Source organism: Channa argus, chromosome 17 (genome assembly GCF_033026475.1).
Source record: "Channa argus isolate prfri chromosome 17, Channa argus male v1.0, whole genome shotgun sequence".
Lineage (NCBI taxonomy): Eukaryota > Metazoa > Chordata > Actinopteri > Anabantiformes > Channidae > Channa > Channa argus.
Window position 1 is genome coordinate 21,796,068 of NC_090213.1, and position 144,179 is coordinate 21,940,246.

General features: G+C 39.2%; 3 protein-coding genes across 4 annotated transcripts; 2 read left to right on the top strand and 1 right to left on the bottom strand.

Annotated features, from left to right (window-relative positions):
* The first annotated feature begins 4,374 nt into the window (after positions 1 to 4,374).
* On the top strand, positions 4,375 to 92,307 carry LOC137103030 (heparan sulfate glucosamine 3-O-sulfotransferase 5). Of its 2 annotated transcripts, XM_067483025.1 has the most exons (4): positions 4,375 to 4,776; positions 57,018 to 57,093; positions 87,167 to 87,308; positions 90,499 to 92,307. In XM_067483025.1, the coding sequence occupies exons 3-4, from the start codon at positions 87,202 to 87,204 to the stop codon at positions 91,427 to 91,429; spliced, it is 1,038 nt and encodes a 345-aa protein (XP_067339126.1). In that variant the 5' UTR covers positions 4,375 to 4,776; positions 57,018 to 57,093; positions 87,167 to 87,201; the 3' UTR covers positions 91,430 to 92,307. The 2 variants fall into 2 exon arrangements, with proteins under 2 accessions (XP_067339126.1, XP_067339127.1); XM_067483026.1 differs by lacking the exon at positions 57,018 to 57,093.
* A 2,358-nt stretch (positions 92,308 to 94,665) lies between these two features.
* LOC137102755 (histone deacetylase 2) lies at positions 94,666 to 105,481 on the top strand. Its single transcript, XM_067482573.1, has 14 exons — positions 94,666 to 94,840; positions 95,891 to 96,003; positions 96,107 to 96,224; positions 97,500 to 97,574; positions 98,293 to 98,431; positions 99,897 to 100,038; positions 100,248 to 100,340; positions 101,252 to 101,360; positions 101,501 to 101,641; positions 102,294 to 102,402; positions 102,659 to 102,789; positions 104,525 to 104,680; positions 104,775 to 104,832; positions 105,167 to 105,481. Exons 1-14 carry the CDS (start codon positions 94,786 to 94,788, stop codon positions 105,195 to 105,197), a joined length of 1,470 nt encoding a protein of 489 aa, XP_067338674.1. The 5' UTR covers positions 94,666 to 94,785; the 3' UTR covers positions 105,198 to 105,481.
* A 2,385-nt stretch (positions 105,482 to 107,866) lies between these two features.
* Positions 107,867 to 111,275, bottom strand: marcksa (myristoylated alanine-rich protein kinase C substrate a). The gene is made up of 2 exons (XM_067482299.1): positions 110,846 to 111,275; positions 107,867 to 109,717 (listed from the first exon to the last, which is right to left on the bottom strand). Exons 1-2 carry the CDS (start codon positions 110,939 to 110,941, stop codon positions 109,022 to 109,024), a joined length of 792 nt encoding a protein of 263 aa, XP_067338400.1. The 5' UTR covers positions 110,942 to 111,275; the 3' UTR covers positions 107,867 to 109,021.
* Positions 111,276 to 144,179: the final 32,904 nt, after the last annotated feature.

Consider the following 144,179-nt stretch of genomic DNA (forward strand, 5'->3'; position numbering starts at 1 on the left):
CAGTGAAGGCGTCCTTTAAGCCTCTCATATGAGAATGTTTCAGAACCTGCCTTAGAATAATCTGGGTTTTAAGATTCCGCTGACTGAAAATCAGCGGAATGAATCCACAAACATGTCTCCTTTCACTACTCAGAAAAGGAATTACACAGGACTTGATATTAGGACTTAACTTTACCAATACCACTACCGCTACCTACCTTTTGTGCCTAAACCTGACCACAAGCATGTATTGGTATGTGGAGCAGGTAACATATCTACTGTATAGTCAAGATAACAACAGAATATGGCCATTCTATAGTGTGATGACATCCAAGGTGAGTGAGCACAGTGAGTTTGAGACTTACCATGAACACTGTATATGTACACAAATACATTAGTGAAATACAATTAGCAGGTGCTTGCAGTAAAAACTGTATATACTCACACTGTAAGTATCTTAGATTGGTTAAAGGTTCTTCTCACAGGGTATTTTGTGGAGTACATAACTATCCCCTCTTGCTAAGAGGCCCTCATTTGAATTTGGACAACTCATTTGGAAAGAGCCTCATGTCTGAGTGGCGTGTACGATTGAGACAGACCTCTTAACTAAAGCTGCACTATTAACCCATTTCTCAGAAGAAGCTTTTCTCCTTTCTAATTTGGAGTGATTCTTAGTGGATGAGGTGAGCTTGAGACCTTGGCTGTAGAGCCACTCAGCCCCCAAATGGATTAATGGGTCTCTCTCAGTGTGATTACACCAAACACACGAAGGTATACACACAGTGGCCTCCATTTGAAGTGGATTTCTTTATCTTGTTTGAAAGGATTAATCCCCCACTCCTCCCCCCGCCACACACACATATACAAGCTCACGCACTCCTGCACCTTGATGGCAAATATGGATGCAACCATATCCATGTCACTTAGTTCAGATCATTTCAACCTTGACAAAGTGCAGCAGGTTTAAGTTGAAAGCAAATGAGGGAGGTATGAGGAGGAAATGAAATATGGAACATTTTCTCTAATGTGGTGATATATTATACAGCAGTGTTTGGTAATGGCATATATTCATAGTGTCAATGTCTGTATTAAAGTGACAGGAGTTATCCTGCTAAATTATGGCTCCAATCATGATCCCTGCCATCAGTAAAGCTTCACTCTAATATCACTAATGGCCAGTATGGTAATTGTAGCACATTAAATGTTTAAGGACCCACATGATGTCTTTGCAAAAATTTATGACAGTGTTTTGGTTTATGGCTTTTCTCACATTCTTAACCAACTTTAGTCATTTCAATAATTGTGTTTGACACACTGACTTAATGTGATGCATTAGTGAATGGCACAAACAGACACAGTGTGTCTATTAAAAAGCTTAACTGCTTGTTTCTGGATGTGGCAGTGCCACTGTAAGCTCAGCATTCACACATAAAAGCTGGATCAGGTGAATAATTTATGACTCTCATCCCTCTCTGTGAAAGCATAACACACTCTGTCTGATCTGGAAGAAATCATTCCACCGCTGCAGTAAATTGTTAGCCAGGCCTAAATTGTGCATTAGTGAAATTTCAATGTGAAGTTGTGTAACCTCGTAGCATCTCTGCAGTAGCTGTACTCACTCATCCGCTGGTGGTCCCCGGCACAGGAAGAGGCCAGCCAAGTTGTCTTACACATGACAGCTTCAATCTGCAGTGGGATGGTTGAATAATTCAAAGTTCTTACGCAGGACCATCTGGCAGCCCGAAGCAGGCGCGGGAGACACCAACATTCCTCAAATAGCTTTTGTACAAAGCAAGTGTGGAAAGAAACAGTGGGACCTCTGCAACGACAGATTGATCTGCTTACCAGCAAACTGAAATATGCTGTGTCAGACTGATGGCTTATTTGGGAGGATATGGGCAATCAGAGAGAGCTCACATATTGTTGATATGATATAAAGTCCATTTCACTCCACACTCAGGTTGTATATCAGCTGAAATGCCACATACACACTGGCATTTCAGTTTGATCAGGTGTGTGTCGCCACAGAGGAAAACTTCAGAGAAGCTGTATAGAAAGGAGTGTGTGTCATTTCAGCTGTTTCCTTTTTAGTGGTGACCTCAAGGCAAACAGAAATACAGCGTTCATATTACAAGGAAGTCCACTTGCAATTTATCCATGTGTGTATGATTATTGCACACAATTGTACCAAACTGATAATGCGTTTTGTACTGTACAGTCCTGAGTTGTTTTGGTGGACCCCTCCATACCACAGTATGTGGCCTCTATGGCCCTAAATATGCCCCATGAGAGTACACTGATGCAAATGAGAATTTCTGGTCCATTCAACACAAACTTTTTAAACCCTTAGGGCTCGAACATGCTACATGCAAAGACCCACAAGCAAGCTCCTCTATAGATGTGTACACACTGTCCACAACAATCAGTTTACAGATACTCCTGTGCAGGGGTCACCAATGCTCACCAGCACTGTAGTGTGGAAACTGTGGAGCAGTCTTCAGCAGCACACAGGGAGGCTGCATTAGTTATGTTTGGTGAGTTGGTGAGAAAGGGGTGAAAAGAAATGGGTTGGATTAGGGTTGAGTCAGATCAACAAAGAAGTTATCGACAAGGGGCCATGTGAGGTTTTTATATCTGGATGCCCTGATATCACATGCTGAAACAAAGGATCAGCTCAACTTAAATGATCGATTGGTACATTGATTGAGTAAAAGCAACCCAAATGAAATGGATCAGCCTTACGCTATAGCCAAAGTTAGCTGCGATACTGACAAAAGACACATACATAAAACCTTCCTGCAATTTTACCATTTCCTAGTGCATCTACAACACAGGATAACTAAACTCAGTGCTATGCTTGAATAATTCCTCTGTGAACACAGATGGAGCACCGAGCTGCTTGACATGATCATCTGCACATCACAAAACTGTAAGTGAATATGACACACAAGGACTCACATTACAATATTATTTGACTGTCTGTTGATACTTTCTTTTTGTGTGTATTTAATACTAACCTATGTGTGGATGTATATTTCTTATACTAACCTGTTTCAGCTCTTCAAGCTAAATCTAACAGAAAACAAAGGTGACCAAACATAAAATACACATTTGAATTCATTGTGTTTGAAGCCGAAAGTTTATCCAGCACCTAAATCACCCTAATAGAAAAGTAATCACTCCTTCAACCACTCAGAAACTCTGATTCTCTCTGAGCAACTCAGGTCAAAGGTTTGTGCCTGCATGGACAGTCCACAGTGTGATTGGTTGTTTGTTTGTCTTTGTATGTCTGTCTGTATTGGCCCTGGGATAGACTGGAGACCTGTTCAGGGTGTACACTGACTCTTGCCCTCTGATGGCTGGGATAGGTTCCAGCCCCCCAGTGACCCTGAACAGGGTAAGTGGTTACAGATAATGAAAGCCCTAGTGGACATTTGCAAGAAACTAAACCAGTTGTTTGGTTCATATCTCAAAAATATGTCACATTTATTTAATCAAAGACTGATGAGCTTATGAGAAGTCTCCCTGCCTCTTAAGACAGCAAACCTCTCAACACCATTACACTACTACCACCATGGCTGACCATAGGTACAGTGTTCTTTGTGTTTAATTTATCCTAGATATTACAGGACATCTGTCTTCCAAACGGTTCATCCCCTAGAACATTCTCCTTAAAGCTCTTAGGGTCATCTCGGTGTGTTGTGGCAGATTTCAGACATGTTCTTCATGTTCTTTGGGATAAGCAGTGGTTTTCAACTCAACACTAACCACTGACAGAGGCAGCAGTAAATGTTTTCCTTGAATCTATTGTGACTTCCTGAATGAGACCTAGGCCATGTTCCTCAACTAATTTTAGAACGTGGACCACTTCTGTGAGTGATCAGTATTGTTCTACGTCATTCTTATTTGAACTTGTGTGTGTAGCTCTTCCCATTCTGGTGGATTTCAGTTGGTGATTGTTTTTGGATATAGTCGCTAAGAGGGTGAATACTTCCCCTGGAAGACTGATCAGTATCACTTTAATAAAAACAATTCTATTTTCAAACTTGTGTTTGTGTTTAATCAGGTTGTCTTAGTTTTGTGGTGGAGTTAGTTTTAAGATATGATTTTTAGTAATAGCTACACATTAAAAGAAAGTCAATTATTTGAGTTAATTAGACTACTGTACTTCTCTTTTTCATGTTTCCATGAGTAAAGACACTAGATGATATAAAAGACACTATGATATACATATGAAAGTACTATTTTCATAAAATAAGACGGAGAATTTCCCTGATCCACTCTTAAAAACTTTTTCGAACACCTTCACCAAGAGCTGAGCATCTTTGCGCATCCGCCCTCCCCCTCCCTTCCTCTTTACCTCCTCCTCCAGGAACACGCCCAGCTCCCCCCGTGCACCCTCCTTCAGTCAGCAGAACAGGGAGCTGCATGCGTCTCCACCGCCACACTGATCCAGGGACGTGCTGGAGGAGGGCGCTCCCAAACTAGTGGACTTGAGAAATCTCGCTGTGTTTGTCTTCACAGCCTCGCAGAGAAAGCAGAGTTAATCATATAGTCGCTACCGGACGATTTACTTTAAATGCTCCTGCGCAACTGGCGGCTGGAGTGCGCACTGAGCGGATCATCCGGTCCAGAGCCCGCTTGACGACCACCAATTGTCCCGTGCAACCTGACCCTACACACACGTCCGGGAGCAATAGGGAAAGGTGTTGTGGTGTCTCCTCTGCTCCTCAGCCGTTCCTCCCGCGCACCCCACTCGAAGGGTATCTGCCGTGTCCGGAGGAGGATGCCGAACAGGTAAACAGAAAGTCCCCTTTTTGAAGAGTTGTCTTCAGTTCAACCGTTTGCAAACCAGTGTTTGAATATGGAAAAACACAATTGAATTTATGTTGACCTTGTGGCAGTTTGTGGTGTGTTCATCAGTATTTCAGCCTCCCAGCTGACACAGTGGGAAAGTCTTCCTCTCATATTCCAGCTGAAGTACAACAAACTGGAGTTTCTCCTCCACATTTGATCTTTGCGCTCTGCTGCTGTTCAAAGAGAATCTTCCCGTGAGCATCCCTGGGCTGACCGCTTCCCAGGGTCTTGCCTCCACATCATGTGCTTAACATGGTCTCCAGCCCAGTCTCTGTGTTTTAACACTTTGACAAACATGTGACACATTTTCTCTTAGACTGCTTTTGTAAGGGATGACAAACAGAGATGTCCAGTTAACACATCCAGGTTCTCACCTGTCAACAATTTGAGGTTTTTCTTTGTGTTTCTGTTGGCACCATCGTTCTTGTCTTTGCTGATTTATTTGTCTCAGGCGACAGGTGCTATTTTCAGTGCTGCTGCTTGTCACCATTACTCTGCATTAACCCTCTAATAGGGCTTTTGTTATTAGTTAAGTGCCTACAGCTCTGTGGCAGCCTGTGAGAATGAAGATGAAAATGCAAAGTGCAGAGTAATGAGCAGTATTAGGCAGTTTGCATATTACACTACATGGGTTTAAGACTAACAGCATGACACTGCTGCTTATGTAAGCTCCTGGAGTTATGCTTCTTCCACCACTGTATCTTCCATGCATCAACTTCATCAGTGCTACTGTACCTATAACCTCAGATCATTTTCTTGCACCTATAGGTCTGACAGCTGTTTGATCTTAGATGGTTCCTATGGAAATAAAAGAAAAGGGATAGCAGTCAGTGTTTTACCAAACTCTTCAAATGACCTGTGCATGGGATTTCAGGATAACTGACCTCTTGTGGCTGCATTAATATTGACTGTTGTCTTTGAGAGATAAAGGTGAATGTAGCGTGGCATTGCCATAGCTGTGTTTCTTTTAACCAGGATTTTTTCCCTACTATTTTAGTGTAAGATCAGAAAACATAGGAAACATAGGAATAATTTTCACATAAGTTCATATGTGTATATGAAAGCACTAACTAAAAAAAAACAGAAGTCATGTTTTAAAATCTAAGGAAGTCAAAATATTTTGTAGTGTCTAGTATGATAAAGGGTGCAGAGCTTTCATCATATATTTTGTTGCTGCTTTAATAAATATTAGCCTGTCTCAACTCAGTTTTAGCTGCGGGAAGTAATCCACTATTACTGCTCTTTTTTGCTGCTGGGTTAAAGATAAACACAACAATGCAACAAACACAGACTTGGATTGCTCAGACATCTAAATCTGCCTTTAATTTCAAAACCTTTTCAGATATCCACTGTTGCTGACCTACATTCTATGAATAACAAGAATTTAAACACTTCAAAATATCCACTTTATTAAACCCTGTGGACTTTTGAGAAAAAAGGATCCAAGGTAGCTTGATCAAAACTGAAGGAAAGTTGTTTACCAGTCCGAACAATGGGGAACAGTGATTGGTCTACAAACACATTTATATTTGGCCAACGGGTTTATCCAAAGCAAGAAGTAGATGCGAGGTAGGGTTTTTCTGTATTCTGTATTGTTTTTCTGCATTTACAGTTATTCGCAATTGTTACATGCTGCTAAATGGTCAAATCTAGATGATATCACTTGGAGGAACCATTAGATTATGTTATCTTGATGCGCTTACTATAGAGTTTGTAATCATGGTCAACCTCCTTTTCCAGAGGTCCCCTAAATGACATTATCTGATCTCCTAATGATGAAATACTCCTCCGGGTGATGTCCTGAGGAGTTTTCCAGCTAGAAGCAGAGAAATATTTGAATAGAGGAAAGTTCAAAAGGATTATTGTAGATTTACACCCTAAACTAAAGCAATAGAGAGCAAATTGAAGTCACACTTTAAGTTTTAGTCTTGGTCTCAAGGCTGGTGGACACTGCTGCTCACAATACACAACACCCAGTTGGGAGAGTCTGATCCTGTTGGAATTCAATTCAATTCAATTCAACTTTATTTATGAAGCGCCAATTCACAACAAAGTCATCTCAGGGCACTTTACAGAATAAAGTCAAGATTATAAAGATGTATAGAGAGAACCCAACAATTCCCCCTGGAGCAAGCCATAGGCAACAGTGGAGAGGAAAAACTCCCTTTAACGGAAGAAACCTCCAGCAGAACCAGGCTCAGGGTGGACGGCCATCTGCCTCGACCGGTTGCGGTGAGTGGAAAGTGAAGAGAGAAAAGAACAGAGCAACAAAAAGCAACAACAAAAAATCAGGCAGATTGGTAGGACCAGTAGCTGCATGCTGGAAGACACACAGCTTCAAAGCCAGGGGACACCTGCAGAAAGGGACAGAGAGAGGGGGACAGAGAAGGACAAAGACAACTACGGGAGAGAACACACAGAGTTAATGACATACAGTGGTGACAATTGCAGATGAGAGGAGAGGAGAGATGGTCAAGAGGAGGAAAGGAGCTCAGTGAGGCATTTTGGATTAATTGCAGGCTCTTTAGGGAGTTAGTGGGGCATCATGAAAGTAGGGAATTACAGTAGTCCAACCTAGAGGTAACAAATGCATGGACCAGTTTTTCGGCATCACTTTGAGACAAGATGCTCCTAATTTTTGCAATGTTCCGTAGGTGGAAGAAGGCTGTTCTGGAGATGTGTTTTATATGTGAGGTAAAGGACAAATCCTGTTCAAAAATAACTCCAAGGTTCCTTGCAGTAGTACTGGAGGCCAGACTTATGCCATCTAGAGTAATAATATGGTTGGACATCATATTTCTGAGATTTTTTGGCCCAAATACTATGACCAGTTTTGTCTGAGTTTAGAAGTAAAAACATTGTGGGGCATCCAGGCCTTTATGTCTTGTAGGCTTGAAGCTTTATTAACTGATTATTTTCATCTGGTTCCATAGATAAATATAGCTGGGTATCATCAGCATAGCAGTGAAAATTTATGGAGTGTTTTCTAATAATGTTGCCTAAAGGAGACATATATAAAGTAAAAAGTATTGGTCCTAACACAGAGCCTTGTGAAACTCCATAGCTAACCTTTGTGTGCATGGAGGACTCATCATTAACATGAACAAATTGAAATCTGTAATATAGATAGGATTTAAACCAACCTAGTGCAGTTCCTTTAATCCCAATTTCATGTTCCAGTCTCTGTAATAAAATGTTATGATCGATGGTATCAAATGCAGCACTAAGATCTAACAGAACAAGTATAGAGATGAGTCCAGTATCTGAGGCCATGAGAAGATCGTTGGTGACTTTTACCAGTGCTGTTTCTGTACTATGATGAACTCTAAATCCTGACTGAAAGTCTTCATACAAATGATTCCTATGAAGGTGATCACATAATTGTTTTGCAACTACTTTTTCAATTATTTTAGAAATAAAGGGGAGATTAGATATTGGTCTGTAATTGGCTAAAACACCTGGGTCAAGACAGGGTTTTTTAAGTAGTGGTTTAATTACAGCTACCTTATAGGCCTGTGGTACATAGCCTGTTTCTAAAGATAGATACATTCATATTAGATATCATCAATCTATCAAGGGTAAAACTTCCTTGAGCAGCTTAGTTGGAATAGGGTCTAGCAGACAGGTTGTTGGTTTAGATGAGGTAATAATTGAAGTTAGCTCAGAGAGATAAACAGAGAGCTTTTACATTTTTAAACTATTTTTCCAGGATAAATGAGATTCTTCTAAATTTCTGGAGCGCCACTTCCTTTATAACTTTCATGTTGTCTGTTTTAAGTTGTGTGTTTGTGAACTATACCATGGAGATCGCCTCTTCTGGTTTACTGCCTTCTTTTTTAATATTTTATTTTTATATGGAAGTGTTAATATTGTGTCAGAAACGACTTCACACTACAGGATAAGTTTGATCAATAATAGTAAAATCGGGAATTCCCACTTGTTTTTTTAAACCAGACAAAGATGTTTGATCCTTTTAAGAGTAAAATGCTTCCACCTTTGCTTCCACCTGTTTGGCCAGCAACATAACATCGCTTTTAGCAGAGCTCTGTTTTTCCTGTACACACTACATCTCTGAGCTGTCATCACCGATTTACACACTCGTTTTGGCAAAGATCCACTTTAGTGAACGAAAGCCACCAATCTGGACAGAGAGCCGAAATGTGGATGGAAAGGTGCAGTTAAAGATTTACCTTACTTTATGTGGACGTGGCCTGTATCTATATCGCTGTCCCTAATGTGTGAGCGTGGTCAGAGTTGAGAGACAAGAACCAAAAATTTACATGCTTGTGTAAAAGTAGTGGCATCAGCTAAATATCTTCATCTGTCCTTGTTGCTAAAACCTCTAAGGTGCTGACCTCATTGTTCTCAATAGCATTTACACTGCTGGCACTGACAATCCGTTTTGTCCTTATGATCACATTTATTCCCTTAAGCCACCTTTCACTTCAACCTACAGTAAAGTGAACTTCTGCCTCACCTCCGAATGACATCTAGACATCAGTCTTTGAGTATGAATCTCATCAGATGAGAGCAATGATGTGTTCCTTCAAAGTCTTATTTGCGCCATCATAGGTCATCACACAGCTAGCAGCAGGCAGGACAGCATATAGGCCTATTCATCTTAATGACTTCTGTGGGCAGGACAGGAACGGACATGAAGGAAGGTGCATAAAAACACTCCCTGCTGACCTTCTGGGAGTAACAAATGAAGTGCCTTGTTCCTGGCACATGATGCAAACAAGCTCTGCCCAGGAGTCCGCCAACTCCAGTAGCACTGTGGCAAGAAAGGAGAGAAGTTAGTCCATCAGTGTGATTTTTAAGAGCAGCCTTTGCTGCCACTTAATACATTTCACTTACATTTGCCTTTGCAGAAGCACTAATTGAATTAATTCAATATTCAAGAAAAAGCCTAACATCTACTAACATGACCTTGGTTGCCACTTCCTGTTAACTGTAGTTAGTAACACACAGTGAAAGTGAGCCCTGCAGCTGGCTCTGTCATCACTTGAGATTAATGATAGTGATCCTGTTATTTACAGTTTACAGAGACATATTTGGGTGCCCACAACATGGATTAATTTATACCTTAGTAAGCAGTCATGAAAGCAGAGGAGGCAGATGCAAACAATAGTAGTGTGACTCTGTGGGATTTTAATCTGAGGGTGATACAGAAATTTGTCTTCCCTCTGCACACACCCGTACCCAAGTCATCATCTCGGAGATGGTGAAATATGACTAAGGTGACTGTAATCATCATTCACAGACTGCTCTTCTCTTCCCTGACACCCCCTTCCTTCCCTTTAGGGTCTGATCAAGTGTGTTCAGTTATCCCACAGTAATCACTTGTGAAGGTCTGTAGCATCTAAAGGACGGCTTTTTCCTGAGTCTTCCTGAACAATATCACAACCCACATCCATTAGCCATATGGGTTTCATTTTTAAGATTTGCTTTATGCAATTTGTCCTCCCAATGCATATTCAGAATTATCATTATTATTTTTTCCTGTGGTTTTACAGCATCTTAAAAAGCTTACTTCATTTTGACGTGTTCTGTGGTCAGCATGATACTTAAACAATATTGTTGCTCTGCATTTATTATTGTAACTAACGATCCAGCACATAATATGGCATGAAAATGACGGAGCCTAGTAACGTGTGGAGCCTGTACCTACTAGCCCGATTCTGTGATGCTGATAATGACAGATAATGGCCATTAAATGGCATGATAACATTAGAAGCATTTGCTTCCTTATAAAACATTTCCAGTGCAGATGTTCGAAACAACTTGAAGCTTTAATTGTTTATATCCATGTTGTACTGCAGTAGTCATCTTTCCTGCATTCACAAGTCAGTATAATGGCAAGTTTTTCTTTTGAGGTTAGGCCAGTGACTCACAAAGTCCATGTTCGGCTGTTGGTCAACGTTGGGGCATTGCCGAGTGTCTGTCCCTAAACAAATCAATGCATTAGAAGAGACCGTGGTATAAAAAATGCTAGTGCTTCGTAGAACTTATTATCAGGTATAATTTTGATTGGAAGTAGACATAAACCATCTGTGGTGAGCAAGGCTGGTGTGACAATAGAAAAGAAAAAACGCTTTGTTTATGGTTGGTATCTGCAGTCCTACTGTAGGTCTTCTGTGCTCACTTCCAAGATGATGATCATAACACAGCATGGTTGTAACACATGTTGTCTCTTAATATTACCCTGAAGTTGTTTTCCCTAACCCTAAGGTAGTTTTTTGTGTATATAAAGGTGTTGTGTCAAATGGTGATGCTTTAGGAGTGATACCGTGGGACTGATGCTGTGGGATGAGAACGTGTTAGTTACTTATTTTGGACTTGATGAACACAACGTGAGGTAATGCAGCAGTTTGCCACTGTTAGTCCTCTGATATGGCCTTGGTGTTTCTGTTCCCTTAGTTCAGCTGCCCCCATTTATCTAATACCCACCATTTATATTTTGTAGCGCTATAGTAAGCTACATGTGAAGGAAAGAGATTTGTATCATCAATGAAGAACGTCATTAGCACACATTTTTGTATGTTGGCAACATATAATCAGCATATAGAAACTGTTCTTTGTCAGCTAAGCAGCTAATGAAACATTTGAGAAGACTGCTTTGAACTTAGTAGCTGAAACCTGGAAATGAGGCAGAGGATAAAGGCATTCTGCCCATTTCACTCACTTTTTTTCCAAAGTCAGTACTGATGTTCAAACAGTAGGGTATTATGAGTTAAATACAGATAAGTTCTTAAACTAGTGTTTAAACCTTTAAAATCATAGGGTAAACCTGATAGCATTGGTAATGAATAATAAAAAGTGCTACCTCTCCTTCTGCAGTGCTTGCATATTAAAGACTTTGACTGAACTTGCACTGAAGTCTTGCATTGATCCATGGCTATTGCTGCTTCTGTGTTTGCTGTGTAATTAATTTCTGAACATATAAATAATGGCAGCAGTTATAACTTCTCTTCTCCTGCTGAACCTCTGTTTATTCTCTCCTCTGTCTCACCTCTAACACTTATCACAGCAGCCACAACCATAAATCAGCCAGAGCAATAAGTTTGAAACATTGAGCAAACAAAACCAAAATCCAGGTGGATGATACATCTGCAATTAAAACCAGATTTCCCATCTAGGTGTGAAGATTGTGTGTGGGTGTATGTAGCTCTGTGGGTTTAGAATGTGCAGTCATTTGCAAGGTGAGGTGTGTTATTCCCATGGGGCCAACTCACACTTCAAGCATTTGCAGAAGGTTACCACATTATGTGCTGCTTTAGGAATTACCCTAATTTGGACCTTTGGAAAGTCAACATCCACTTGCTAATTTGGTCTAAGCTTTTAAAAACGTGACTGACCTGTGGCGCAGGAAGGTGGAGCAGTTGTCCACTAATCTCACAGTTGTTGGTTCAATCCCGGCTCCTCCAGTCACATGTTGAAGTGTCCTTGAGCAAGACACTGAACCCCAACAGACCATTTACTATCTATCTAAGCAGATAGAGTTTCCTAATTTAAAATATTACATTCTGATTTTTAATTGGCTTTAAATAACATAAGAATTAAAGCTGTGTATGGCATAGACAAAGTTTCCGGCAGAATCTGCTGTTGTGTTTACATTTCTCAATGTTGTGTTTAAAAAAGTAAATATTTTATCAATAATAAAGCTCTTTTTAATTTGTTAACTAAAGTATAACAGGCTTTGTATATGTCTCCAATACTTAGTTTGGTCTAAGAATTTATACCTGTCACCTCAAGGTAGAAGGTCCATGGTTTTGAATCAGGTTTTTGTGTGGAGTTTGCTTCCCCCAGGTACTGCAGTTTCCTCCTATGTCCAAAGACATACATCTTAATTGGTGACACTAAATTGCCTGTATGTTAATAGTTGTCTGTCTGTGTATGTCTCTCTGTGTTAGCCCTGAGATAGAATAGAGATCCATCCAGGATGTACCCTGCCTCTCACCCAGTAGCATTGGGGATAGGCTTTGGGCCCCATGACACTGTGGCGCAGGAAGGTAGAGCGGTCAACCAATCTCACAGTTGTTGGTTCAATCCCCGGCTCCTCCAGTCACATGTCGAAGTGTCCTTGAGCAAGACACTGAACCCCAACTTGTTGGCCAGCTCCCCCATCAGTGTGTGTGTGAGTGTGAATGGGTAAATAAGAAGCAGTGTAAAGCGCTTTGAGTGCCAATAGGTAGTAAAGCGCTATATATATATATATATATATATACACACACACACACACACACACACACACATATATATATATGTACATTTACCCTTCAACACCTTGCTGCCCATCTCACGTTATCAAGTAAAACCCTGGTTGTTGACGCAGCAACACTAATAATAATGTAGACCTTGGCTGATATTCCAGCAACCTTAATTTTGCAAATTTAATTAATTATGCATCAGTTTTATCAAGGATTGTCTTACAGTTGCAGCAGGTCTAGTAAGGCTTTCTAGACATCCTTCTATCCAGCAATGAATTCCAGCTTCTCTGGCGGGATTCTAACACGTGTGTGTATATCTGTATATATCTCCTATGTGTTCTGGGTTTACCCTGTGGTCTCCTACCAGCTGGGCATGCGAGAAAGACCTCAAAATGTCGGCACCCGGAGGGGATTCTTATAAGATGGAAGAAGTAGCGACTCTTCTCCAAGCTTCCTTCGGATGTCTGAGCTCTGCACCCTATCTCTAAGACTGACCTACAGACAAAACTAATTTCAGGTGCTTGTATTTATTATCCTATTGTTTTGGTCATTACCCAGAGCTTATGACCATAGGTCAGGATTGGAACATGGATTTACTGGTAAGTTGAGAGCCTTGCCTTGTAGCTCAGCTCCCGTGTTACCACAGTTTAGTACAACTGCTAAAGCTGCAGTAATTCCCCTGTCAATCTCACAATCCACATCTAATTACCTACCTAATCCATTTCACAATCCACAAGCCAGAGATACTAAAACTCCCTCACTCGGGGTAGTAACTCATTCCCAACCTGAAGGGGACAATCCACCATTTTCCACCAGTGAACCATGGCCTTAGACTTGGAGGAGCTGACCTGCAGCTCAGCGTCTTAACTCTAGGTCTCCATCCCACTTCATGCTAAAGGTTATGGTCTAATAAAGCCGAAAGAAGCACAAAATCTGGAAAGGAGAGAAAACATTCTGAAGTCCATCATTAACCAACAGTTAATCAAACTGACCAACATTAAAACTAAACACAGTGAACTTTACCACTTCTGTAATACATGTGAAACATGAGACAGGTCCCCCAGGAATTTGCGATGTTGCGGTCACAGCGGTTAATTAAAGCAATCCCCTGTGAATTCAGCATGACCTTGCAACGTAAATCATAAAATATCACTACAAACATCATGATTTTAAAAAAAAGCTGTCTCAAAATCAGGCATTTTAGTCTGCGACAAGTTAAAAAAAAAAGGTCCTCAAACTCCTGGAGATACTGATAAGAAAATATACTGCAGTAATTAAAACATACTTTTGGTTGCATTCGGTGCGTATAGTGTATGTAAAGCATGAGCTGTTTTGTGGACTGTGCAGACAGCTGTCAGTTGCTATGAATAATTCAGATGGACACCTCCTGTGTTGACATGTTATTAGGGTTTTAATGCCCTAGAGCATCAGGACGTTTTAGCCACTTGGTAAACTAGCTTTGTAGACACAATATATACTCACCACATCCACCAATTATACAGAGCACTAATGACTACTGCATTCTGAGTTTCTGTTCGCTCTGTGCTAAATGTTACATCAAGTCCAGCACAGCGCGGCCAATCTGAAATGCCTGAACTTCATTATGTTCTGAACTATTTCATCACCACTATAGGGCTGACACATTATTTTAGTTTTTTTATGTCTGCCATTCTGTCATGTCAGTTATAAAACATGTCAACTTGAGAACAAGGAACCAGGGCAAAGAAACTGTACACACGACTTCCAACTTTTACAGTTGTTTTTTTGTTTGTTTGTTTTGTAGAAAAAAAGCTTTGAAAAAGAAGTCTGTCTGCTCCAGCTGTCTGCACACAAATACACAGTGAGGCAGAGGCATCATTTTTTCCTCCAACTTTGGCTTGTGTTGCATCATGGCTCAATACTTTCTCTCTCAGCATTGGCCCTGCTGCTGCTGCTGTGGCTGAAACTCGGCCATAAAGAAGACTTAGCACTCAAGCTTTATTGACATGCATGGACATAACGCTGCCAGACTAAATGCTAAAATCATTCATAATTATATTTCTAGCAGCAAGCTCATTCACTCGGAGTCATTTCACCAGAGTAATGGCATCTCTAAATGAGAGGCAGGTTTATCAAATTTGGAAGGAAGTACCTTCCCTCTGGGCATTTCAGAATTGGTTGGAAAAAAGAAGAATTAGATTTTTATTTATTTTTTTATTTTCCGACTGATTTTGCTTTTTCTGCTGAAAAATACAAGCCAAAAGATGAGATCATTAGAAAGCATGTTTTCGTTGAAGATGGACTATTTAGGTGTTCTCTCAGCATTCCAGGTGTTGTGTCCCAGCTGGGCACCCTTACATCTGAAGACTGGATTGACCACACATGGATTTTGCCTGGCTGTTAGTGCCTTTAGCTGCACGTAGCATCACTGATCAGGGTGGTTAATTCTCTGCAGCTATCTGCTTCTATCAATTAGAGCTTTTACGGGGAGGGGATGTCCATGTTACCATGGCAACCCATATCTTTGGCAGTGCATTGCATCCCCTGCAGTGCTGTGAATGTAGTGCTTGTAAGTATTATTGCAACAGTACATTTTTAAGATTCAAAATTTTCCAGCACCCAGGGATACAAACAGAAAGCATGAAATACTTACCAGTATTGGCAGACTTGTGCTGCTCCTGGAGCCACTTTTTTCTCAGCTTTTTGGTTTTGTGTGTGTTGCTTAGACTATTAAAAATGTTAACAGATAGCTTTGACAATCTGAGGAAGTTGCAAAAGTGTCTCGCAGGCAGAATTAGTAATTTACTGGAAGCAAGCCACAGTATTTACCTGCTCACACACTTTTAACAAGCTGCTTTAGGATTCTATGAAATGAAAATGTCAGAGTTTACAGCTTACTATTTTTCTATAACACACTTTATGAGTACTCATCATCTGATTCATCAAATATTTGGATTTAGTAGTGAGTTTTACATAAGTGCTAAACTCAAATATTAGGAGAAGTTGATTAGGAGTCAAAGCCAAGAAATAATTCAGAGGTCAAAATTCAGGGTTTTAATAGTTACTGGTAGCTCAGTTGATAAAGGCAGTCGTCCATGGACCACAGGTAGTGTAACAACTGACCACAGGGTCAGTGGTTCGATCCCCGGTCCTGGCTATAGGTCGAAGTGTCCCTGGGCAAGACACTGAATGCCCAACAGCCCATTCCCCTCCCCAGCAGTGCCGGTCCAAGCCCAGTAGAAATTGGGGAGGGTTGTGTCAGGAAGGCCATCCTGCATAAAAACTGTGCCAAATCAACATGTGGACAATGATCCGCTGTGGCGACGCTGAACTCACGGGATAAGCCGAAAGGACATAAAAAAATTAAAAATTCTAAAATTAATTAAGGTTATAAATCATAGGGGTGTGTATCTTTCCCTCTTAGTGTGTTTTAATGTAGTAGTAGTAGTAGTAGTAAAAAAAGGGCCATTTGTGTTTGTTTTTCTGCACTAGGCAGCTTTTACTTTAGAGCCTCCAACAAACCCAGACTTAAAACATTAACATTAACACTATTTTAACATTATAATGTTAATTACATGAAATATACTTTCAGTACTCAACATATTGTAGCAATGCTGAGTAACCGAGCTTATACTTCTCAATCCTCACAATCATAAAAGTAAACTTTTTTTAAGTTTATCATGAAATATCCTATAGCTACTATGAGCCTCCTTGGTTGATGCCAACCTCAATTCACGATTCTATAAAGTAAGAATGAAAAAATGGAGTGGAGCACATACATCTGCAGCACTGTCTTGTTTTCTTGAGAATGTAAAGACAGAAATGGCATGTAATACTAAAATATAATTTTGTGTATGGCGAGTGACCTCCCAGCTTATTAGTGCACGCTGCAATTCAAAGTTTATTCTATAGAATTAGATTCATCCTGATTAACTCAGGTATTTTATTTTTATTTGTTAAGTTACAACAGTTCCCAAGTGGGAATCACATTGTGGATGTGTCCCCTCACCATTTGGAGAGTAAAGCTGATGAGCAGTAATTTGAACTTCTTTTAGAGTGAAGAAAACAGCAGCAGCCTCCTCCTGCTAACAACTGGGAGTTATGACTCTTCTTTATCTGATGGAGCACTTAGTGTTTAGCCCAGCCTTGTTTGCGAGTATTCCTTTCACTTATGCCTGATCGATCCTTGTTCCCAAGTGTTAATGATGAGTCATACTATTAAATGTGATGACCTGCAGCTGTATTCTATTACCATGCTTTCTTACACAGGCAGACCCCTATAATTAAGGTTCAAGTAGATGCGGTTGGAGAATAAGTTGGAGCCAAAACTCAATTAAACATAGGCTTTGCATACATACTACTAAAGAAAAAATGTTAAACAAACTTTAATGCTTTATTGGTTTCTGTCGCCTGAGGAGATAAATGTTTTCTCTAAACTGATGCTGTTCAAGTGGCAGGATAATCATCTGCAGAAATTAACAGTGTGCACCAGCCTTTTTTACACTCTTTTCATTTTTCTGTAGAGTCTGTTGGGAATGTGTGGTGGAAGATGTAATGTGGATTAGGCCTATGATCGAAAAGAAGGTTTTTATTTCTCATTAATAAGAAGTGATGTGACAAACGAGGATGTGACAATGTTTCACATTAAAAAAGCTTCCTGTGCTAATAAGTCTTCCTATACTGTCGAAAGTGCAAACCTTCCTGCAACTGTGGTGCAGGTAGAGTGGTCGTCCATTAACACTGCAGTTATTGGTTTGATCCCCGGCTCCTCCGGTCACATGTCGAAGTGTCCTTGAGCAAGACACTGAACCCCAACTTAGCTGTTCCAAGTGAGCATTGGCCAGCTGCATAACAGCTCCCCATCAGTCTGTGAATGTGTGTGATCGTGAGTGCAAATGTGTGAATAAGAAGCAGAGTAAGATGGTAGATAAGCGCTATATAAGTGCAGACCATTTACCATTTAAACAAAAGTGTGACATAGCAGTTGAGGTATGTTATTTTTAGTTTTATCAATATAGGCCAAAGGTCAGTGAATTCTTTTTGACTATCTGCCTGATGGGGATGATTAAAGCCCAGCATGGAGAAACCACACATATGAGAAGATGAACATAGGAAAATAAACAAGTTTTAAATTGGCCCTGTAGCCAGCAGTCATAGTAGGTTATAACTATGACTATTAAAGTCTACGCTAGCGGGCAACCCATTACGTTTTGCATGTGTTTTGCATTTTACATTTTAATTATTTATAGATGGAATAAATGGCTTCTATTTCAAAGAAGTAGGTTTGGTGGCAGAACAAATCAAATTCAGAGTTCTTGGATCATACAAATAAATACTGTGAGTGCAGTATTTATGTTAGTCATCCTTACCAATAACATGATGATGAAGTAGCTCTTTGTAGAATAAATGCAACTAACAAAAGAATGAGACAAGTTATTATTATTGCACTAACCCTAAAATGTCTAGTTCTGTGGAGCACTGACACTATGACTAATGCTTAATTACGTTTAGGCCCATGTACAGCTAACGATAAATATGCACATTTTAATAACAAAAAATTATTTTACACAGTAAATTGTGTTTTTGTATTAGGAACACTTTCTTTTGCTCCCCTAATTCTGATTAACATTTGGATGTAGTCTAGTAGTAGAAAAATACAATTACACGTCTTTTTTTTAAGTCAAAATATATGTAAAGCTAATGGGTTTAATTAGGGAATTGCTGTGATAGAAACAAGCTTTGAGTTGGTTTAAGGTGATGGTGGGGCCTAAGTTCTTATATCCACTACTATTATGCTATTTACATTTTAGAATTTTTCATCCGAAGAACAAACAGTGTTGAAGCTGCTCACACCAGAATGTGACATTGGATACATGAGTATAAATCCAGCTGCTACACTGTGCTGTGCGTTATGGAGGATACATAACAGTGTTTGCATGGACATGAGCATCATCTCTTCCTGTCACTCAACTGAATAAATTCAGCAAGCCTGAGGACATGATGCCACTGTTCTAGAGCCTTTTGTTGAGTCTCAGTTGTGCAACAGCAGTTTCTCCCCTTCACATTCAGGATTAAAATCCACTCTAAAGATCACATTAACTGCTGTGTGACTCCTTCCATGTAGTGTAGCTATAGTGGAACAAAACATACATTACTGAGAAGGATGTGTTCCTATAGGCTGGGCTTATATTTGGGGGCCACACCCACAGCCAATTAGGGTCTCAAAAATAATAACACAATAATGACCTCCTGAAAAATCTGAATAAGTTTAGTTGTATAGTGTCAAAGATAAAGATGCCCAATACCAGTCTGCATACAAACCATACAGTACGTACCCTATTAATACGGCCGCTTCAACAGTTATTCTAGTAAAGGGATAGAATTTTTGACAATAGTCATTTCTCTTTGTGACGCTCAGAAATGTTATTCATTATTTTACAGCTGCTGCTTCTCTAATCTAAGTGTGTATGTAAAGCTAGTGTGAGTCAGTCTGCATAATGTGATCAACACAGAAGTTTCAACTAAGTGTAGCCACTATGGCAAAATAGTTTTATAGTCCAGGCCAGTTCCTAAGGACTTGGTACAGTGCCTAAATATTCGATTAAACAACAAATGTTAGGCAGCCTTTGGATTGACTTAGAGGCAAACCACAGGGCAAATTCATTAAGCACTTTCTGTTTTTTTTCTCCGTGTTTATGATTAATACAACTGTAAAAAATCCATTACAACTTATGAATTTCATATATCATGTACAATACAATGTACAGTATTTTTAATAGCACTTTCTTTTAAAAAGCTTTTGAGCCAGGCTCAACTTTATACCATATAAGAGGAAGTAAACAATGTCTGTCTGATTGGAACGTTTTTAAGCATTTGTAATTTCAAAATGACCACTACCTGAGTTGGTGTGCAGTGTATTAAAGCAGCGAGAGGAAGTGCTGCACAGAGCTGAATGGAGTTTCAGCCTAATGGTATCCATAGCTTAAGCTGCATATTGTACTGTAGCTTTAATACTGATAGTTATAAGCATACAGAAATGAAATGGTAAATAGTATTCACACAACACCTACCCACAGACCATCATATTGTACATTTGAAACACGCACATGCCTAACATGCCATAACATATGCCTGACAATAAAGCAGACTTGACTTGACTTGACTTAAATATTTCATCCTCAGTGTGACCGTACAGCATACAGTTCACTAAGTATGATCAAATAAATAATGTAAACTGGGACTAGATTATCTTCAACTGCTGAATATCTTTAGGCCTTGTTTGCAGTGTGATATTGTGATTTTTTTTTGTCCATAACTGTGCAATGTTAATCCTGCAGGTCTTTTGGACACACATTTTGGACAGTATTGCAGCACATGGAAATGATCTGCTTCTCTGGTCGTCTGCAAGGCTCTGACCAATTGGAGACTATCTTGCCCAATGACACTTTAACATATAGACAGGAGGAGTAAGAGATTCAACCCTCAACCCCTCAGTTGGTTGAACATCTGCTTTACCTCCTGAGTCACAGCTGCCCCATATGTATTGACTGCACTCTATATTGAACTTACTGTTGAAAAAATTTTCATTTTGCTTGTGGATTCATTTTCAAGCAGTCTTTCCAAAAGAAGGTAACAGCTCCAAGTTTATTGCAGTCTCAGGTCAGTCATTCAATTCTGCATTCAGGTCAGCTTTTAAATGCTCACAGGGATCGAATAAAGGACGTGCCAAAGGCCATAAAACCCGAAAAACTGGAAATATTCTGCAGTCACAAGAGGAAATCCTATTAATATTTAATGTGTTTTACTGTGAATGAGCGCTTTTTTTTTTCTTTCCTTTTTTGTCAATTATCTGTGTCATCTGTAATCATGAGAAGACCTACCTCTTCCAGCAGGCTAATAGCAAACTTTGGCAGCCACAGTACTTGATGATGGGTCTTTGTTTATTAGCTATTAACCAGATAAAGTGCATTATTATCATTTACCTTTGTCACTTCTTGTTAATTGTGTTTATTGTGCAATTAGGTCGTTGTTGGTGAATAGTCTCATTTAAAAGGATTGGAAGGACAAGGCCACTTCAATTGTTGTTGCTGTACATTGAAGACATGTGGGTTTAGGATCAAAAGATTCGTATGAGACACAAGTTATAGATTTGAGCATTTATTTCCATAGCACCTTTAGTATCAGATCGCCCGAATTTTGAATGAGCAGAGGTATTGAAAAAAAGCTAGTGTTAAAGTAAATAAAATGTAATCTCTAAATGCCTATTGTTTGTTTGAACATGCATTTCTGGTTGGGATAAGCAGTTTGGCTTTGGTGTGGCAAAGCCAATGCTCAACAACACATTTTTTTTCTTTCTCCATCACTTTGGTAGAGGTTCATCCCATCAGTCCACATGTCGTTGTTGTTGTGCTGTAACTGAATGCCATTAAACTCCACTTTGACTTCCCTATATAAAAATATCTCTCCAATTCTAGCTGAAAAACGCTTTCGATGACATCACTTGGAGGAACTTTCAGTTTAGATTATTCAATTCAATTCAACTTTATTTATATAGCGCCAATTCACAACAAAGTCATCTCAGGGCACTTTACAGAATAAAGTCAAGATTATAAAGATGTATAGAGAGAACCCAACAATTCCCCCTGGAGCAAGCCATAGGCAACAGTGGAGAGGAAAAACTCCCTTTAACGGAAGAAACCTCCAGCAGAACCAGGCTCAGGGTGGACGGCCATCTGCCTCGACCGGTTGGGGTGAGTGGAAAGGGGAGAGAGAAAAGAACAGAGCAACAAAAGCAACAACAAAACATCTGGCAGATTGGTAGGATCAGAACGCTGGAAGACACACAGCTTCAAAGCCGGGGGACACCTGCAGAAAGGGACAGAGAGAGGGGGACAGAGGAGGACAAAGACAACTACGGGAGAGAACACACAGAGTTAATGACATACAGTGGTGACAATTGCTGGATGAGAGGAGAGGAGAGATGGTCAAGAGGAGGAAAGGAGCTCAGTGCAATGGGGGGTGGGTCCCCCAGCAGTCTAAGCCTATGGCAGCATAACTATAACTAACTATATGCTTTATTAAAAAGGAAGGTTTTAAGCCTAGACTTAAAAGTAGAGAGGGTGTCTGCTTCCCGAATCTGAACTAGGAGCTGGTTCCACAGGAGAGGAGCTTGATAGCTAAAGGCTCTACCTCCCATTCTACTTTTGGAAATTCTGGGAACCACAAGTAGACCTGCATTCTGAGAGCGAAGTGGTCTACTGGGATGATATGGTGCTATGAGGTCTTCTAAATATGATGGAGCCTGACCATTCAGAGCTTTATATGTAAGAAGCAGGGTTTTAAATTCTATTCTACATTTAATGGGAAGCCAATGGAGAGAAGCTAGTGAAGGTGAAATATGATCTCTCTTGCTAGTTCCAGTCAGCACTCTTGCTGCAGCATTTTGGATTAATTGCAGGCTCTTTAGGGAGTTACTGGGGCATCCTGAAAGTAGGGAATTACAGTAGTCCAACCTAGAGTTAACAAATGCATGGACCAGTTTTTCGGCATCACTTTGAGACAGGATGCTCCTAATTTTGGCAATGTTCCGTAGGTGGAAGAAGGCTGTTCTAGAGATTTGTTTTATATGTGAGTTAAAGGATAGATCCTGATCAAAAATAACTCCAAGGTTCCTTGCAGTAGTACTGGAGGCCAGACTTATGCCATCTAGTATGACAATATGGTTGGACATCATATCTCTGAGATTTTTGGGCCCAAATACTATGACTTCGGTTTTGTCTGAGTTTAAAAGTAAAAAATTGTGGGACATCCAGGCCTTGATGTCTTGTAGGCATGCTTGAAGCTTTATTAACTGATTATTTTCATCTGGTTCCATAGATAAATATAGCTGGGTATCATCAGCATAACATTGGAAATTTATGGAGTGTTTTCTAATAATGTTGCCTAAAGGAGACATATATAAAGTAAAAAGTATTGGTCCTAACACAGAGCCTTGTGGAACTCCATAGCTAACCTTTGTGTGCATGGAGTATTCATCATTAACATGAACAAATTGAAATCTATCAGATAGATAAGATTTAAACCAACCTAGTGCAGTTCCTGTAATTCCATTTTCATGTTCCAGTCTCTGTAATAAAATGTTATGATCAATGGTATCAAATGCAGCACTAAGATCTAACAGAACAAGTATAGAGATGAGTCCAGTATCTGAGGCCATGAGAAGATCGTTGGTGACTTTTACCAGTGCTGTTTCTGTACTATGATGAACTCTAAATCCTGACTGAAAGTCTTCATACAAATTATTCCTATGAAGGTGGTCACATAATTGTTTTGCGACTACTTTTTCAATTATTTTAGAAATAAAGGGGAGATTAGATATTGGTCTGTAATTGGCTAAAACACCTGGGTCAAGACAGGGTTTTTTTAAGTAATGGTTTAATTACAGCTACCTTATAGGCCTGTGGTACATAGCCTGTTTCTAAAGATAGATTTATGATATCTAATATGAATGTATCTATTAAGGGTAAAGCTTCCTTGAGCAGCTTAGTTGGAATAGGGTCTAGCAGACAGGTTGTTGGTTTAGATGAGGTAATAATTGAAGTTAGCTCAGAGAGATCTATGGGTAAAAAGCAGTCTAACAGGGAGTGGGGCCTTATCGATGACTCTAGCACTGTTGAACATGAAGATCTATCTGTAATTTTTGGGGGGAGGATCTGGTGAATTCGTTCTCTAATAGCTACAATTTTATTCATAAAGAAGCTCATGAAGTCATTGCTGCTCAAAGTTAAGGGAATAGTAGGCTCAACAGAACTATGGCTCTTAGTCAGCCTGGCTACAGTGCTGAACAGAAACCGGGGGTTGTTCTTGTTTTCTTCTATTAATGATGAATAATATGCTGTTCTGGCATCACTGAGAGCTTTTTTGTACATTTTTAAACTATTTTTCCAGGCTAAATGAGATTCTTCTAACTTTCTGGAACGCCACTTCCTTTCTAACTTTCGTGTTTCCTGTTTTAAGTTGCGTGTTTGTGAACTATACCATGGAGATCGCCTCTGCTGGTTTACTGGCTTCTTTTTTAGAGGGGCAACACTATCGAGTATTGTACGTAGTGAGGCGGCAGATTATGTCATCTCATTGCTCATTCTAAGAAGTTTGTAATCATGATCAACCTGCTTTTCCAAAACTCCAACAGATGATATCATCTAAAGTCTTCTGGTTTATGTCTTCTGGTTTTTCAGCTAGAAGCAGAGAAATTTTAATATAGGGAAGTCAGAGGGAAGTTTAAAAGCATTAATATATATTTACACCATAAACTAAAGCCATAGAAAGCAGGTTGAATATTAGCGACACTGCTCTTTAAGCTGTTGTTTTCCTTTGCTGACCTGTTCTGTGCATGCCGCTCAGTTCACCAGTGGTTTCTTTCTTTTTAGGACAGACCTGATTGTTTGCTGACTTTGACGAGTGTTTGTGCAATGATTTTGTTTATTCCTTTTTTGACAAATTTAAAATGGCTGCTTTTCTCTCAACAGGTCTCTGCTTTTCATGTTGATTTAGCCCTTTACCAACAAATACAGTTCTCACTGACAAAAACCCTCCTTTAACCAGGTTTCCCTGCTATTTTTTTTTTTATTTAAAATACTAAATCAGCAGACTTTTCTCCCTGGTATAGTTTGGTTTTCTTTCAGTTTTATTTAGTTGGATAAAATTCTATAATGTAGTTGTTGTTTATTTAAATTTCATATAAATTAACCTATTTTAACACAGATATGAAACACCGAAAACTGCTCTTATATGCAAAAGTGAGTCACTTCATAAAGCTTCACATTTACCACAATTTTTTTCTCTAATAGTGTTTAGTCTTTACAGACATCATATGTGTTAGTCACAGACAATTGTCATATATGGGCCCTAAAAAGTTTCAAGACTGGACCTTTTCCAATTGCCCTTCAGTAATGCTTTTTTTCTGATTCCTATTTGGAAAAAACTCGAAAAGACTTTTGAAATAATCCTCTTTACAACAGTGAACTATAGCTTTCAGTTTTCTAAAATGTAAAAAATCCCAAGGCCAGAAAAACACAATAATGTCTTCAGCTGTCAGATTGCACCATAACAAGATGTCATTTATCACCATAAGTCCATGAAGCCTTTGACAGTAAAAACGATTTAACGTTATGCAACCTGTTACAATTCAGAATGAAGAAACAGGTGGGAAATGTTTCAGTGTCCCCCCAGGACAAGAGTACTTCTTGAGAATCGTCTCCAATACATCAAGAGTTTTTGTCACAAGTTAGAAAGAGGTGGAAATGTGTTTGAAGTCAGAGTACAGAACATCCTCTGGGACATAACCTAGATGTTTTTATCTACTGTACACAGATCTGCTCCCATGCCTGCCGTATCTCTGACTCAATACTGGTCTGTTGACCTTGGGGAGAACAGAGGAAGATTGGAGATATTTTGGACTGCAAAATGTAGTCCTGGGAACTGCTTTGTTTCAGCTGCTGTTCACACGTGGGGAGAACATTTTACCCAAACATCCAGAGACCGTCTGCCTAGATGATGCTCCTCTTGGGGAAGCTTTAGTTATATACTAGATGGTATAAAATCACTGAGGCTGCAATTATAAGTGCTGAAGGAAATATTGCCAGTCCAGGGTTCTCATTCTTCAGCATTGTTCTGCTGAATCTTCCCTTTTAGCTTCCTCTCACCTGCACAAAGCTCAGCAAAGAGCCTGCGCTTCAGTTCTGCTCCTTCAGCACACATATCACATTGTTTTGATGTGCATTTAAATATGTCAAAGGTGTATTTATACACATATTTTATATTAATGTCATTATTCATATAAGTCAACATTTCAGTCTCTCTCACAACCCCTTATCCGTGGGAGACAAGTTATAGAGTTTACAAACTATAATTCTAGTTCTCAAGTAGTCATCAGAGAAAAAAAGTCTGTAAATGAAGGAGGCCTGTTTATATTCAGAGAATTAAAGCTACAGTAACTTTGATAACATTTCTATACAAAACTCTTATTGTGGAGAGGTGCTGTCAAAGCCTCCTGTGAAGCCAAACTTGCAAAACAGGGCAGAGATATTTCCACTATATTTTTATTTATTTTAATTTGATGCTATAATCTGAGGGCAGAGCACAGGGGATGGTGGAAAAGCATATTTTGTTTCCCCTTTTTTAAAATCTTTAGTACTTTGTATGTCCTTCTTATTCATTTAAAACCTCCTCCAATCTCTTTGGGTATCCTATAAGCAGCCTTTGTATCCTTTCAGGTGTAATTAGAGCTCATTCTTTGTGAAAACATTCATTCTACCTTCCACTTCATGCTGAGCTCCAGTGCCTAATGCAGACCCTAACCCTAACCCCAAACCCTCAAAGCATCTGCAAGCACCTACCATGTTTACGTTGTGCTCTTCTCATAGGCAGAGTTTTACTTTTACATGCTATTTTGCACACTCCAAGACTGCGGCCTTACAATCCAGGTTTGTGCAGACTATGCTTGCTGTCTGTTTACGATTCCTCTGTAGTTCTAAGGCAAGTTCCAAGTTTTACCTCTTTCAGTTATTTGTCTTCGCTTGGTGTGTCCCCATTTCTGGATTATGGTTTTCACAGATACTGGTATTAGTACTTGTATCCCTAAAAGCTTCTGTTGTGTAAAGGTTTACTAGTTAATTTTGTGTTCTTCTGTACTGCTCCTTGAGATCCACCCAAATTTAAGTGCAAGCCCAGTTTAATACACTTGGTGCCACTCATTAATCATTATGTTTTGACAGTTTTTAGAAGATAAGACACCTGATTTGACATGTTAAAGTTAATTATCTAGATAGTTTATCAAGAGGGATACAAACTTTTGCACTGATAAAATTTTCATTATACACACCTTTAACGTCTTTGTTACCACTGATGATTAAGGAACGTTTAACTTTCAAATTTATGTTATATTATGTTGACAAAATTATTCGTTTACCTCTTTTTACCAGCGTAAGGGGATGCAGAGTATTTACTCAATTATATGAGTGTAGACATCTGTAAGTCAAAAAGAGCAGATAAAGGCAAAGTTTCACCCAAAACAGATGATTTGAAAAATGAAGAAGAATAAAAAAAATTAAAAAAGACTTAACAGGACTTAACAGGATGTAAGTTTCATGTGGTGGTAAATTGGTTGTAGTAGGGAGAGAAAAGAAGAGGCAGGAAAATTAACAAGCTCTGTAAAATAATAGTTTGTTGGAAACAGCTGAGCTCAAGTTTACCAAATGGATTCATATGTTCCCTGATACCTTGACACACAGACATTTTTCATGATTAGATGTTCCCTCTGCCTGACAAACACTATGGAGATCGGGAAGACAGTAGAAGAATGAAAGCGGAAGATGTAGGAAGAGAGTGTAGAGCAGGGATTGGGATGGAAATTAATGCCATCCATTTTGAAAAATCAGCAAATGCCCAGATCAGTCCATCTAATGCATGGAACTTCTGTTGTTGTCTTCAGCTGAGACCACTGACATCATTCTCTTTGCCCCGATTTAGTTAAAGCTGCACTGAGGAAGATTTTAAGTTTAAAAATACACCCATTATAAAAAGCTATATCACAGAGTAGGGCTGCAGCGGAGATGGATATCTGGTTTCCTTCAATAGAATTGCTCTGTATTTGCCCTAATTTCCCAAATTAAATTCTGGTTACAGGCTTTATCAGTCATGGGAAAACTTTTCCACCAACGGGAATTGATTATATTATATTCATAGGATGGGGGTGTTTCGAAAAGACTCTATAAAACAATCAGTCAGATTCAGTTAGATTTGTGGAACACATATGTCATTTTTCGAGCATTCTTGAAGGAGTTCTCGCACTGTTAGGTTTAGCTCATCTTCAACCATCTCAGTTACATTTTGGTTGGGTTAGTGGAGGCCAGTTCATCTGCTCCTTGGTAAAGTAGCCGTTACAGCCTGGAGATGGGTAGAACAAATGATGCTCAAAGAAACACTAACCAGATGAGGCATGTTACTGCAGAATGTTGGTTAAGTGAACCATGAAGTCTAAATAAACCACCACCACTTCCTCCCCCATGGTTTATATTAGCCACTACATATACAGATACCATTTATGTGCATTATGGTGGTTGGAACCACGATGTCAAATCTATCGACCAAAGTACAGGTTTCCACTTCTTCTTGTGATCCCTCAGTTCTGTTCTACTTACAGCGGTTCAACCACAAAGCCCTGATTTACACCAGCTCCTCCAAACAGCTGTTGTGTAGACATTAAACTCTGGAAGCATGATGTAGGCTCTAATCTGGGCCATTATTTGGTGATTTCTGAGGTTGTTGAAACTGAGGAACTTGTCGTCTGCAGCTGAGGAAACTGCTGGTGTACTTTTTTAGTGGCGGTCCTATTAAAGACAGTTTCTGCAGAGCATTTGATGGTATTTGCAACTGAACTTAAAGAAATGTGAAAAGTTCTGGAAATGGTTTTCAATTCATCGGCCTTCATATCTTAAACTATGTGGTATGTCTGGTTAGTTGTTGCTGTTTCTTTGTTACTAAACCCATGGTGGTACATATGGTACTCTAGTTTCCTTCCACATCAAAAAACATGCAGGTTAAGTTATTGGTGACTCTAAATTGCCCGTAGGTGGGAACGAGTGCAAATAGTTGTCTATGTAGGCATCTCTGTGTTGGCCCTGAGACAGACTGGAAACCTGTCAAGGGTGGACCCCATCTCTTGCCCTATAACAGATAGGATACCACGAAGCTCATTGTAACTCTGCTCAGGATAAGCAGATGCTGATGATGTATGGATGGATGCATGAGTGTAGAGGAGCTTTGTATTGGAGTTTTCACTAAAGCTGAGCAGCTTTGTTTTCAGCACCACGATGAATATGCTGTCTACCGCCCCAGTGGTATGACCATTTTCACTTGGCTGATTGGACTTCTGTTTAATGAGGCTGACACCTTCATGCGCCACATAATGAGCCCACCTGTGACCTCATTAACTTATGCATTTACAGTCCTAACATGTAGGTGGGTTGGGAATGTGTGCTGCTGTGTTGCATCATATTCAATGATTGTACCATGTTCTTGCTATACATATGAGGATTAAGGACTTCAAGGAGAACTTCAGCTCCAGATTGTCTTCCTGTGGCCCACAGTCAGCTACTGACAAGATTTACACCAAGGTTTATGCAGAGACCTGAGCTGTGTGTGTGTGTGTGTGTGTGTGTGTGTGTTAATCTGCAGTGCTTTCGTCTGGGCCATATTCCTACAGTATATATACTGTAGTTGTAACAATCTGTGACATTTCTACACCACAAATGTCTACTTTGCCTGTGCCCTGCAGCTGATAAAACACAGTGGTCGTTTCTAAAACTCATAAAAGCTCTACCTTCATGCCAGCATTTCCAGGATTTGACATTAAAGAGAAATAAAAAAACACCTTCAGACAGATTAGAGGTGCACTGTGTACAGTGTGTGTGTTTAACAGAATAAAAGTGCCCCTTACTCACCTTTTGCAATTTTACAGTTTGAGTGTGCCACCAAAATTCAAACAAAAAGAGCTCCTAATGCCTTGTTTTGAAATTTAAAACTAACTAACCTTACAAGTTCAAGTCATGTCCTTTCCAGTGTTCTTGCACCAAAACCTTTGTGTGTTGATCCAGGTAGTGGTTATGGTTTTGAGCCATTTATTTCAGATCCCTTTGTGTCTTTAGAAGAGAAGAATGTGTGCTGGTTAAGCTGCTGTGACACAACAGCTAAGCTCTTTTTATTGTGGAGCCAGTGTGGCCTTTTTCATCTGTAACAGAAACAGGGGAGTGGATTTGATGCGGGGAATGGAGATGGGGTTGACACCGGTATACTGCTGCCTAATGATGTACTTAATTGCAATCTTGTGCATGGTGTTGTACCTGTTGGTGTGTGTCCCATCTTGCCTGTTGAAGGTGTGATCATGATTTTGTGCTGTGTGGACTGATGTGCTGTCTAATTTTTCCAAACTGCACACATCTGTGGAGTTGGGTGAGATTAGACAAAGGTATCAATAAATATTACTAGACTGCGCTGTGACATATGCACAGAGCAGTGTTGCAAAAGGTCAACATCATTAAAAGGCGAACAACACCAGAACCGGATTTTAGCTTATAAAGCTCTAATGTTATTAAAAACTTCTATTACTGTAAAACCCCATTAGGGAGAAAGAGAGTGTTACTACACATGTTTTTTCCTTATGAAAAATGTTAGCTAATCGCAGATTTGATGTGAAGCAATTCATTAATTGTTTTAATCTTTAGGATATCCATTGAATACAATAAAAATATTAAAATAAACATCAGCCTCGTATTCTATTTATAGGAGGGGGGGTGAAAAGAAAGGGGAAAAAAAGATGAACATAAATCTACATCCGTGGACTGCAATGTTAATATAAGTGGTCTTAATAATGTGGTGAAGGACAAGGGTCAGCGTGGTTACTCTAAGCAGGCTGCAGCTACACAGCCATGTACAAAAGGAAATGTGATATATTTTGTGTGCAGAGGTAGTACAAGTACACAAACTCAATTCCTATGTAAAAGTGCTGCCTCAAAAAGTACCACGCTAAATCTTTTACCCAAGTCTGCTTAAAAGTTCTAAGCAGACTTTTGTACTTAGGTACAAAAGTACCTAATATATACACACACACATATTTTGATATCAAAACCACAAGTGGTATGTTGTGGCTGATCAGTTTGAAGTCAAACACCAAGGAGTGATGTTTAGGAAATTAAAAGTGATTTTAAGTAAGTGTTGTCAAAGAGGGAAACAAGGATTTTTGTAGCATTTTTATACTTTATTTAATTAAACGTAAAAAAAAACATGAATTGATTAATGAGTTCTAGATTGTTTTTCTTAATGCCATCTTCTTTCTTATTAGTAAATCTCTAAAATTATGAAAAATGTATAGCTCCATTTTAAACTACAGAACACTCAAACCAGTCTAAAGTCCCCAGATGCAGTGAGGTACGAAAGTGTCCACAGCAAACCAGCTGCAGTTAGTGTTTCTGTCAAAGTAGAATCATGGTAGACGGTAGCTGCTGTCCATGTTGCTGAATCAGCCTCTTCCTCAGGATTACTTTACACACTGACACACAGTGAAAAGAAAAAGAGCTGAGGCCACTGCACTCATCAGCTTTTTGTCTCTATAATGGGTTTTACACTTTAGGAAAATTAATGTAATGATTCTTTGCTTATCGCTGTTGACAGAAAGGTATTTGATTGGTAAAAGGAAAATATTATTAGTCTAAACACTGCACCTCATTAGCTTGGCTGCACAAGTAGCTGTTATTATGCAGACATGTATAGCAGAAATTAATAGCATTGTGTTTAATAGTTAATAATAGTAGCAGTAAAACCCTATTTGCATAAAAGTTGGGAAATTGTGTAAAATGTAAATGTATAGAGACTGCAGTGATTTAAAAAAAAATCCCAATTCTTGCTGGATATATAGGATTTTAGCTGCTCATTGGCTCATAATGATCCAAATGTTTTCCGAAGGTGACAGGTCTGGACTGCAGGAAGTTTAGCACCAGGAGTCTCTTACTATTAGCCATGCTGTTGGAAACCTGCAGAATTTGGTTTGACCTTCGCTGAAAAAGACGTCCTCTGGATGGCATCATATGTTGCTTTATATCATTCAGCATTATTGAAGTCTACACAGATTCAACATTTGATATGTTGTTTAAGTACTATTTAAAATACAAATACAGTAGGTTTCAAATGATTTGCAAATCATGGAAGCTGTTCGTTTGCTGTCTGATTTGTGAGAAAAGCAGCAGTTATTCAGCATATTTTCATCTAGAAGAAATACTGCTGCACCAAGGTATTGTATTATGCATCCTGTCTGCTCACTTATATGCCACAATCCAGAAAAGGAAGTTGTGTATAAATCTGTTAAGATGTTACATGCTGCACATAAAACACAACTGTAATATTGTTGAATTACCTTTTATGATTACTGGAATGGATTTTTATACTCAACTGTGAATAAACTATTTGCATGAGATGAAAGGGGTGGATGAGCTTTAAAATAAATACCAGAATATATTTGGTTTTATTTGTTGTTATTTAGCAAAATAGCCCATGTTTTATGAAGCCCGCTTAACTAAGTGTTATTTTCACGGTCCATAGCTGGGAAATGCAATTTAGTCAGAGCATGATCCCAACATGCAGCACAGGCCTCTATGATAACAAGCTATAGATCAAACACTGCCCACATATGTAAGCCAATGTTCTGCTAGTTTGTATCAGCTGTTGGCCTCCTTCCTTTTATCCTGTGGATTCTGCTGCATTTATCACACACTGGAAGTGATGTCTTTGTGTTGAGTTTTTAAGAAATTCATTCAGAAAAGTTTCTTTTTTTACCCTGAGATGAAATCATATCTAACATATACAATCCTCTGCCTCCAGAGTATTAACAGGGTACAGTGAAATGTTTCATGAGGAAACATCTGGGCTTATAGATCATTGTTAATCAGTATAAGCTTTGTTTCATTAAACTCACTAACTAACTACTACACTTTTTAAGACAGGGGTAGTCAATTATGATTATGATGGTGGCGACTGTGGTGCCGGAGGTAGAGCGGTTGTTCACCAATCCCACAGTTGTTGGCTTGATCCTCCGGTCACACCCCCATCGGTTTGTGAGTGTGAATGGGTGAATGGGAAGCAGTGTAAAGTGCTTTGAGTGCCAATAGGTAGAAAAGTGAAGACTATTTACCATTTAACGAGGTCCAGACAGAGAAAATGTCCCTATGTACAGGTCCGCATCATCATCATATTGAACTTGCAATATAATTTACTTATTTATTACAAGTAATGTTTACACATTGAAGTAGCATTGCCATTGTATCAACATCTGCACTGTATAAAGTCGAACAACTCAAACAAAGAAAGCTATAATTCAATGCCATTTTACCAGTATTTATTTTCTGTGAAACTCTGGACTTTAGTTGGCTTTAAGATCGTTTATTTTCTGAAGCAAAATTGCTGGATTTAGTGGGTAATTTTGTGGTTTGTTCATTAGTGACGTTTCACATTCCCACTTTAACCATAGTGTCAGTATCCTTAAAGACCCTGGCGTGGACCCGATTTTGATGTTACCTTTTTAATGGTGACGGTGCAGAATGCATGGTCCATCTGTTCAGTATGTACAGTAATAAAGTTTATATAGAGACAATGTAGGATTGCATCCTTTGAAATTAATCATATTACATTGATCTCTTCCAAAGTTGCAACATTTTATTACACAATTCTTTATGGAACTCTCCTTCCACAGCAAACACAAACAGGGAATTTTATATTAAAATGACTCGATTTTAATAAATTCAGACTGCTGAAGCCTCATTTTAGATTCAGATACACATTTGAATACATTTACATAGAACAAACACTGTGGATGTTGTTTCAGTGTGTAAGTACTCTATAGGGGCAGCACACCCTGGTCAAATTTAAGCATTTAAAAGATTTGTTCTGTCATATCTCCTGGCCCTTCTCATATTGTTACAAAATAGAGCTAAGTTTGGGGATTTTTGTGTGTATAGTGATGAACAATAGTTGTTAGGGAGAATAATGACATATTTTTTTTGTAGAAAGTTGAGAGTAGATAGATGGTTTTCAATAATCACTAACCTGACATCTCCCACCCTGTCCATTTGCCTGTCTGTCAGTGTCTAGTGGTTACAAAGCCTCAAATCCCCACCTACCCTCACAATTTTTGTTATTGTTAAGTTTTATTTTATGTATTTGTTTTTCAGAATCCTGACTTTAAAACATTATTCTACCTTTTTCTTTAGAATTCTGTTTTTATTGAAATTTGTCTTTAATACTAAAAAGTCAGAACTCAAACTTGCCATTCACAAATAAATTACAATGATAAAGTATTGTTGCTTTTCTACCCACAATGACCTGCCACATCAGTTCAAACTCAGAGGAAAGGCATTTTGTAAAAGAGGTAAGTGCTATAAACCAAATTACTAATTGGAAATTTACTGGTGAAGTCAAGACAAGGCCATGATGAAGCATAACAATAGCTTTTTTCTTCTGCCGATTACTTCTTCCAAAAAACATAAGTGTTTTTTTGTCTGTAAAGATCTTGGTGAACAAAACATATACAGTACTGTAAAATGGTCTCCACTGATCCTCTGGTCACATGTTGAAGTGTCCTTGAGCAAGACACTCAACCCAAACTTAGTTGCTTCTGGTGAGTGTTGGCCAGCTGCATAGCAGCTCCCCCATCAGTGTATGAGTGTATGTGTGTGTGATTGTGAGTGCGAATGGGTGAATAAGAAGCAGTGTAAAGTGCTTGTAGTGCCAATAGGTAGAAAAGCGCTATATAAGTGCAGGTAATTTACCATTTACCATTTACCATCTCCACTTATATAGCGCTTTTCATCTTCTGGTACTCAAAGCGCTTTACACTGCTTCTCATTCACCCATTCGCACTAAGTTGGGGTTCAGTGTTTTGCTCAAGGACACTTCAACGTGTGACTAGAGGAGCCGGGCATCAAACCAACAACTGCTGGATAGGTGGACAACCGGTCCACCTCCTTTGGCACAGTCACTGTGTGCGCAAGTCTTAGACCACCACAAGTTTTGCTGTTTTAGCAGGTTTGCAGTGACCATCTAGGTGTTACTAGGTCTCTTTATTAAGATATAACCAGAAAATACAGGAAATATCAATTTAATATTGAAAACACACATTTTTTTATTCACATTTTTACTGCCACATGTTCGGAATGACCTTTTGACCTTCCTTTCCACATGTTGAATTCTTTTCTGTTGAATTCTAGACTGTGTTAAAGGTTTCTATAGTAATCTTCTGGTATACTACACCAGGCTTCTTTCAGGACCTTTCAGTTCTTCTTTAGACTTAGGCTTTCAATTCAATTCAACTTTATTTATATAGCGCCAATTCACAACAAAGTCATCTCAGGGTCATCAAAGGAGCTTGTTGGGGGGCTGCTGTACATGTGGTCACTGGTCAGATTTGGCAGGGGTCCAGAGAAAACTGCAGAGTTCGACATTGTTTTGGCAAAGTTACACACCGATTCAACATTAATTTTAGTGACCTTCGATTTGCGTAATCGGGCGTCATTAACTCCCACGTGAATAATACTATTACTGTATTTACGTTTATCCTTAGCCAGGAGTTTCAAATATGATTCAACGTCGCCCGCTCTGCCCCAGGAAGACATTTGACTACGGCCGCTGGAGTCTCTAACTTCACGTTTCTGACTATGGAGCTGCCAATTACCAGAGTTGGTTTCTCAGCGGGTGAGTCGCTGAGTGGGGAAAATCGATTAGAAACGTGAACCGACTGGTGGTGAACCTCGGGCGTCTGTTTAGCATTAGATCTCTTACGAACCGTCAGCCAGCCAGGGGACAGCTAACAGGGGCTATGCTTGGTCGACCTGCACCAGATACCGGGGCCTGACTAGTTGCATTATTTTCCATGGTGCGGATCCGCGCTTCCAATTCCGTGACCCTCGTCTCCAAAGCTGCAAAAACCTTACACTTGTTACATATACAGTTATCACTAAAGGAGGGAGAAGAAAAACTAAACATGAGACACATCGAGCAAGTGAAAGAAGGAGAAACAGAGGGAGACAGAGAAGCCATTGCTAACGGATAACTGCTAAGCTAACGAAGCTGATATAAGTGAAATGTGGAATTTGTAAACTTTAGCTGGTTATGTTTTGCAAAAGCAGGTGCTTGTGTAATAACAAGCGTATGTTATGAATCAAGTATTAAATCTTGTGTGAAGAAATCACTTATTTAAGTAAATTAACAGCTACAATTAATCAGTAAACAGTCCTTCGGTAAAAACCCAAGAGTGTTCAGAAACAGGAAGTGACGCAATACGTTTACCGCACGAGTCCGGGGTAAGTGTTTCTAGTCTTTTTGTCTTGTTCTGTCCAGATGATCCCACACTGCCTCTGTCATATTTGAGTCTGGACTCTGTGGAGGCCAGTCCAAGACTGATAGATTTATTGTATTTATTTTTTTCCAAACCACCACAGACCCTCCCCCATATGCTGCCAGATGCTCAGCTAGGTCCTTGATAGACTTCTTCTGTACTCTTAAAGAATAAAATTCTCATAAGATTTTTTTTTTTTTTTATTTGGTCTGCTATTAATATGTTTGTCCAAGAAAGTTCCAGACATGCCAGACAAGTGCAGGGGATGGTTAGGGTTACAGCTGAACCAGGCAAAGTCAAGTAACTAGCTATGGCCTGTGGATAATTCACCATAGCTGTCAAATGATTAAAAATAGCTGTGGTTAGACATGTTATCATAGAAGCCAAATGTGTGGGATGTTTAACATTATTATGAAGATATGATGGACTCTTTTTCTTTCTCACTTTTTTCTAACATTACACACACAGGTGTATGTAAAACAGCACATCTGCTGATGTTTGATAAAATTGTGGTTGTTCACGAGTCGCAGATCACAAGTTGAGTCTTATGTATTGTTATGTATTGTGCGGACAAGTCTAAAGTCTTTGTGTGTGCGATTTAAGTGTGAAATGATTCCAAGCTGCAGACTAAAGTCCCTATCTTTGAATCAGAGCCCCAGTTGCTCTACCTCTGCTTCCAGTCTTCCCTGTTGTTCTAGGCTAATGGCTAAATATCACAAAAATAAGCATATTGAAAATATGACACTGGGATGTAATATTTGCATATGTGTAGTTGTCACAGTAGGAGGTGAAATAGAGCCACCTAGTCTCCATCCTGCAGAAGATCAAATTTCCCCTTTGCTCATATACACAGCACCACGGCTGAGGCTCCTCTGCTGATTCGGCTTCACTGACTTGATGTCTGGCTGCTCATGTTGATGTGATTTACTTTGGGCCTCCAGCTGATGCTCTTCACATTATTTGTCAACACAGCAGAGCATTGCTTATTAATGACTTCTTCATGCTTTATTAAACTTACTGCCATAACACCTCATCAGGGATCGTGGGGAGAGTTTCTTCGTCCTCCTCCCACTGGTGAAAAATAACTCTTTTTAAGCTGGAACCTCAGCTTGTTTGTATCTTTTATTTACTCCGCTTTGCTCTCAGAATGTAACATGTCACCTTTTACAGAGCCTGGAGGAAGTTGGATCAAACCTCAGGGGATGGAGCTGCTTGCCAGCAGCCTACTTGATGTGTACTGGCAATCTTACAGTAGAGGAGACTGTGTTTGCATCCATCAGGCCATCGACTGTGGCTGGCTTACTCATCATTGTGTATTTCAATTTCATTTACAGGAATTCACGCCTGATGATTTCAGCAATGTAAAGTTATCACCACCTCACCAGCAAGTGCAGCCAAATGGGCCTGTTGTCTGCCAACAGGACCTCAGTCATCCTTGCCACTTTGTGTCAGTAGGCGCTACTGTGAGCCTGGAACAGTTTGGTTATTTTAGGTGCTCTCTCTCTCTGCATGTCCTACAGAGTCTTTTGGGGGGCTGCTGTCATCTTAATGGATTTCAGTGTGACGACAAATTATTGGAAACCCCTCCCTAAAGATGCTGGCCTGGTTTCATTCCAGCTCTGCTGACTGCTTCTGTTATAAGACTTCTCCCATGTTGTACTCTCACTCTTGTGTATAAGCCATTTTAAAGTAGATTGGGCTGATAAAGATTTCCTAAAAAGCTTGTTCTGGAATTTTCTTTATCTTCAGTGGGTCATCTGCACATATAACAACAGAATAGATATGGTCTCTTTTCAGCATCCGCTTTTATATGCAGACAAAGGAGATAATATCATCACCTGAGTGTGGCACAATGTTGCACCATCTCAGCTCGCAGGATCAAAGACAAAAAAACAAGCAAATTGGCACTTCACCGAGACTTTGAGCTAGAGGAAACACTGAGTGTGTCTCAAAACAGTAAAAATATTCTCTTTGAAATTATGCAATGCTAAAGTTTGCAATGCTTTACAATATGTCACTTTAACAGGCAATTTAAAAGTGAAACCAGACAGAGAATGCTAAGATACTCTGTTAAGTTGCTCTAAGTTTTCACCGAACTGGCAAAAAATGCTTGCATCACAGAATTAAAGTTGCACTCAGCAAGTTTTTTATAGATATAAATACAGCTGTCTTGTTAGCTGAAATCATAAAGGGGGGCAGCAAAAGCGAAGACTAGCCCTGCTTTCTTGTGTGCTCAAATTAAATGTCTGTGTCCACCTGACACCCACGATCTCCAGAAAGAGCTGAATCCTAAATGAGAGGACCACAGTTACAGCTTTCCTTCTAACTATACACCCTCCAAACTACCTGTCTTCCAAATGTATTGTTTCATGTCCCCAGTCATTTAAAAAGCTAGGTGCAATTGCTTGCTTTATTAAAGTGATCCACATGGTGTTGTTATGTAGCTGTGGTAAAAATGCCCCCCCACCCTCCACCCTGCCAGTGTTTCCAATGCTGCAGTATTTCATGGCCCCACGTTATCTGTGTAACACAAATTAAAATAATGAATATGCACAATGTCTGCATACTATCAACTAAAATAATGAAAATTCTTCAACTAGATTTGGACACTGGAGCCCTCAAGACAGGCTGTGTCAGGTATCCACAAAAATGATGTGACAGTTAAAATATATATTTAATTTAAGAAGTTTTAGAACCAAGGACTTACATTCTTCATTCATTATCTCTAACCACTTGTTCAGGGTCATGGGGAGGCTGGAGTCTTTCCCAGCTGTCAATGGGCAAGATGTCGGGTCCACCCTGGACAGGTGTCCAGTCTGCCTTAAGTCTAACACAGATAGACATACACAGACAGACAACCATTCACAGTCATATTCACACCTATGGATGGTGGGAGGAAACCGTAGGAAATCCACACAAGCACAGGGAGAACATGCAAACTCCCTACAGAAAAGCTGCAGCCAACCAGGGATTCAAAGCTTTCATTCATCATGCTCTCTGTTATTGCTTAAGCAAGAATATAGACTTTACAAAGGTTGACACACCGTTTCCATTTGAGAGACAAAATATGTGGTAAATATTCTGTTTAAAACTTAAAAATGTCTGCATCGCTGCAGAAAGAATGTTTTGTTGAAAGCAGTGAAACAAGTTTCTAGACCTTAACTGGTTAAAGATGTCGAGTGCCTGGACTTTTAGATTTTTAGTAGAATCCCCTTGTACTAGGTAAATGTTGCCTTTTCTGATTCATACTGATCAGTTAAACATTTTTATATCTGCAGTATATATTGCAGATGATATTGTACATTTGTTGATGAATATCTTGTTTTGCATTGTCTGATGGTAATTGCTAGTGTGGGAACCGATGTGAGATTTGTTTCTACAAACGCATTCCGCCAGTGCAAGTGCCTTGTTGAACTACATTTAAGCACAGGTTTCGACAGCACTTTAAGTGGCCACTCATTTGTCGTGTGCTGCCACGCATCTTCTTTGTGAGTAAAACAGGCAAACACAAAAGGGGCCTGCTGGCTTCTTAGTTCTAATGAGCCTAAATGGGTCTAAATGTCAGGGAACAAGAGCAGCTGCTGGAGCCTTGCAGGCCGCTGTCATGCTGGTAATGGTTGACTGGCACATACAGTCTGGCACAGGAGCTGGGCAATTATGTGGGCAGACAAACTCCCTTATCTCTAATGAACACTTGCAGTCACTTTAAAAGCTTTCACATCTGTCCTGGCAGGGATGGGAAGGGGGTGCTAGTTGTCTCTCACCATCACACCGTCTTCTCTAAACTGCAAAACCAATTTGTGTCATTTTCAGAGGATGTGGCCAAACAGTTGATTCTTACAGTGGATGTTTATTTGGAAGGTAAAAAACCAAAAAGAATCTGTGGTGTAATGTGCCCTTTTCAAACCCAAACCCACCCCCTCATTACAGTGTCAGCCTCCTCATTTCTCCTTAGATCAAGTTGTCAGTGATATAACAGTTAGTGCTTTTTCATGTCACATATCAATGGTGAATACGAACTGCAAAATACATATTACCTCTGGCGATATCTAACCATGTAGACAACTTTCACAGCTGCCTCAGCTTTTTGCCACCAGTACGACAAGAACTGACATTTTAAAGTACAGCATGGGCTCTGGTTTTGACAGTATAGTTCAGGGATTTTTATAAAATGTGGGTATGATTGTAGTATAAGGCTGCACCATACAAAATTGAAAAAAGTGAAGGGGGTCTGAAAGGTCTCTGAGGTCTCTGTGTGTAGACCCAGCTCAACTTACAGTATGAGCTTTATCAAACAGCAATGTTTTAAGACTTGTCTTTACAATAGAGTGGATAAACCGCTTCCACAGGAGAGGAGATTGATAGCTAAAGGTCTATCCTCACATTCTTCTTTTGGAAACGCTAGGAACCACCAGTAGATTGGCACTCTCAGTGTGCCAAGTTTTCAGAAAATGAAATAACAGTAAATTAAAAAACTTCAGAAATCCAAAGAGGGAATTTACTTCTCATGTATGTGTCGCTCAATACATTTTATTCTATTGCTATTAGCTGAATTCCAAGGAGGAGTAGTTTAAAATTTTTTTTAACTTGGTCTTCATAGAAACTTCAGCACTATTTATGCAAATGTAAAAGGTTTTTGGTCATTAAGTTTTCCTGCTTACCACAGTCTCTGCAAAAGTTTCCACCCAGAACACATGAAAATTGAGGGCCGCAATTTACAGCCCTCGTTCTATGGGGGGGGGGGGGGGGGGGGAAGCACTAAAGACCACCTTTTAGTCATGCAATTTCACCAGTCTTAACCCAAACTGTCATCCACAAAAGTCACAGCTCGTCTTGTTAATGTTCTGGTGTTCTGGTGTAAAGGACAGTTTACAGTGTGGGGTTTTGAAACAAAAATAACTTATTACTCACTCATAATCTGTGGGGATTTGGTCCTGCATTTTTTATACCTGTACTCTGGTTCATACACATGTGCAAATCCTCCTAAAATTTTCCAAATGCATAAATAGCACTCAAGTTAATATTAAGACCAGGTTGGAAAAAACCTCAAACTCTTCCATTAATAGTCCAACTTTAGATCAAATTCCCTGAGAAGTAACAAATTATGGCTTGTGAAGATTTGTGTGAACTGATCTTTTAAAGAAGAAAGCTGTAATTTAGACATCCTGATAATACAACTACGCTGTCAGTCTTATCAGCTACATGGTAGATGAGCTGTTGGTTTCTTTTATTCAACCAGCACATCGTGATATTCATGCCTGTTCTTGCAGAGTCGCTGCTCACAATGCTTCATTTCCCTTTAAACCCTAAACTCTATTAGCAAACAAGACACTTGAGAATAGAAGCTTAACAAACAAACCTAAAGAGGCAAGAGAAAATTCATTTGCATAACTCTGCTTCGACTGGATATATCTTTGTGCCTTACAAGTTGCATCAGCCAAGATCATTAGCATGAATGTACGTGGAAGCTTGACACGTCAAAATGAAAGGATGAAGATGATTATGTGTGGCTATCTCTGGCACACACACATACACATGCCAATGTCACAGGGCAAGTTGTTGGCAGCCAGCAGAGGAGTGTGGAGATGGTGAGGAGACAGAGAGCGGGTGGTGTTTATTGTCCATGAAGACGGTGCAGTCCAACGTAAAGCTATGGCGGTGGCAGCTGGTGGTGACAGGGCAGCACGAAGGGATTGATTGAAATTATCACTGGAAGTTGAGGAATAAAGCAGAATAAACCCAGTGCTATCACATGGCAGCGTCCCGTGTGCAGAGGAATACACACATCAACAGAGTCTGATGGACTGTCTAGGCAGATATAACGGTGCGTCTCAGATAACAAGGGATTACATTTTTTATTAAAGCTGCACAGTGGGGCCTGGAACACTCACAGCTTTGCACAACACCATCATGAAGTGTGAGGTCAATGAACTAAGCGCATCATGCTCAGATTTACACAGCCAGCTGTTCAAAAACATAAGAGAGGTGAATGGTCAGATGTTGACCAGTTGTGCTTTCGCTGCAAACAGTGCTCACTCACTGCTGATTGTGAAGATTGTGTTGTTTTTTGGGGTTGCTGTTAAAACTGCCTGTGTCTCCTTAGAATTTCCCAAATGCTCTCAGACTTTGTGTCACTTTACAAAATCATCTTACAAAATAATTTTTTCAAGGTGTGTTCAGACAGAATTCAGCCCCTGGAAAAATGTGTTTTTAATAACTCCCAGCCGACTGTACATCAGCTTTAAGACAGACTATGTTTGTGATAAGTTCTGCCTGAGTTGTCTCCTTTCCCCTCTATACTCTTTAATGAAAATTTGCACAATTTTTTGCTCAAGTTGAAGCTAAAACACCACCAGCACCAGCACCACAACACCAGCTAAAAAAAAAAAAACACTCTAAGCTTCTACACATCTACCATTTGTTTTGTGTGTTTTTTTTCACCATAACTTCTGTTTGTTTATAAAAAAAATTAACATTCATGCGGAAGGAATCTATCGTGAGTGAGTGATAATTAGGCCTTACTCTAACCCCTTGTGGATAACATTAAACGCTGCCGTTGTTTTAGAAATGTACTGGTAAAAAGCATGTATGCAATTAATACTTTGCAACATTTCATTCAAATGGAAGCAGTTACTGAGTACGAAGCAGTGACCCTTAATTTTAACAGTTTGATTCTCCTCTTCTGCTTCTTTTTTAGTCTCAGGTTTAAAGTCTCCTAACACGTTCATATGAATGACATAACACACTCAACCATCAGCTAGAGCTGTGCAATATGACTACACATATCGTACCATGATAGAAAAACAGCTACTGCTTAATATCATGCTCTTGCTCATTTCCATGTTCCAAATTACATTCTTTTGACAGTACAAGGCAGCTTTCTTTGAATATAGGAGTGAAGGTGAATGAACACAAGTAGTTTGTGTTCTCATTTATTTAATTTCCTTACTTTTGCTGAGCAAATTAAGCAAATGAAGCATCCTTTTGTGTAGATTTTGCAGTGCTGAGGTTATGCTTATTTTGAAATCATAAAACAAATGTTAATTTTTTAAATTTATTTAATTATCATCCGTTTGCAACACATTAACACTTGCTGAAAGACGACCAGGAGCCACCGGTAATTTTAAGGTGGAACGTTTTCTTAACTTTTTACTTAGCGCATGAGTTCACATGTTGAATTAATCAACCCACCTTAAATTTTATTTTGACAACTGACCATTGACCATTCTGTTTTCATTGATTCTGTAATAAGATGTATGAAGATGTAATGGTCTGGATCCGTAACACAGAGGCAGGCGTGGTAGTGAGTGGATGGAACCTAGCCGTGGTGGATCTCCAATCCAAGACCAGAGTGGCAGGCAGAGTAAGGTCAACAAACGTAGTGAGGTCCAAACCGTGGATAGCAATCACGAACGTGAAGGCGGTGATTATTAAAGCGGAATCAATGTGACTGGACCAGGAAACAGGAAGTGGCTGCAAAATAAAAGTCATGAGGGAGGAAGTGGAGTTGGGGATCCTGACGGTTTCTCTTGCATTACAAGTAATAGGACAAGATAATATTGGGACGAGAGCTTCAAAAGTATGCTGTACATTTTGTGAAATGCTAATTGAAAATTTGTATAAACTTGATTACTGTAAATTCACTAAATATATGAAGAAAAGCTCTATCATGATGCATATTGTCATCGATATTTGAAATGACCTATATTTGGATATGAATTTTTGATGCACCATCTGGCCTTAGTGGGCGAAGAGGGGACTGGTTGAGTGAACTCTGTTTGAGTTCGATCAGTTACTCATTCTTTAAATAATTAATGTTGTTTATTTGTTTCTATGTATTAAACTTTTTGTCTGTATTAAACTTTATTGTCTCATTGAAAATACACAACCTTGCCCCTACTCCGTTGCACGTGTGTCAGTGAACACCTCTCGCGCTTAGAAGAACAGCTATCTTCTGTAAATTAAGGCAGTGATAGTGGTACCTTTAGTAACTATGTCCTCAGTCAAACCCTGTACACATACCTGTGCAGCTCTAATATAATTGCAAAAACAACAAGGACAACAGACATTCCAATGGATCATGATAATGATGCATATTTGAATATTGTGCATTAGAAACTGGAAGGTAACAAATGAATGGTTTGGAAAACCACTGCATTTCATTAGTATGTTGCACATACAATACTGTAATGAACTAAATCAATGGTTCACCCAGTCCTCCCTCTCCATGCTCTGCTGCACTGTCTGCTACTCCCCACCATGCTCTGCCCAGCCCTTTATGTACTGGTCATTATCAAATTGCAGAACTTATTAATCAAACACAACCTGAATGATTGGTTAGAAGGGTGAGCCTGTAACTTTGGCAAAGTTAGGGATATTTGACCTTCGTGCTAAATTTATGGAAAATTTCAAAAGTTCATGCTACAGTGATATTATATATGAAAGTAGCACATTTAAGTAGAAGCATCTTAAACAATTTATTGAAACAAAAGCCACCAATAGTGGTGATTATACCACAACAAAAATGTCAGTGTCTCAATAACTTGTTGTGTGTCCTTGAGCACCTTGACACCTTAACGACGGCTCATGATGCTCACAAGGTGACTTATTGCCTACTTACACGGCATGGCATTCCACTCTTCTTGAAGGGCTGCCCTCAGGTCATTGAGGTTCTGAGGTGCAGGGTTACGACCCTCTACATGACAACTCAGATGATCCCATAGGTTTTCTATTGCATTCAGGTCTTGAGAAAGTGCAGTCCACTCCATATAAGGTACACCAGCCTCCAGCACCGTTCCCTGATGATGTGACCTCAATGAGCTGGGACATTGTCTAAGAAGATTAAATCAGGCCTGGTTTGCACACCGGAGACACAATGATTGGCTTAATTATGTTATTCAAGTAGTAGTGGCTTGTCACATTACCATTCACAAGGTGTAGGGCAGTTCTGTATTGACTACACACGCCTGCCCAGAGACCACCGCCTCTGCCTGGTGGTGTTGTCAGGCACCCTTGAAAGTATTCTAGCATGCAGACCATGCTGACGTCAGCGGTTTCGAATGGTCTGACGTGACACTTAAACCTTAAACCTTGAGTGACATTCATCATCCGGTTCTGTGGGGCTCTGTTCACAGTGAAGCGGTCATCAGCATGGGATGTGGCCAAAGGGCATCCACTTCCATGCCTTTTGGTGACTCTTCCAGTCTCTCTGTGTCTCTGTTGCAACCTGCTGATGACACTCTGTGACAGAATGGCCAGGTACTGTTCATCAATTGTTAGGTGTTGTCTTGGTATCACAATATCAAAAGGTGAACAGCATCATGAAAAGGACTTCTCATTGAACCAGAACATTTAGTGGTCCATTCATGGATCAGACACTTGCTGTGATTTTTGCGCCTAATCACCTTGTTAGAGAACAGCATGTAATGCAAAAGGTACTAAAACATTGAACAGTTGGACATGTGAATTCAAAGGTTTAGAGAATGTCAATTTAGTTTGGAGCGCATTCTGAAATTTCACCCAAAACTCGAATATCCCTTTTTGTAAGTAGTGTATGTAAAGTCATCGAACATGTTGAACAACCAGACTCCTGACCTTCATTGAAAATGCTCCTTGAAGTGAATGTTATGTGAATACCTAAATAAGATCCTCCACCATTACATGGCTCACTGTGCCATTCAGCAACAGCAGTTAAAGCAACGGCAGGAGCAACACTCGTCTTTGTGGTTAACACCTGCTCATATTTTCTGCTCCATAAAGTAGATTGGATGATCTGAGTTAAATAATCCCCTATAGACCAGCTTGTCTGATCACTGGTGTCATGTGCCTGATAGGAACAGCTTGTAGATAGAGATTTCAAGAATTCACTCTAGTCATAAGGCACCAATAAAATTGCAGTGGATCCTCTTTATCAATGTATCTGTGATTTCCGCTAATTACTGATTAGACTAATGATGATATAATATATTTGTGAGTGCTGCTACTAGTGTGTGTCGTCAGTTTCCCTCTCAAATTTTTCTGTCCAACATCTAAATTAAAATATCTAGTTCTTTAGAGCAGATCAAGAGCAAATTGATTCCAAAGTTTAACTTTTTAAGCCTTTGTGGAAACTGCCAAGTGATTGTTTGCCTCAGTTAGGAGTTTTTTACAAGTCTGGGTGAAGACTGACCATCTTTTTACTGGCCTAAATTAAAAAGGCCTTCACATCAAAATGGGCCCTCATCCTTCTTTAACTTGCTGGTCATAGGACAGAGACTGGGATGCTGATAAAGTTTTATAATGAAGACCTGGGCTTGCTTACTTGAAGGCTGTCACTTTTACAGGTGACCTTGAGCAGAGATCTTTTTTATTTATAGTAAATAATGTGCTAAGGCATTTTCAAGATTCACTGTCACTTTGCACCCAACCATCACTCTGCCTCAAAAGACAATCTGCACTGCTAAGAGGACATTCCCATATAAAACACAGTGAGCTTGGTGTCCTATTCAATTATTTGAAGAGAGTATGAATACTTTCAAAGCTGCTACTTTATTAACAGTTATGGCAATTTATTCTACTTCCTTAACAGGCACATTAAGACTGACTCCAGGCAACATTCCCCTCTGTGGGCACCAGCGTGGTTTTTAACTGAAGTAATACTGAATATTTAAATTTCCCCACCTGACCTAATTAATGGCACGCTGTAAATATATAAGAATTATATCTCAAGGTTCAATTTCAGAATGCTGATCAGTGATGGGGATGTTGTACTTTTGTACGACCTAAAGCTCTTATAGTTTTTCTAATTTCTTAGACACTAGTGTCCCCTTTAAAGTCACATTTTCAAACCAGTGAACACACAGGCTGAAACAAAAGGTCACGTCTCCAAATAACACATTTTTTTTTAATAGTGATAGTGATATAAGTGATTTTACTTAAGAGACCAAACCCTGATGCTCTTTTCACCTGCACTATTTTGACGTGCTATTTAATTAATATTAAAAATGATTTTTCAAGTTTTGAAAAAACATTATTTTTCAAGTAATGAATGACTTTTTCAGGAGAAAAAAAAATTTAACCAAGATCTGGAAATATTTGTTTTACTGTTATGCCTAAGATTTTTTAAGGTTGCTGGAGCCTATCTCAGCTGTCATAGGGTGAGATGCAGGGTCCAACCTGGACAGGTCTTAAGTCTATCTCAAATCAAAGTGAAATAAACAGACAGACAGACAAACATTCACGCTCACATTCAAACCTATGGGCAATTTAGGGTCACCAGTTAACCTAACACGCATGTTTTTGGACTGTGGGAGGAAACCAGAGAACCCGAAGGAAACCCATCTGTCTGGTAAATCTCTTTTCATAATCATATTTGATATGAAGCATTTATGAAGTTATCAAATAGTCATTTATATATAACAGATAATGTTTTTTTTTTGTTTGTTTGTTCGGGGGGCTTTCTGGTGATAGAAAAGAGATCTCAAAAATCACTGCTTTTGACGTGTGACTGATTAATTTGTTCTAGTTTAATAACAATTAACTGGTATTCAAAATCAAAAAGCGTGAAGAGAAAGTGGCTATTTTAAGCTTGTCTTTATACTTCAAACTTCACCTGATGATTTGTGAGCTGTGTGAAAATGAGAAAGCAGAAGAGAAATTAATAACAGCAGTTTTAGCCACGTGACAATAACTTTATTATCTTTAAAATAGGGGGTATTATATTGTGGGATTGTTAGTGGAATGCCTGTGTGCTGCTTTTAAGTTCCATTGTGGAGTTTTTAAGTACACTCTGGCACTGTGTGACAAACACATTTTGTAGTTTTGAGATTATATATATACGTCAGCTCACAAGGACATTTGTCCTGCAGCTGTATCAGTGCATACACAGTAACTTGATGCAAGAGGGCTGAAAGTGGACTTATGGTGACACCACAGATTTCAGTTAAATTCAGCTTTATTTATACGGCCACAATTCACAACAAAGTCATCTCAAGGCACTTTACAGAATAAAATCAGTACTATAAAGATGTATAGAGAGAACCCAACAGAACAAGGCTCAGGGTGGGTTGTCATCTGCCTAGACAGGTTGGGGTGAGTGGAAAGTTGAGAGAGAAATGAAAAGAGCAACAAAAGCAACAACAAAACATCGGGCAGATTGGTAGGACCAGTAGATTCACACTGGAAGACACACAGCTTCAAAGCTGGGGACACCTGCAGAAAACGACAAATAGAGGGAGACAGAGAAGGACAAAGACAACTACAGGAGAAAACACACAGAGTTAATGACATGGGGGGGGGGGGGGTCCCCAAGCATACCTATAGCAGCATAACTATAATAAACTATATGCTTTATTAAAGAGGAAGGTTTTAAGCCTAGACTTAAAAGTAGAGAGGGTGTCTGCTTCTCGAATCTGAACTGGGAGCTGGTTCCACAGGAGAGGAGCTTGATAGCTAAAGGCTCTAGCAGGGTTTTAAATTCTATTCTAAATTTAATGGGAAGCCAATGGAGAGAAGCTAGTGAAGGTGAAATATGATCTCACTAGTTCCAGTCAGCACTCTTGCTGCAGCATTTTGGATTAATTGCAGGCTCTTTAGGGAGTTACTGGGGCATCCTGAAAGTAGGGAATTACAGTAGTCCAACCTACAGGTAACAAATGCATGGACTAGTTTGTCGGCATCACTTTGAGACAGGATGATCCTAATCTTGGCAATGTTCCGTAGGTGGAAGAAGGCTGTTCTAGAGATTTGTTTTATATGTGAGGTAAAGGACAAATCCTGGTCAAAAATAACTCCAAGGTTCGTTGCAGTAGTACTGGAGGCCAGACTTATGCCATCTAGAGTAACGATATGGTTGGACATCATATTTCTGAGATTTTTGGGCCCAAATACTATGACTTCAGTTTTGTCTGAGTTTAGAAGTAAAGAATTGTGGGACATGCAGGCCTTTATGTCTTGTAGGCTTGATTAACTGATTTTTTTCATTTAGTTCCATAGATAGATATAGCTGGGTATCATCAGCATAGCAATGGAAATTTAATTTAATTTATTTATTTGTGTTTTCTAATAATGTTGCCTAAAGGAGACATATATAAAGTAAAAAGTATTGGTCCTAACACAGAGCCTTGTGGAACTCCATAGCTAACCTTTGTGTGCACGGAGGATTCATCATAAACATGAACAAATTGAAATCTATCAGATAGATAAGATTTAAACCAACCTAGTGCAGTTCCTTTAATACCAATTTCATGTTCCAGTCTATTTAAGTAGTAGTTTAATTACAGCTACCTTATAGGCCTGTGGTACATAGCCTGTTTCTAAAGATAGATTTATGATATCTAATATGAATGTATCCATTAAGGGTAAAGCTTCCTTATGAAGCTTAGTTGGAATAGGGTCTAGCAGACAGGTTGTTGGTTTAGATGAGGTAATAACTGAAGTTAGCTCAGAGAGATCTATGGGTAAAAAGCAGTCTAAGAGGGATTGGGGCCTTATCGATGACTCTAGCACTGTTGTACATGAAGATCTATCTGTAATATTTGGGGGGAGGATCTGGTGAATTCTTTATCTAATAGCTACAATTTTATTCATAAAGAAAGTCATGAAGTCATTGCTGCTCAGAGTTAAGGGAAAACTTGGCTCAACAGAACTATGGCTGTTAGTCAGCCTGGCTACAGTGCTGAACAGAAACCGGGGGTTGTTCTTGTTTTCTTCTATTAATGATGAATAATATGTTGTTCTGGCATCATGCAGAGCTTTTACATTTTTAAACTATTTTTCCAGGCTAAATGAGATTCTTCTAACTTTCTGGAACGCCACTTCCTGTCTAACTTTCGTGTTTCCTGTTTTAAGTTGCGTGTTTGTGAACTATACCATGGAGATCGCCTCTGCTGGTTTACTGCTTTCTTTTTCAGAGGGGCAACACTATCGAGTATTGAACGTAGTGAGGCTGCAGAATCGTCAACAAGATAATCTACTTGTGCAGGAGTAACATTAGGGTGGCTACTTTTCATTGTATTGACATATGGTGAAGCAAATGATGAAAGAATCATTTCTTTAAATTTGTTTACAGCTTTTTGATTTGGCACCTGCTGTAGTGGAATTGTTTTATAACTCCTGTTTTCTACTGCTCAGCCTGATGCCGGTGCATTATCAGTGTGGTTTGGCTTCTATTGCCTGATAAATCACTTTGCAGAAGGGTGAGATCTCTACAGCTGTGGAGGTGGGATAAGAGATAGTGGACACCAAAGCTATTTGTCATTGTTAATTATTAGACTGCTATAACCCCACAAAAGACATCCAAACTAATTAACAAACACAACTAGGAGAGCAGCAGGGGACATCAAGGGCTCATAAAAACAGGAATGTTTAGGAGGAAAGAGATTTATTGCATAGCTTCTAAAAACTTTTAACTTTGGAACAGAATTTGGCTGCTTAAAATCCTGTTTTGTGCTTAAAATACATATAATTAATTTTGGAATTTAACACAGTTTATCCATTCAAAGTTTCTAAATCAGTTTCTTCTCTGTGTAGTGTTTAATAGCACTAATAAGATGCCACATTTGCTAAATCACTTACGAATGGGCATAATATGAGTAAAGCACACATCAAAAATGGTTTCTAGAGTTAGACCTGACTAATGAAGCAGGTGATGTTATGTGTTTCTGATGTCATGATGTCAAAGTTGATGAATGTGATGTTTGGCAGATGTTTTACTCCATAACCGACTTTGTCTGATGACGAAGGCCCTGTCCTTGGTTTACTAACAGAGATCGTAAGGTTTGACTCAGTTGTGTAAATGTGCCTTGGAAACTGTTGTTAGATTTACTGAAAGCCTACTGTCCATATAAGAGGGAACCCCTTTGGCATCTTGTAGTCTGTTAGTTTTTAGTGTTTCTCAGGGTCTGAGAGTGTCCTATTAAATACAAAAGAGGTTGTTTGTACCGGCCACCAAACCAGCAGATATATACTGTATTACCATGTGGCATCGTGTTGCAGCTGTAACCTATGTATATAAACGTGAAGGGAAGAGGACACGTTGAATGTTAATAGTTCTACAGCACAGGTGAGCAAGTTAATCCAGGTTGCAAAATGATGAAGTGGAGCAGATTCAGTGTTGGTTTTAGTGTCTGTATGGGGAAAATGCAGTTAATTTAGAAAATGACTAAACTTATCAGTTAATCCTCTTTTCTCACTAATCACATTTTCTGCTCTGTGTAGGAGTCTTGTCACTGATTAACCTTAAACTTTAAGGATTGATATTTTGGGAATATGTTACTGTTATTGTCTGTACGTTTGACTTTTATCTCCTCTCTACTCTTGCAGACATGTGACATCTTTGCCTTTTCACTAATTTGGTGTTGGTCATGCTAAAAAAAAAGGGCATAAGTCCAACATTGAAGCAGCAAATCTGCAGGTAAATGTATTGTTACTATTGGATCAGACTAACTCAATATAAGAGGATTTCTTTGTAATCAGAAAAAAAGATCTTGATCAGGACAACCCTAGTTTGAAGTGATGACTCCAGTTAAAAGTGAGGTGTAATGTGTAGCTAAGCCAAAGGACAGGACGTCCAGTACACTGTGTTACTCCCCCTTATTTCAACTTCTTTCCTTTTCAAATGGCCACATTTGAGGATGCCACAAAAAGCTTGCTGTCAAGGAGGAGGAGGCAATGAGTCAGTATGTCACATGATTTCTAGTCTCTTAGCTACTGGGAGCTGCTATAAATCAATGTACTCCACAACTATATTTTAGTCTTTCACAGACACTCTTGTTAAGCACTTCCATCCTGTGTGTCTTGCCAAAAGACCCTTCAACTTGCTGCACCTTTAATAAAGTGTTTTGAAACCAACTCCACTTCAGCATTTTCTGCCAGTTTATGGTACAGATAATGTGTTGGTTCCAGACATCTAAACTATTTGGAAACATGTCTGTAACACTTAAGGAATTTACAGTAATCCACAAAAATAAAGCAGAAATGTTGTTTGGTGCTAATTACACGAGATGTTTCAGCTCTTTCAGTATAAACCATTAGGCAGCTTGGTAAACCACAGTCTCAGGTTAGTTGTTCCAATACGACAGCAATAATGAAAAAGTTTCCACCACAGGCTGCCTTCTGTTACAACTCTAGTTCTTATGGTCTGCACAATTGGTTCTATAAATGACTCCTAAATAAAGTGCTGTTGTGCAGCTGGGATGTGGGTTTGTCAATTAATCTTGGCAAAGCTACTTACAGTAATAGCAGGCATGAAGTTTTATTTTTATGCTGTAAAAGTGAGAATGTTGTTTCACACAAATTAGAGGGCAAATCAGAAACGTCTCTCAGCTGACTGAGCATTTGTGCAGTGATAAAGCTGTTCTTCTCTCCCTCACAACACTTCTCATCATTTTTATCCTTTTATCTCTCTCAACCACTCCCGCTTTCATTCCGCATGCTTTGGTATTAGTGACACAAATACTGTATTAAGCCAGAAAAAAAGGATACTAAGGAACATAAGTGTACTCTAAGATTAAAAGATAAAAAAGACAAGTGCAGTGGCTGATGACTTAACCCTGTTTCCTAAAATTAGGTTTCTATACGCCTAAAACAAATGTTTTGTTGGGAATATATTGCAACCCGGTTAACCTTTTTAACCTACTGAGTAGATGCTGTAAAATGCTGCAGACAGCTTGCTTTTTGACAAAATATGCAATGTACAGGAGACAGTTTGAATGTGACTATAGTATATGAGTATTGAGCTGGTTTTACTGTAGAAGCTTTGATTTCACCTTAATATGTCACATTAAATATTTTACCACTGATCACATCAGTGTGACTGAGGACTCTAGAAAGTTACACTTAGTTGGCAGTGATCACAGGACTAAAAATAATCACACACAAGACTGGAGTCAAAAACTGTTCTAAGCTGTGACAGTCCTGCACTATGTACAGCATCCATCTACTGTACCTCAACTAGCTCCTTGCAATCTATTAATACCTAATAACTGCCTAACCTATTAATAACTGTAGTCCTTCATCCACTAAATATGGATCAGAACATCCATATTTGAACAGACTCATCCTTGTCAAGTTTTGTTAATGCACAAAGCAGCAGACATGGCAACACTTGTGGAGGTTACAGAACTGTTGACGATGAACCATTATTGTAACAGAGATCCTGTTTATGTGGTGATTCATAAAAGTGCTTCAAAGAGGCTCAAAGTGGTTCCAATTTCTTTGCTACTTGCACCTCGTGTACATCTACTGTAGTGTTCATTTCTGACCTTGTGCACAACCGACAATCTCAATGTCAATGAAAATGTTAGTTACTTCACTATGGTGCACAGAGAAAAGCAAGAGATGTTTATGACAGACAACATCTTTCACTAATAATGTTAACCATGGTTCTGTTTTATTTGTATATCCCATGAAGCCATGATGGTGTGACAGTGGTCAGCAACGGTCAGCATGAACCCTGAAACTGTTGCTGCATTCCCTGATCTCAGCTACTGAGATAATCTCATTATAAGTCTTAGCAATAGTGGCCAGATTTAGGGAAATAAGAGCCACATGCTGATAAGCTAAACCTATTCTTTAAGCTTGGAGTGAGACAGACTCCAGGGGAGAGAAGGAGGAGAGAGAGAAAAAAGCAACACTGCATCGTAGTGTGAAAAAATGCTGTATCTTCTTTTGACTCACATTGTGTGCCAACAACAGGGAATCCTGCCTTCCCCCAGTTTGTTCTGTTCCCATCACAGTGCAACGTTGCTGGTTATAATTAGAGAGGAGGTGTAGTGTAAGACTCTGCCGATTCACCGGTAGAACAATCTGTTGCACACAGAGCTGTCTCATTTTAATAATTAAAATGAATCTACTCTTGTGCATATTTGCATAAATTAAATGAATATTTGTTCTGGAAGGCTTGGCAAACACATTCCCCATCGCCGCAGTGTGTAAGCATGGTCATGATTGGCAGAGTCTGTTGTCCTACAGGAGCGGTAATCTCCACACTGCTGCAGCAATACAGTACATGACCCTATCATATGTGATTTACTGGGTTTCCTCGCCATGCAGGGACTCAGTGACATGATTCAAGGGCTGCAAATTCTTCCTGAGCACCTCAGTCTTTGGGATTTGACCCCACAACCCATGAACTTCTGACCTCCTGGAGTGAGCCCGCAGCACTGTAATCATAGCACAAGGCGAGAGGAAATGAACTGGAGCACAACATAAATCTTATTGATTGTTATGTGCTTTCACTTTGAAAAAATGTATGTTGCAATATTGTCATAATTGGATACTGCTGCACTAAAGAACCCTGCATGGGATAACTTTTAACCTGATTTGAAGCAGAAAATCAGAAATAAGTGGCCTGCAGATTATTTATGGTGCACATAATTTTATTTTATCCTTACAGGCACAATCGTTCCCTGTTCCATTAGTAAGTGGACGTGGAAGATATACTGTATATTCCTACAACATTCTCCTTTTGTGTTGCTACAGAAACACTGTCTACTGAAACCCACTTGATGCTGGACTTTTTCAACTGATACGAAAATCAGTGTTTGCCACCAAACCAGATAAAATATATACAGTATTAGGGCTTGACATTAGCTTTTTTTTGCCTTCCAGTCACTGTGGCTACTTTTTCCAAAGTTACTAGCCACTCATCATTTTCACCAACCACAATAGTGTGATACTGTAAAATTGGATATAGGTTATTGAATTAAAAGACATAATAGAGACCCGCTCCACCTGTGACCATGTTAAACTACTGAAATCCAGCTGCATTTGGTGTGTTAACAGGTGTTAGTGTCAAGCTCTGTACAGTACATAAAATAATATACAGTAATTATATTTATGGTCGCTACTATTCAGCCTCAGAATCAGCAGCATTACTTCAGCATTTTAGTCTAGTTTACTTTTACTAATTAGAAGTAAAGGGATTTATCAAAGGGAACAACAGGAAATCACTCCTCAAAGGAGGAAAGGAGGACAGACAGGACACACTTATAGTGAGGCAGCTTACTAATCAAAACAGTGATTAGGGTGAAAAGGTACCACAAAACTTTATATATATAATATAAATCTCTGTCTTGTTTAACATTGTATTATGATCATGAACATTGGCAATATTAATAAAACATAGCCTTGCTATGTTTTTTAATTTCTTGCCATGTTTTTACCAACAAATTGTAAAAATATGTTAATGCAGTATAGTCACAAACATTGACAATATTAATAAATTACGGCCTTGCATATTTTATAATTTTACACATTGCATGTAAATTTACATCTTTTTTTATAGTCTATAGTCTAATGGGCATCAACAGGTTCTTCCCTTCACATTCTCCAGTCCAGAGACTCCAGTTTACAGCATAAGAGAATATGTCTTTGGCAAGAGGTGGAGGCCTGGTACCCAGCCAATCAGAGTGAGGGGCTCACAATGCAGATTTCATTTTAATAGCCTCCAAATGGACTGAAGAGAGAAGCGATTTTGCACTTTTTGTATAGATGGTTATAGAAAACACTTGGGGAATTTTATACTTTAATGAGTGAAATACAGTTAATTTAGACAATGTCAATAATTTTTTCTAATTCCTATGATCTCAATTATTGAAATTATGTGTACATAATAAATTCAGTCAGTCAGCTCATCTCACCCGGAGCTGTGGTGTTAAGGCAGGTGGCTGGTACAAGAAAGAAACACCTTAATTCCAGCATGTTAAAGTACTTAACACTTTTTTTAATGTACAGCTGTAGGGACTGAGTTCAACACCAACCTCCATCATGTTTTTTGGGGGTTTTTTTGGTTAAAATGAACAACTATGAACTAATCGTTCATATATTGAAGACACTGTAATTTTCCACCGTAGAAAATAATATTTATATTACAAAACAAGTAGTGCACTCAAACATGCTTTGAAGTCTGAACCAATATGCTATTTTTTAATCAACCTAATGAAATGTGTTGAGTGAACTCTCAGCAATGCATGGATTTATCTCACTGTTTAAGTTACAAAAAATAAACCGTACCAATAAAAACTAGAAGTTGAATTAGCTTGAAAACAACAACAACTTTTATGTACGTTAAGTTAAATAAACATTTTAGGTGATTCTACAAATTTCCTAAATGAGGATTTATGATTTGATTTAAACAATAAGTAAGAGATGCAGAACCGATATCTGGTGCATCCACTCCACCTCCAGGTCCCTTAAATCTTGACCAACCACCGCATTTTATTTTACTTCTCCTAGTTAAATTCACCTTATCCATTGTCGTCCTACAATGTAGAATAGCTGGCAACTTACTACTGTATGAGGAGCCTTAAATTAAAATGTTTAAAAGCCACATAAAGACCCATCTCTGTTCTTGTCTTTAAGCTGTATTAGTCTTTGTTTTCTCTTTGTACTGTTTTAACTAGAGGTAGTTATTAATTGTAGTTAACTGTAAATATAGGTTTGTATTTCACTGTCATCACCAATGAAACAATTTCTCAACTCTTTCACTTTGGTTAATATTTGTTATTACTAGATGAATTCTGATTTTTCCATCATACTTGTGTCATCACCCAAATGTAGACTGCTTGCTATTTAGAATGGACAATTTCACCATCACCAATTGAAGTATATTTATCATAGAGTTTAATGCGATGGTTTTGCACAGTGGTGGTCACAGGAGTGGTCAGTGTACATAACTGCTTTGTCTTTTCTTTCCAGTGTCAACTCACACTCAGTAGGCTGCTTTTAATTATCTGAAAAGTGGAACAATTGTACAGCAATGAGTTGGTTTTTATTTTTATATGTGGTTTTATTTTAACTCCACATTAAATGCCAGTCACTATGTCTTATATCTTATGCAAACTAGAAGCTGAATGAGCTTTTCCTGAGGCAGGGAGCTGAAAAGTGGATTTGTTCAGACATTTACATGGTGGGAGGGTTTGTAATTCAAAATGGGTGGAGGCAGGACATTTTTCATTTAACTTTCCACTCTGTGTGCTCTCCCCCAAAGTCTTTTTATATCTCATAGAATCGAGTTTAAAGTAGTGACTGTTTGTTTGGAGATTTGAGTCCAAATTTCTCTTTCTATATTACAGATACTGGATCTCTGTGTGTGCATAAAGAAGTGTCCAGGTGCAAAACACCCCCTCTGGTAGTCATGAGGAATAGAGGGTATGTACATTGAATGTTCTTGTGGTCTTGAGGTGCAAAACACAATATATCATAAAGCACATGTAACAAACCACATTTGAAAAATGTTTAATGTTACAGAAAGGTAGGGACAATGTTTCTTACCTATGATTGGAAGAACCAACTCAAACAAAATCAGTCTCACTATACTCAATTCATATCACAACATGACCAACACGAAGTGGCCAATAATTGTGAAGTGGAAGGAGAATGATAAATGGTTTTCAAATATTTTTATAAAGTGTAACGTGCATTTGTAATTAGCCCCCTTTACTCTGATGCTTCTAAGTAAAATCCAGTGGAACCAATTGTCTTCACAAGTCACCAATTTAGTAAATAGAGTCAACCCATGTGTAATACACCTGTATAAATACATATGTTCTGTGAAGCCCTCAGAGGTTTGTTAGAGAACATTCGTTAACAAACAGCATCATGAAGTCCAAGCAACACACCAGACAGGTCAGTGATAAAGTTGTGGACATGTTTAAATCAGGGTTAGGTTATAAAAAATATCCCAAGCTTTGAACATCTCACAGAGCATCTAAAAATGGAAAGAGTATCCATAACTGCAAACCTACTAAGACACGGTCCTCCACCTAAACTGACAGGCCGGACAAGGAGAGCATTAATCAGAGAAGCAGCCAAAAGGCCCATGATAACTCTGGAGGAGCTGCTCGGGTGGGAGAATCTTTCCACGGGACAACTATTAGTTGAGCACTCCACAAATCTGGCCTTTATGGAAGAGTGGCAAGAAGAAAGCCATTGTTAGAAGGAAGCCATAAGAAGTCCCCACGTGCCATGTGGGGGACGCAGCAAACACGTGGAAGAAGGTGCTCTGGTCAGATGAGACCGAAATTAAACTTTTTAGCCTAAATGCAAAACATTATGTGTGGCTGAAACACTGCACATCCCCCTGAACACACATTCCCATCGTGAAACATGGTGATAGCAGCATCATGTTGTGGGGATGCTTTTCTTCAACAGGGACAATGAATCTGGTCAGAGTTGATGGGAAGATGGATGGAGTCCAATAAAAGGTAATTTCTAAAGAAAACCTTCCAGCAGGACAAAAATCCTAAACATACAGCCAGAGCTACAATGGAATGGTTTAGTTCAAAGCATATACATGTGTTAGAATGACCCGGTCAGACCTACATCCAACTGAGAATCTGTGGCAAGACTTGAACATTGCTGTTCACAAACACTGTCCATCCAATCTGACTGAGCTTGTGGTGTTTTGCAAAGAAGAATGAGAAAACGTTTTTCTAGATGTACAAAACTGGTACAAGAAATGCAGCTGTAATTGCAGCAAAAAGTGGTTTTACAAAGTATGGATTCAGGGGGCTGAATACAAATGCACACCACACTTTTCAGATATTTATTTATAAGACATTTTGAAAACCATTATCATTTTCATTCTACTTCACAACTATGTGCCATGTTTTGTGGTCAATTACATAAAATCCCAATAAAATACATTTACATGTGTGGTTGTAACATGACAAAATGTTAAAAATTGTGTACTGAGGTGTTAGGGGTGGAATTCATAAGGGGGCATTGACATTGATGTTAGGTTTGTGTCCTGACACTGGATGAGGAGGAGATGATTCTAATCAGAGTAAGAACTACTGTATGTGGTTAACTCTAAAGGTCTTTACACACTAGAGACACATTTTTAGAGCATATTTTCTGGCAGGTAAAACATATTCTAACCATTAACCTGTCAATGAGCAACTTAAATCAATGATAGATGTTGCTGTGAAAAAATATGGCACGTAATCAACTGAATTCATGTATAGTCCGCTCTCAGAAATATCCAAGGTTTTCATCATATTATCAGGTTTATTAGGCACACTTGAAGCAGCCTGTCATCTTAAGCTTGTCCCGTGAGTGTCCCTTAAGTACAACAAGTATAACATCTCTTCCATTGCTCCCCCTCCACACCAGAGTAACACAACGCAGAGCCCCTGGTGGGGCAGTAGTGGGCCTCTGATAAAGTGGCCAGAGTGTAACTAATAACTGTGAGTGGTTTTATGGACCTCTTGTTCAACATCTGTTAGATTCAACATGAGCGAGCGATGTAGAAGCACTAGTGCACAAGTGCTCATACACTTGCGTAGCCTACAGATTAGTCTCTGTGTAGCTTTAACCACCATAGTGTAAATCAAGCTTTATTATGCATCCCAGAAGCAGCAGTGTCAGAACTGCAGTGTAACACCTGGACCACCTCATGGTGGATGTTAAAAAACACTGAATTTCATGCAGGAGAAAAAGACAGGAGGACTTTTGTTTGTAAAAGAACAGTGGGAGAAAATGCATGTTTTTTACAGACAGAGGGAAATATCACAATTTATTATATTTAGATGCCACATTTATAAAAAGGTATGAATAATTTATTATGTATTGTAGACATTTCACAATGTGAATCAAGGCCACAAAATAAGGATTTTTTTATAAACTTAGTGTAAATGTTGAAAACATTACATGCAACTGCAAACATTCATAGTTTGTGTAGTACAGACAGTCACAGCAGTGTTTCACTGAATACTAACAAAATGGGCAAGTCTTTCATCTCAAGGGGAGAAAGATGCTGGTGTCAAAGTACCGGTCATGACAGTTTTGTTTTTCCATCCTTTGCTCCTGTCTGTCCTCCAGATGTCCCCAGACTTTCCCTCTGGTCCCGACCCCCCGACTCTGTTTCCAGCTACGTAAACACCTGTGTTCCGTTTTACTTTGGCTTTTGGTTCTGCAGCTGCTTTTATACCAGCTCTGACCCTGGATTTTGACTTTGTCCTGTTTACCTGTCCTGCTTCAGAAAGCTGATGAGACCTGCTGGTGCCTTGCCAACATGTGCCATTAGTTTGGCAGCAAGCTCTGCTGGGTTGGGGTGAAACTGAGTGTAGATGGGCAGAGCAGTAAATCCACACCATGCTCATCCATCACTCTGCAGGACTCTGCTCTCTCTCTGCGTCTCTCTGCCTCTTTCCCTCCAGCTCAGCTGAGCCGAGTCCCTCTTTATACACGTTCTGTGGCACATGATTAATCCTACCTCTAATATCTCTTCTTATGTGTCAGCACCTTTGCTGCTTTATAGGCTTATTCTAAAATAAAGTGACAGCTTTGCTCTGAAATATCACCAAATTAAGACCGCTGGCATGTGTAAACAACACAAATATACACTGAAAACCATATATCAAATGAACGGCGATGCCTGACTCTCCTATTAAAACTTTGTTGACCCTGTAATTTTTAAAGTTTGTGTTGTGTTGTTGATCCTTTTAGCTGATTCTACATGAGTCATCTCAGCTTCTCTCATGATATTTCTGATGTTGTGTGCATTAGTACATGAAAATGTGATTCCATAGGTCACGGATATACTGCTGTGTAGGCACCAATAAAAACAGGTATATAGGGGTTGAAACAGATGGTTCCAGTGTGGACACGACACGACTGTGGCACAGGAAGGTAGAGCGGTTGTCTACCAATCTCACAGTTGTTGGTTCAATCCCCGGCTCCTCCGGTCACATGTCGAAGTGTCCTTGAGCAAGACACTGAACCCCAACTTAGTTGCTCCCGGTGAGTGTTGGCCAGCTGCATAGCAGCTCCCCCATCGGTGTATGAGTGTGTGTGTGTGATTGTGAGTGTGAATGGGTAAATAAGAAGCAGTGTAAAGCGCTTTGAGTGCCAATAGGTAGAAAAGCGCTATATAAGTGCAGACCATTTACCATTTACAGGGGAATATTTTATGTACCATAAAAATTAAGAAATATGTTTTTAATAATATGAGATTTCATTTCTTCTAAACCATCATCTGAAGTGACTTCTGTTTCTGATGACAGCAGCTCTTTAGAGTTACTCTTGATTTTCAACAGTTTATATTTGTTCAAAATGACACTGTCCAAATACAATTTTCAGTTTTTTTGTCAGTCTGTACAATATAAGAGGCTATAAACATATTCTCATTTAATAAACCCTGCAACTTGCTTCTCTTCAGAGTAATATAAGGACTGCTACAACTTAGTAGGCCAGAACAATCGGTGAGAATTAGGATCCTCCTAAAGTGTTTTACTGTCCACATGTCCTCCACTTACCAATTGAAGCTGTGTCCTCACATGATCCTGTCTGAATTATTGCTAGGCCAACAGTCATTCAGACAGGATGGTGTGTCCACCTTTACAACCACAACACATGCTGCATGGATCTGTTTTGTAGTTGCTAGTTACAGCTGCAAAGCCACCAGAAGTCCCTAGAGAGTTTTGCAGTTTCCCTACTGTATGAGTTGACACTATGCAGAGCCGCCAGAGTAGAACTGAACTAAATTCCTGTGATCTTAGAAGGAAACAAGGAAAATTAATGGCTAGGCCTCTGTCGCCTGTATTCTATGATGGATGACAGTGGAAGAGGGGTCGTGGGTGATTTCCATGGCAGATCTGAAACTATGAATTCCAGCTCCTTGAAAAGCTGGCTAAAGTTGTGCTGACAGGTGATAATTTAAACACAGTGGAACAGCTGGTTTCAAAGCTGTGCCATACATTGCAGTAGATGGGCGTCTGTGTGTGCGTTATCTCGAGCCCGTATGTGCACAGTTGTACGCTAAAACCTGTCAAATTTGCTTTCAACATTCGTTCGATTGACTGCCTGCATATGTAGCCACGTCAAAGGTTTACAGAAGACTCTGTCTCATCTCCAGCAGTCTGCACACGCACAGATCCTCTCCTTCCTACCAATGGATGTGTCTCATTTCCTTCATAAACCTGAAATACTTAGTGCTACTTCAAACCGAGGATTTTGTAGCAATACTCCTGACAGAAACTAAACTGATATACAGTTGCAGTTTATTAGATGGTATGTGTGGACATTATATGGCTACTTACTGTTTTTGTGTTGACCACTGAGGAAGTTGTGTTTAAACATCTGTGCACGGAGAAATTCTTCTTCTTTTTCTTTTTTTGACTTCTTCTTAGAATTATTATTATAATTATAATTATAATTATTATTATGTCTTCTACAGAGCCTTTTTGCAGAATACTTTTTAAAATGCTATAAAAAATTGTCATTTGTTTTCTTGCTTGAAGCCATATTTATCTGACCAGTACAAATAATTATTTTTTAGTGTTTTCAATGACCACCTTAATAGCATTTTGTAAATAAGGAAACGTTTGATGCAACACACTAAGAAACAGACAAAGATGAAGATGAGTCGCTCACCACTTTGTGTCAAACCTTATAGGAGAATTTTAAATTAAACAAATAAACGTATGTATGAAGCATCATTCCAAAATGAATAAAATGTGTAATTAAAGGAAATAAGATGTGATGAACGTGACTCTTTCTTTAAGTTTGTGGTAAGCATCAAACTCTAAATTTGCTTATATTTACAAAGTACAATAAAGTTTTTAATTTTTTATTTTTGTCAGATAAATAAAAGCGCAAGAACATTAACAAATGCTAAATTGTCCGCACTTTGCTACCTTATTACACAAAGTGCTTTAGTGTGTTGCTATCAGACACTGATGATGCAAGGTGCTGATCTGACCCACAGGGAGCAACCCGGAGTTCAATGTCTTACCCAAGGACACGTCAACATATGGATAAGAGGAGCTGGGATTCGGAAACAATCCCACATTTACATGTAGTTGCTTTTAAAATACGTTTCAACATTTCTGATTTATGGACACACAATGAAAATATCAAATTTCTACAAATTAACAGATTTGTTCTTACTTGTGTGCTTGTTCCATAACTTCCTTTTCCTATACTGTCTTCATTGTTTGCTTTTACAGAAACACTTGCTGACATTAGCTAACTTGCAGCAAGTTGCAGCTTAAAAATGTAGAAGTATTGAATATGTCAGCAAAGATTTAAATAAAATAAGAAACTGCATGTCACATAATCTCTAATCAGAAGCTGATTTCTGTATGTAATAGAACTATTTCCAGTTAGGACTCACAATAGCCAGCAATTGGTGTGTTTGTGTGGTCAGACACAGTGAGGGTTCATGTCCCCGTGAAGTGTCACACATCGGTTGTACAGTTTACCCATGTGGCCAGATTGTTGGCTGGGTTTGTCTCTCTCATTATTCAAAGATTCTGCTAGAAAGAGAAGGCATTTACCCTCAAACATTTCCTTCAGCTGCATTAGCTTTTCTCATGAGGTGATCAAGCATACAGGTGCAGCCAGGCCGTTGTTCTCTGGCCATTTGATGAGCGAGGTTTGCATCATTCACCCTGAAGCTGCTGAGCTGTAAGCAGATCAATAGCCGCATGTCCTCAAAGGAATCCTCATTTTGATCCTGCTTATGAACCTAACTCCTCCGTGTCCTCACTGAAGCTTCTGCCATCTGTGTAGGCCACAGGCACTGAGCAAAGTGGTAATAACTATAATGGCACAATTACTTCTGATTCAATGCAAATGTCCCAAACCTCAGAGCCACATCGCTCTGTCTGCCCCTGGGCATCAAAGCTGGCCATTCTATTGTAGCTTATATCATACAGAGCAACTTTAAAAGGCTGAACAATCAGTGTTCTCTCATCTCCAGGAGTCCAGATATTTCACCTCAACCCAATAGAAGATATTGTGTAGTCGGCTTATTTATGGATTGACGCTGTTCCCTTTTAGCTTGCAGGGCAGAGCTCTGCCACGGTCTAATGAGGCAGAAGACAACCTGAAATCAATAGCTGCTCGCAGCACAGTGCAATGAGAACAGCCGCAACAGAGGACTCCAGTAATTAAATGTATTTCACAGCGTATAACAGCCGGCTGCTTCCCAGAGCAGCAGAGAGTTTGTTCGGATGTAGGTTAAGTCTATTCTTTACATTGTCAGACCTTATGTTCTACTTGGCCACCTGTGAGGAGCTTTTAGTCTGCAGTGTAATGTGTCTTCTGGCCTTGTTAGTCTTAATGCATAGAGGCTTAGTGCGTCCCCTTTAGTTGACTACAGTGGACCCAGTGTTAATGCTGGATAGAGTGTATTTGACCAATATTGAAGCTCATGTATGTACAGGTCAGGTTTTATTAAGTGTTTTTTTTTTTAAGTTTGATGAATGCTTGATTCTAACCAACAATCTTTAATGGCATCATAGTTTTACGCTGTCAGAGGAGCTGTTCAGTGGCATCTGCATGACGTTCTGACCTTGATGACTGAGAATCTGCACAGACACCAACAGCAACATAAAAATTTGATAAACATTAAGCAGAAAATTGTCTGTTCACACATCCAGCAGACAGAGTTGGAGTTGTTCATATCCGCCCAAGGAGCCCATGTCCATTATCCACTCTGTTCTTAGCTTTGGCACCACTACTTTCACCAGCTAGATGTGGACAATCTGCTGCTTGCTGATGCTAGAAACCATATTGTTAAAAGTAGTGATCATGATTTGTATACATAGAAAGACATTGATGTCTCAGTAGTAAAAGAGTCCAGGGGTTAAACTGACCTATTGAATACATTTGATGCAAAGAGGCCAAAAAAACTACAAAGGATCTAACCATGTGACTCAACACTAGAGCTTTGTGCCCATCTAGGCTTTTAAGTGTTCACACACAGTTGGAACAATGCCTCAGTTACTGTATCCATGTCTCTTCACCTTATGAACTAGAAACATAAATGTTGTATGTTTCATTTTGAGGGTAATGATGCTCCACTACACCATTTTTCTTTTTATGTACCTTCATCTGAAAATTATATAGAAACATCTACCAAAATACTGTAATTGTCATGGAAAACATGCTCAGAGATATATATTTCAGATATTATCAAATTGTAAATTCTCTTTCTTAAAAACCAGAGTGAATTAGACATATCTGCCACTGTCACCTAAGTGAGCTAATAATTCTTTTTATTCCTTTCAGATTATTTATTCATGTTTGCTTTTACAAGCAAGCTGATATTGGGGAAATTATTCACTTTCAGTAAACTTATAAAATAAATTGCAGAAATATGGTGACAGCAGGCACACAAAAAGCAATATCCAGGGCTGTTGCCTGAAGCAATGTCATATTTTCTGTATTTATTTATTTTGTTTTTCATTGTTGTATAACGCTGTTGGGCAACTCAGACAATCCGCTGGTATTAGGCCATAATTAAAGCAGATATTAAAAGAGAGGAGCAATATGTAAGTCGTGAGACGAACACAGCAGGGTCATCTCAGCTAGATGACGCCAGTGTAACTGCAGTCACCTTCCCTGTACACATGACAAACTGCTGCCACCAGGCTACACTGAGAACTAAACAGATACATAAACCACTGCCCTTGACATGAGCCCTTAACTCCTGTGCTTTGGCATAATGGCATTGTCACAACTTAAGAAGTACTTGCAGGATAGTAACTTGGAGGAGAGGGGAAAATGTGAAATGACATCAACCTCACCTCAAGTTGTTTGTCAGAAAGGTAACTGCTGCGTTATTGAAACACCAGCTGGGATTAGGACACAAACTACTGCAGCACTCTGGTCTGATTTTAGTCAGAATATTAAATATTATGACAACAATAAAAACACTAAACACCAGAAGTGTCCCAACATGACTTTTTAACATATACAGTCAGGTACTGTATTACACTGAGTATCATCACTGCAGCCACTACAGGCCTAGTCAGGACCAAACAGAATCTACTCTTCTCACACTGCATCATATGATGCTGTGTGAATTTCCAGGATCATTAGCTGTAACACCGGCGGAGCTGCAATCTATCAGAGTGGACCACTAAGGTCATCAGTCACCTAGTCACCTAGTCCATCAGCACACATCCCAAAGCATGACCATAATGTGCACCAAGCAAATATTTGCCAAAGTCTTTAAAAGGTTTTTTTGTTTCTGTTTTCTGTTTCAAATTGTTTGATTTTAAATTAGTTGCTTTGGAAAAGTTAAAATTAGATCAAGGCCACTTTTATTCTGTAGACGGTTCTGAAATGTGATTAATTCCGTTTTACAAGGATTCGTGTCTTAGGCTGGCTGCTGGAATCACGGGTCAGTGAGTGCAGTGTGAGTGCTGTGCTGAGACCCAACGAGTATCAGGCCTTTAAGTCAATTGGTTTATTATATTGAAGAACAACTTTTTTGTTAAATTGTTTTTTTAGTTTTCATGTTTTATTCATTTTTAGCATCATTCTTAAAATGTATTTGTTATCATGAAACATTCCTGTTTTAAGTGATGATGTTTCAAGTATTTTACTAATGTATAAGTATTAGTACAAGAATATTAAAATTGCAGTCCTATGAATTATTAATTCTAATAAGTGGAGCTTCCGGGCTCTGTATTTTATTGTGTCCTCCTTCATGGCTGTGTGACATTACAGAAATGACAAATGTGTCCTAGACAGACAGAGCCCATTAATAACAGGGATGAGCTTTGTCTCGTCCATGACTCCAGACCTCACTCCATTTCATTAAGGTTTCAGTGTCTGGCTTGTGAAATTTGGAACATTTTAATAGATCTCCCACCAACCCCTGCATTATAACCTTATACTGTATAGAGTGTTTATTGAAGGCTACCAAGAATACTTTGCAGAGGCTAAAGGTTAAAGTATTTAAATGCTCTAAAGCACTAAATAAAGTGTGTGCACCTTAAGCCAGTGCAAATTTGTGAACCTCTTAAAGATCTCTAAATGCAACACTGTGTTGCCTGATTAGAGCAGATGCAGGGTAGAAGCAACATTTTGGATTGATTTATTTCTTCTACTAAATGAGCTCCCATATGCTAAGTTCTCCTGAAGCTAAAACAGTCTTTTCACAAAGACACAAACGCAGCCCTCATTTTCTTTTTTTTATCCCTTAGATTGAGTGTGAAGTGTGAAATTTAGGTTGTACTCTCAATAGGCACAGTTGCCTTTAACCATGTCTGTTGCAGTTTCATCAGTGTCCAAATACAACTTCATTACATTTGGAATAAACTTCAACATGGACTTGTGAGTCTGGACAGATGTGCACGTACACTACAACTTTGCTAGTTGGCAGAGACATACGACCACAAGGCAGTAAATCTAGTTTTAGTTCTAAGGCCATTATTTGACTGTTACTAGTGTAACAAGTATTCATCCCTTATCTGTAACCACTTTTTCTTCTGCATGGGAGACTGGAGCATATCCCAGCTGTCACTGGGTGAGAGGCAGAGATCTCGGCTCTATTATGGTAGCTGAGAACATCCATGGATGCTGGGTTTTTTATGCCATTGTGATAACAGGATTTTATTTTGTCCTTTCGGCTTATTCTTTTAGTTCAGGGTCACCACATTGGATCATTTGTCCACATGTTGATTTGGCACAGTTTTTACGCTTGATGCCCTTCCTGACGCAACCCTCCCCAATTTCTACCGGCACTGCCCGGCTGGGGATGGGAACAGGCTGTTAGGTGTTCAGTGTCTTGCCCAGATACACTTCAACATATAGCCGGGACTGAACCACTGACCCAGTGGTCCGTGGACGACAGCCTTACCAACCTGACCTAACCCTAATGTTTAACTATACTGATTGAAATAGTAGACTACTGAGATGAACCACATCTCTTGGATGTCTAGTGTTTGATAACTTAATTTGCCTTGTCCATGTAAAACGGTCCTTAGACAGTGCAAGTGTCATTCTGTTAGAGGATGTGTAATTTGGCTGGAGCGCACTAAAACAAATCACCGTCACCTTTGTTCCCCCAAGAGAGAATAAATGACCATTTGTGTGCAGCTCAATTCCAATCTGTCTGTCAGCAGCCCCCTGAATCTTTTTCCACATGGTGATAGATGAAATAAAAATTGTCATATCAGAGGCAGCAGATACCCCAAAGGTGCCACAGCTGTGAGAGCTGAGAAAATAACTATCTGCATTAACAAATAATTTTTTTTTAAAATGTTTTTATTAGTAGCCTAAACCAAACCAGTGCTTTATCAGTGCTCCTACTCGCTCATGTTCAAATGTTACCCTGAAAAAGTGGAGGCACAGGATTAATGAGTCACAATAATCTTTCTCTTTGTAGTAATCTGGTCAAATGTAGTACAATGGTCAATTCTCTTTTTTTTAATGTAAAATCATCTGATCATAGTGAGTCTTAGTATTAGGCAAATACAACCTCAGGTTACCGCCCTGGCTTCATGGGATGTAATTGTTGTTCCTTTTAAGTTGTGTTTTGTGTGAATGTTTCTGAGTAAGATTGAGAGCTTTTTGTTTTGTTTGTGTGGATCTGTGTGTCTAAGTTATAGGTGCCCTGTACCTATATATAGGTGATTGGTCCATCCTACACTTCTTGAAGTTTAAAAAGTATGATTCCCACCAGCCAGACTAGCTTCTCTGGCAGCAGCACCTGTTCCCTGTCCTCAGCCTCTAAACCTTTTTGAGCGTTCTAAATTTAGGAAGGGTATTATTTGAAGTAGTTATTCTGGATTATTGTATTTATTGTATATTCTGTAAATAATGTTACTCCTCACTATTCCTATCTTGTACATACCTGTAAATAGTATTGAAGCTGCCATTTTCTCTTGTTTTCACGTTAGGGAGTTAGGGTCAGTGACTGTCTTTTTCTTTGTTTCTTCCTAGAGGCCAGCTAGCACTTTCTTTGGGAAATCGATTTTTTGGTTTGTTGTTTTGGCCTTGGTTCACCCTGAGTTTCATTGCTTCCTGTTTATATCACATTGTCTTAGTTATAGAAATAAAATTTCACACACACTAGCAGCAATAACTTGACATAGTAATCATAATCATAATCATTTCCTGTATGGCTTTATCCACCATAAGAGTTTTAATTCCATATTGATGTGCAGCAACAATTGCTTCTCTAAGACCATTGGTTCTGTGGAATTATAAGAGGGGTACTTACTTTTACAAATGACTCTATGTGTGTTGATTTGTGTTTTGTTACAGCCAGATAACATTTGCGTGATTGGATCAAGGTTATCTCTGGACATGAGTAACTTCAGTGTGCTCTCTGCATGGCACATTATCAACACATTAATGTGTGGAGGACACTGGCGCTGTCCATGGACATGTGTCCATTATGTTCACTGTTGAACCATAGCAAAATTACATTTTTACTACACAAACTTTGAAGGATAAGTCATTAATTGTGATGTATTAAAGCTGAAATAATTATTTGGATTTTAATAAATTTATTTATCTCATTATCACGAGAAAACAAAGTTATTAAGCAAAGTTATTGTCTTGAGATGTTAAGATATTATCCTGTTATCACAATGGTGGGGTGACAGTGGATCAGTTGGTAGAGTAGATGCCCATCGACCGTTAGGTCAGAGTTTTCTTCCCGACCACATGTTGAAGTGTGGGCAAGACACTGAACCCCCCACAGCCGATGCCCATCCCCAGCCATGCAGTGCCGCTCCCAAGCCCGGTAGAAAATGGTGAGGGTTGCGTCAGGAAGGGGATCCGGCGTAAAACTGTGCCAAATCAACATGCGTACAAATGACAATGATCCGCTGTGGTGACCCTGAACTCACGGGATAAGCCGAAAGAAAAAATAAAATGAAAAAAAAGTTAAACATTAGCATAATTGTGCAAAACATCAAATTGCCTATATTTAAATTTTTAATCCCCAAACTTTGAAGGATAAGGCATTAGTTGTAATTTACGAAAGCAGTCATTTGGATTTCGATAAATAAGCTCAATATAATGACAAAATGAACTTTGAAAAATGATCTTGTTGTAACAAGAATGCAAAGTTATTGTACCAAAATAACATGATATTTATTCTATCACCTTCAGGATAATGGCATAAAAAACATCAAATGGCTTTAGCCTATTCTTTGCTTACAGCTTTTTTTTTTACTGTACCTACTTCAACAAAACAAGGTTCAAACTGTGCTTGTAGCCTCCCATAAATGGAACCTTCTCCAATATAAGCTAGAAATACAGTCACTGGTTTTTCTGGGCAGATTTGCAGCTTTACTGCAAGAATCTAGAGCCACACATCTCTCGGTGTCAGGGGGGCTGCTAGGAACTTTTAGGTGCTGCAGTTGTTGTTTAACATATGGCATTGTTGTATTTTTAGTTTTCCTCTTATAATTGTATTTGCTAAGTTAAGGAGAGGTGGTTCTAGGGCCAGGCATAGACAGTCAGACAGGCAGTACGAATACATTTTTCATTACTGATTGAGTGGCACTGCAAAAAAGCAAAGCATAAGTGAATCTATAATTTGATGCATTTATAAATAGCGAATCAGTTTTCAAATACGTAGTAAATGGTGTACTCCAGGCCTTTGTTTAATAGAATGTCGTTTTGAATTTCCTGCTCAATAGCCATGTATGACATGAGTTTACAGTTTTAACATATTATTCCACTACATTTTTTCCGTACATTTAGTAAATACCATTTGACATTTGAACAGTTTGGTCAACATTGATATATGTAAATTTTATAATTCTTATAAAAATATTAAAAAATATTTTAAAAACTTAAAGCTATATTTCTTGTTTTTTTGTTTGTTTTTGTTTTGTTGTTGTTGTTGTTTTAGTTGTGGTTGTTGTTCTGTGACCACACAAAGAAATTCCACAACCAGCTAAACACGCAACATAAATTTATTTTGACTACAAAGTTTAAGTTTCACTCCCTTTGTGATTGTTGCTACATCTGTCAAACTTTCCATTTGAACACAGCACATACACAGTTTAAAGCAAACGAGTAGCAGATAAGATTTACCACTTAAATATCGTAATTTATGATAAACCGAGAACAAAAACAGGTTCTTTTTTAACCAGTGACCATTGAGTTTGCCGACTGAAATGAGTGTTGCTCGCTAGTCTATGACCTAAGTACCTTATTAAAATGTTCTTGTTACCTCTACTTTCCATTAAGTCAAAACTCTGTCCGATTGCTCTGTGGTTTTGCATTTGAGTATTAAACTTGTTCATGACACCTACATTGTTTTTGCTAATTAGCAGTCATCTTTTTCTCGCCTTCTGCTGGCTGCTTGTTGTGTTGCATATGTCCATGTATTTGCATCGATGAGCTATTAATAAATTAGGCGCCCACTCACAAATTTCAGTTTGGCTTTTTATTAAAATATATGAACTTTTTTCATTTTGGTGTTCACCTGTTCCTCAAACAGTTTAAGCTGATGCTGAGCAGGTAGTGGACAGCTACCTATGATTGATAACTTTCACATTACACATAAAAATATAATTCATTGTTCATATGTAAAACTTTAGAGTAGCTTTACCTTCACAGATATCAAACTTTCTTCATTTCATAGTCCATTCTCTTAGTGACACCTGTGTAATAAACCTTTCATACTCTGCTCTTTGGTGTCTTCTCTGCTGTGGACTGACATCTCTTTGGACATGTCAGTTCATACTTCAGTGATGCCAGTGTGAGGCTTTGGAGTGAGCTGCATTGAAATGCACAAGTGAAGAGAATTATGCCGAACCCAGCAGGGCTTTCTGCCCTGACTTGACGATGGTTGACTGGCTCCCTGAGCAGTTGATGGGCGGCTCATTGCAGCTTTCTCCACTAATACAGCACTGAAGTAGGAACCTGTAGAGTCTCTGAAAAACCCTCACTGTTTTTGACAACCTTTACATTTCACCTGACTTCTAGAGTCACCTCATCATTCTGGGGAGATATATTTTTAAGTGCTTTATGGCTTTATGCTTCCTTTAGGCAACACAAAGCTTTTTAATCCCCTTGGTATTTTCCCTAAATTTCCTAACACTTGTGGGGTATTTACAGTCATTTGTCCAGTTAAGCGGCACTCTGTGATAAATTTTCTACTCACTGATGCAGAATAGGATCTGGCAGTGTGTTCACTCACATTCTGACTTTGAGTGTCTTTCCTCCAAGTGTGCCTATAAAAGTCTGCATCCAAATGTGCTTTACCCTGTGTCGAAAGCTTACTGACAGTTTTTCAGGGAATATCAAGGAAGGTACAGCTTTAAGGAAAATGCTGCAAAAAGCCACCATACATTCAATGCTGCACCCATGTTGTCGAATTGATGGAGTTGCTTTTTTAATTAGGTTGTGTTTTGTGTCTGTGCTTGCGTTTGACTCAAGTGAGTCATTCTTTTATATGACATTCACAAGCAATGGAAAAAAAATGTATGTGAAATAATTGGAATGACCTAGTTTTCTCCATGAATTCAGTGTGTAGGCAAACACAAATGTTTAGGTGTCTATTGTCTTTCTTAAAACACCTATTAAACATTTACAATGCTAGTGAGAAAAGTAAAATACAGCGATGCCAACTAATCGCCCTTTGCCAAAAATCTGATCTAACTGCGAGTTAGAAGCTGCAGGTTATAACATTAATTAAGCTCAGTGTTGCCAACTACAGTATTTTTAGTAGAAAGTAGCTAAAACCTCCTTGAAAAGTTCCTACAAGTCTCTAATTTGCATAGTGATGCATAACTACCGCATTTATCAAAAAAGAAAATTACAGTTAAAATTACATTGAAATAAACTCAGATTCTGCATAGCTATAGCAGATCATTATATTGGGCACTGATATTTTGAAGCTGCTGTCATTATATCACTATATGTCCAAAAGATTTTCATGTAGACTGTTATACAGACTGAATTATTAATTATAAATCTAAACACTGGAGTTAGCTCATATGTATTTAAATAAAATAAAATGAATTCGAAATAATACAATTTTTATAAAAGTTGACTTTAACAAAAACAAAGAACAACTAGTTTACCAAGAGCAGGTTTAGATTGATCTGTAGGGGTCTAACTGGGGAAAACAATGTGGGTCAGTGACTGGCCCATTCAAAATTAACTTCTCTCTGGCTTCTGATTGGTCAACTGAACGTGTTATCTATGTTGTGGCATTTTCCAGCATTTTTACTGGTTTAACTGGTAACTGGTTTTTACTATTTCAGTGTCTGCTTTTTCTGATAGAGACTGGATGGAGGTTAGAGATACATGTTATCAAATATGTTAATATTTGATAACATATATCTATATGTTATCAAATGTATGTTATGAAATATCAAAAACTAGAGATTATTGTGCACTTCTTGAAAAATTTGTACATCTGCAGACATCTTTATTATTCTATTAAGGGTGTGTTATTTTACTTCTCCTTCAGGCAGATGGCACTAACATGTATCATATCTCAACTCTGACAACAGCTTTTATCTTCGAAAGTTAATTCTAATATTTTAAAATGCCAGGAACACAAGCCAGTTGTAAATTAACTCACAATTTGTCACGTCACCAGGAATGATGACACTGACTGGTTGTTTGCTCTCAGGATCCAGGCTGCAGAATGCTGAGTTCACTGCTGTCTCACCTGGCAGAGTAAATCTTATGTTGCAGAAAATGTCAAATCACATTTATAACCAGACTTAGTTTGGATAATCTAACCACTTTCTAAATTTAAATGAGTAATTTCTTGCATGGAAATGATAAAAACTTTATTGGCTTATTGTTCAACTAGTCAACATACACTGTGTTACTTATGGTTTATATTTAGCTGAGATTGTGGCTATTTTAGAGTAGTAGTTATATGCTTCCGCAAAACAGCTGTCATCCTGGCCAGCTGAGGTTTGAGCTGGGGATCTTCTAGCTGTGACCTGGCAGTGCTAACCCCATCCTGGGTCTGGACACCCAAAGAACAATAGAATAAATAAATAAATTCCAGCATCAGTTTTAAGATCTAAGAAGTTATTCTGGTTATGTTGGTGCCTATAAATGGGATAAATGAGCCAGAATGTGATTTAGTATACCAGTATAAGCCTGGTATTCATATTTGGGTTTTAGTTTTTTTTTGCAATGAGCTTTTATGCAGTACCATGTGCAGTATGTTACAAATCAAACTCATGAAAGTCTCTATTAAAGTCCTCTCACAACAGAGACGTTACCTTTATAGGATTTGTGTACATACATTATATAAAAACCCATCATCACAACAGTTCTGCCTAAAAATACCACAAAAAACACAATGTGACTCTTTTAAATGATGAGCCGACCTATCAGTGGCTGACAGGTGACACCTTTCTCTAGCTGGATTCAGACACCGTTGTGATGCTAACTTTCATGTAGGGAGAGAAAAACATAAAATGTTAAATGAACCGCAGATGATAGGCCTCTGCTGAGGGAGGTGGATAAAATTTTAAACACCCACACTGGCGTTTTTATGCAAAGCCGAGCAGAAGGCCTGTCAGAGTAAATCACAAGGTGCTTGATGGCTGGAAACAGTTAAAAGGTTTTTGCACAAGTGCTGCGTGGCTAATTAGCTCCACACATATGTTGACTACTGCTGTAGGGCTGCCCCTACACCAGGAGCTACCTCTGGTTTCCTTTCCACCCTGTCCTCATCTATCCCCTGGATGTTCACACAAGCTGTCAAACCCCTGCTAACATCCTATCAGAGTCAGTGTCACTTAGAGTTGAGCACGGCAGATGAATGCACCGTGGCTCTTGATATGGTTTTTGAAGGGCATACACATAAAACATCCATGGATAAGTGTTTGATTGAAGATATACTGCAAAGATGGCTCAAGGTTGCTGCATTTCAAACCCTGAAAGAGAAGCAGCTCAGGGGCTGAGCTGACGGACGAGAAGGTGAATGGCATAAAGTGGCTGTTCAGAGAGGACATATCTCAGCAATCCCTGCAGTGTTTTCATGACTCAGAGACTCCTCACTTACACATTACTCAGCTTTAACCTCTGCCTGCCACCTCTGCTCTCCCCCAGGGCCTCTGCTAGTCCAGCTATGAAATGAGATGACACGGTTTTTCCTGTGTGGATGGGCTGCAACTGCTTTAGCCTCAAAGGGACGACTGTGTGTGCTTGTGTGTGTGTGTGTGTGTAAGCTGATAAAATTTGATGTTATATACTATATATTTTAAAAGCAGATTTTTGAAGTCTGTTATTTGGCTAGGGAATCTGTCAAACCTGATTTCCTCAGGTAAATGTCTCCTGGAGAACGCATACTTCTCTGCCATGTATACACATAACTGGGTTTCAGCTTCCTAAAAGAGGTGGTAGAGTTCATTACACACAGTGATGACATCTTGTTTTTCTTAAATATTTACCCAAAGTCTATCTAAAACTTTCCACACATCCTTTAAAATGCTCGTGCCCATCTGCATTTCTGCTGAGACATACAAATGTAACAACTAAAAAGGTCAGGGAGCAGCATTTATTGTCACAATACAGTTTAAATCTGTGAATCTTCTTCCTCCAAAAGGAGGTTTGCTTGAACCACCTAAACTGGCCCCTTTGGACATGAAAGAGCAGCAGCTCTGATCTCCATCCTAACTCTGAGGGTTAGCCAACAATACGCAGTAAACTCATTTTAGCTGCTTGTATTTGTGATCTAATTTATTCATCACTACCCAAAGCTAGACCATAGGTCAGGCTTCAAGTATAGACAGATAAGTTGAGAGCTCCCTGCTCATCCCAGTGGTTTGGTTCACTGTCTGCATTACTGCTGACACTATACCAATCCACCTGTCAGTCTCCATTTTTCTCTCACTCATGAGCAAAGCCTTAAAAACTTTTAACTCTTTTTCCTAGGGCAACTTAAGCAGAAAGATCCATCAGACACTGTCCTCTCCCACACACAGTGACCATTTAAAAATCTTTTGAAAGTATTGCAATTTTAAATAACAACACTAACAATAATGCTCAAATTTAAATCAATACTTAAACTAAAAATACATATCAAGCCTTTAGATGTAGATCACAGGTTCACACCCCTCAATAGGAAGTCAGCGTATGTTCACTTACACATTGATGAAATTAATGGCAGTGTGACTGCTGTGACCCTGACTGACCCGTAATAAAAAACATTTGGTGTTGAAAATGTCCTGGCTTTTTATTTTTGCACTCAAATGATGGCCTGTATAAAACGAAGAACAACTGCTGCAGTAAAGGAGTCAAATATTGAATCCTTCTGATCCTCTCTTTGGGTAGCAATACTTCCAGTGAAGTCCTCACGGCACTTCACAAATAAAAGTGCATGTGATGATGGTTCGTGAAAGCGCCTGATATCTCCATCAGTTGACATGCCATTGTTTGGAGGGATGCCTATAATTGCATTTTCTGTTTGTACATAATGAGGAGAGGCTACATTGCTCAGTGCAGGGAAAGGCGTCAGAGAGAGGGAAGAAAATCAGATAAACTAAAGCCACACAGACAAAGCTACTGCAGGGGGAACTGGGAATTGAGGGAAGACAGGACAGATAGGCGGCACTCAGGGGCATGTCTGTCAGTCTGCCTGTAGTGCCAGAACCAGACAGCATCCAGAGCTCTAGGAAACTGGAGAACTGGGAGCCGGTTGGTTGTTAGGACACAGCCTCTCCTCTGAGGGTGGAGATAGGGGGGTTTCAGCAGCTGTTAAAGGCACGCAGCTGCTTTAGAGACCCCCTGCTAGCAGGTGTTGGTACCTGATGTGATTCAGGAGGCTCACAGAGGAGGGGAGAGCAGAGAGCCCCTCCCCTCGCACACACACACACACACACACACACACACACACACACACACACACACACACACACACACACTTTCTGTTCTGACCCTGCATTTTAACCATAACACACACAATCCACTTATGAATCCCATTATTGCACTTAACTCTGAAGCTAAAACAGGCCTTGTCACTCAGTTAATCTTGTTAGTTTTTAACATGTACAGTGGGAAGCAAAGATGTGAAGAACACAATCACATCAGCTTCAAAATGGAACATCACCAGCCCCCTGGAAACGGTTGGTAAAGGGTGTAATCGGATTGTGTTGTTGAAGGTAGAGCAAGCACAGATGTATTTCAAATTATTACATCACATTCTTGATTGTCAATCTCAGAAACATGTAAAATACGTTTATTAAAAGCTGAAAAGCTGAGAAATAAATCAAAAGCAAATGTATTGAATTATTTAAATTTGCACGCATCTCTTGCTCTATAGCTGAATTAAGAGTATGAAATAAAAAATACAAATTCTCAAAAGGAAATCCCCCAATTATTCACGTTTGTCTTGCTCTGAAAAATGTGATATTTCCCATGGCATACTGCAGCAAATAGACTGTAAATGAGTTTTTAAGTGCCATTTTCAAAGCTAATTGTGAAGGCACATTGCACAAGGTCATTTGATTAATTTATTATTTAAAATATTTTAATTAGTACAATGTTAATAATCTGTCTACTTTTCACAGATTGTATTTACATCTGACCACACTGTTGCTGCACACAACATCCAGGTGCTATATGGCCAATCTGATCACAGCCATGTTTCCTCAACCAGATTAAAGCCCTGGGTGGAGAAAGCACTTGCAGGCTGCAAGATGCAATGCACATTGCATTTTTACTAGAGAACCACTGAATCGCCGTCTGCCTAACCACAATTTAAACACGTCTTTAAACATACAACCCAAATTCCAAAGAAGTTGAGATGATGAGTTAAACCAAAATAAAATCAAAATGCAATGATTTGCAAATCTCATTAACCCATAATAGAACATAAACAACATAACAGATGTTGAAACTGAGACATTTTACTATTTCATAGAAAATATTAGCTCATTTTGAACTTCATGGCAGCAACACATCTCAGAACATTTGGAAGGGGGAATAAAAGGCTGGAAATGTATTTGCCAGAAATCAAAAACAAATGCAAGAACATTTGACAACTAATTAGTCAGTTGTCAAATGTTCAGTAACATGACTGGGTATAAAAGGAGCATTTCAGAGAAGCAGATCTTCTTAAATGTAACAATGGGCAGAAGTTCACTAATCTGTGACAAAGTGTATCTAAAAATTGTGGAACAATTTCCGAAAAATGTTCCTCAATGTAAAAGTGTTAAGACTTTCAAGATCCCACCATGTATAGTATATAATATCATCAAAAGATTCAGACAATCAGTATTAATCTCTGTGTGCAAGGACAAGGCAGAAGGTCAAAACTGGATGCGTGTGATCCAGATTTTTCACATTTTGATTCACTGTTCAATCCACAATGTAAGTTAAAGCTGTATCATGCAAAGAAGGATTCCTATGTGAACATGATCCAGAAACGCCACCGTGTTCTCTGGACCAAATCCCATTTAAAATGGTCTACGGCAAAATGGAAAACTGTTCTGAGGTCAGAGGAATCAAAATTTGAAATTCTTTTTAGAAACCATGGACGCCATGCCCTGCAGCCTAAAGAGGAGAGGGACCACCCAGCTTGCTATCAGCGGGCAGTTCAAAAGACTGCATCTCTGATGGTATGGGGGGGCATTAGTGCCTATGGCGTGGCCATGCAAACTCCACAGAGAAAGTCTGCAGCAGGCCAGTCGAGGTTTGAGCTGGTGATCTTCTAGCTGTGAGCTGGCAGTGCTAACCCCATCCTGTTTAAGTTAATGAACCTGAATGGTCAAGAAGTGCCTCTCAACTCATCTGATTGGACAGTGGAATAATTTTTTGTTTCAGTTTGGTTTTTTTATGTTTTTTTCAACATTGTTACAGGAAGGTCCTGCGACAATTGTGAGGTAGCACCAAAGTGCATATCTGTTTTCTACTTAACCCTAGTCTATTTTTGAAATGTTTCTATTCCCTTTCAGCGTGTCTTCAAAGGCAGAGAGTAAAGAGGCAAGAATATTGTGACAGTTTAATATCTATAGTTATATACAGTACTTAGCTGTGTGTTCACACATCTCTTAAAAGGAAGGTATTTTGTCATTGATCTCATCCTCTGACAAGAACATCAGTGTCTTTCACTTTTGTGGGTAGCATGTCTGCATGTATGTGTACTGTATTTGTATGTACATGTTACCGCAGACAAAGCCTTAAGATAAAGTTGCTGAAACTTTGTGGGAATATTTTCTTCTTTTTGTCTTGCAGCTCACAGTTTATGATTGTTGTCTTTTTTGGTGTTAGAAGATCACAAAGCCAAATATTGCTTTGTGAGTCCAACACTAGCTCCTCTGTCGTCATGTCAGAGCTGTGTGAGACGCAGTCGCAGGCAGTAATTAGCAGCTTATGTTGGGGAGATAAACAAGAAGTTTCTCATCATTCTTTGTTCAGTGACCAACTGCAACACATTACAACATTTGAATGTAGTATAAAAGTAACTACAATAATTTAAGTATTTTATTTTGCAGTCATGAGGTAGTTCTACCTGTGGGCGACTGTGGTGCATGAAGGTAGAGCAGTTTCCACCAATCTCACAGTTTTTGTTTTAATCCCCAGCTCCTCCAATCACATGAGCAAGACACTGAACCCCAACTTAGTTGCTCCCGGTGAGTGTGTATGAGTCTGTGTGTGTGATTGTGAGTGTGAATGGGTGAATGAAAGGAAGAAAAGCACTATATAAGTGCAGAGCATTTACCTTCATATTTACTACAGTTCAGAAGCAAATATCAGATTTTTATTTTACTGCATTTTCATGATTTGATTGGAATACAAAATCCAGTATAATCATCAAACTGTATTGATCACCAGTGTGAAATTCCCCAGCTCTTCAGCAGTATGTCAAGTAGTCCAAGTTATGATCTGCACTTATATGGTGCTTTTCTACCTTTATATAGAAATTAACGGGAATATAGAAAAATCAACGGGAGAAGTTACTTATTTACACTTATAATAGGCACTTTGTGTTAGTTAGATTTTCAGTCTGACTTCAGGCTTCAGACTTCAGACTTTGCTTTAAAAATGAGGAAGCATGGCTCCGTTAATGATCTCTCCCTTCATTCTTTCACTCAGCTGCATGTTCCTCCACAGATGTTCTAGAAAGATGATACACAGCAAAGAAATCAGCCTTCTCCTACAGTCTACCTGGCAAAACCAGGTTTCCGTAATCCCCTAGCCCGATTTCCTGTTTACATGACACTTCACAATCCTGAGAAAGCTGACTGTAACCTGGTTACTTAAGTCCACAGCTCAGTGAGTGCCAGGAGGACAAACAAGAAGGACAATGAGGAAAAGGACCATTTATGCTGTATATAAGAAGAGTCTGACTGTGTGCAGTGATTGAATGTAATGGGTGGTAGAAGAATAAGAGAGAGGCTGGACCAGAGAGGTTAATCTGGCTGTGAAACAGTGAATAAGCTCATTAAAATAATCACTCGTTAACATTAACATCAGCCTTGTCATCAAAGCGATGAGCGTGATAAAGCATCTCTAATTAGTATAGTATATCATACTAGTAGTCCACAGTTGCTCAACTTTTTTGTATCCCTGATGACCTAGTGTGGAAAAAGTAAAAACGTTATGTATATTCAGATATGAGGGTGCAGACACTGTATGTACATCTCCAATGTACACTTGTCAGAGTATTTTTGTTGCCTTGACCATTCTTGCAAAATACAGTTTCACAGGATAAGACAGTAGTGAAGTAATGATGGAGACAAAGGGACCTGCAGCGACAGGTGATAAATAATGTAAGTGTATTATCACAAAATGGACGTATGGTTTGGAGGAAGGGAGCGGAGGTTGGCAGAGGGCAGAGCTCTGAGCCGAACAGCAGAATCATTCCCTTGTGCATAAACAAAGATCAATAACAATAATAAAGTACATAGTGGTGAATTATTCATCAATGCTCTGCCCTCTCTCTGTATCCCTGACTCTGTCTCTCTCCCTCCACAACGTCCTCAGCAGAAACAACTCCAGCATCAAGAACTACTGCCGCTGCTATCTGTCTCCATCAAACTCCGGAGAATTTATTTTCACTAACAAAGGGCCAAATACATATTATTAGATTTGTTTTCCTTAACATGCAAATGCATCTGATGAATGAATGACATTATCTTTGATGGCTTTGGAGTCTGCACCAGTTCTGTCAGAGAATAACGTTTATAAGGCAGTGTGAAGCAGGCTTTGATGACTGTCGTTTATTGTCTCTCCACACATAAAATATGAACAGTCAGCTTGAATGCACTGTCCCAACAAATATCAACTATTTCTCAGAGAGAAATCCTGCTAGTTTTCAGCCTGGGGCTTCATAGTTTCAGAGTTATGTCCATTATGTGTATATGTCTTAGTAACACTGTACTAACCATTTTCTGTGGCAACTGTGGCGCAGGAAGGTAGAGCAGGTTGTCCAACAATCTCGCAGTTGTTAGTTCAATCTCCGGCTCCTCCCGTCACATGTCGAAGTGTCCTTGAGCAAGACACTGAACCCCAACTTAGTTGCTCCCAGTGAGTGTTGGCCAGCTGCATAGCAGCTCCCCCATCAGTGTGTATGAGTGTGAGTGTGATTGTGAGTGTGAATGGGTGAATGAGAAGCAGTGTAAAGCACTTTGAGTGCCAATAGGTAGAAAAGCGCTATATAAGTGCAGAACATTTACCATTTACTTTCTCTGTTGCAGTGAGAAAATCATGTGAGGGCAAACAGTGAACAGCATCTTTCTAAAAAACTTTAGTTCAGCAGAAGTCCTCTCAAACAATTGTAGCTGAGTCTGACTAAAGGAAAACTGCAGGTGATGTGTTGCAGTGGCTACTGAACTCATGTGGTGGGTTTGCTAAACTGAACTTTGACCCAAGCTGCACTGATCTTTTTGGAAGACGCCACTTAAAGGAAGGTAGTAAATGAAGGTTTAGTGTAAGCATCATAACAAACTTATCTCGCAACCTTGTTACCTACAAATGCCATTCCTAGCATACCTTGCAGTTGGGATGTTGTGAGGAGTGAGTGGGTTACAGATTGTTCTGAAGCAACATCAAAAAATCAATTGCTTTCTGCTTGTCTCTTCAGGGGTCACCATACATTGATTTGCCATGAATTTTTTTTATGCTGGATGTTCTTCCTGCTGTAACTTTTTTTTCTGGGACCGGCACCAAGGTGGCTCTTGGTTGCGGGGCAACTGTGGCGCAGGAAGGTAGAGCGGTTGTCCACCAATCTCACAGTTGTTGGTTCAATCCCTGGCTCCTCCGGTCACATGTCGAAGTGTCCTCGAAGACACTGAACCCCAACTTAGTTGCTCCCAGTGAGTGTTGGCCAGCTGTGATTGTGAGTGTAAATGGGTGAATAAGAAGCAGTGTAAAGTGCTTTGAGTGGCAATAGGTAGAAAAGCGCTGTATAAGTACAGACCATTTACCATTTGCTCGGCAGGGCCAAACCTGGTTAAGCTACTTAAGATGCTATAGGTTTAGAGTGTTGGGGGAATACCGCAAGTGCAATGAGCTCCTCTCCTCTTTTTCTCTATATATTTATTTGTCACCACTGCATGTTATCATTTTTGTGTCTTCTCTCTCCCGTAGTTGTGCTTCTTCCCCTCTGTCCCCCTCTCTCTGTCCCTTTCTGCAGGTGTCCTTGGCTTTGAAGCTCTGTGTTTCCAGTGTGCAGCTACTGGTCCTACCAACCTGCCCGATGTTTTGTTGTTGCTTTTTATTGCTCTTTTCTTTTCACTCTTTACTTTCCACTCATCCCAACTGGTCAAGGCAGATGGCCGTCCACCCTGAGCCTGGTTGTGCTGGAGGTTTCTTCCGTTAAAGGGAGTTTTTCCTCTCCACTGTTGCCTAGGGCTTGCTCAAGGGGGATTTGTTGGGTTGCCTCTACATACTTGTATAGTCTGGACTTTATTCTGTAAAGTGCCTTAAGATATATAAATAAAGTTGAATTGAATTAAATTGAATTCTTTGCCACCTGACATGATTCTGTCATATTTCTAGAGAGTCTGAATAAGTTCACAATAAGTTACGGCCAGTGTCGATAATTAACACAGCAAGTGGCTGAATAACTGAACAGGTATTTGTGCAGTTTCACTGTGCATATATTTCCATATTTTGAACCTAAGTATAGTTGTTATCAGGGTTTAAAATAGCATAGATTTTAGTGTTTTAATTACAAGCATAAAAAGGCCAGTCAACATTTCTCTAATCACTTAGTGTTTTCTGCTGTGCTCTAGCTTAGCCCATTAGCCCTGAAGGCATAGAGCTCATGTACAAATGATCACTCATGACACATGTTGGTCAAAAATGTGCAGGAAAAACAAGAAAATTACCTGCTTTTGCTTTAGTTCTCAAGAAACCCTGCACTGTTTATTTTCCACCTATTCATCTTCCTTTGCTGATTACCTGGGTCAGGTGTTTTCAATCAATCAACGAGTTGACAGAGAGGGAGGATCTCTGTGGGTGTGAATGGAATATTGAAATGTTCCTAATATATATCATAGCCATATAATATTACAATAACCTTTTTTGGCCTGCTACCATCAAGGACATAGATGATGATGTTTGTCAGTCTGTCTTTCGAAATTGTTGACATCTGTAAGCCATACTTATTTAAGGGTGATCCTTACAAGCTGGTCCCCTAAGGATAAGCCAGTTTTTATTATCTTAATAACTCCAATGTATTTTGTATATTTGCTGTTTGATTCAGGTCCAAGTCATAACATAAGAAAAGCCTTACCAGACCAGGGGCTGCAAGTTAGCTTTTTGCTAAGCCCTATATTCACAGCAACGGTTACTTAGCTGTAAAAAGATCATCTTGTATTATCCAAGAAAAATAAAGAAATCAAATAAAAAGAATATTCCTAATATATAATATATATTTCTTAAATCATAATTAAGCTTCTCCTTGTAAGGGGAAGAATACAGATTCTAAGAAATCATTAAAACTGGGCCTTGTAACCTTTATTCTTTCTCCTTGGAGTTTAGTTAGTGGTCAGAACATTCTTGGTATAACAGCAGGGCACTACAGACTATGCACTTTATGATTTGCTGAACACTGCTTATTGCACCTGGGCTCCATCACACCACTCTTAAGTACCTTTTCTCACACTGAGCATTTCTGTGCTCGGTGTTTCATGCCAAGCATGTGCGAAATGTACTGTCATCATATTGTTCCTTTTCTTGCAGCAGCACTTCTACCCTCTGGTTGTTTATTTAGGTCACACTGCATGATAATCTGCTTTATAGACAAGAATAAGAATTTTCAATACAGAAAGAAGCAGCATGAAACTTTGACGGCAGTGTACATTGGAAAATCTTTTCATTGTAGACTTTACATCAACATTCATACAGAAAAGTGGACTTTAATTTTTTTTTCTTTTTATTTATATGTTTCTCTTTAATTGTAAGGTGCAGTTAATTATTCATAAACAGACAACCAGAGCCAATGTAAATTCTCCTTCCCGCCTAAATAAAAGTTGTGGCTTTGGTCCAGTGCATAGTTCATGAAAATAAACTGCTCCCTAATTGATAATTCTGTACAGGTCCCGACTTGTGCTCATGGCCTAGCAGAGCTGTTCTGGTTGTAGCTCTTTGACAGGGCAAACAATTAATTTCTGTGCATTCTTATAAATAAGTCAGAAAGAAAGTGCAGCAAGTCGTACTCTCTATTCATTATTACAACTGTCTCCATGAGAGATGCTGTGAGTCTGTGCAGGTCAGAGACTCAGTAAAATGGAAACTCTTCACAATCTAAAAGGGTTTTTATTTCAATTACATAAAAAAGACTAACTTTTACCAGTATTATCTTTAAACCATCCGTCAAAAAGTCACTTTCCAACCATAGCATAGAAATTTTAACTACGACTGGCAGCTTTGTCTAACTTGGGCCTCTATTGAGGGTGATGTGCTCTCAACAGTTTTCAGGATCCAAATATAAAGCCAAAAATATAGAGCATGGCTCAGCAGGTAGAGCAGTTGCACATCAATTGCACCGTCCATATGCGAAAGTGTCCCTCGGCAAGACACTGAACCAGAAATTTTCTCCTAGTGGTTCAGGCCAGTGCCTTGCATGCTGGGACAACACAAAAAGATGCAAAATGATGTCTATAGAAAATGAAAAAAAATTAAAAGCATTAATACCCTCAGTCAAATGCACCTATAACCTTGTTTCAGGTGTGTTTCTTGACAAATGAATTGCTCTAAAAACATCAGTAGGAATTAGTAGTAGCAAGGTTAAGAAAGTTTGCAGCCATAACTGCATAAAAAGAATACTTACACCAAATTGAGGCAACCAGATGAACTAATAAACAACTGCAATTATATCAACTGCAGGAAAGGGGACAATTTGTGTGTGAGACCAGTCTGACAGCGATGGACAGTTTAGTAAATGGGTCTATCAAGCAAAGGCCCAAGTGGTGAGGAGGCAAACTAAAACACAACAAAAAAAACAGACAATACACACAGAACCTCCAAAAACTGTAAAATTAAGTGTAAAATGAAGTTTGTCCTTTTGTAAAATATATAAATCAGCAGGCCAAAGTAATCAACATACTACCATATGTTAACGTATAGCAGCTGCAGCGAACATAGAACAGTCACATTGTATTTAGACAGAAAGGTTTGCCAAGGGGAGGTAAAGATGGATCGATGGGTCAACAAATCTGAGCACTTTCTCACAGCAAAACAGAGTTTCAATGCGATGTGAGACAACTGTTTGTTCCTGTGATGTACAGTACCAAGTCATTTAACAACACCTAACCATGTCTATTTAGTCACTAACCCCACTAACCCCTTTCACTGTATTGTAACATTCGCAGAGTTCGCTCTAACAAAACTGCAACTTACCCTTATAACCACAGAAAAATCTGCAGGGTAAAAGGGGCAAAGGTGGCTGATTGGTTAAATAGTTTCATTCTAAACCTTAAAAGTAAAAAAAAAAACATTGCAGATAATAGCCGGTAATCTTAGCTGTGTTCAGTGTTTTATAGTGTACAGTGTCCTGTGTTTTTATAATAATAGACTTTATTTCTATTGTAAATGATTGAATTCATCACATTTATTTCTGAGATACAGAATGTAATGAAAAACATTTATTTTCCAAATAGGACTCCACAAACACAGGACTTGCCCCTGGCTAACTGGCTTTCTTCTTCTGCTTTGTCAGACCGATGAAATTGCAATTGCTCTGCTGGTCTCCCTACAGAAGTCACCACAAGGCAATATGAGTGAAATGTTTTCCAGTCACACTGAGGTCAAATCCTCCTTCGACTTGTTTATGAGCTGCTCTAGAGGAGCTGCTCTATTGGTAATGGTAGGCAGTTTCAAAGGCTGGATTAGGCAGCAGTTGGCCCTTTTGTTGTAGGGCTATGACTGGATCTGGATTTGTAATAGTGTAATGTGATTTGCCAGTCACACTGTGGTAAAGCTGCAGATGCAGTAAGGATTGTTTTATCGATCTGCAAAACAACAGAAAAGACATTTTCTTATATTGCGGTGAGACATTATGAAAGGATGTGGTTTCCTCTCTTGGACTAAGAGAAAGGATTGTGCATGTTTCCTTTATGTCAAAAGAGAAATAAACTCAAAGACATAGTGTATAATTTTGTGTTAGTTGTGTTTCGTTTTGTTGTTTAGAAAAATACTGATGAAAAATGATGAATGTTTTAGAGCGAGACTCGCCCTTCTAACCAATCAGGGAGTGCTACAAATGTGCTTCATTTGTAGGTTGTGGAGCTTTGTATCTATTGTGATTAGTTATTGACTAAAACCTGCAGTTTGTGCAGATTATGGCAGTACATAGACTACCAGAGTGACCAACTCTGGAAAATAAAAATGCATGTTTTCCTACTTGCAGTGGGTAGATATGTCAAGTAGAAATGGTGACATGATTTTACAGATTAGTCAGACATATGCATATTTAGGGTAGATCCCTTAGGTTTAATTGCAGGGTGCCTGCCAACCAACTGTGGCAATGCTTATCAATTATTAGTATTATCTTTTGGTATTTGTAAAGTGTATTTTTTGTTTCAAGTAGGCTGCATTAATCACTATTAACTTAACTTGCTTCACCTATGTGTGGTTTTGGTGCTTGGCAGGAAGTGTACTATGGGTTTATTAGATCTTTTTTTTAACTGAAAAAAAGGCTAAAAAAAACTGCTCTTTTTAGAAAACAGTTGGTCATTTGATCCATCCTTAATATAAGTATAAGGATTAGTGCAACTTTAATTTGTCCAACAACTTCAAACACATACATAGTTGAACTAGTTCCAGCAATGCTACATTCTCCCATCTCAAAGCAGGGCCCTCACAACATGCTTCAGCATAGCACTGAATAGGATCACTGAGTTGTCAAGAATAAATAAATAAATGTTGCAAAGTGGTGAACATTTTCTCTAATGGAAGTGCAGCCCTTTTAGATGTGTGTGAGTGCGGCTTAATCACTTGTACGACTTGATCGAGTGTGTGTTAATAAACATTAGGCTGTATCTCTTCCCCCTAGTGATTAGTGGTTTATGTGTTGGGCTCTCTGCAGGCTGAAGATGCAGTCCTGAAGATTGATGGAGGGCCATGCTATTCAAACAGCAGGCATTGCTGAGACAGAAGCTCTTTGTTCTGGGCAGCCTTGCAATTGGAAGTGTCCTCTATCTCGTGGCCAGGGTTGGGACCTTGGATAGGTAAGTCATCACTGATTCTGAGAAATACAGCACGTTCTTTAAAACCCAATTTTAGTTCCAATCTGTTTTTTTCTTTTTTTATTCTGAATCAATATAACACAGTTGCAGTGAATTAGTGAATCACTTTATGCAATTCTCCACTTGTCGTTGTTTAAATGCACTACTGCACTACCCATGATTTTGTCACTGTTTACAGTTTTGATAGCCACAGGTGTTTTTGCCCTAAATGCAGCCTGTCAGCCAGTGACTACTCCCAGACATGGAACTGGGAGATTATGTCAGCTTTCCCAAATGAGGCAGAATGTCTACTGTATACAACACAAGAAAACACTTTTCCCAGGAGAGCAGCAGCAACAGCAGTTTGGAAAGAGTAAAAAATAATGTAGTGGCTGGTTTTTCACAAGATGTCTCAAGGAAATAATTTCAGTTTATTAGGTCATTTATCTTATCACACTCATCTGTGTAATATTTGATGCGCACTATACTGTTTTCTTTTGCAACCATACAGTATTATACAGTATTTTTATGTTTTGCCTAATAAATACGTTTTAGAGCATTCTTATTTATTGTAAGGAAAACTACCTGAAAAGTGTAGCAGAGTGTAGTAGACCAAGGAGAGGGAGGCTTGGTTCAAGCAAAGTACATTTTGAGGGTGCTTTCACACCTGGTCTCTTCTAACGCTCAATACGAACTCAGACCTGTGTAAAAGGTAAAAGGTATACTTCAAGGTTTGCATTGTTAACACAAAGCTCTCTGGATTCAAGTAGCATTTTGTCACTGTATTTCTAGTCAAATTATTAAATTGATCTCTGGTTCTTTTCCGCTCTTGGTGTTTGGGCAGGTCTAGCAGTAGTCGCACTGCGGTGTGTTTTTGAAGTTCAGCATCTGCAGAAGAGTTTCGCTTGGTTAATTGTCCAGTTAATCACCACAGTTATGACCAAGTACCAATTCTGCAGTTGTTCCTTGTTTTACAGCAAATTGTCACTGGTATAGAACAGGATCTTTCCTGTGTGTGGTTTCTTGTTCCTGCCCCAGAGCTCTTTAACCAACAAGCGGACCATTCTTGTGTGACTTTTCTGGTTTGCCGGCATGTTTCTATATGTGAAAGGAAACTGAACCAAGAGGGAAATGGACCATGGTCTGGACCAGAGCAAAAGAACTACAGGTTTAAAAGTTAAAAACTTAAAAACAAGGACTGACTTTGTTAAAAAGGACATTTTCAGACATTATTTTTCCAGGAGTTGATGGAGACCAAGTCAGGAAAGCACAGTGAGAATCAGACTTTTATTAGGTCAGATGTCTGTACTGTGGCTCATGGTAACAAATACTGCACAGAAAACCTGGGCAACTTCTTAGTGTCAGAGCAAAAGCTGAGAACAGTCTGACATAGGGGTGGGCCTTAACTAACACCGTTAGATATTTTGCACAGCACTGTTTAAACTGTTCAGTTTGCCACGGTGCTGCTTTAGAGTATAAGTTGGCTTTACAGTAACTTTATCCACACTGGAGTGTAGCTTAATGCACATTTGGATATTTTTAAACTGAAGCATTTTTATATTCCAGAGAGTGAATGAAGGGAGGATGAGGCAAAAATGGGGGATAAAGTCAGACTCCTACAACAGGGGTTTTCCATCAGTGATCCGCGGCCCTCTGGTGGTCTGTGAAGGCATTGCAGATGGTTCTTGCCTAGATATTCAATAATACAGTGGCGCTGTTAGAAACACTTTTAGTTTATCTTTTAAAACATTTTTACAATAGTTAAAATATTCTTGTATATGAATAATCAAATGTATGGAAAAATAAAATATTTTGAAAATCCAAGGTGACAGGATTCAAGTAACCTGTGCCTCGCACCTTACAACAGTTGTCCTCTGGTTGCTTTTTAGTCATAGTAATGGTCCATGTGGCACAATCAGTTAAAAAAGCCTGTCATACAGAAAACTGAAGAAAATAATAAAATAGATGAACAGAATTTTGAATACAACTCAAGATTGGAACCTGCCATAAAATAGCTGACAGATGTTTTAAATTGGGGATACAACATTATTTTGCTTCGTTAAATTGAACTCTTTACATGCATGTTTAAAACTGTTCCAGTAGAAACCATTAATTCATTTAAAAAAGATTGTTATTTTGCAGACTTATGTTACAGAGATTACAAGAATCAAGAGTTAAATCCAGCATTTATGAAATAATTCAGAGGAGACTTCAAAATATCGAGATGCAGTATATACTCTTTATTGCAATATATTATTTTAAGGCCATAGCTCTAGCCTGAAAGATTACTGAAAAAACGTAATCATCCTTATTTCATGATCATTATATGGATATAAAACTTGACAAACAAAAATTAAAATAAGAGCAATAGATATGATTTCACTGTTTCAGACTTTTAATGGCTGACCCGTGTTTTAAAATAAAGCTTCTAGCAGGCATTTGTTTTCTGCTCCTCTGTTCTCTGCTCTAGTAGCAGAAACTTTTTATGCACATTCACATATTCACATTAGTTTCTTTATCATCAGACAAAATTTCATCTAATCAACATATCCTTAATTTCATCATATGCTACTTATTTCAGTTAACTCTAGAATATCCTGCAGGTGTCACGATTTTCTCTCATTTAATTTGTCTTGATTGAAATACCTCTGTTGAACAACTCCGTCTCTTTCATGAACACACGCCCAGCACAGATAAGAAAAACCCAGGCCCACAGAGCCAGCTGATAACCAGCTTCTTACCGGTTTTCTATCACACTCATTGGGCTCAGTGAAACCAGATAATCCGAACCGAGCCAGAATAACATGAACTTACTTTGTGGTACAGGCCACAAAGTGAGACACACTGAGTTATTTGGAAAATAATACTTAAAATAATAATATCAAGATTGCTTTTAGAATATGTACTTAAAATAAATTTATGATAAAAATAAAATATAAAAATGGTGGTTCAGTAAAAAAACAAAACTAATGATGCTTGGTAGGATTATAATGTTTTCAGTGAACAAACCAAAAAAAAAGAAACAATGAAACTTGATTTTAAATAATTTCCAAAACAAGCTATGGGTACTAAGTGCTTTTTGAGGACTTAAAATGTAAAAGCTGACCTTAGATAAAGCTTATTAAACCTTCATCTTCTTCTTCATCTTCTTCATTCTTCATGTCTTTTACTTCTGTTATTTATTCTCTTTCAGGCTGCAGCCTATTTGCCCCATTGACAGCAGATTGACCCCTCCTGAGACAGGGCAAATTCCTCTCCGCACCCTGCAGTTTAAGCGTGGCCTGCTTCACGAACTGCGTAAGGGCAATGCCACCAAAGAGCAAATCCGCCTGCATAATCTGGTCCAGCAGTTGCCTCGGGCCATTATCATTGGGGTGCGCAAGGGCGGCACCCGTGCCCTGCTGGAGATGCTCAACTTGCATCCGGCAGTGGTCAAGGCTTCACAGGAGATCCACTTCTTTGATAATGACCAAAACTACGCCCGGGGAATCGACTGGTATCGAGGAAAAATGCCATTCTCCTTTCCTCATCAGATCACCATTGAGAAGAGCCCTGCCTACTTCATCACAGAGGAGGTCCCTGAACGCATCTTCAAGATGAACTCTTCTATCAAGTTGCTGATCATCGTACGCGAGCCCATTACCAGAGCTGTATCTGACTACACACAAGTGCTGGAGGGCAAAGAGCGCAAAAACAAGACCTACCACAAGTTTGAGAAGCTGGCCATCGATACTAACACCTGTGAGGTGAACACAAAGTACAAAGCTGTCCGGACCAGTATCTACACCAAACATTTGGAGCGCTGGCTGAAGTACTTTCCCGTAGAGCAGTTCCACATTGTGGACGGAGACCGCCTCATCACAGACCCGCTGCCAGAGCTACAGCTTGTTGAGCGCTTCCTCAACCTTCCTTCAAGGATCAGCCAATATAACTTGTACTTCAATGCCACAAGGGGATTTTACTGTCTGCGCTTTAACATTGTCTTTAACAAGTGCCTGGCAGGCAGCAAGGGCCGCATTCATCCAGAGGTAGACCCATCAGTGGTGACCAAACTGCAAAAGTTCTTTCACCCCTTCAATCAGAAGTTTTCCCAGATCACTGGTAGAACATTCAACTGGCCATGAACTTTTCCAGGGAGATTCCTTGGAAGCAAGGGATCTCAACTGATAATAATAGCACTTTGATTCAGTTTATTACAAAAATGACAGTGTGACCTAATACAAAAAGAACATGATGTGAGTTGGTTTTTAGGTGTAGAAAATTAAACAAAAAACTTGATTAAAAGATCCTGTTTAAAGCATTTGATCTTGCAGATAAATTCAGCTGTCTGTCAACGATTTCCATAAAGAAAAAAAAACAGTACTGAACTGTGTGATTAACAAAGAGATTATTCTGTTTTTGCTTTATAAAAGGATCAAACATTGACATTCATGCTCTGAAGCTTTAAGTGTGAGGTGTTTATCGATTAAAAAAACTTAAAAGATAACAAAGTGATACTTTAGTTGATTTTTTTCTCCATTGTGTTGTTTATTTAACCAAAACTGCATGTGCAATCAAGATACAATTATGACACTGTAAGATCTTGTGTTGTCTTTTGTTATTGGTACATATTGTTTGAAACACTTTTTTGTTTTACTTCATGCTGTGATCTATCCATTAGGAAGGAACCTTGAATTCTCAGCCCAGAATTATACAACATTATCTGGAAAAGGCTTATCAGAGCAGAACCAATTGTCTCAAGCTCAACTCAAAACCATTTAAAGCATATAAGACTTGAGCTTGTGTTTTATTGTAAGTATGTTGTTTCTTTCCCCTGCAGCTTTTGCATTGGCTTGCAAAGCCTGTCTAAATGCCATTGTAAAAAACTGTCTTCTAATGACTGTTGTCAAACCAACAGTTTATTCTATCATGAGTAGCAAAATCTGTCTGTTTCTGTGCAAATATTTATTCTGTGTCATAAGTGTGTTAAGAACAGCTAAATTAAAAGAACATGTAGACATTTGTCAGCAGATTTATTGTCTATGATTGATTTGTTTTTTACTGTTGCAATTAAGGGGAATAGTGTAACAGCTGGGGAAATAGATGAGGACATTGATTTAACTCTCCTGTGTGCATCAATTATGTAGCTGGAGTTTGATTTGCCTTGTTTTTGAACTTCAGAGTGAGACTTTTCTTCCGAATCCAGATGACTAAAGCTTTCATTAGAGTCCTCGTGAAGCATTTGCTCTAAGCTGGGTAAAGCTTGGTCAAGTGGGCATCTGCACCATGTCATTCTGAGGGACTCTGAAAAGCCTGTTTGGTTTTTGATCATTTGAAGAATTAGTTTTTTTTTTTTCATGGGAGTTAGCTGCTGTTTTGAAAGGGTCGGAATTACTTCCTGAATTTTTACTCTGTTATTTAGAAACCTAGCAAGACAGTGGTGAGTTGTGCTGTAGGTGTGACAGACGAGTTCAAGGTGGAGGTGGGTCTGCATCAAGGATCAGCTCTGAGCCCCTTCTTGTTTGCTCTGGTGATGGACAGGCTGACAGATTAGACAGGAATCTCCGTGGACTATGATGTTTGCGGATGACATTGTGATTTATAGTGAGAACAGGGAGCAGGTGGAAGAAAATCTAGAAAGGTGGAGGTCTGCTCTGGAAAACAGAGGAATGAAGCTTAGTCGCAGTAAGACAGAATACATGTGTGTCAATGAAAGGGACCCAGGGGGAATGGTGAGGTTACAGGGAGCAGAGGTGAAGAAGGTGCAGGACTGAGCAACGGAGAGTGTGGAAAAGAGGTGAAGAGGCGAGTGCAAGCAGGTTGGAACAGGTGGAGAAAAGTGTCAGGTGTGTTGTGTGATCAAAGAGTATCAGCAAGAATGAAAGGAAAGCTTTTCAAGACGGTGGTGAGACCAGAGATGTTGTTCGGCTTAGAGACAGTGGCACTGAAGAAAAGACAGGAGGCAGAGCTGGAGGTAGCAGAGCTTAAGATGTTGAGGTTCTCTTTGGGAGTGACGAGGATGGACAGGATCGGGAATGAGGACATAAGAGGGACAGCTCATGTTAAATGTTTCGGGGATAAAGTCAGAGAGGCCAGATTGAGGTGGTTTGGACATGTTCAGAGGAGAAACTAGAGTAAGAACAAAGAGAAGATTTATTGATGTAGTGAGACAGGACATGAAGAAGTTATTTGGTGTGAGAGAAGAGGATGCAGAGGACAGGGTTAGATGGAGGCAAATGATTCACTGTAGCGACCCCTGAAGGGGAACAGCCAAAAGGAAAAGAAGACTTAGAAACCTAGCTTCAAACAATTTAAATCCATCCATCTATCTCTTATCTTAAATGTTTATCCTGTTCAGGGTTGAAGGAAGCTGGAGCCCAGCTTTCATTAAGGTAGAGGTAGGGCCCACCCTGAACAGGTCTCGAGTCTATTTTAGTCACCAAGTGGGATGAAAACCATATAAGGACAGAAATAACATCCAAACTCCACAAAGAAATTCCCCATACAGGTGGATCTGAACCAGGTACCCTTGAGCTGTGAGGAGACAATGCTCTATAACCTAACATTCTATAAAACATCAGCCATTAGCAACATGCCTGTAAGTCAGAGTTATCAAACTATTCCTCATTTATGCTTTTCTGTTTGTCTACTGTGACTGCGGATGATGTAAATGTAGCAAAGATAATGCTGACATCTAGTGTTGTGTCAGAGCAGTAAATGACATGCTGTAGGTTCTTCCCTTCTCTGGGACCTTCATATGAAGTACTGAAACTTACACTATATTGCCAAAAGTATTTGCTCACCCATCCAAATAAATGAATTCAGGTGCACAAAGCAAGGTCCATAAAGACATGGATGATGTTTGGTGTGGAAGAACTTGACTGGCCTGCACAGAGTCCTGACCTCAACCCGATAGAAACCTTTGGGATGAAATAGAGCAAAGACTGCGAGCACTGTATATTATGTATTTCATAAACACACTCCTAAACCTCGTGGAAAGCCTTCCCAGAAGAGTTGAAGCTGTTATAGCTGCAAAGGGTGGGCCAATGTCATATTAAACCCTATGGATTAAGAATGGGATGTCACTAAAGTTCATATGGGTCTAAAGGCAGCTGAGCAAATACTTTTGGCAATATAGTGTATTTTGCCATTATCCTTTAAATCTACAAATTGGTTTGTCCATACAAACGTATCTCAGGTGTTTCTGGAACACCTTGCTCATACATTAAATGCATTAACATACTGTAAACACTAATTAACCCGTGAAATTTCTCAGAAGCTGTTTGTCAGAAACCACGTTTTCGGTCTGATCTCGGTCTTGTGGCCACTTTGTCACGTTTAACACCCCCGCAACGCTCCTCCCCCGCCCCGGTGCAGTTGCCCCTCCCATTAGCCAACGTTCCATTCCGCCGTGTATTCTTCTTCTGTGTGGATTCCGTCCATCCTATTCTCTATCTCGCTAAACGTGTTTCAATTAACTTTCTGCACAGTCGCTCCAAACATGGCTTACACGACTGCAGGTGGAACTAAGAAGAAGGTCTGCTACTACTATGACGGTACGGGACGTCCAGAATGTCAGAATATGGGCCCCAAGTGGGGGCATCTGGCAGGCTAACGTTAGCCGCTAACTGGCGCTGCTGTGTAACAGAAACTAGCTAACGAGCAAGCTCACTGTTAGCGTAAATGACCATCGCTCCATGGTGCTAACTAGTGTCACACCGCGTATTAAGCCGTTTAAAACCGAAGTATCAAAGCGAATATCCACTTTGTAGCGACAATGTAAATATGTAATGTTAGACAAGGTTAAAAATATGTAGTTTGCAAGACGTGAATGTGGTAACGTTAAAATAGAATCTCAACATTGAAAATGGTTGTTTGAGACATGTAGTTAGCGTTAATTGTTACCATTAGGCCAGGATTTATACGGCGTTTTATAACCGTTTAGCTGGATGAATAAATAGAAAGGATTATATATTTTAAAGCCAAAGAGTCAGTTTTATACTTTGGATGCAAGCAGCAAAAAGTAAAAACGATTTTACACGCAAAAGGTTTGAGGTGTAATGTTTATTGTTGTGTAGAGCTACTCAGTGTTTTGAATGTTTATGCCTCTGAGTCCAGATGAGCAGAGGTTATTCATGCCTCCTGTTTTATTTTTTATTTTTTTATTCAGCTACTCAGCTCTGTGATAATATACGCAAACACAGTATTTCCTGAGATGTCCTATTATTGACAATGGAGCTGTGTGAAAATGCGTCACTCAGTGACATCACATCACTGTTATGCCTGGTTTTTAGCTTTTAAACAGAATTGTTTTTGTAAATCAAAATTAACAAAACTACTCATTTTTGTTTAATTATTTGAATATAACTACATTTTTGTTAACAAGTGTTCCCACATTAATTTTGCACACACTGCACTACAATGTTACATGGTTCTACAGCATAGATATTGAGTATCAGTCTGTGTAATTTAATAATCCAATAAAACTAACAACCTTAAAAAATTCTATGAAAACCCAAAATACAATGAACAGATCCTTCATTTCATGACACATTAACATATTGCTTGTGAATCACTATTTTATCTTGTTATATTTGGGTTTGCAGGTGACATTGGGAATTATTATTATGGACAGGGACATCCCATGAAACCACATCGTATGCGGATGACTCACAACCTGCTTCTGAACTATGGACTCTACAGGAAAATGGAAATCTATGTATGTTTCTAAACAACTGAATTATTTACTTTTATAATTTATGAACACAACTGTGGTCTTCTTCTTTTTCCACTGCCTTTCATTTAACTGCTTTGCGTTTCAGAGACCACACAAAGCCACAGCAGAAGAGATGACAAAATATCACAGTGATGACTATGTCAAATTTCTTCGATCAATACGGCCAGACAACATGTCTGAGTTCAGCAAACAAATGCAGCGCTGTAAGTAGTTTGTTGGCTTTTCACACAAGTTTCTCACAAGCTTTGAAATGACAATTACTTTTACAATTTCTTAGTTTGACTATTTGTTGTTGTTACCTCAATATGTTGAACTCAGACTACTTCACATGTCTTGTTTTGTCTGACAGCCACTCCAAACACCAAATGTATTCAATTTACAAAATCAGAGAGATTTTTGTAAATTGTAACTGCTTTTCTCAACTGAGAAAAGCAGTTAAAAAAAAGAAAAAAGCATTAAACATTAACACAAGAAAAGCTTGAACCAGTGACTCATTGGACTTTATGCATTTATGAGTGACAAAAAACAAGAAGAAGCGTACAACAAATTGACACAGTTGACAACAGGGCCCTGTAGGAATGACTTAAAACACCCAGCCATTCGGTAGACCTTTTTTATTCCCAGTTCCCTTCTTACAACATCTTAAGGGGGGCCTGTTGGGTCAGTGATTGGGGTTGGGATGCAGATGGCCGCGGGTTCAAATCCTGCCCCACCCAGCCACCAAAAGCCACGTTAGTATTACAGTATTACAGTATCCGCTGCAGATGTGGAAAATGCATCTGAGTGAAATAATGAAGGAGATCATTAACAAAGGAATGCTGCCTTTTTTTTAAACAAATCTGCCTAAAGTCCAACAAAACATTTAGGTATCAAAACGTCTTGTAATAGTCACTTTCCACCACAGTTTTTTTTTTCTCAATTCAGACGGTTAGCATTGTGGATCAGCTGTATCTCTCTCTTCCCTCTCATTTTTCTCTCTCCCCCTGCAATGTGTGCGGTTACTCTGCACAAAGCCCAAAAAAGAAACCTGAATCCAGCTGAATCTATATTTCATTTGATGTGGGCAAAACGCCCCTAAACAATCAGGAAGTGATGGCTAAAATAAAGACCTCACTCATAAACGCAGCCCATCAAGGAAGAAGACAAACATCTGCTGATGTCTATAGGTTCCATACTTTAGGTAGTCATTGACAATAAAGCCATCCATCAATTTGATCTGTGGTTATATTAGTTTGTCATTAGGATTTTTATAACTTTGTGGTATATGAAGAAAATGGCTGTAATTCCTTCACAGTTCATCCAGTATTTTCTACCCAACACTAGAATTAGGGCTGACAGTATAAAACTCTACTAACTTTGTTTTAAATCATCATGGTGGTGTACGGAGCCAGAATAAGGAAATGTATGTCCCTGTCTAAATGTATACAGAGCTGACTGGAATGGTGATTAAATGATTTATCATCATTTCTATCTTGCAGTCAATGTTGGAGAGGACTGCCCTGTGTTTGATGGGTTGTTTGAGTTCTGCCAGCTCTCTGCTGGTGGTTCTGCTGGTAAGTTGGACATCATGAACTACCAATGACCAAATTAATTCACTACACGGAAATTGGACTGTGGGATGTCAACCTCTCTGTTCTAGCAGTTCTTTACCCCATGCAGGATGGCTGTACAAATATTTGGCAGATATTTGGTATATTTGCTGGGCAACACTGACATGCAGTGAGGTAGTGTCTCGGAGCAAATTTCTTTTGGAGCCCACTACTACTTGAATTGGAATGATTCATTAACCAGTGATTGACGAGCACCTTTACATATAGCTCTATATTAGATCTCCCTCAGATCCTTAAACAGAAAAAGGAGCAGTTTGTAGCACATTCTGATGTACATGTACATGCACATCATGTGAACATTCTTCTCTGTATATCTAAGTAGAATCGCTAACAATAAAATATAAGATTAAAATTCTAAATACTTTAACATGAAATAGTTACGACTAAAATGCAAATTCATCAGTTTGAAGTTTAAGAATGACAAATACTTGTGAGGTTGGTTATAGAAAAACTATTTACATAAGGATCCATCACTTACAGTACAACAATTGAGAAAACAGCTTTTGAGAGCCAATGCCTGATATCAGGCCATTTTGTTTGCCAGTTAATGTGAGCCTTATTCTGTTATTAGCAAATGAGAAAGATAACAGATAAGAAGACCATAGGCCTTGTTAAATCTGTCAGAATCTTTCACTGAAGAAATTTTCTGTCTGTTTTTCAGCTGGTTCAGTGAAACTGAACCGACAGCAGACTGACATTGCAGTAAACTGGGCAGGAGGACTTCACCATGCTAAGAAGTCTGAAGCATCTGGATTTTGCTATGTTAATGACATTGTGTTGGCCATCCTGGAACTGCTCAAGTGAGTTTCACCAACAGCTTGGAAAAATCAAGTTTATAAGAAGGTTTTCCACTTGATGTATGTTCTGTTGAGGCTTGATTTTCCTCTTTCTTTCTTTTTCATTAGACACACAAACTGTGTCTTGTGAAATTACAGTGTATGGGATGCCACAGAACCTGATTATACTTGGATTATACATGGTGGACAGAGGGGTGGGCATTCTATAAAATTGTAAATATAATTGGGGGGCCCACTTAGATATTTTGTACATATTTTATTACAAATAACAGTATCAGTATCAGAAATATGTCTGTGAAGGTGTAGCTATCTGGAAGTTGAGTTGTGTAAGCGCAGTTCTTTCTTCTTTCCAATTTGCTGCAAAACTTCTTAGTGCTAGGCAGGAGTAGTTGTTTTCAAACTAACATCCCCTATCTAAGCTGATTACCTTGATGACTGGCTGAACAAACCTAATCCAGGAAATCCGGCATAGGTGGGGCAGGGGTAGTTGAGGACTACAACTGGGAACCCCTGAAGTGGGGGACCTAGTTATTAGGAGACCCATTTATGTCCTCCAGGGACCCATCTCACAGGTTTGTTAATAGAAGGGATGAGAATAATGTAGAGAGTCGAGTAACAGTAACAGCTGTTATCACCCATCATCCCCCAGAAAAGGATTGTTAGTCCTGGCCTGGCATGGTGGGATGCGTTAAGTGGTCTTTAATCTACTGGGGGATAGATGAAAGTGCAGCATAGAAAATGGGGCACAGATTGTGCCTGAGGCCTCCTCTTCTGTTGAGAGGTTTTTATATATACTGGAATCAATTTATAGAATGTTTTTGTATAGCAGCACAGTTTACCAGCAACATTTTCCACTGCAGTCAACACGACAACGGTTTTAAACTAAAACCAGTCAGGACTTTTGGATGGATAGTTGGATTAGACTGTACCTTCAGAGCAGAGTAGAAATTAATTTCGGCAACTGAAAAGTCACAACATAGATTTGATATCTCACTTTTATTAAATGTAAAATCTACTTAAAATAAATAGTCCTGACATTAAGGACTGGTTTGAAGTAAACTGGTCCTCTGTCCTCTTCTCACTGCTGATGTGATTCACCGCTGAGCAGCTAGCCTACAGGCTCAATTATACTTTCTGCATAACCTTGTCTGGAGATGGACAATCAGTAAGGACACACTCCCACTCATACTTTAATTTGAAATAGGATTTTGACTTCTTTTAAAACTACGTCTGCCCAAAGTCCCAACAGAAAATGTAACACATTTACTCACTCACTGTTAAATAGAAACATTTAACAGAGCTAGGCTTCTAGAGGTGGAGGAGAAATGAGTTTACTCGTGTGCTGCATGTATGCACAACAGAGGAGTTAATCAGCTGCATGAGAGCAGACACTGACCAATGCCAATTAACTAGGAGTGTTTACAACTGCGTAATGTTATTTCTCATATCTGCTCCCTATCACTCCCAGGTACCACCAGAGGGTTTTGTATATTGACATAGACATCCATCATGGGGACGGAGTGGAAGAGGCCTTTTACACCACAGACAGAGTCATGACTGTGTCCTTCCACAAATATGGGGAGTACTTCCCAGGAACTGGGGATCTCAGGGTGAGCCTCAGCCTTTATCCTCACTTACATTTAGTCATTTAGCAGAGTCTTTTATCCAAAGCAACTTACAAGTGAGGTACAAGGAAAGCAAAAATCTAAGTCACTTAGTTTAGCACAGTAGCCAATGTTTATGTGCTGCAACTCCTTGTGAAAAGTGTGGTACATATTATAACTCAGTGGTTTATCTGATTGGCTATCTATGTTTCTAGGATATTGGAGCTGGAAAAGGCAAATATTATGCTGTCAACTTCCCTCTGCGAGACGGCATTGATGATGAGTCATACGAGCAAATCTTCAAGCCTGTGAGTTAAATCGAAGAATGACTTTTTTTTTTCCACTGCATTTATTATTGACATTTTTATGGTTCGGACTGCATTACTTATTGCACTTTATTCCAGTATTTATAACTCACAATATAGGCTAAACAGCTCTTTTGTAACAGTTGGTCAAGTTTCTGTGTGTTATATGAAGATGTCCACTTCATCACTTCACTGATGAGTAGTCAGTTGAAATTTTGGACACTTACTAACTGTTGTCATTTGCTTCATTACTATCAGCTGTTTGAGCCATGCAACAGTAATTGTGCACTGTGGGATATTTAGCAGAAAATGGTGTACATGCCATGTACATTACTTTTAATTTTGCATTGTGGGATACTTCGAATGTACTATACATACGATAGATCTACACACTCAACATTCTGACACTACTACAAAATGACGAACACAAAATATAGGGCAGTGAGTAGGGGGTGATTTCACAGCTCTGGTTTTCTGCAGCAGCAGGCAGCTGTGTTCAGTTTAGATGCCTTCTACACACAGCACAAAACAGCAGATGGCTAAAGAGCCACGTGTTTTACCCTTAGGAGTGAAGAGCTCTTGGAGAAAAAGTAATGGGAGTAAGACTAAAACAACTAATAGATTATATAAGCTATTATGTAGAATGTGGATGAAAACACTGCTCCGTGTGAGAGTCAGATTTACTACATAAGAGATGGTTCTCATAAGGTGCCACATTAAACCCAGTAGCCTTTATAACCTTCCCACAGTGCAGACCATTTACCTAAGTTGACTAATCATGACATGAAAGTGAAGGGGATATATTCTTTTTTAAGCACTTGAATTTTAGACATTATCTGCATGTAGAGCAATGGAATGAAAATAGGTTTATAACTTTGTGATTAAAATTTTTTTTTTATGCTGTGGCCCTACAGGTGATGGCCAAGGTTATGGAGATGTACCAGCCCAGTGCTGTGGTCCTTCAGTGTGGTGCCGACTCCCTCTCAGGAGATCGCCTTGGCTGCTTTAATCTCACCATAAGAGGTATGATGGTTCACAGATTTAGACTAATCTGTTATGCATACATTTACATCATAATGCAGGTCGTTCTGTGTGAGAGCAACAGTTTGTTGCCTGTTCTGTTGGTTGAAAGGAAATGTTTCATTGTGTATTTTGTCTGCCAGGCCATGCAAAATGTGTGGAGTACATGAAGTCCTTCAACCTTCCACTGCTCATGCTAGGTGGAGGAGGCTACACCATCCGTAACGTGGCCCGCTGTTGGACATATGAGACAGCTGTGGCTCTGGACACAGACATCCCTGATGGTTCGTTACAGAACACAAGAGAACTAACAACATTTTGGTTGCCTGTACATGAATTGTGAGACACTTCTTTCTTGGTTTGTTTGGTCGGAGGCTCAGCCATTAGTAGGAACATACTTACTTGCTTACTTTCCTTACTGCAGCTGCTGAGTGGTTTGAACACTGCAGTACCATTAATGCATGAGTGTGTGTACCTTGGAATTCATCCAGTCCAAAGGGCTATAATGTGCATCTTTACATGATCTCTAGCTTTATGGTGCTGGGTGTGGCTGATGGGGGGAAGGATTGATCGGGGCTCACATGTGAGGCACTGTTACAGGAGTTCACATCTGCAAAGGGGACAGCCTGCCTGCTACCTTTCCTCACAAGGAGCCGAGTCAGCAGAATGTCTGTTCATAAATAAAGTGGATGTAATCACAGGCTGTCTAATGGGCCAGCAGTCCTCTTAATGGAATTTTATTGCATTAACTGAACTACCTGCTCATTTCAATTCACCCTCCTCTCAGTCAATATCAGTCCAGGTTAGAAAGCCTGTAAATCATATTATACAGGTGTGATCACTCCATTTTCATCCCCTGCAACTCATAATTTGACTGGGCAGGAGCTGTTTTTTCACTCATCTTCATCTTTCTTTTTCTCAATGTTTCTATTACAGAACTGCCATACAATGACTATTTTGAGTACTTTGGGCCTGACTTCAAGCTGCACATCAGCCCCTCCAACATGACCAACCAGAACACACAGGAGTACATGGACAAGATCAAGTACGTATTGTCATTCAATGAGGCAAGTTCTTAATTTGTTTAGAGTTTTTTACTTAAGCATCAAGCAAACATTACACTAGATCAGTTACAACACTAATACTACCAGGTAGTAATTGTTTAGTCAGTCTGACAGGCTTGATAAACATTTCACAGCTAAATAAGTGAACCAGAAGAAAAATCTCTAACATTACATCGTGCTGTCTTAGGGAACCAGTGGACCTAATATTCTTGTATCTATGTACATGTGACTGTTCAGGCAGCGACTGTTTGAGAACTTGCGTATGCTGCCTCACGCTCCTGGAGTTCAGATGCAGGCCATACCAGAGGATGCTGTCCCAGATGACACAGTGGACGAGGACACGGAGGATCCTGATAAACGCTTGTCCAGTGAGGCAGCCATTACTTTCCCCACAACTTTTTTTTTTGTTCTATGCAGTAAAATGGCTCCACATAATATGTTGTTTCGCCCTGGCTTTTAAAATGTCTCCATATGGTCAAAAAATACCTCAGAAATAAGGAACTTCGACTATGAGATGTGCAAGTATAACAGTAACAGCAGCTACTTAACATTAGCTGTCACAACACCAGAAATTTGGTAGTTGGTACCCAATGCCATTGAAGTTTGACAATTCCTAATACTAATTTAGATGGCAGGGTAAAAAATAAACCAATCAAAAGAAGTTATTTCTCTTATTCCATTATAGCAACAAGAGTGGGATGAAAACAAAGCAATGTTGTGCCTAAAAGTTCTAAACATGGTATGGTGGCATAGCAATTCTATTGTTGTGAGTATGAGTATTCTATTGCTGTATGTTGTGAGAAGACCTCCTCGGGGATAGCTCAAAGAAAACCAGAGGCCCCATTCTAACTTTAAATACTTTACTGATAAACGTTTTAAAAATAGAGATATGCTCTATAACTTCTTTAATGTGGAGAGGTGTGGTCAAAACCTCTGTTGACACACTCGTTGAACAGCACTGCCAGTACAGACGTACAATTCTAAAGGCTTCTGAGAAGGCTCAGCCTTCTCCTTAATCAGAAGGCCAAACGCTATGTGTCACCTTCTGACATGAAACGGTACCTTGTGCGTATCTATGCATTGATTTTAAGTCCTATGCTACAACTATTTTGGCCACCGAATATTGCACGCTTAAAATCTAGTTTTGACTCTTAAACAGCCCTTTGAAATCTTATAGAACAACTAAAATGTCCTCACTTCCAAAAATGTTGTTGCTAACAATTAGAAGAGCACACAGTAACATTTAAACAAATTGACACATGACAACTTATTTTTAACATAAAATAACAACTGAAATTCTCAACTTGACTTCTTTTGAAAAGAGCTAAATTTTTCTTTGTGATGCTTAGCTATGTTTGACATGTTTCTTCTTTGTTCCAACGTCTCAGAGACATTGTTTTCATACACCAGTCATCTGATCATCTGACTAAAATGTGAAATATCTCCATACATGATATTTCCTTAAGTTGCAATGTAGCTATTGTTGCACCGGCACTTCCTAATGCTAACATTCCATTTTTTTAAAAAATTTTTACTTTATCCTTCTTCTTTCTTTTCTTTGCGTTTGACATATGTAGAGGTATTTATGCCGTCTCATCAATGCTGGAGAAATTACATTCTGTGCATGCAACTTTTATCATAGAAGTACTGTCCTGTTTTCAGCATTTTGGTGTTAACTTGGCCACCACATTACTAACACTCGTGACATTTCTACTACTAATAATTCAAAAGTGTCCATCCCTTTAAAACATGATTCAACACACAATTTGCTATTTACACAACCTTGCATTGAAAAACGTGGATAATTTGTGGTAAAGGAAGTGAATGATCAGACAATTTAAAGCATGTTGGAAGACAGCAATGAATTTCATGATCAGAAAAATGAAACAAATTCAGACATTAACTTCCACATTTAAGTACAGTACAACATCTTTGGAATATTTGAAAACAAGAAGAGCAATAAGAAATCAGCAGAAGTCTGTTTTTAGATGGAATTACTTCATTCTTTGGGCTTCCTTTGTTTCTTCAAACTTTTCTTGATTATTTCCACATGTTGTCCACCCGATATGTCATTACTCAGAATGTCGTCTTTTGTGCTTGCAGTTCGTGCAACAGATAAGAGGATAGCATGTGATGAAGAGTTCTCTGACTCTGAGGATGAGGGTGAGGGTGGCAGAAGGAATGTGGCCAATCACAAGAAGGGGGCGAAGAGGCCTAAAGTGGATGAAGACAAAAAGGAAGGAGAAGACAAGAAGACTGGTGGGTACTCTCAGCTTGGACAATAACAAAAGCATATGACCAAGTTATTCTGTTGGACGAAAATGTTATTTATTTATTCTTAATCTTATCTCAGAGGTTAAAGAAGAGGATAAAACAAACGACAGCAGCACTGAAAAGATGGAGTCAAAAAGGTGATGACCCTTCTAAGACATACTGTTGGACAAACATATTGTTGGAAAAATATTACTTTCTGTCATTTTTATTCACATTAGCTTACTCTGTGTTTATGTCCACCATAATTAAAACTATTGACTTATGCTTTTATTTACACAGTTGGAAAGTAATACATTTCACACAAATTCATACACTGTACACACAAGTAGGTGTAAACCCAGCCTTAGACATTTTAATTCCCTGTGTGTAAAGAGATTTTCACTTATCCATTTCCAGTGTTTCATTTTATTAGTTACAAATTTGACCATAAACTTAAGAATAAATCGACAGCTGATTACATTTTTTTCCCAGTGTAAAGATTGAGCAGACCAGCAGTGCCTGAAGTGTTCAAGGATCCAGCTCTTCAACTGAATCTCTGTCAGAAGCATAATATTTATGAGTCTCAATTTTCTACTTGTAAATCTCTTGTGAATTGTCTGTTTTTCTGTAGTCTATTAGTGGTGGTCTTGAATTTGCTACACTGTACTTTGATACTATTTGATTCTAATGTGCTCAATCTTCTGAAGGAAACATTGATTACCCTGTTTTCAGCAAGCTGGGTAAACGGTGACCCACATGTTTTGACATTTTAATATTTTATATTTGCCAATAAAACTTTTGATACTATTCCTATAAAATGAGTTGTTCTTTGTTGGATGGCAGCTAAGTTAATAAAAGATTAAGATTGGCTTATAGTTATGTCATGTTTGGTGGATGTCAGAAATGCGTGTCGTTATGAAGTGTCAGAGGTACCAACGGGAAACGAGTAAGAATTCAGGACTTTCATCTAAAACAAATTTGGGAAGGCTGAGCAGGCAGGATGGAAGTTTATTTCAGTGATTAGTCTGTGAAACCCACTCTGAAGCAGTAGGGGGCGCTAATGATCCGGTTTTTCTGTTTGCCGTCTGCGTGTGTAATGAATATGTGCGACTCCGTGGGGGCGCTGTGCTCAACACGATGTGTACATTTATTGGCTGTCAGTGGTTTTGTTTAAAAAAAAAAAGGTTACAAAAACACTGGAACCTTCAAAATAATTCACACAGATGAAAAGTTAACACAAACCCCTTTGTTGTGGTGAATTCGCCACGCGGAAAGTTCAACAAGGGAAGTCTGGGCGTCCGCCATTTCCACGTTTGTTTGATGAACGCAGGCCTCACTTTACAAACGGCTGTTCTCAACTTACCACTTCCTGCCAGCTTGTTCAAGGTATGCTGAAGTGTAAAGCATTATTTTCTTCGGAGTTTCTAAGAAACTCAACTGTCTGAAATACTGAATGGAGTCAATTCAGGCCTGGAGGATGAAAAAAGACTGAGTGTAATGGAGACTACAGGCACAAAGTGACAGGTGAACTGTTCACGGGTTACAGTCGTAGGATGATATTCAGAAAGTGTTTATAGTGTAAAACATTTTGTTTTGCAATGAAAAGAGTTAGACTGGGAAATCTGAGTGTGGAGACCACTTATGAAGGGAGATGTTAACATTTCTCTTTCTGAGCAGAATCGCCACTTTCAGATTTTGTGATTGATTCCAAATTGTTTTATGAAGTTTCGTGAAGCTACTTGTTTTAAAATAAGAGCACAGTTAAATTGTCTGCTGTCACATAAACCTCAACAATTTTCAATTCTATGGCTTTAGTTTAGGGTGCAAATGTATATTAATGCTTTCAAACGTCCCTCTGACCTCCCTATATTAAAACATTTCTCTGCTTCTAGCTAAAAAGCTGGTTGACTATGATTACAAACTGCATAGTGTGAGCAACGAGATGACATAATCTGAACTGAAGGTTCCTCAAAGTGACATCATCTGGAGGCATTTTCCAGCTAGAAAAAGAGAGAAATTTTAATGTAGGAAAGTCAGAGGGACATTTAGTGGCATTTATGTACATGTGCTACTCAAACTAGAACCAATAGAAGGAAGTTCAATTTGAGTGAAGGCGTCCGTTTAATTGTCATTGGTTTGTGCACCTACATGCAACCCACTCCAACTGAAGGAAGCATTGAGATCTTGGATTTTACACTGGGTTTGTAATTGCTGATCATTTGTGCACCATCTGTGAGTCATACACATGAAATTGAGTGTTACATTCATTGAAACATTGTAAATATATAGTTGAAATGTGACCATAGAAATGTACCTGTCAACAGATGACATGCTCCATTGTCACTTTCATCTCTAACTTTGAGAGATAAATGCAGACATACACTGATCAGGGATAACATTGTGAGCGCTTCTGCAATTTATTGCAGTCCGACACAGTGGCTCTCCCAGGAAATCTACTTTTACAATGTTAGAATTTCTCAGTTTTTAAGTTAAAACTTTCAGAAAGGTTGTTTAATAAACTGTTTATTATTAAGGTCAAAGTGGGTAGTGGAGCTGTACTGCAGTGCCACCCTATTTAAAATGAAGGAGTCAGCCAAAACATTAATATAAGAACCACCTTGTCTTATATTGCACTCCAGTACGACTCCACTAACCACTTTGACCTCAGCATGTAGTAGACATAACTGAAATTCCTAAATGTACAGCCTTGTCAAGACAGTGACAAACACTGCATTTTCTTGTTCCTCAACAAAACTTTGCAGGACATTCCTACAGAGCTTTTTGTCATCTTCCAGATCTTTGGGTGAGATGTTCTGCTGTACTATATGTCAAAGGGCCGTGTCTACACCCATGAGACCATCATTCTATATAATTGTTATAAGTGTTAGAAGTTAGGGATATTTTAATGTGTGAATGGCATGCTGAAGTTTATGCCATCCACATACAACTTCTATCCAAACTAAAAGCAAAGGACACAAGTTGAAAACTGGTAAAGTCGCCCTTTCATTTCAGTTCTTTGTAATGCCAAGGCAGCAGTGGGACTTATGTTTCTAAATTGATTTAAATTGTACTGAGTTAGTTACATACACAGCATAGTTGCAGACAAATATATAGACACGGACATACCCTGGGTTATGTCTTGCAGGCATCAGACTGCTGCAGTTATGACGTGCAAATAAAGACAGATGCGGCTCAAATTTTATTCACATTTATTTTTGCTTTTAGTGTGCTCACAGAAAATTAGAACACCTTAAGCAGAGGAGTTTAATAGCATTTTGTAAGCAAAGTTACATTCCACCTCTAAGTCAAATTGGTCAAAGCTTCAGTATTTACAAAAGAGTAAAGAGAGAGAGACGAGATGCTACACAAACATTTGCATCTGATAGATTCCTTAAGTTTTGTCAAAGACCACTGAAAAAAGAATTGCCTGCTGGAATCCAAAAAACATACCACAGTATATAAACAGGTAACCATTCCACTTATCACAGCTTGGTGTTTGAGTTCAGAGTTGCTCCCAAAGGTCTTTCAGGATGACTGTGTGTGTTTGTGTTATCTTACAAAAATGAGCGGGTGAAAAATAGACCTGCAAACTTTGTGTGCTTCTTCAGATCAAGGTTTTGTTTTGTACAATAATCACAGTTAAAAACACCCCGCCTATACATACTTACATTTTTTTATTAAGGTCATTTAACCAACAATAAACAATAAAGCCTATACAAGTTTTCTGTCTACTGAATCACTGACTGGTACAGCTAATGAGAAGTGAAACGCTCCTATGACGTCCTACAAACCTAACTCTGGGATTTTTCTGTCGTCTTATTGTAAAAATGACTTAGTGTTGTAATCCACATGGTGTGTGTGTTTTTCTGTATAGATATTGGTCTCATAGTTTTTAAGACTACTCTTCATATAGCCTGTGGCCCAGACCCCTCCCCTGATGCTCAAGCCCACCCAGTTACAGGTTAGCTCAGCTCCCCATCTCCTTCCTACCAAGGGCATGTGTTTTTTTGTTTACTTTTTGTATAAAAATGTAAAAAAAAAATTAATACTGATGAAAACGATATGGCAGAGTGTGGATGTATTTAATCTGTCGTACATATGGAAGCCACCCAGCATTCTAGCCTGTGGATGGACTGATGGGTTTTGTGTAAGGGGTGGGGGAAGTTGGGGAATGGAAACCAAAACTAAAAAAATGAAGAAAAGCTTTAAAGTATCCCTGGTTGTAGATAAGTTCTTCAAAACCAAGACGTCACATGGCGTCACTCCAGCGTACAAACAGGGAAATGTTCTTTTGATTATCTTTTTTTTTTCCTCCTTTATAACATTTTCCCCCCCCATCCTCTGAACTTATTCTGCAGCCTCTGCAGCTGGAGCCTCTGTTGACGCTGCTTCCTGTAAGGCTGGGGTGGTCTCCTCTGTTTTGGGGGCCTCCTCCGCTGCAGGCATCTCTGGCTCTTCCTCAGCCTTTGGCTCTTCTGCGGGCACAGACTCCTTTGCCTCCTCTGTAGGTTTCTCTGCTGGTGCATCATCTGCCGCTGCCTCCTCTGGTTTGGCTTCTACCTCCTCCTTGGTTTGCTCTACATCAGGTGCAGCCTTCCCCTCGGCAGACTTGGCCTCCTCACTAGCAGCAGGTGCTTCTTCTGTGTCCTCAGCTTTGTTGGCCTCCTCTGTGGATGCTGTTGCAGCCGCCCCCTCGGTTTCAGCGCCGTCTCCTGTCTCCTTCTTGGTCTTCTTGAAAGAAAAGCCGCTGAGCTTAAACGATTTCTTAAAGGAGAACTTCTTTTTCTTCTTCTTGGGGGTCTCGTTGCTGGTGGAAGGTGTTGTGCCATCATCTGCCTTCGCTCCCTCTCCCTCAGCAGGAGCAGCTGCCTCTACCTTCTCTCCATCTGCAGCTTCCTTCTCAGCAGGGGCAGCCTCTGCCTTCTCAGCCTCCTCTTTGGGGGTCTCGTCGGCCGTGGCGCTGCCATTAGCCTGCACTTCCTCTTTGCCGTTTTCAGCTGCTGCAGGAGAAGCATCCCCATTCACTTTAACATGGCCATTTTCCTGGAAAGAGAAACAGTCGTTGTTAGTGCCATGGTGCAAGACTCAGAGTAGAGAGCGCCACTGGTGGACACCAGGGGCAGCAGGCACCATCAGATCAAAAGACAAAAGCAGACTGCATCTTGGCGTGGACTCAGTTTTTACTCTAAGGCAGTCACTGAAATAAAACTTAACATTGGTAAAACACACGCTTTGAAGGTTAGTCCAAAAATCCAACTCTTCCCTAATCTTTTCAATCGAATCCCAAACGAGCGTTAGCGCAGTGCCTTGGCTGCGTCGTTAGGGGTCGGTGCAGGACCGTTCCAACAACAGAGCGCCACAGCAAAGCAGCTGCTCATTAAAACAGCAGATGGTCATTAATGCAGCACATCACGGAGAGCAGAGTTCACATGCATTTCCTCATATAAAATAGACTATCTTTGAGTATTAAAGCTCGGCGATGTTCTGAATTGTTTTCCCCCTGAATCCAAACACTAATCAGGAACGACCCCCTCCTCCTCACCGACTGTGGAGCGTACCACTGGCTCTGAGCCTCTGTCTCTCCTCCTGTATGATAGCAGGCTGCCATCTCCACTTTCTAGTCGAGCATCTGTAACAAAAGGCGTGGTGCTCCGAGCGCCCAGCGCCTTTGTGTGTGTCGTGCGTTGCTGTCTTAATTAAAAGATCCAAATTACGACTAAAAGACTATTTATTCAAAACTAAAACTGGTCATAACAATTCTATAATGTTTTACGTATGAATTTCTTCATTTTTTAAAATTCTGATGCTGTATTGATCTATAAACAAAATACTCATCCAAACCAACTGATCCTTCGTAAAAATAAACAATAAATAAAAAGCCCTTTTAGCAAATCTACCGTGATCATAAGATCTATATAACATGAAAAACTAATGTAATAAATCTAAATGATATAAATCCATCAACTGTTGCTCATGAAGTATAATCTACTGTGATTAGAAAATGAATCTTGATGTTTTAGTTTAAACTCTTACAGTGGGTCTCCATTCAATCTGTCCACAATTACGCGCCGATTGCGCCTTCGGAGCGCAGCCCCCTCCATAACGACCAGACCCCCCACTGCCCCCCCATCCCGATGGATGTAAAGAGATGGATGTAAAAAAAATATTTACCTGCCCATTGGTTTTGGTGGGTGAAGCAGCTGCCTCTCCGGGCTTTTCAGCCGCGGTATCAGCTTTTCCAGTTGTCTTGGACAATTGCGCTCCCATGCTTTTTGCAAAGAAGAAATAAACAAAGAAACTCAGCCGATCCAAAAGGGAAAAAAACGAACAAAGACCCACAAGCCTCTTTGTTAAAAAGCAATGCTCTTCTGGTGCTGTCTTTCTCTCTGTCTGCACAAAGAAAAAGTTCCCAAGGAAACTGTAAAGTCCACTTAGAGTGAGGAGGATTTTTCGCAAAGGCAGGAAAAAGATGGCAGGTGATTAGAAGTAATAAAATCCCAGATTGGTGGCCGTGTCGCTGTAGACAGGCTGCAAAATGGAGAAATGTCCCCTGTTGCTAATAAGATGCGGAGTCCAACGCCCAAGTGCAGAGATGAATGGGTGCTCCGAGTGGTGACGGCACTGCATTGAGTTTCAACCAATCAGAGGCCTTATCTCACAGAATGGGCGGGGTTTGGGAAGGGAGTGAACAAAAGGTTGTAGCTGCGTTTAAGGTACGTAAGAATTATGAGATTTCAATTGGCAACATTTAACTTTTAAGTATCTTATGGCTTTCATCAGACTAATCTAATTAGTATCAGTCTCCACACCACAATGAAAAGATAAAGGATTAAACAAAGAGCAGTTGATTAGTCCAGTTGGAAGCTCAAATCAGCCAGTTGTTTAAATCTGCCACAAAAAGCAGTGGTGCTCTGAGATCATGTGTTAACAAACACAAATGTTAGTTTTTGACCCTGCTCACATCCTAGTTCCAGTTTCAGTTCTTCTGGATGGAGTTACAGGCTCCACAGATACCTGCACTGAATCACAACACTAATCTGGAAATTAAGTCATCTCACTGGTCTTCTTTCTTCTCAGTTGGAAACTACTTAACAGTAACGCTCATTTATTGAGGCCTGCATCATAACATGTAACGGCAGGGTTTCACCACAGGACTTAAACTAAACCTTAACCTGGATCTTTCCATTACCTGAACTTGTAGGGTACATTTTATCAGCTCAGGTTTGCTTTTCTCTGAGTTTTCCATATACCCTTGTCTTTTAATGTTTGATAGGACACAGCTTGACCTTTAACCAGTCACAACCCCTTTGGGCAGCTGTAGCTTGGTGGAGAGAGCACTAGTCCACAAACCTCAAGATCCGTAGTTTCATTCCCAGTTCCCGGGCTACGTGTCTAAATCTCCTTGGGGACTGTGGTACAGGAGCTAGAGCAGTTGTCCACCAATCCCCCCCCAGTTGCTGGTTCGATCCCCGCCTCCTTTGGTCACACGTCAAAGTGTCCTTGAGCAAGACACTGAACCCCAGCTTAGTTGCTCCTGGTGAGTGTTAGCCAGCTACATAGCAGCTGCCCCACCAGTGTGGGGGTGTGGGGGTGTGTGTGTGATAGTGTGATAGTATGAATGGATGAATGAGAAGAAGTGTAAAGCGCTTTGAGTGTTAATAGGTAGAAAAGTGCAGACCATTTACCATTTCCTTGGGTAGGACACTGAACCACAAGTTGCCCCTGGTGCATGCTACTTCATTGTAAGAATCTTGGGATTAAACCATCTGGTAACTTACTAATTGTAACTGTACGCTACAGCCCCACAGACACCATTTTGTTGTTGTTGTTTTTTTTGGCCTCATCCAGACTTGGGTTGGATCATTAGTTGTAAGTGAACCCATAGATACAAAGACATGCATAGTTTACAGGTAAACCGAAAATGAAGTGTTCTACCACATATATAACATACAGATCAAACATTGACATCTGTGACGTTTGACAACGCTTTTCAAAGTCAAAGTCATCTGAAGGTTATCTTGAGCTTTATTTTCGATTGGCTTTTATTTGTAGAGATTTTTTGTGTGCCTTGAATGTAGCATGGTTGCATAAATTGGAGGCCACATTTTTGCTATAAAATAAACTGTTGTACTTATCTGGATTTAAAGAGAAATAGAAATAAATGATTTAAGGTGTTAAACCAAATCAATTTTACGTGTTCAAAGTTATAGGATTGCCTATATAGACTGAGGATGGCACAATTAGTCATAGTGACACTGTTTTCATCATTCATCTCCAACATTCACGATAGTCATTTACTTTGATTGACCGCAGAGTGATTTATCATCTGTATCTACTTTGTCCTGTATCATTTGTATTAACATCATTCATTCATTTTCTTAATGACAGAAGTGCAGAATAAGGAAAAGGAAGTCAAATTAGTTTGGAACGATGAACCTGCCATCGTGTCAGCACGGTAGAAGCAGAGGTGGGAATTATCGAAGCACAAGTACTTTACTGCTGTACTTCACTGTGTGGCTGTTATCCATTTTCAGGAAAAGTGGGGGTTTCAGTGTGTGTGCTTGTGATAGTAACTGTGTGCATACGGACATGGCAGTTCTAGGAGGTGGCCAGGGGGCTTATAAAAGTTTGGCCCCACCACACAGAACAATATTTGGTGTTTGTCATCAACAACTCCTGACAACATGAACTAAAACATTTTTTATATAATCCATTTAATTTTGTCCATTCTGTCCATAAGTTTGTACTAAACAAAATATCTTTTAAATGGAGGATTAATGGAGGATTTTATTAATATATCTTTGTTACCTCTGCACAGACACAGCTGGTAAAAAATGTGTTTTTACATTAGTTACAATTTAGTGCATGTACTTTTTCACTTTTACATCTATGGGGGCTATAGCTCAGTTGGTAAGGCAGTCTTCCACAGACAGTGGTTGGATCCCTGGTCCCAGCGGTATGTCAAAGTGTCTCTGGGCAACAAACTGAACCCCCAACACCCCATTCCCATCCCCAGCTGTGCGTTCCCAGTCCAAGCCAGGTAGAAATTGGGGAGAGTTGCGCCAGGAAAGGCATCCTGCGTAAAAACTGCCAAATCAACATGCGGACAATGATCCTCTGTGGCGAGCCTGACTCACGGGATAAGCCGAAAGGACAAAAAAAAAAAAAAAAAAACTTTTTCACTTTTACCTCATTCAAGAGAGTTTCAGAGTCTTTTTTTTCCTGACGTATCTTTACTTCTAATAAAGAATGTGTGAACCTTTGCTACCTCTGTGCATAGAGATAGAAGGTTGCAGGGTGGTGGTAGTGGCCTGGTACCTGGTCTTGTTGATGTAACATGCTCTCATGGGGACACATCAACTTCTCCCTCAACCAACATTTGCAATGCAAATCAATGATTGAGGCTGAGTCAACTGTCCCCTGTTGGATTGAGAGACAACCAGCTCGAGCAGTTAAACAGCAGTGGTGGGCTTTATGAAAGATTTGAAAATTTTATCAAGTGCAATGCAAAACAGCACTGCTGGGCCACTCTCATCAAGATTCAAACTATAGCACTTCCCCCGAGACCTTTCAGCCCCCCATTACTGTTCACAGGTACAGATTGAAAAAGCTGTTCTAGCAACAGCTGGTGTTAATTGTGAATGAGAACAGGCTTTGCAGCCGTGTGCCCCCACTGAGGTCAACAAATTAAATAGGCTACACTACAGGGAAAAGTAGAGAGGCTCAACTTTATGGAAATAAACTCTGACACAATATGTGCAACAGCCAGACAAGACCCAATCACAATCGCCTTGATTCCACAAAATGGAAACAGTTGTTTACTGTTTCACTATGTGATTCTTTTTTGAGATTTTCCAACAACTTTGTTAACACATCACTAAACATTTAAGTAATTATTAATCCAAATTGCCTAAATCCCACTTTTTATTTATATTGCCACTTGGTTTCACTATGACACTCACAGATATTACGGACATTATGACTGTTGGTCAGATAAACTGAAGAATTACTGCAACTTCTTTTCTTTGTACTCAGTCAATAATAATTAAAAAGATTCCCCTTTTTTGTCCTCAGCAATTGGGCCTTGTCTAATTGCCATGTTACCATCATTTGCTGATAGTTATTAGTATTTTATTTTAGGTTAACTTAGGTTAGTGATGTTAGCGCACCAAGAGTGTATTTTTGTGACAAATCTAAAAAACATTGTGGCACATCATCACGTAATATCAAAATACTGAGCCTACTGGCGTGTGGAGCAGCTACCTACTGGCCCAAAGTTCTGGATGAATAGATACTTATTGGCCCTCCTGAGCACAGAGGTCAGGTGGCTGTAAGCCAGAGGATCTGAAATAGCTGTTCATATTTTGTGTTTAAAAGTCTTCGGTCAAAAGAAAAAAAATACCCCAACAAGATGGATGACAGCCGCAAAAAGATGCCAAAGGGGTCAAAATTACTATGAAATAGTAAATAATAAATAATAAAATTATCCAAAAGATGCCAAAAGGACCATAAAAAGGCACAAAATATCGATAATAGATCTAGCTTCCCTTTTTTTATTCTGTTAGATGTGTTTATTCCATTTTTAATACTCAAACTCCTGGTGATTTTTGTCTTCTCTGAAAGCTTGAAGGACTCACCCTCAACGCTTTTCTTGGTTAGAGAATAAAACAAAGTGTTTGCCCTGTGTGGAGAGCATTTGAAGCACTGAGTGATGGAGCACTGAATGCTGTTGAACAAAACACCAGGGAGGAGCCCACTGACCTGTTTGAATTGGACAAGGACTGGGGGAGAAAAGAGGCTGTTTAAAACTTAATCTGGCTAAGAGTAAATGTTTGTCATCAGCTTTTCTGCTGCCATTACAGGAATGCAATTGCCTTGTGGGAATAACCTGACTCAACCTAGCTGTTAAAAGTGAAGACTTGCCTATGTGCCTTCCCATACAAAAGGTACAGGAACCAAACACTCAGGTTGACACAAAAGCTGCAGAAATGTGATCTTCTTTTCATGAGTTAGTTTTTTGTGTGAGTGGGTGAGGTAGCTACTTCCGCTGACTTGTGTAATTGCAGGTCACTACTACCCACTGTGGATCTGGCCCCAGTTCCTGTTCCTGTCGCTTTGTTTCTTCCACTGCATAGGTCTCCCGCCCTGGCCAGGAGAGTTCAGGGAATATCTCCTTCTGTTTTGGGTGTGCCTCTGTACTCTGTACAGATGGCGATTGAGGCACCCCACATGTCAAACACCACGCTGGTCTCCTCACTAGCTGTGACTTCACTGGCAGTGACTTCATGCTCCACATGGTGGGCTTTTATTTGCATAAACCACGTGTTTGAAAATAAAACAACGGCTGCTAGCCAAGGGAGGGGGGGGGGGGGGGGATCTGATAAGAAACGAGATAATTAGTTTTCCTCTTCTCTCTGCTGCGCCCTTTATCTTCCTGATTAACCAGTTAACAGGCAGCTTTAGAATACTGCACTAAACTGAGCCAACTCTTACCACATCTGTCAGTGGAAGCTACCACAGGTACACTGTAAAAACCTGCAATCTGCTCAATAGATAAACTGTGAAGTGTTTCAACATGTGTTCCTCCCATTCAGAAGCAGTTAATCACTTAAAATATTAATAATTTCAAATAACTTGACTGAATCATAAACTTTATGAAGTTGTTGTACTTCCAGAGCATAGTACAGAAGCTTCAACTTAGTTTCAGCTCCTACCTTTGTCTTTATTTTTTACATTGATGTTTTTAAGCCTCTTTTACAAATGATAATGTCTAGAAAAACAGGTCCCAACATTGTCTACAGTTGTCGTTTCACACATGTAACACATAGCAGGAGATTCACACAAGCCCCTTTCACACACTGACTGGAATTCTGAAATTCTCCTGACTTGGTCTGGAGGATGTGTATGTGAGAACACAGATGTCTCCTCACATTAGTCCGACTTTATCCTAAGACCCCCCTAGTACTAAGTCCATATTATGTGCATGATTTAAAGTGAGCAAATGGACGTGTTGATGACGATTCAGCTGAGTGATTTTGATTTTATTAGAGGCATGGCTCTGTTAAAGATGGTACCTTAGATTTTGAAAAATTGTGATGAGAATTTTCACATTTTTACCAGTATGTACCATTAATACCAGGTATTTGCACATCTGTAATGATGTGAAAAAAATGTAGCTTAGCTGCCCATAGATGTATGCAGTCATAATGTGCGACTGTGTGGACCGAGTGTAAGTAGAGACATGCATATGTGAAAGGTCAAAATGGATGTTTTTGTAGAGCACATTTGTGGAGGTCCACATACACAACCAGTACAAGATGTAATGAACATGTGAGGGGACACTTCAACTGTATCCACAGTTGACTGCATGAATTTTTCTATTGTGAGAGCTTAGGTGTATGAGAGCTCTTAGATGATCATGACATGTTGTTTCTTGTCATAAATGTATTCTAGATAACTTGCAAGATGAGTTAACCTGTAGCTGAAAAGTTAAAACTCCTTAAAATCTATGTATTCATCCATTATCCTGTTTAGTGTCCAGATGGTGCTGGAGCTGATCTCAGTTGTCAGTTGGCGAACACCCTGGACAGGTCCAATTCAAATGATTGTACTTTATACGGCATACAACAAAACATTCTGCTCTCACTTAAGAACGGAGTGACTAATGTTATGCCCGCACCAATTGGTTAGTGAAGCGATTCCTGTCTCACTATTGTTTTATTTCTGGGCAAAAAAGATGCAGCTGAACACACTTAGGGACGTGTTCAGCTGCAGCTAATACGTCTGTGTCAGGGGAAAGGGACTTTCCATTCCAAGTGGCAGCAGTCTAAGTTCATCATCCAAGAAGCGGGAAAATAGAAGATAGGAGTGTTGATACACAAACTGTGAACCATGTAATGTGTAACAGAGCCGGCCTCTCTGGAATCCTGCTAATCAGTTAGTTTTCAGTTTTTCACTCCAGATGGTCATGGTGTTGTGAAAATATTCAGTTTTCAGTATAAACTACAGTAACTAGCTTTTTGTAGTAGCTTCATTTTAGCGTACAGCTATGAACTATATGAATAAGCAAGTTTCCTAAATAAATTTCCACTCAGCAAGTTAATAGCAAAGGACTAAGAACACCGTGAACTCATTACCCCGACATTAGACCGATTATCTGGTTACAGCAGATGATTTTCTAACATTGCAAAATGTTTTTCTCCTTTTTGAACATGGCCTCTAAAATGAACTTGATGAGAACCTATTAATAGGAATTATGGCCCAAACTACAAAGCTGAAATCCAAGTTTTAATAAACGACAATTTTCCTTTAACATGCTGCCCTCGAACATCACAACAGTTTCCCTGCATGTGTAGGAGTAATGAAACACAGACTCACTACATGCATGGATATGCCTCCTCAGTGTATTCTGCGAATGTGTGTGATCTTCTATCAGCCACCGTCACCTGGAAGTAATAAGAACCCCATTTTTCAGCCCTGCTGTTAAGTGTTTTTTATCAGTGAAGGGAAAAGTTGCTCATGTTGAGAATGGGCTCAGCCACATTCTTCAGCCCATCCTCAGGCTGAACACCTACTCCTTTTTCATGTACAGTGCACAGCTTCCTTCTCAAGCTTTGTCTGGCAACATTATCATCCCAGCCACAGTCACAGTGAATGTGATCATAGGAATCTGCATGTCTTGTTTTGCTGACTGAGTGTGGCTCCATTTTGAGGAAGTGGATAACAGCAGGCCCACAGTTAGTCTGAGCTCTGTACTCTGATAAGTTTGCATGTTGATTCATCACTCCTCTTTATCCTCTTTTAGAATGATTGGGTTTCAAGCAGGCCACGGACAGACTAAATGGCTGTATGTGTGTCTGATCTATTGGGTTTGGGGGTGGGGTAGGGGGGTCAGACTGTTGTTTGTGCATGTTGATAAGACTTTTGTCTGTGCAGATTGCTGTCTCAGCACAGGCTGCAGCCACAGGAATACTACTGGCTGACAGATGCGGCAGAAGCTGCATGTGTCTCACAGAGTGAATGTTTAGTCTGCCAGTGCACCTCATGCTGAGCTCATGCACTGTAAAAATAAATCAGCATCTTGTTATTTTTTTCTACTTTAAAGTATTTCAAAAGAAAAACAATGTCATTGTTAATGTTGACCTTAATGTAGCTGACGTTATCCCACAGCCTTCATATATTGATGCTCTTCTTATACTGGCTACAGTGTGACAAGGAAGGTAGTTAAAAAATAAACAAATTTACAAATGCCAAGTTATACATGGAACATTCATGTTGGGATTCATCCAGCATCATGAATTGTATAGTTTTTCATTTGACAATATATCAACAAGATTTGAAAAACCATGGTAGATTTCGCATTAGTCTCACGTTGTTTAGCCACTATTTGATTTTGAATCCCCATAACCCTTTGTGTTTATGGGCTAAATGTCACAGCTCGACAGTAGAGCCCACGAGTAGCATATTCCAGCTTTGACTATACCATTGTAAATTCACATGGTGAATATTTATCCTAGAGCAGTTTCTTGTGGACATGCTCACTCTGCCACGGGGGAGATAGCATGTGATCCTCTGCAGAAAGAATGTTTCGCTCATTAAAAAGTGGTGTAGAAAACCTCTGAAAATCAAAGGAACCATGGCAACTCTTAAAACCACGGATCGGGCTGTCCCCCCAGATGTCACTTATAACCTCACCTATTGGTGATGGAATCGGGTAACACCTAAAACCCTCTTTAACCTCATTTCATCTGCATTGCACACAGTTTTTTCCTGTTAAAATGTCTGATAAATACACAGCAGGTGTGTGTCAATATGTTCTGGCTAAAATCTAGGCAGACGACGTAAAAAGTCAAAGTAACACTTGTGGAAAGCCATCAAAAATAAACCATCAACAACATTCAGTTATGCAGCCTCTTCAATCCAGATGGCGTATGAAGTTCTCGATGTGAAATGAGAGTGCTGACCCGGGCTCACACACTTTTCCCTCCTCAAAGTCCTGGACAGTGTTTATATGTCTACAGCTACTCCTTTGATCGTCCTTTCAGCCAGTTGCTCCCAATTAATGAAGAACGTGTGGCAAGAAGCTCTGACCTCTGGCTTCAGTAAACAGGACTGCTGCTGTGTGCTGCTTTAGATCAGCAACATTTAAAGCAGGAATTTGTAAGGGCCAACAGGAACCTCTTCCCCAGGAACCTCTTCCCCAAACCTCAGTCATTTAAACAACAAGGCATTCCAGCAGCACCAGGACATCAGTCAGAGCTGTTATTTAGTGTCCTAAGGGTGTACTTTCCTTTAATGGTTCATTTTATTGATATCTGAATGTACATCATCCATCACTATTAACGATCACATTAGTTTTGTTGATGGATTACATTGGACTGGGGGTAATTTGGACCACATTGTCCTACATAAGGACAGCACATATTCTCAATAATGAGGATGATGCCACATACTGTATATTCCAAGTTGCTAATCTGTAGGATTATTTGTGTGTTTTGTGTAGGAAGTGATTCGAGTTTAAAACCTGAATCCTTTAATTCAGGTAGGTTTAACTGGACTGAGATTCAATTGTGTTTTTAAAGGATATTGGATTTGTATATTCAAGGATTTTGCCCTCACTTGTATTTTAATATTTTGACATTTAAAGATGCAGCAAGTGAATTTACCATGACCCAGTCATGTACATCATAAACTTGTCCAAATATCTGCCTTTTGACAAAGACACTACTCAGTAGCTGCTACACATATCTTCACTCTGGAACAACGATGAGAAAAGTCTGCCCTTTCAGAGGGTGTACAGTGTAGTCTCTGTAAGATTATTTTCATGTGTTTTTTACAGAGGTCAAATGTTTTTAATAGCTAACAAATATTTAGTACTCGTGAGAACATGCATTTTAACAAAAGGAAACTGATTGGAAAAATGATCGGTGCTGGTATATATCCTAATCGATTGGCACAGTTGGTTGGGGTTTAACAGTAGCACAAAGCAGTCAATAAGTCATTTTACCTTTTTATAGTTTTAGTTAACAAACATAATGGAAGCTGTTACTGGATTTTAACTGAACTTGTGATACTGATTGTGATTGTGATAGTGACATCAAATAGATATAGGCAGAGAAGGTTAGTCGCTGAAATGTGTGCCAAACGTATAAATGCCAAACGGCATAAACATAAATATGGCACTTCTTGTTTCTTAGGGGAAACTGTAGGAGGAAGGATGATGATGGCTTTTCTGCATGTCAAAAATGTGCTACAAAAGCATTTTATATTCTGTGTACACAGGAACCACATTAACATGCATTTTAAAACACATTTTGATTTTTCTTTTTCATCAGGACACAAAAGGAGAGCTTGTAATATGTATCATATGTCCCAAGCTGAAATCAAAGCATATTGAATTGGTGTCACTGCAAATGGTATACTGTCTCAACCAATAGGTCAGTAGTGGTGCATTAGTAAGTAGCATTTGTACAAAGTCTATAATCAGCTTAAAGTGCGAAGTGCAAAAAAAACCAAAAACCTAAACTTGCTGATGCCCGAACCATATTGACGTTTTTCTGTGCCCACAATTAAAGTCTGATGTCTTCTGTTGTTTGATTACAAAGGGAAGAGCAAATACTCTGATAGAATTAAATGTCTTCGCTGTGATAAGAGGGAACCATAGCTTGGTCATCATCATTGTGTCGTCTTTTGTAGTCACATCAATGATAAGATGAGAAGTCAGAGCATTTCTTATCATGTATGTATAAGGAAGTGGCCTTAGCTTTACACTTCTACAACATGTAAATGTTCACTCTGGTAGTTTCATGTTCCTCCCACATGCACAAGTACAGCAACTATTGGAAATACCAGAGGCCAGTGGATTTTTTTATTGCCAAATCTGAATGAAGGAGATGAGCAAGTGATAAGTATATTTAAGCTTTAGGAAAACAACTGAAAATTTTTGTCAGGGTTTATCCCAGAAAATAGGAAGATTGGTTTTATTTCTTAAGTACTGTGAAGAGGAAACGATTGTACTTTTTGCTAGTTTTCCCTGTTCCCCTGCCTTAGCTGCAATGATGTGATGTCCACTTTTTACCTGTGTAATCTGATTGTGTGAGTTTCAGGGTCTCTTCTTTTTTTAAGGTCTGAATTTGAAAATTCTATAGAAGGCCTTAAAAATTTGTTAGGTTTAGGTTAAGCTGATTATATTGACGTCAAGGTACTTAACATTGTCAAATCACTGACCCTACGTAAGTACTGAACTGATGTATTACAAAGGGCTATAAACAAAAGTTTACATGTAGTAGTGTAATATGTCTGTCAAAATGAGGTAGCAGAGGAGTATTGTCTTGTAACCCAAGATGAAAACTATTTGATGTCTCTCTGCTACCAGGCTATTTACTCATTGCTTGGGTGAGGAAAATCAATAAAAAGATGCTTGGCAACAGGTTATGGTGAGTGACTGATTTCACCTATCACAGGACCCAACAGATTTATGACAGCTTGACCAAAAAGGCCAAATATGCAGCATATCAAACAACTTTAATGTGAGACACAATAATAATAATCATCATCACAGTAGGTGAAATGTAATTGTATAATACATAGACTGTAACATTGGAAAATTATATAATTCATCTGAAGGAGCTTTTGTGTTAATTTAAACATATGCACATTATTGTAAAAAGTCTGGGAATGAAAAAACTTAGAAAGTTTAACTGGCCAAACTGCTTAATTATCTCAACATGTTGTCTTCATGAAAATTGATGCAGCTATTAGAACCCATCCACATTGCAATCGACCCCAATAGCATGAATTGATCCTGCTTAACACCCACAATTCCACATCGTTGTATGAATATTTGCCCTGGGGGAATATACAGTGGCCACAGCTGGGTGAGACAACAGCTGAGATGGTTATTCTGATCCAGGTTTTTCATGGAGGTGGGGGGGGGGTCTTTTTTTTTTTCACTAGTTCCTGATAATTGCAGAGAGGCCAGCTGGGGTGGGGGGGGGGGGGCTGAAAGGGAAGGAAAGAATCCATGGCTGCTTGCCAGCTGGCAGGTTACTAACCTAGGAGGGGTTGTTTTGGGTGTTGGAGGCAGCAGTTCTTGGATATCTGCTTTGGGCCACAGCACTGCCCTGTTGCACCTGGTATTTTTACTGGAACAGTGATTCTGGCAGTAATTCAACTCAGCCCACACTACATTCACAGCACAGCAAAAACTAAATTTCAGTAAACTAAGGTAGTGAGCATCTCATAGACCCCCAATTATCTGGGGGAAGATCATTGGGGCTTTTCTAGGTATATTTATATTTTAAGTTTTTAATTTGTCATTTTAGACAAGAAAAGTCTAAGACTGTCTAAAAAGAGAATTAGTTCTCAGGTGTGGGCTGAGGACTAAAAGACCTAACATTTCCTTGGTTGGCACATTTGTCAGAAAGTGAAACAAGAAATCCATTGGCATATATAGTGGGGTTGTCCTCCAATCACTGTACTTTCATTTGCATTCGGAACAGTGCTGGACCAGGAGGGTGGCAGAATGCAAACTTGACAAAGCAAGTCTTGTACCTGAAAGGAGCAAACCACAAAAATTACAGCAGTGAAAAGAGACACAGGGCAGCATGCCCTACTGTATGTGTGCTGGTCTGATGTGCTGACTGAACATGAAATCAGAAATTTCTGTCTGGCTGTCAGTAGCTCAACGGGAGAGATGCTCTGTGGAATGGTGAGATGAACAAAATTATATCCGGGAAGAATGCTTAAAATTTCTGTGTTTTTAAAAAACAGAGGATGAACATTGACAGTGCTGTAAAATGTGAGTTAACTAATTCAATTAATAAAAAATTGGACTCATGTAGACTGCAAGAGGATTTCAGCTTGAATGAAGCTTGGAACAAAGTGCATGAACCAATGAATCATAAGCTTATGACAAGTTCCCACCCCAACAGCACAACTTGGTTTATGAGAAAAAGTTGTAGTAGTTGTAAGATGCTTATAACAAAGTGATGCCAAGATTTTTTTTTCATTTACTTTTGACAGTTGATATCACACATAGGGAAAAGTTAGGAAGGTGCATCACTGCAAAACCCACTCTACTCTAGTGTCTGGTGCTTGAACAGGAGCATCTGACAAGATGTAGGCTATTTCATATAAAGTGAAAACCATCCAAACCAAATCTAGTTTAAAGCATAATTAAGCATTAACCCTAAGCTAACTTAACCACTGAATTAGGAATAAGCTGTCATCTTTGAGTGTGTCTTATTTGTACAGTATTTATCATTTGTTTCCTATTAGCTCCTGTAGCAACTCCGCAATGGATGTGCTGTCTGATAATGTTGTACTGAGTTCTGTGACAGAACAGCAGGTTTGTGACTTCTCTCTCTTTCTGTATATTTAGTATCCTCAAAATGTATTGAAATTTCTTTTTGCCAGACATGTCCTGTGAGATTGATTGTTCAAGCTAGAAATGGCTTCAAATGACTGGGTAATAAATGGGTTTTGCCTGTGAAGATGGCCCATTGTTTTTGTAGTGCTTTTGTTTTGATTGGGTTTCCCTCTTTTGTTGTATTCCAAAAGACTAGTCGTTACTATTAGAATAGTCATTAAGTATTCACTGTTTGAACAAGCAGTCTCACAGGACACACCTGGCTAATAAGAAAGACCAGATATCTGTATTTTTATCTTAAAACCAAAAGTCTTTATTGTTCAGACAAACCAAATGACCAATCCTTTTTGAAGTTGTATGTGTATACCATTCAGTGAATTCTTTCATCCAAATAAACTTTCGAGTCAATGAGTGTATATTGTCAGTACTTTTGTCTGAAGTGTTCTTAGCATCAACTGCCTATTGGATTACACAACGGCTTCACACTGCTCCTGCATTCACACGAAGATCAAAGTAAAGTTTAAATCGGCACCATCAGCAATGCTGATGCAAGTCCATGGGCACAGTAACTATTTCTTTAACAGCTGGTATGTAGTGTTCAAAGTGTTTGAAATGTCGTGGATGGTTTTAAGATATTAAGTTACTACGGACTACTAGATATGTCAGTTCTAACACACAGAATTTCTCTATAAAGATCAGCATAAAAACACCCTGAAAGCCTTGTTTCGATCCACAGCATGTCCTTATTCATGTGTAATAATAGTTTGCAGGGTTAATTTGCCGGGCTGCTACTGCTACGTGAAAACCTAGGGATAAAAACCACATTTAAGCAGGGGCAGAGCCAGAGGGGTTTCCACCCCTAAACTCTCATTGGCCACCCCCTGCCAGAGAGAGAAGGTTCCTGCTGTTCCTGCTGTAAGAGAACTGAAATAAGTCACTTTAATCACAAATAAAGTTTTATTATTTTATACATGGCAAATGGTTTACACACAAATCACTTTACAAATTCACCCATTTGCAATCACAATCACACACACTGATACGGGAGCTGCTATGCTGCTTGCCAACACTCACCAGGAGCAAGTTGGGGCTTAGTGTCATGCTAAAGGACACTTTGACGTGTGACCAGAGGAGCCGAGGATCGAACCGACAACTGTGGGATTGGTGGACGACCGCTCTACCTCCTGCATCACAGTTGCCCCATTTGATATTGTTGACACTGAACACTTTATCACCACACCATCGTCCTAATAATATAGAGTTTTATTATTTCCAAAAATTTTTGTAAATTTGAGATGAAAACCTTTTAAATCATTTCCAAAATGTTTTAACCTATTTTTTTGCGTGTGCCCATTCTGCTCCCCCCAATGAAACATTTCATCTGCCCCTGCATATAAGGTATATACACTATACAATGCAATATACACTAACTCCATGTTTCATTCAAAACATTTTTAACAAGCCTGGACACAGAGTACAGCACCGGTAATAACAAATATTGAATGCACAACTAAGTTGAATTTTATAAAGAACAACAAATACTAGAAGAATGATTTTTACCCAATATAGAAATCATTTTGCTGCTCTGCATTGTTTATTAAGATAGGACTGATGCTTACTGGGGAAATAAATGTATTTATTAGAAATGCTTTATAAATGTTAACCAATGGGTGGAGTATATGGAAATCTTTATTAGAACCTAGCCACAGACATTTGGAAACAGCAAATGTTTTAATGGAAACCTGTTACTTTCAGTAGAAAGTCAGCACCTATCTATATAGGGTCCAACAGTTAACAATGCATGTCAAAGCACAAACCAAGCATGAAGTCAAAGGAATTGTCTGTAGACTGTAGTCGGCATCATTAAAAGTTCCCAATAAGCACAGTGGTCTCCATCATAGGTAAATGGAACTTTGGAATCACCAGGACTCTTTCTAGAGCAGGCCAGACAGCCAAACTGAGCAATTGAGAGAGAACAGCCTTAGTCAGGGATGTGACCAAGAACCCCATGGTCACTCTGAAAGAGCTGTAGCATTTTCCAGAAGAGAGAGAGGAGAACCTTCCAAGAGAACCACCATCTCAACAGCACTCTACCAATCGGGCTTGTATGGTAGATTGGCGAGACGGAAACTCTTCTGTAAAAGACAAATCATAGCCCACCTGAAGGACTCTCAGATCGTGAGAAACAAAATTCTCTGGTCTGATGAAACAATTTTTTTCAATTCCACTTTATTTATATAGTGCCAGTTCACAACAAAGTCATCTCAAGGCACTTTACAGAATAAAGTCAAGACTATAAAGATGTATACAGAGAACCCAACAATTCCCCCTAAAATAAGCCCTAGGCAACAGTGGAGAGGAAAAACTCCCTTTAACGGAAGAAACCTCAAGCAGAACCAGGCTCAGGGTGGACGGCCATCTGCCTTGACCGGTTGGAGTGATTGGAAAGTGGAGAGAGAAAAGAAAAGAGCAACAAAAAGCAACAAGAAAACATCGGGCAGGTTGGTAGGACCAGTGGCTGTTACGGTTAGTATAAGTATTTTAGAAAGGACCCAAGTAAGGAGACAGCAAGAGGAGGTATAACGAAAAAGGTACTCATTTATAAATTAACAGGATGGTTTAACACAACTAAAAACCACTCCACAGGAGGAGGGTAAAGAACTTACAGAACTAAAGGTAACAAAACAACAAACACATACAGGGTAACCGACAGACTAGGACAGCTATTCAAACAACGGGGTGCACACATACAAGACTAACACAAGGTAGGGTACAGCCAGGGACCAGACTAGACCTTAACTAATTCTAATACACAGAAGATAACTTAACAGGGACTAATGAACTAAGCAGAAATAGACAGACAAGAAGACATAAACAAACTAAACTGGAGGCATTGGGAAATTAACTAATACAGGGAATAGGGGAAAATAAACTAATGCCAAATGTAACAAAGGAGAACCAAACCATATAACAAGAAATAACCAAACCTCATAACAAGGAATAACAAAACCACATAAGGAGAGACCAAACCATAGACCAGAAACCTTGACAGTCGGAGTACTAACACATGCTTACACATACTACAAACCAGCAGAGAACACTGGGTAGAGCAGGGTATAAAAGGTCTGGGGAACAGGTGAAACAAATCAGGACAAAACGAGGAAGGTAAAGACAGCAAACAGACTCACAGGAAGAGACACAGGAGGATCACTAAACCAAAAGCCAAAACAGAAAATAAAGCTAGATAACTTAAAAACGTGAACAGGACTCTGACAGTAGCTGCACACTGGAAAACACACATCTTCAAAGCCGGGGATATCTGCAGAAAGTGACAGAGAGAGCGGGACAGAGAGAGCGGGACAGAGAAGGAAAAAGACAACTACGGGAGAAAACACACAGAGTTAATGTCATACACTAGTTACAATTTTGACGTGACAGGAGAGGAGAGAGTGACAGGAGGAGGGGGGTCCCCCAGCAGTCTAAGCCTATAGCAGCATCACTATAACTAAGTATAAGCTTTATCAAAGAGGAAGGTTTTAAGCCGAGACTTAAAAGTAGAGAGGGTGTCTGCTTCCAGAATCTGAACTGGGAGCTGGTTCCACAGGAGAGAAGCTTGATAGCTAAAGGCTCTGCCTCCTATTCTAACTTTGGAAATGCTGGGAACCACAAGTAGGCCTGCATTCTGAGATCGAAGTGGTCTACTGGGATGATATGGTGGTATGAGGTCTTCTATATATGATGGAGCCTGACCATTCAGAGCTTTATATGTAAGAAGCAGGGTTTTAAATTCTATTCTAGATTTAATGGGAAGGCAATGCAGAGAAGCTAGTGAAGGTGAAATATGATCTCTCTTGCTAGTTCCAGTCAGCACTCTTGCTGCAGCATTTTGCATTAATTGCAGGCTCTTTAGGGAGTTACTGGGGCATCCTGAAAGTAGGGAATTACAGTAGTCCAACCTACAGGTAACAAATGCATGGACTAGTTTGTCGGCATCACTTTGAGACGGGCTGCTCCTAATTTTGGCAATGTTCCGTAGGTGGAAGAAGGCTGTTCTAGAGATTTGTTTTATATGTGAGGTAAAGGACAAATCCTTGTCGAAAATAACTCCAAAGTTCCTTGCAGTAATACTGGAGGCCTGACTTATGCCATCTAGAGTAACAATATGGTTGGACATCATATTTCTGAGATTTTTTTGGCCCAAATACTATGACTTCAGATTTGTCTGAGTTAAGAAATAAAAAATTGTGTGACATCCGGGCCTTTATGTCTTGTAGGCTTGAAGCTTGATTAACTGATTTTTTTCATGGTTGACTCTAAATGACTTTAATTCTGAAATTTTGAACTAACATAAAAAAATGTGGAACAAGTTAAGCGCTGGGAATACTTTCTGGATGCACTGTAAACAAGCTTATCCAGGATGCGAACAGACAGCTGAAATGTCCGAAACATTAAAAAAAAGCCTTTACAGTGTAGTTGCTGGTTTGCACCATTCACTTTCACATTAGTTTGACTATGCTGAGAATGGGTCTGGACGGTTGGCAGAACATGAATGAATGGTGGACATTTTTGCTGTTATATGATATGATATGAAGAAAGGTCACAGGGGTCACTAAAGGAAGCCCCTTTCTAGAAACCCACAGGCCATTTCATTTAAATCCGGTGTGTACTTCTGTGTGACAAACATCACCCTGTATATGCCCCTCTGCAAGTGCACTACAGTCCTGTGTATGACAGTGACCTTAAAGGCTGGATGAGCTTTCAGTGTACAGCAGTTTAATGAGTCAGAGCTGGGACAGTGACAGACTGAAAAGTAGTTTTAACGAGCCTTGTTATTCGTGTGTGTGTGTGAAAAAACATACTCTTTTATTCAACATACTCTTTTATTGCTTCGACAAGCCAGTGCTTCCACATTGACACACAGTCACTGCATACAAAACAGTTTTCAAATAGTTTTTGTCCTTCAGCATTTCATTATATTCATAGTGATTTTTACAACATATAATTGCTATAGTTTTTACTGCAGTACCATACAGTTTTTGTTCAGGTAAGCTCGACATGCTGAAAAGTGAAAGGATATAGGATTGAGCTGCAGTCTGATTTGGAAATAAATAACATGAGTGTGAGACTATACTTATTAAATTATAGATTTTGTGAAAGTATTGGGTCTTTTACTAAAATGTGGATGTTGCATGCATCCACATGTCCTTTAACACAGTTGCAGGTGTTCCACATACTTGCTCCCAAGCATCTGGGAATGGCAGGAAAATAATTCATTTGTTACTGCATTTATGAATAATTACGTTGTAAAACCTGTATATGTTTTTCAACATTGCAGTGACAATAACAGTGTCTTGAGTTGTGGCACCATGCAAAGTAATGCAAGCCCTTTTTTTAATACAAGTTCAGTGGCCTAAAAAATCTACCATTATCTGCTGTATACTGTATTGTACTGTGAGTTCCTCTTGTGGTAAACTAACCACAAACTCTGACCTAATAAAGCCTTTTCTGTGCATATCCGATTATTTGTTAACTGTGTTCGACCTTAGAGGAGAAAAAGGAAAATCAGGTGTGTGTTAAGTGTGTGCTCTTTACGGCTTTTGTAGAAAGGACATATATAACTGATAAACTGATATAATGGTTTTACATGGTAAAGACTTTAATAAATACAATGTAACACAATGTGAATTTAATTTAAGTGGCACTTCTGCTTTTTTATTACGGAACCTAATTTTTGTCTCTGAATTTTTATTAGGTAGCCCTTTACAGCTTGGTAATAGCATGGTTATTGTAGGGGTAATACTTTTGAGTTATAAGTTAATAGTGGTTTACTATTTTGTTATAACAAACTGTTAGGGGGCTTAATATCTCTGTTATAAAGATGTAACAGGGTTATGTAGGTAAAATAATAAACTAATTTGAAAGTAATTACTAAAGTGATAACCAGGTAATAAATTGGCATAATCAGTGCATATATCTAGCCAATAGGGTGAAACAAATTGGTAATGATGTAAAAACTAAACAGGAAGAGCCAGAGTAACTACCTGAAATCAAACCTAGCAGTTTTAACATAATAACCACGAAAGAGAGCTGAGAGCTAAAAAGCATAACCTAACCTTAAGTTTCCACTTAACTGAATTGTAAATGTGACACGACAGCACTCCAGAAATGAAGCCACAGTTGATGAATGGGTCACTTACCCAATGACTTACCAAACTCAGCAGTGACACTATTTAACATTCAAAACGTTGCAGAAGACGGAAAGGTACACTTCGACATGTGACCAGAGGAGCCAGGAATTGATCCAACGACCACTCTACCTACAGCTTTGTCACTTGGTGACTCTTGTGCAGAAGGTAGAGCAATCGTCCGAAAATTGCGAATTTGTTTGTCTGATCCTTGGTTCCTCCTGTCACATGTAGAAGTGTCCTTGAGCAACACACTGAACCCCAACTTAGTTGCTCCCGGTGAGTGTTGGCCAGTTGCATGGCAGTGTGTGTGATTGTGAGTGGGAATGGGTGAATGAGAACCAGTGTAAGCGCTTTGAGTGCTAATAGGTAGAAAACTGAAGTCCATTTACTTGTAAAACACTTCAAATTAAAGCATGAACCAAAAGACTAAATGTAAATTTTACCTGTTGAAGTGTTTGATGGATTTATAGTTGTACTCCAATCTATCTGCTACCCAGATTTTTTTACTCTGAAAATTAAGTTTTCTTATGTTTAGAATGCTAAGAAGGTGTATGCTGAATATAGTGTGTCACTTTTCAGTGTGTTTAGTCCCAACAACTGTAAAGCTGTGGTTTCCTACTCCCTTCTACGATGTTGTTATCACTGAAGACAATTCAATTCAATTTAATTCAGCTTTATTTATAATGCCGATTCACAACAAGTTATCTCAAGGCACTTTACAGAATAGAGTCATGTCTATAAAGATGTAAAGAGAGAACCCAACAATTCCCCCTTGAGCAAGCCCTAGGCAACAGTGGAGAGGAAAAACTCGGTTTACCAGAAAAAACCTCCAACAGAACCAGGCTTAAGGTGGATGGCCATCTGCCTTGACTGGTTGCGATGTGTGAAAGTAAAGAGAGGAAAAAAAGAGCAACAAAAAGCAGCAACAAAACATCGGGCAGGTTGGTAGGACCAGTAGCTGCACACTGGAGAAAGACCTGGAGAAAGGGACAGAGACAGGGAAAAAGAAAAGGAGAAGGACAACTAAAGTAGAGAGGGTGTCTGCTTCCCAAATCTGAACTGGGAGCTGGTTCCACAGGAGAGGAGCTTGATAGCTAAAGGCTCTACCTCCCATTTTACCTTTGGAAATTCTGGGAACCACAAGTAGGCCTGTAATCTGAGATCCAAGTGGTTAACTGGTATGATATGGTGCTATGAGGTCTTTTATATATGATGGAGCCTGACCATTCAGAGCTTTATATGTAAGAAGCAGGGTTTTAAAGGCTATTCTTTTAACTGAGTTACTGGGGCATCCTGAAAGTATGGAATTTCAGTAGTCCAACCTAGCAGTAACAAATTTTTTTTCGGCATCACTTTGAGACAGGATGCTCCTAATTTTTGCAATGTTCCGTAGGTAGAAGAAGGCTGTTCTAGAGATCTGTTTTATATGTGAGGTAAAGGACAAATCCTGGTCAAAAATAACTCCAAGGTTCCTTGCAGTAGTACTGGAGGCCAGACTTATGCCATCTAGAGTAACAATATGGTTGAATAGGAGATTTTTTGTTCCAAATACTATGATTTCAGTTTTGTCTGAGTTTAGAAGTAAGAAATTGTGGGACATCCAGGCCTTTATGTCTTGTAGGCATGCCTGAAGCTTGAAACTGATTTTTGTCATCTGGTTCCATAAATAGATATAGCTGGGTATCATCAGCATTGCAATGGAAATTGATGGAGTGTTTTCTAATAATGTTGCCTAAAGTACACATACAGTCATGGCCAAAAATATTGGCATCCTTGCAATTCTGTCAGAAAAGTGTTCGAATTCCAAAGGTTAGGTTATTCACGTGCTTATTGGTTTTGTTCACACTGGAACAACACAAAAAAAAAAACAAGAAAAATCAGATCTGATACAATTCCATAACATTTGCAATTGGAACAATTTTCTGAGAGAATTGCAAGGGTGCCAATATTTTGGGCCATGACTGTATATAAAGTAACAAGTATTGGTCCTACCACAGAGCTTTGTGGAACTCCTTAACTAACCTTTGTGTGCATGGAGGATTCATAAGGAGAGGTGCTGGAGAGCAGAATGAGCACACTTGTTGTTCCCTTTAACAAAAGGAAGGAAATTCTTTATTATGTGACACATGCACTGCTGTCCATGACTCGATTTAATCCCATGCCTGGGGCTGCTTTTCTGAGTGTATGGGAAACAGATTGGCTATGTGACCTAGTGCTCTATAGATCAGCAAAACTCATTGAATTGCCTGGAATTAAACCGTTAATCTCAATTGGGTTTTTTAATCCTTGACAAGACCTCTTGGACGTCTTTCTGCTGTGCTCCATCAGAGGCTAATTGTGAGCCCTGGTCGACTGGGAAAGTGAGCACTCCCCCTTTTTCGCTCTGGGCCATATGCACATATTCTCTGTGGAATGCCGGAAAGACATTGTTGTCTTCTTTTCAATGGTCTATGAATGTTATGTTCCCAAGCCCTCAGCAGAGTGTAACTCACAGTACCCTAATTGCTGTAGTTGAAATTTGCATGGAAAGAATGGCAAAAATAGGCAAAAGTTACAATTGCTGTGTGAAATTCAAACAACAAATGAGGAGATATTTGAAGCAACACTGTTAAACTGCTGTCAGTAAGCTGCTGTCTGTGATCACAGCTTGTTGTGTTCATGGTTAATCCACTGACAGTGGTCATTACTTCTTCTGACACCAACAATTTTAAACTACTTTAAACTTTTTTATCTACTTTATTGTAAATTCAAGACACTGAGTGTAGCAGTCAATTTAGATGCTGGGGTTCCCTGAGTTGTAGTGTTGTCTTGCTTAAGGAAACTGGAAATGTTAAATGGTAAATGGTCTGCACTTGTATACAGTAGCACTTTTCTATCCCATTGCTACCAAAAGTGCTTTACACTGCGTATTATTCACCAATTGCACTCACAATCACACACACTCAGGAACTAAGTGGGGGTTTAGTGTCTTACTCAAGGACACTTGGACATGTGACAGAAGTAGCCAAGAATCAAACCAACAATCCTGGGAATAGTGGACAACTGCTCTAACTCTTGAACGACAGTTGTCCCATTATTTTGAGAGAACAAAATATAGGACTAGTTAACATTTTATTTTTCCTTACTTAATGCTTTATGCAACTTTAGCTGAAGCACTAATGTCAGAATCAGAGATAACCCACTCTGCTCTGCCCAGCAAATTCTCTCTCTGCCCTGCTACAGTCCGCTACTGCCAATAAGGCTGCATCTTCCACCATAAGACAAGATCTTTTAGAACATATTGCTACATAAAAATCAAGAAGTTATATACTGTATCAAGCATTTTAATTTTAGTGCTTCCCACAGGGTTTTGTGAGACGGTAGTGGATGGATCTCGGACCCAAAATGGTGACCCATTCCAAAATTTGGAACATTTTAAAGTTAACTGCATGAGAAATTTTGAACCCATATCAATGAAAAACTGTGCTTATGAAAACAACTTTGTGCCCTAATTTAATCTTAAACGCACTATATAAGTGATGATAACACAGCACAATATTTTATATGTATTACTTATTTTTATGGCTGCCCTCAACCAAATTAAAAAAATGAAAATTGGTTCATAATTTGTTATCCAACCTAAATCCATACATTTATTCTGAGTATTCCAATGGTTTGTACCAATAATGCTTAAATAGTTATATATATATATACCAATAATGCTTAAATAGTTATATATATATATAACTATTTAAGCATTATTGGTACAAACCATTGGAATACTCAGAATAAATGTATATATATATATATATATATACCCTGAAAGTTTAGTGGAGTGATGTGTCTCACCGCATAAAGGATCTCTGTTTTATACACAGAAGTGCCATGGTGAAGCTTGTTTCTGTGCCGACTTGCAGAGAACAAATACACCCTACAACAGTTTCAATTTGGCCTGTTACATCATTATTGCTCTTTGAAAATAAGTGAAGCTTGTAAACAGGCTGACTGACTGGCTGGGAGTGAGACATTTGCTGAAGTAATGGCACCAAACACTTACTGCAAGATCTTTAATTTTATTATGAGAACCATAAAGGTTGATGCCTTTAAAAAAAACAAAAAAAACATAAACCCATTTTCACTCCTCTTATTTCTATTATTGAAGCTGGCACAGACTCTTCCCTTTAAAAAGCAAAATGAGAAGTTACATCATATCAATTTGTATGAGGAAAATGATCAAGGACATTTTAATGGAAAGCAGTGAAGTAAGTCATATGAATAGATGCTTTATTTCAGCTAATTTTGTTGTGCCGCCCCTTTCTTGTTTAGAATAAAAGGTCTCCAGGTTTCCCCAGTGATGGGGCCTGTACTGGTTACACAGTCATCTTGTGTAAATGGGAAATTCAGTTACAACAGACAACAGTGTTGGCTGAGAGTCCCTGGCTTGTGCGTCAGCAGCATCTGTGGAAGAGGGAAGGCAATTTTTTAAACTGTGCCTGAAGGCCCCCACAATCGTTCATGCATCATATTGACCGGAAAATACATCCTACAGTTTAAAAGCATATGTTGTATGTGCATAAAGTATGTTTGTTTCAACTCTGGCAACAGTATTTATCCTCTTTTATATTTACATAGGCTTGACATTCAAATATTGAACTTCAACACCTGTTGGGGCATACGTTATGCAAAAGACACTACACTAGTGATTGATGATATCAGTGGTTTTGCTTGTTTAGTTAATTTACTGCAGTGGATTTAAATTAGTTTTACACATAAAAGTCATAACCAGCTCATGTCTGCTTTAAAGTGAACATTGATTTCATGAGCAATAACACAACTTGGATCTAATTAAATGCAGATGTGTTGCTCTCTCTGATGGATAACCAACGTTAAAGTGTCAAGGTGATGTACACCCTGTTGGAAAATTAATGGGGATCAGTAGCCATATGGTCACTGAGAAAAGTGCATTCATAAATCTAAACTCTACTCAGTGTGGTTTTTATAAAATCATAAAATCATTAAACAAGTGGGCCTGGTGGCTCAGTGGTAGAGCATTGGCTTGGGATCCAGAAGGCTTTGGGTCTGATTCCTCCCCCACCAGGTGTGGCCCCGCCCAGCTACCAAGGGCAACCTTAGTGCCGGTCCTGAGCCCGGAGGGTTGCGGCAGGAAGGGCATCCGGCGTGAAAAGCTTGTCAAATTAACGCGCGGAACATGTTCTGCTGTGGCGACCCCTGAAGGGACAAGCCGAAAGCCGTGGGTATGAAATCATACAAAATAAGACAAAACGGTAAAAGGTTCCCCTGTAAAATCAGTGTTTTGAAGTTAATATTTGAAGTTTATGAAATGATAATGAGCTCGCTTTGACATAATCTATAGTCAGAAATATGTACTTAAAGTTCTCTGTTCTGTTGTCTGTTGTGCATTTTCCTGTTTGTTCCTTAAAAGCCCCAAAATAAAACATTTGGAACATTGACACTGGGAGAAACTGCATCAGCTGTTTAGTTAATAATGGATGAGACTTCATTTTGTTTTTAGTGTTAGTTAGGTTGTTCTCCTTATGCTCTGGTCAAGGATTGATGTACGGCTCATGTCTAATAATATTAGACTGTTGTTTGTGATGTTAATGGGTAAGTTTTTAGCTCAACGATCACGATGGTGGAACGAGCTACCAAACTCTGTACGCTCAGCAAACTCTCTCCAAATATTCAAAACTGCTGAAAACAGAACTCTTTGCATCTTCCTATGCACTTAAATCTATTAAAAAAAAAAAAAAAACTTCCTTTCTGCTCTTTCTTGCACTTGCATCTCGTGAACTGTGAACACTTTTCTGATATGACTTTGCTTTGATGTTTTCTCCTTGACTTAGATTTTTGCTGCCTTGTACCTCACTTCTAAGTCGCTTTGGATAAAAGCATCTGCTAAATGACTAAATGTAAATGTAAGTGTAAGTTCTGCTTTGTAACTTCTTCATAACTCGCACTTTCTTGCATAACAATTTCATGTGGGCTGAATAAAATATTTTTAGTATGACACCTAAATTTGAGGGACTTGTAAGAGGGAAAATAAAATAGAGGAATGAAACTAAGCCAGAAACCAAAATATTTAGAATTTTACTCCCCAGTATACAGTTAGCTTCTACAATACTGTTTTTAATATTTTCCATAACACATCCATATACTACCTTTTAGTTTCTACCTATCTTTCTGTTCAGAATTTGAAGTATCTATTTCTAAGCTGAAACATTATCAGGGTGATTTGGTTCAGACTTGCTTAAGTTGTACTCCCCCAACAAAGGTCATAAGATGTGTGAAAAAATGATAGTGCTCTCAAAAAAAAAAAAAGAGGATTAGTTATGTAAAAGTTTTAAAGCTGCACTAATCAATACTGCAATAAATAAGAAGCTGCCAGGTGGAAATTATTAGAATTTTCCGGTTGGTTAGAAGGGTGAGACTCTCTCAAAAACTTTTAGAAGAGAATATCTGTGCTCTGCTGCCCAACATACAATTTGAAAAAATATCAAATTGCTATGAAAGATAAACCCTCAATATACAGTTTTCTTATTATTTAAGGGGTTGACATTTTCATCTTCTAATCTATTTAGTTTTAGTTTGGGAACTGAAGTATATAAACTGTAATAAAGCTCCCTCTGCCTTCCTATATTCTGTTTCCGATGACATCATCTGGAGGAAATTATTTTTCAGAGAATGTTATTTGGAGGAGTTCTTTGGAAGTAGGTTGACCAGCCCTCTATAGTATGATCAACCAGATGACAACATTTGAACTAAAAAAACCCTCTCAACAATGAGTCAGAAAGATATTTTATTATATGAAACGCAGACTAAAGTCTAATACCATAAACATGTACTCCTTTAAGTAAGGGACTTCAAAGTTCCACTCGGGTCTCCAAAAAGACTTGACCTAGGACCTAGGTCACATTCAATTTCTGCTCAGTAGAGTGGGGGATACTTTATATATATATATATATATATATATATATATATATATATATACCCCTTCTAACCAACCGGAAATTATATATACACACTAAATAAGTTACTTGTTTATTTTCTCTGTCAAGTTTGTGATTCACAATGAAAACAGCCACATCTACTAGTTCTCCAATTGTTTTCAAGCACCTCAACCGTATTCTGTTCTTTTAAAAGGATAATGCTCAAAAGAAAGGGAAAGCATCTGTCTCTCCTCTGAGGCTCCTCTGTCTGTGGTGATAGAGAGGAACTGCTTCCTACACTGTCAAACATTCTCCAGCAGTTTGACTTAGAATATCCTGATGCAGAAGTCTAAGTCAACCTGAGTCTGAGTCTACCTGTTTAGACAGCTACAAGTTAGTTTTTTTTATATGCTGATTTGCTGCTTGATGGTTTATAGTGTGTGCATCTGCACATTAAATGTATACATCTGTTTACCATTGTCTACAGACAAATAGATCTGAATACCATTATTAATATTAATAACAGTAGTGCGTAAGAGTAATACCCAGACACTAATTTGCAAAATATTCTTGGAACGTCTTCCATCTGTCACCATACCATTATACTTGGAATGTGCTTGCTCTGATTATAATGCTAATGTCATATAGTCCCCTATAGCATTGTTAGGATGGCAAGGCCAGTTTTTTAGTTTTCATTGTCCACTGAACACATTGAGGTTTAATCATCAAAAGAAGGTTTTAAACAAAAGTTTAGAATATTTGATGGCATTTGACCTTGCCGTTGCAATACTGTAGGAGACTTTATCAGTTGACATTTTGTCAGCAGAGGTACTGCTTCCAATTCATCCAGAATTACTTATTTGATTTTGGATCTGCTTTTCAACTTACAAACAACAGGGCCAAGGAAGCTGTTCTATAGCAAACATTGACAAAAATGTAATGGTCATAACTTACTGACTCTTTGAACAAAGTGAACAAACTCAGGTTTGTTGCTGCTGTATTCTTTTAAAATAAACGTGTAATGTCACAAATTAATTCTAAAGCCACTGGATCAAAAGGGCTTGGATTAAAATTTACCAAAGCTGAAAACACTTAGCTTACTGAGGAGTTTTGTGCGGTATCTTGATTTCACTCAGAACAGAGGTGAAAGGTGCAGGAAGTCCAGCAATCCATTTAGGTATGAGCTGGTATTCCCCAGTCCTAGCCCTCACTTCTTCCTCCTCCTCTCACTTTACCCTCCCCTCCCACATTCTTGCTCCCCCTCTGCAGTAACTTGTACTTCTCTGGAGAATCCTGGTGACCTAGATTCATCCGGAGTTTACTGCTGGCTTCAGTCTGGGCTGCTTGCACTCCGCAGCCAGTGCCAAATCCACTCCATGCTCACACATCAGCACTCTGACCCACATCTCCATGGTAACACCTCCACAATGCCTCAACGATGGAGTGACTGGTTAAGGGAAGAGGAATGTAAGGCTCCCTGACCTGCAGAGTAGTGAATGGTGGGGCTGTATCCCCTTTCATACCCCCCACCCTGTTCACTTTCACTCCCCATTCAACACCCTGCACAGGATTAACCACCACATGTATGAAGATGGAAAGTTTTAATAGCATTTGTTTTCCTGTGCTGAGGTAGACTTACCCACCAATGTTATCTTATCATTGCCAGAAGATTTTTCTTGTTTCTGTTTCCTTTAAATCACACTGATTAACTCCCGCTGCTTGTCCTATCCTGTGCCATATGCTCCTATAATTCACTGCCAGTTGCTTTTTTCCACCCCACATGTTAAGTTTTGTCAGTGATTGGCTTCCTTTTTCCATCTTGATTATTCTGATGTTCTTCGTCAAGCCAAACCACATTTTCAGTGGAATTGATTCTGGCATTTATTCAGAGCTTGGCACTGGGAGAAAACACAGATTGTAACAGTTTTGCTGCTAGCTACAGTAGTTTTTCATCACTCACACAAAGGCAAGCAGGCAGTTTGGGCTCAGCTCGCATTACAAAGTTGGCCCATATCAAAGTGTCCCTGTCTCTGGCCAACAGAGCCCACTGGAATAAAACTGGCCCCAGCTCGATTTTAGCACAATAATGCAGTGTCACTGTCACATTTATGCTGGGTGAAACCTACACTGCCAACTGCCACCACTCAGCTCAGATAACACCAATGACAATCAGCACTCTGTCTGTTTCTGAGTAACTCTTATGCCAGTTTGTAACACGGTTAATAGCCACGGTGGCTGCCAGGCCGACTCTCAGAACATGCTGCTCCCATCACATACAGACTCTAATATTGTGGAAACTATAGAAAAGGTTGAGCCTACTAAAAAAAGGATGGCTTTAACAGTTCCATCTGCAGGATATCAGCATATGCATCAAAATCTCAGTGTATGTGCTTCTTCCCGTCACTCATGAGTTACATCCTTGCAGACTAAAGCAGACTAACCCACATTACCTATCAGAGTAACTGAGTCAGCAAACATTATCCAGACTAGCTGGGGCTGCTTCTAACCTGGGTTTAACCCGCATAAGTCTGGGTTGAAATATTCACCAGAAGATCATTATGGATGGCTTATATGATTGTAGATATTGAGGTCAACTTTTAGTCTTGTGGAGGATAACGTCCACACTTTTCAATCACATCCCCCATTTGTATTTAATTGAAAGAGTCCAGATAAAATCTATATTGTATTGAATTAAATACACTTTTGTTTATCCTATGAACATTCAAATGATATATTGGTAATGGGCATGCTAAGGTACAGGTAAGGCAAGTTACCTTATCTACCAAGTTAACTTATAAGGTGTTAAAGCCCTGCACAACAATTGTGTTCAGGTCAAAAAATTCAAAGTTTACAACTTTGCAAACCTGCAGATTAACTTGTGTTACATTTGGTCTCAATTATATCTTCTGATATTTAATTTTTACAACATATGTAGACTCCAAATTGCCCATAGGTGTGAATGTTTGTGTGTCTATGTATGTCTCTTTGTGCCCCTGCGATAGACTGGCAGTCTGTCCAGGGTGTACCCCATCTCTCGCCCTATGACAGCTGGGATAGGCTCCAGCCCCCCACAACCCAAATTGGGTGGTAAGTGATAAGTGGTTACAGACAATGGATGGATGATTATACTCTGCTGCAGTTTCTGCTAGAATATGGAAATCTCTAAGAGACAAAGGCCGTCATAGCTTTCCCAACATTTGGCTCATTACTGTCAGATTGTAATTTATATGCTTTTTTGGTGCATTGTTAGATAGTATATAATCACAAAGTTCTACTGGTGCAGAAAGGTAAGGACTAACACATGAATGGTTTTTATTGGCCACATTTCTCTATAATAAATGGCACCTGTCAAAGTTGTTAGATGGTTTCACAGGAGCTTAAGTTGCCTATGTTATGGTGTCTCAATACAGTTAATTCAGACAATGAAGTGGCAGCATGGAGCTGCAACAGCACAGTGTGCTTGTGCAGGCTGAGAACACAAGCACACGCCACATGTGCAGCTGTTTGCTTCCGTCAGTGCATGAAATTAGATTCCTTTCACTCTTGTAATACTAAATTCTTCCAACCCTATACTTGTTCACACCTGTTCTTCCCATTTATTAGGGAAATCACAATGAATGAATGTGAAAGACCACCACATACAAATACTCGCTCATAGACAATATTGCCTTTCACTGACCTTGGGGTTACTGGTCTGATACTCCATCTCAGCTACCCTTTGTGCTCTAAACAAGCTTTTCCAGTCTGTCATCCTTATTCCGTGGCAACAGAGGAATAAAGGTCTGCAAAACAAACCTCCCAAAAAAGATAATGCATGGAATACAAATCTCTCTTAAGTGAGTGCAACTAAATACCTTTAGCTGAGTTAGAAATCCCTAAGAGAAGTAATGCCTGCTCCATTTTTACTACAACATCTGAAGATAATCCTTAAAATTGAAGCTCAAAAACAACAAAAAGATTTTAATCTTTTCATCTGCAGGACGAATGTTACCTGCTTAAAGTAAATGCTGTCCATCACCTACTATATACAAGCCACCCTGGTCTCCAAAACTATGTTTATACAATTAACCTATAAATGCAAATGCATTTTGAACATAATTACAACTGGGCTATTCACAACTACACTGATTTTGAATATAGCAGTAAAATGTTCTCACGCTGCAGATGTCTTTTAGTACAACATCAAGTCGATCTGATTTAAAAAATGTTTTTATGGTAATGTCATCCACCACAAACACGTCCTTGTAACAATTCTTCTCTAAATCAAGCCCTCTAGTGTTTTGGACATTTTTGTTATTGTTACAACCTAAAATGGCTGATTTCATGACAGCTTTATTGGATATTCTGCCATTAATTCTACTTTGTGTGGTTATAACTTCTCTGTTGGAAGTAATGTGTTTATTATTGAGGCTATGTAATGTGGTGGAGTTGTCCTGGAGTGCATTATAATAAGAGGTGGTTCTAATGTTTTGGCCCCCTCGTTCAGGTTTAATAGGGTTGCCACATTACTACAAAAACTATGTTCAAGTGTATAGTTTAAGTCCAAACAAGACTGATGTGTTTACAGGAGTTTGGGTTTGTGTAATGACTTTATCACCTTTTTCCACAAAGTAAGACTGAACCAGTTTGTTTTTTATAACTATTGTCAGTATCTGTGTGTTTGACCCGAGGGGCCTGTATAAGAAACTGGTTTTAATTCTTCTTTTTCAGTTGACCTTGTGCTTATATAGCACATTGTCAAATACATGTGTTTAGTCAAATCATCACATACTAACTGATGCAAAACAAACTTAGGGTAATGTAATATTTTAATAAAGAAGTACTAGTGTGATTTCTGGGAATGAGGGCAAAACATGCTTTCATTTACAGTGTAAACATCGATGGATGGGAAGGACTCCGTACTTTGCCCCAGGGCTCAGTAGCACATCGATACTTCCTTCATTTTAAAAACATCTTTGTGGTCTTGTTGCCCTACAGCCTTTTTATTGGATTGTTAGGAAGTAGCCACGTCTTGGCAAATCCTTGTCCTATCCCTAATTTTTTTTGTACAAAGTCAAGAAACTGCTGTCAAATGATCAGATTGTGGAAATGGTTTTTGAAGATTCTTGATGGTCCAACAAGCACTTACTTGGAAGGAATCTTTTTTGTCTTCTGCTCTGCTTTACTTTTGGCAGGCTGATCCCCCAACCCCCTACCCAGCCCCCATTTCCCAGCACCACTAAGCCTTTTTAATATATCCAGACTGGCCAATTGTAGTCCAGCTGTTGGATACAAGTTGTGCCATGATCACAAACTGTGGGGTGATCTTGGCATAGTCTGGGGGCTGAACACACAGTGTCCACACACAATGAACTCCCTAGATGCCCTTAAGGTTTTGCCAATCCTTTCCCACCAGCGTCCACATATTCCTGTGAGTGCAAATGACAAAATGACAGCCATCATTCATATAATTCCACTTTTTGTTGCTTGTGCTGCATTCAAGACTAGTGTTTACAATTCTGGTTAGGTTTCCCCAGTACTGGTGTTTGTGCTCAGGAAAATGCTGGCCTCCTTCACCCCATGCTGTTTTTCAAACGGTTAGTCTTGATGTGACTCACAAAAGCTGCTTTGATAGAAGTCCTCTCCTGCCAGACTCTGTCCTCTTTAAACTGGTTTTTGACTAACCTTAATGCCACTGTTTCCATCACTTAGACATCCACACAGTGTAAAATGTGGTTCGCAGATTTGTTAAACCTACTCAGTAACTCTTAAACCTCTTAGGTTGTACCCTTTAAGAGGCTGTCTCATGTATTTGCTGACCTGTGTCACAACTTAAATTAACAGGCCTAAATAGAGAGTGAATCTATACAGATTGTGCTGATTGCTTAGTTTGAGATTAGCCTGCTTACATCTTTTTGAAAAAGGATTTGGATTGAAAATCTGTTATTCTGTAAAGTGCCTTAAGATGACTTTGTTGTGAATTGGCGCCATATAAATAAAGTTGAATTGAATTGGATGATTTTTACCAAACAGGAGCCTGTAACAATCAAAGAAGATGTATTAAAACCGATCTTTTCACCACAATCCATGGATTAATTCTGCAGCTGTTTGCCTTCATGCTTTTTTCTTCTCAGACGAAAGATTTGCTGCTGTCTGCTTGTAACTAACCCATACTGTTACAGTCTTTCCAGTCAGATTAGGTCTTAGCTGCGGTTGGGAGATATGTGTGAAAAAGTGAACTTACTGTGCCAGCTGTAATGGCTCCAGCATTGTACAGTATAGTTGGACTTGGCACATATGACATTATTCTCACATCTCTTTATGAAAGGAAAGGAAAGAAAGGATGTGAATAAAACTTTTTTCCCCTTTCCCTCCTCTTCCTGACAGAAACAACCAATGTCATCTTAGTTTTTACATTTCTACAGTGAGTCATGACAATAAATCTGGTTTGAGGCATTACCTAGAGATACCCCAAGCAAATCTGCCCACAGCAGCAGGTCATATTAGTTGTCAGAAATGAACATGACAGGATATTTACCCTTAGTAAAAGATGTGTTGTATTTAGTAACTTCAGCAAAGTTTGATGTCTATTCTTTACCGTCTTCTTAGGCAGTGACTCACTACCTATTTTCCATAGAACCCGTTTTATATCTATGAAATGCTGAGCACCTGCAGCCCGCACACATATGGAAACACCAAAACACTTACAGTGAAATATTATCAGCTTAATTGGTGACTAATAACCACACAAGCACAAAAAGTCCAAAAAACAAACCTTTCTAACCTTCTGGCCAAGGTGACTGGTCATCAGCCAATCCTATTTTTTCCCATGTAGAATACATATGTCTCAACTAAAAACAAATTTACATCGCAAAATATAGGCAAAATTATGTATATATTAATCAGCAGTTAATAAATTCATATTTTTAATTTAAATAAAAAATAAAACATGTCTTGATCTCAAAATTCTACCCTTAGTGTTTCTAAATCTCAGGTGACCTACACAATACACTGTCCCTGAATGCCTCTCGCTGACAGCTGCA

What these genes read in the sequence shown, in the direction of transcription:
- LOC137103030 (XM_067483025.1), top strand. Translation starts at nt 87,202, where the DNA reads ATGCTATTCAAACAGCAGGCATTGCTGAGACAGAAGCTCTTTGTTCTG. An exon ending in AGGGTTGGGACCTTGGATAG is followed by an intron (nt 87,309 to 90,498) that starts GTAAGTCATCAC and finishes ATTCTCTTTCAG; the next exon opens with GCTGCAGCCTATTTGCCCCA.
- LOC137102755 (XM_067482573.1), top strand. Translation starts at nt 94,786, where the DNA reads ATGGCTTACACGACTGCAGGTGGAACTAAGAAGAAGGTCTGCTACTAC. An exon ending in GGTCTGCTACTACTATGACG is followed by an intron (nt 94,841 to 95,890) that starts GTACGGGACGTC and finishes TTGGGTTTGCAG; the next exon opens with GTGACATTGGGAATTATTAT. An exon ending in CTCTGCTGGTGGTTCTGCTG is followed by an intron (nt 97,575 to 98,292) that starts GTAAGTTGGACA and finishes TCTGTTTTTCAG; the next exon opens with CTGGTTCAGTGAAACTGAAC.
- marcksa (XM_067482299.1), bottom strand. Translation starts at nt 110,941, where the DNA reads ATGGGAGCGCAATTGTCCAAGACAACTGGAAAAGCTGATACCGCGGCT. An exon ending in CCACCAAAACCAATGGGCAG is followed by an intron (nt 109,718 to 110,845) that starts GTAAATATTTTT and finishes TTCTCTTTCCAG; the next exon opens with GAAAATGGCCATGTTAAAGT.